Source organism: Battus philenor, unplaced genomic scaffold (assembly GCF_028537555.1).
Source record: "Battus philenor isolate CCGP_79_NKW_IND1 unplaced genomic scaffold, ilBatPhil1.0.hap1 SCAF_15, whole genome shotgun sequence".
In the NCBI taxonomy this organism is placed as follows: Eukaryota; Metazoa; Arthropoda; class Insecta; order Lepidoptera; family Papilionidae; genus Battus; species Battus philenor.
In genome coordinates this window covers 348,589-492,767 of record NW_027181677.1, presented here as the reverse complement: position 1 = coordinate 492,767, position 144,179 = coordinate 348,589, and the positions used below count along the sequence as shown (strand labels likewise).

The 144,179-nt window shown below is 34.6% G+C and overlaps 7 protein-coding genes across 7 annotated transcripts; 3 read left to right on the top strand and 4 right to left on the bottom strand.

The window, feature by feature from the left end:
- Positions 1-39,539: 39,539 nt before the first annotated feature.
- Positions 39,540-48,298, bottom strand: LOC137918819 (nucleolar pre-ribosomal-associated protein 1). The gene is made up of 3 exons (XM_068761733.1): positions 48,031-48,298; positions 41,254-45,949; positions 39,540-40,591 (listed from the first exon to the last, which is right to left on the bottom strand). Exons 1-3 carry the CDS (start codon positions 48,233-48,235, stop codon positions 39,580-39,582), a joined length of 5,913 nt encoding a protein of 1,970 aa, XP_068617834.1. The 5' UTR covers positions 48,236-48,298; the 3' UTR covers positions 39,540-39,579.
- Positions 48,299-48,863: 565 nt separating this feature from the next.
- On the bottom strand, positions 48,864-65,571 carry Sting (sting). The gene is made up of 8 exons (XM_068761556.1): positions 65,509-65,571; positions 62,754-62,818; positions 57,065-57,115; positions 54,193-54,431; positions 52,928-53,194; positions 52,066-52,234; positions 51,222-51,335; positions 48,864-50,338 (listed from the first exon to the last, which is right to left on the bottom strand). The coding sequence occupies exons 1-8, from the start codon at positions 65,526-65,528 to the stop codon at positions 50,250-50,252; spliced, it is 1,014 nt and encodes a 337-aa protein (XP_068617657.1). The 5' UTR covers positions 65,529-65,571; the 3' UTR covers positions 48,864-50,249.
- A 688-nt stretch (positions 65,572-66,259) lies between these two features.
- Positions 66,260-68,871, top strand: LOC137918878 (nucleoporin NUP42-like). Its single transcript, XM_068761807.1, has 3 exons — positions 66,260-66,430; positions 66,999-67,231; positions 68,058-68,871. Exons 1-3 carry the CDS (start codon positions 66,337-66,339, stop codon positions 68,769-68,771), a joined length of 1,041 nt encoding a protein of 346 aa, XP_068617908.1. The 5' UTR covers positions 66,260-66,336; the 3' UTR covers positions 68,772-68,871.
- Positions 68,872-71,951: 3,080 nt separating this feature from the next.
- LOC137918829 (U5 small nuclear ribonucleoprotein 40 kDa protein) lies at positions 71,952-76,615 on the bottom strand. Its single transcript, XM_068761747.1, has 6 exons — positions 76,443-76,615; positions 76,206-76,332; positions 75,026-75,229; positions 73,584-73,826; positions 72,484-72,662; positions 71,952-72,160 (listed from the first exon to the last, which is right to left on the bottom strand). Exons 1-6 carry the CDS (start codon positions 76,557-76,559, stop codon positions 71,981-71,983), a joined length of 1,050 nt encoding a protein of 349 aa, XP_068617848.1. The 5' UTR covers positions 76,560-76,615; the 3' UTR covers positions 71,952-71,980.
- Positions 76,616-77,592: 977 nt separating this feature from the next.
- On the top strand, positions 77,593-79,439 carry LOC137918906 (nucleoside diphosphate kinase 6-like). Its single transcript, XM_068761841.1, has 3 exons — positions 77,593-77,875; positions 78,381-78,541; positions 79,236-79,439. The coding sequence occupies exons 1-3, from the start codon at positions 77,667-77,669 to the stop codon at positions 79,379-79,381; spliced, it is 516 nt and encodes a 171-aa protein (XP_068617942.1). The 5' UTR covers positions 77,593-77,666; the 3' UTR covers positions 79,382-79,439.
- An 806-nt stretch (positions 79,440-80,245) lies between these two features.
- Positions 80,246-82,735, bottom strand: LOC137918859 (enkurin domain-containing protein 1-like). Its single transcript, XM_068761786.1, has 4 exons — positions 82,511-82,735; positions 81,796-82,425; positions 81,172-81,333; positions 80,246-80,619 (listed from the first exon to the last, which is right to left on the bottom strand). The coding sequence occupies exons 1-4, from the start codon at positions 82,542-82,544 to the stop codon at positions 80,459-80,461; spliced, it is 987 nt and encodes a 328-aa protein (XP_068617887.1). The 5' UTR covers positions 82,545-82,735; the 3' UTR covers positions 80,246-80,458.
- A 580-nt stretch (positions 82,736-83,315) lies between these two features.
- LOC137918966 (uncharacterized) lies at positions 83,316-106,258 on the top strand. Its single transcript, XM_068761922.1, has 8 exons — positions 83,316-83,452; positions 83,525-83,689; positions 84,806-85,039; positions 86,251-86,326; positions 88,073-88,180; positions 89,110-89,255; positions 90,326-90,421; positions 106,186-106,258. The coding sequence occupies exons 1-8, from the start codon at positions 83,316-83,318 to the stop codon at positions 106,256-106,258; spliced, it is 1,035 nt and encodes a 344-aa protein (XP_068618023.1).
- The last annotated feature ends 37,921 nt before the right edge of the window (positions 106,259-144,179 follow it).

The following is a 144,179-nucleotide window of genomic DNA, read 5'->3' as shown; positions in this document are numbered from 1 at the left end:
TCCCGGGATTTGATCATGGCGTCGTTCTACCCACTGGTGGGCCTACTCACGCTGTGTCTACCGGCTCGTGGTCGCCACTCGCTCTTTCTGACACTTCAGATGAGCAATTCTTCAAGCCACGTCGGTGATCTAGCCACATCTAGGTTCTTCTGTGAATCTGATCATTTCTAAATCGATTTCGCAGCGAAACTCCGATCATAGCCCTATCTATTGCACTCTGGGTTACTTTGAGCCTTCTTTTGAAGCCCGTCGTTAATCACCACGTCTCAGATCCGTATGTCATCACCGGCAACACACATTAGTCCAAGATCTTCGTCTTCAAACATTGCTGTATTTTGGACGAGAAAAATTTTCGGGACTCTCTGAAGGTATATCACATTTGCTGTCAATTAAAATATCGTACACCATATATCAAAATTAATAATTACAGAAATAAAAAATAACTATAAATGAGATATATAGATCACTATAAATTAAAATTAATTACCGTTTTCTGTCTGTTCATGCGTACTTTTTAATGTAGTAAGGTATTATCGTGTCGCCTTGTAATACAAAAATTAATTTTAATATATTTCAGAGTGATCACTTTATATAAGATGATTGTAAAAAGGTGTAAAAGTTATGATGCTATTTGCTGACGAATCGGGTATATACTTACCTCTTTATAGTTTTTTACCAATAACCAATCATCCTGTATAAACATGAGCTTTAAGATACTAGGATGTTACCTTTTCAGAAGTTAGCATATGCTATGGAGGAGAACGAAAGATGGGTTACCGCTAAGTTAATTAAAATACAATGATTACCTTACCCGCCGGTGCCGTGCGAACTGGGCCAGTTAAATGTTAACTTGTACGCTATGCCCGTTAACTTAGTTAACTTAGTTAAGTAAAGAGACGTTGATTCTCTGTCACAGTCTTGGACGGTTGATGCCACATTACCGGCAATGATTGAACGATGTTATGCAAGAAAGGTCCAACACATAAAATAAGTTTTACTCACACAGAAATAACTCACCACACATTACAGTCTCCCGTAAGAGGACTATCTCATCATCGAACATCGAACGTTCACTGATGGACATAAACCTCTCTTATATAATAATAATAATAATAATTTCTAATAGATCTACGGCATCAAAGTATCTTAAAAATATTGTTTGTCGACATTGAAGTTGGGCGTTTTACACAGCTTGCTGGACCGTCATCTATAGAACCTTAAGGCTCTGGCGGTCATTAGTTTTAAGCGCTATGCGTACCTTCAGGCATCGCTTAATTACATTCCTTTACTGTCTAGCGAAGGTAATCAACTTAATAATTTGCAATAAGAATATTTAAACAAAAATTGTTGTCAATTGTTTCAAATGTTTTTCCATTGAACAGTCGCCAACACATTGATATCTCTGGGAAAGCCTGTGCCATATATTGGGAGTGTATGGACTGAAATAATAAATTATACATAGACCTCTTTAAAGGCTATTAAGTATAACCACTTGGTAGTAACCAAGAATAATATGTTTACATAGTAATGTCGCAAATTGAACACGTGTCGGAGCAAAATTTTACAAAGCGCAATTATATGTTGAATTTCCAACCAATTACGTGTTGAGGAATAATTAATAATTTACAATATTATCTTATCAGTCGCGATACAAGACTGGTTTTGTAGAGTGCGTTGAGCGTTTTATGGAAGGCGGGCGGTAATGGAAATTAAATGTCTTCCTTATCTCAAGGATATCGGAAAAGCTCTTCGTATATACGAAAGCGAAACGAAAGATAGAGGTAACATTGATCGTATTGCGGTTTTAGTAACTTTGATCGCTCAAGTTGTAATTTATAAACATGCGATTTTTTTTCCAATGAACTAAAATGTAGTGGTTTTGATAATAGGCTTCTCTAAAATTAAACCAATGCGATTTCTAAAGTCCTCTTTGGCCAGTGTGCGTGTTGATGGTGAAGACTTACAAATCCGAGAGGTCATATAAGAAGAGAAAAAGAAGAAGTTCAAGTTCACATAGAGAGCAATGGCGTGAAGTTTCGTTATGAGATCGAATAAAAAATGAAAAGGTCCGCAGAAGAATCAAGTTCGCCGACATTGCTTGAATAATTACTTGTTTGAAATGTCACATCTCCTGTGCATCCGACGATGCCTATAAGGATCAAATGATTCACGAGTGGCAGCCATGGACAGGTATACCTGACAATATATGACGTGGGAAGTAGTTAGATTCGGAGAACACAAGACCTGTCATTATATAGACCTTTAGGAAAGACCTGTGCCTTGCAATGATCGTCTATTGGCTGAAAGGGCGATAATGACGAAGCAGTAAAATAAAGGTTTATGTTAAATTACGGTAGAGTAACGTCGTCGTGAACTTTACATTCCCTAAAGCAGTTGGTTACACGAATGGTATGCCTCCCACGGCCACTTTTGACAAAAATTCTTCTAGTGGTTTTTGATTAATTTTTACGTCGATGTCCTTGATTCTTTCTTTTTTGTATCCTATTCGACCTCACCTTGAGTCTTCTTGTATGATTCATCTTAAACATCCTCCCAAACTTTTATTGATTTCTTAATATGTACGGTTAATATTATTAATCAGTAATATAAAATAGTTTTATTATATATAATCTATTATTATTATATTATCTATAAATAATGTTTAATTATACATATATAGCACATTTCATGTTCTGTTCGTTCAAGGGTAACTGGTAGACAATGCCCATGAGTTCAAGGTTGCATATTTATGTGCGTTTATCGAGTTGTATTCTTAACCTTAAGATATGAGATGGTTTTTTTCTAGAATAGTAATAACATGACTTAATCGCATAACTTACATTTGTTTTTAAGTTTTACAACATCGTGTTAAGAACCGAAGGTCGTACTGGCCGATAGAATTTAACGGCCCCCTTAAGGTGAATGGACGATTTAGGTCAAGGTAAATCCTATACACGGGTAACACAAGACTGGTCATTTTAGTCAGGGGCAGACCTAGCTAGGGCCCGTGTGCAATGAAACCCTGGCGCCCCGTAGGCCTGACCCCCTCCCCGCAGCTATAACTATTGCCTTTGCTATCGTAACAAGTAAGTTTTTTCATATTCCAATAAGCTATTTTATAAGTAGGTATAGCTTACAGTATGATATTAGTTACGGCCTTTCTTCTTATGACGGCAGAATAACACTCATTGTTTTTATGCCTATAGCACATGTTGCGAAACTAAACGGCGAACCGCGATAGTTCATGTTTCGTCTTGTGTTTTAAATTTTATGGACAGCGAAATAGAAGCGAATTATTAAGAATTTCTATTTCGCTGCCGTGAAATAAGGTTTATTTCGAGTTGAAAAATGTTTGAAAAAGAAGCCGCCCATGGAGCGTTTGCGTTTGATAACTGCCGCCACCGCGCTAGCTTGCCGCTTCTGTCATATCATTGTTGTACCATGATGACCCAAGTCGATGCTCTTAGCTGTCTTAGGGGCACTGCGTCGCCCCCTAAGACAGCGGCACTCATGTGCATTGCATTCCCTGCACTATAGGTTAAGCCGCCCCTGATTGTAGTGATCTTCAGGGAAGGCCTTTGCCTGTGAGCGTTTATCGGCTGACATAATAATGATTGTTACTGCGTATGTCCTCACCACTTGAGAACCTTTCGGCCCCAAAGGCTATAGGTTGTACGAGCGATTCTTCGAGCCACGTCGGTGATCTAGATTCTTCTGCGTATTTCCTTGTTTCTGATTCGATCTCGCAGTGAAACTCTGAACAAGGCCTTCTTCATTGCTCTCTGAGTGACATTAAGCCTTCCTATGAGGCCCATCACAAACGACCACATCTCCGATCCTTATGTCATCAATAGCAACACACAGTCTTCTAGGTGAACAAAGAGGAAAGCCGTCAGATCTTTCTAGATTACAGCCGAAAGGTTATAGGGTAAGTAATCAAAAGTAATAAACGTAATAATAGTAGGAAAAAATAAATTGTTAATTACAGCTAAGAAATTATGTAATAAAATGTAATATAGATAAAAGATATTAATAACAATGAAATTTAGTAATTGTAAAATGTTAAATAAATACTGAAGGAGGGAATAATGAAAAAAAAAACGATGTATGAAAGGTAAATGAAAGAATAAGAGAAGAATGTGAGGGAAAAAAAGAAAAATGAATGAACGTTAAGGTGAGTATACAGAAGAGTGAGCAAGTAAAAAAGAACTTAGAAAAATTTTAACTTTGATATGGCCCCAAAAATGAGGATCACACATTTACAAAAAAAAAACTCGTCTTCGCATGAATCAATCAAAATTCTGATGCATCTAAACAATAAATTTTAGTATTATTTTTATTAATAAAAAGTACATTCACTCTTCCACTTCTCTATAATAGTGATTCCTTTATATGTTTATTTAAAATAGATAGTTTTTTTTTATATGTACAGCCTATTATTACACTAGCAATGAATATCAGCAATTTCATGATAATCATCTTTTTTATCACTTACTAGCCCATGTTTGACCACCAATTCGTCTGATAAAAGTGACGATGTGGTCGCAGATGAAGCACGCTGACACAATAAGTACTTTTTTTATTTATTAAAACCCATGTAATCTTCTGCCGCCAAATGGCAGAGATCTCTCACATTGGTTACATTAATAATTTCTAATAAGCTACCAATCCGGTGAAATACGAGTATGTATCAGTTCGACCCAAGGCTCCCATGGGAGCTTTCGAGCTTTCGTTACTTAAAAGAAGTATTAGATTTGGTACCTCTGCGACCTGCCACCTCGAAGTCCAGGCATCTGCAAATGCCATTTGGTCAGTGAGAATTAAATTCAAATTCTCCAATAATATATAATATTACGTGTAAACAAAGAAATAAAAATAAAGCAAAATTGAAAACAATGTATACCTGAAGTATTCTGGTGGAAAGGCGACGAAAGTGAGGTTATGAAAGGATTAAGGAGAATGTAAGGGATGAAATAATTTGTGATGAATAAAAGTATATATATACTATCTACCTATATATATATATATATATATATATATATATATATATATATTGTAAAACCCTGTGTATCGAAGGTAGAGTAAGTACGGGAGACCCCCAAAGACGGGTGCCACAAAAGAAACTATATTTTCTAATTATTGCCTTTGTACTTAAGTTATTTTTCTACCTAATACTGTTGATTTCAAATCGACTATTAAATGTTTTATTGCATCAACTCGCTTTAAAATATTCAAGACGCGTCGCCATCCCTCCGGCGTATTATAAAATATATTTACAACTAAATTCATTAGTTAATATATAACTCATCTAGTAGATATATTAATACCATTAAACGTTCTTCACGAAACTGGTCCATGTTAAGCGTCGTTTAACACGAATGGACACGGGTAGCTCGGTGGTGGCCGGTTTAATTAATGAGGTAGAGATATCGGCTGAACCTATCACGCGAGCCGCTGCGAGACAAATTGCCCACCCATTAAACAAGCCTTCATTTTATTCTTACACTAAACTCGAAGCCTGCTTCACCGGCAACGTGTATACGTAAACATGTAAAAATAAAAGAGGAAAGAATGATAGATGAACAGAAAAAAGGTTAAGAAAGTAGAAATGTAGCATGAAAGATAAATAATAGACCGAAAGAGAAAGTAAAATGTGAAAGAAAAGAGAGAAAATAAAAAATCATGTGAAAAATTAAATTGCAAAGAAAGTCCTTGTCTCACCATAAATAGGGGTACGAGAGGCCCCTAATAGCGGGGGTCATAATAAAAAAAAACATGGCGAACAATGTTTTATTCATATAATGCATAATTACAACAAAGTAAGTTATACACAAAAAGTAAACGTATTTTAATTAAAATTAAGTTACATTGCAAGGCATAGGTCTCCCCTGAAATATCAATGGGGAGATATACCATTATCACCACGCTTGTTTGGCGCTTTGGAAATCCCGGTGTGGTCTAATTCCAGAGAATGGCAGCAGTGTCTTCTGCGTACCATTATACGTGATGATTAAGCGCGGCAATTATCATATATCCCCCCTAAATTTATTTTGTGGGAAGCCTATATCTTGCAGTAAGTATCTATGATCTGAAACGACGAAGTTATTATTACATATTTATTTATGTTTATACATTATGTTATGGTGAATTTAATGACTTATAAACGTTCTTTACTAATTCGGAAAGATGCAGATATAATCAGTAGGCAGGTGTGTAAATAATAAGATAGAAGATAATATAACCTATTTAAATTACACATAGTATATTTGTGATATTGCATCTCTGAGGATACATATGATGTCTTTACTGTCGACATATTTTACAGAAAAACCTGTTGATTTTTACCGCTCAGGCATTGAAAATATGTATACTATATGGCAAAAGGTTGTTGATAACGAAGGTGAATATATTGTTGATTAAAAATAAAAACTTGTTAAAAATATAGTCGCGCGAATTTAACTTAAGATAGCGACATTACTTTTCGATTACCCTTAATATATTGAAACGTATTTCAACGGGCAATTCAAAGTGAATTTGTAATAGAGATGGGAGAGAGACTGTTCTCTACAGATATAACTTCAGTGTACGAAGGTAACAAACTCCAGGACTACCAACCTCGATTCACTTTAGTCCCTTTTGCCGAAATTGTCGGGGACATCAAGGCTCTGCTGGGATTTCTTGAGGAGTTGATCAGACTACACCAACGAATCCCGACGAAAAATTTGTGCAATTTTCTTTTAATGCGAAAATCAGCCCATTGCGCCAAGATAAGTTCATACTTACGAGAGATGTAACAATGAAAACCAAAGAACTCAGGGACGAATGGCCTATTAAGCAGCCTTTGTAATATCATTAAAAACTTGTTAGGGACAAGAACATAAATCTCATTCATATATCTCTTGAATTTGACCTATATATATATATATATATATATATATATAAGTCAAATTCAAGAGATATATATATATATATATATAAGTTTTTATATTAAGTGCCTTTTTTAAATTATTGTTACAGTTGTTTAAAATGTATGACATACTAATCCATAACTAATATAGCCTTTAAGTAATTTTTATTATAATCCTGGAATATATTTTTAAGGCCATTTTTCTTCAAAAATATCAGCTTACCACAACTTGTACACTAGAATTCAAGTTGAGTACATAAATAAGTAACAAGCTTAGTAAGCAATAAAAAACTTTCTTATCGTGTACTCAAAGGCGTCACTATTAAACATCTTCATAATGGCCGGCGCTCGTACCGCACGCCGAGATAAGCTGCCCACGTTTAACTCAACTTTTTTATACACAACTCAACTCTGATCACAAAATAAATCTAAAACTTTATTTATGGCACGAACAATAAATGAACCTTAAAAGTCGATCTTGATAACGTGAACGTGGGTAGAGCTTTTTATGGCGTTACCATTTTAAGCTCTAAAATCGCACTTTAGGAAGTAGTGTGTCTTTAACCTTGTAACTTTACTGAGCTTTGTTGCGATATACTAAAACCTACTTTATGGTGAGATTTAAAGTTGTTGTCGTTCGAGTTAAATGCAATCTGCTATGCTTTTGAAAGCCTCTTGGCAGAAGATTTGCAATCGTAGACATACTATGCGAAACTTTTCAAGCAGGTTCGACATTTATTCCTCCTAAAGCACTTCTCAAGAAAGATTCAGGGCAGAATCCATGAGAGCCTTTGCTAAAGCCATCTATTGCAATGTGTTTTTTATGGTCCCCGTATTGGGGACCCCTCGTTCTCTCCTACCATGGTAAAACAGAGAATATTTATATAATCCTCTCTCGTCCTTCTTAGTATCTTCTATTCATTTCTCTTTTTTAACATAACAATAATTTTCATCCCTTTTCTTACCTTTTCTTTCGTTAGTCGTCTCACTTCCATCGCCTATGGAGGATCCTACATTTAAGTTTTCTTTTATTTTTTGTTTATTTTTCCTTTTTTTCCGTTTATCGTTTTCACCGTTTATTTTCACTTTCGTTCTTTTTTGTATTTTTTTTTCAAATATACTCTTTATTTGTTGGCTCTTATCGTAGAGACACTTCTATCTTTCTTTATCAATCTTTAGTTAAATTTTACTTATAATATCTATCCTTCATTTGGAATCCATTGTATGCAGTCTACGAAAATAAAATTGAAAGAGTACAAAAAAATCCTTCATATTCTGAACTATCAAATGCGTTGCCCACGAGATTCTTATAAAAATTTGTTGAACAGATACTATTTGTTATCATTGAAGGATCGACGTTCTCTAATGGACGCCATTACACTTAAAAATATTTGTGCTGGCGATGTTAACTGTTCGGAACTGTTGTCCGAAGTTAATACATAAAAGCAATGTTGTGTCACCTATAGACCTGGAGCTATTCATTTTATTCTAAAAACAACATTAAAAATTTCGGTCTATTCGTATCCATGTCAATTTTATGATTCTCAAAGTTTAAATATTTGAAAAAAGATTTCTATTTTTCGACAACATATTACACAAATATAAGCTCGTATGTTTTATATTTATGGTATCAATGTCGATATTAAGTAAAAAATATATAATAGATATATGTTAAAAAAAATATTGTGAACAAAAATTATTAACCGTGTCAAGTATTTTCCCCGATGGTTTTTAACAAATTGAATAAACGAATACAAAACGTGCTTCGACCTCATGCACCGATATGTAACTTAAGGCTCGTGCAGGTGTCGAACCGGAAACGCTTGACACACACATGTCACTTACGATTACTTAATCAACTAACCTTATATATAGGATAATTGGTTAAATGTTAAAACTTTAAAGGTTGATTAACACGTTTACTGCGGGCCCAATTTTGAAGAACTTTCAGCTGGTGCGGCTGAGGTCGAATCAGCCTCAAGCTGAACTTCCTAGAAGTGCGGTTGAGGCCTTTTCTGCCTCATATTCATCAATATTTTTTTACAATATTGAGTCAATGCTTCGCAGACATAAAGAAAGCTATATTTGTCTTTGTCATACCTCATACGGTTGAGTGTTAACAGCCGCCGCACTAGAGAGAAAACACGAGTTTTACGCGCCGCACCAGTGCAAAGTCTACCATGAGGCTGAATCGGCCTCAAGCCGCAGTGAACGTGTTAAGCAACAATACTGTTCACTGAGAAACAAATACAATACTAAAGTCAACGGGTAATTCAAAGTGAATTTGTACGAGAGATGAGTGAAAGAGTTCTCTATGCAGGGCATGTCTGAAAAAGTAGAAACAGATCCTTAAGTACTACTACATTGTACGGAGATATCATCCACGAGCGCCCCGCCTATGACCTAACTAATAATATATAACGAATAATAATATAAATAAACTTTCATGGTTGATGTCTACTTAATTTACATCTATTCAAGTGTATACAGGGTGGTTAATTATAATAATGATAATAATAAATTTTATTTCAGAATCTAATGAGTCCATAGAATATAAGTAAGTTAGCAACAAAATTTACTTAAAGGCTATATTAGTTACGGAGTAGTATGTCATACAATTTAAATATAACACTAATTTAAAAAAGCCGCTTTATATAAAAACTTACTTAAGTTAATAATGTATTAATACAGGATAAACTTATAGTTCATTTATCAGCAAAAAGTTTAGTTTTTACACATACTTCCAATCGGCCTTTATAAAGTGATCTTTTAAATATGTTACAATAATTTGTTTTTTTTTTTTCTAGTAAACAACAATTAACTGTAATATATAGTAATACTCTTTATTTTACTCTTTTATTTACATATTATCATTACGTTATTTTTTATTTCTGAAACCATTTAATTTTTATATAGGTGTACATTTATTGACAGCAAATGAGATGTACATTTACCTCTTTAAAGGTATACACCTAGAATTCACCATCCTGTATACACCAGCACAGTTGTAAATTGCGTAGATATCAAGCTCGTGAAACTACGATAAAAGCCTTAAAGTTAAAGAATCGAGTAGGATAATTATATTTTATTAATTGCTTTCGCTACTAAAGTTAGTTGGCAAGCCTGAAATTAGGTACATATCGGCATCCGTCAGCGAACAACCTGCCCGTATAGATCTAGATTGATGATGCAATTAGGCCTTGAATAACTTCGTTGTAGACTTCATTTAAAAATGGAATTGAAAATTATAAATAAACAAAATTTTTTAATATTTTTTCACCTTTTCATTATAACTACTGTATAAATAAAAACCATAGTGTATTTCATGTTGCGTTATTTAATTACTTTCTATTTGAAAACGAAATAAAACTCTGCGGTATTTTTACCAAGTTATGTTACACCGATTAGTGCCAAACACAGACTCTGTGTACTAATACTAATCGGTGTAGTGTAGCTGTTTGCCGCATACGCATTTATCAGCGGGCTGGCGGGCGGTGCACTTTGTTGCACGACTACCACTGCATTTAAGGAAGTGGCTAAATATTGGTCTTTTTCATACTTATATTTAATTATGCTTTAGCATTGTAAAGGTAGTCAGGAAGTCGTTGCAGACCGACGATTCGAAGCAGACCACGCAGTACCAGTCATCGCGGTGATCTTTAGTGAAAGCCTTAGACGTCCATTGGCTGAAAAGAAGAAGAAGATAAAGGTGTTCGAGTGGCGACCTTGAGCCTAGATGCGTGTGAGAACCGCGAAATTATAGCGAAATGATTATTATATACACTTGATAGACAGGTTTGCGGTCGCAGTGTGGTGTTATTATACGCCGAAGTCGCTGCAGTCCATTCACAGAAAACTTGTTTATGAGCAGTAGCAATCCTATATTATTAATGCACAAAGTGAGAATTATATAAAATTTAATCACGAAAATCGAACCCGCGACGTATAATCGTATGTCACAGTCCTCTACCGCCGAGCTATCACTGCTACTCCACTGACCATTAAGTGTTCTATCCTAACATAGCAATATTGCAAGGCAAAGATATTTCTATAATTATCTTCACATTTAAAATTACATTTACACTGTAATGTAAATTAAATTAAATAATTACTTAACAGAATAATATTGCAATCTAAAGTTGTATTACCCTGTTGCATCTTTTATAACAGAAATACAGACATTAAATTTCAATTATAACGAGTATTAATTGGATTTAATTATTTCGCAACAAAGTGATATTGCAATGAAGGTTTATTTACAAATATTGTGCGGAGTAAAATATTCATTGAGCACCTCTCATATTACTATATGTAATAGAGTAATTTAACACGAGTTTACTCAACGCTTAGCATTAATGCTCATTACCATAAATAAATCGACCGGACGCAGGTTGTAACTGTAGGCGTGTTTGGACTCGATTATCAACTGCGCGTTGATGTCTTTTCTATGATAACATCTGCTGTGTTTCGTAGCAACATCGAAATGATTATCTCTTCATCCATTTTAATTATAGATACACGCTCTATGTTATATTTATGATTAGACAGGTTGTATTTATATTAAATAGTATTTTCAAATGATTAAGTTATTATTTTTTTGGGTAATCTATTGCTAATAATATAGAAACATAAAGCTTAGGTTTAATCGAATAAATTTCGTGTTCACACACGCTATAGTTTTGATACTTGAATTTTTATTACAACAATAAATTATTACAATTAACAATCACAATATGCAATCAAATATGTATTAACTTTAAGTTTCTTTATAAAGTTGTACTTTAATTTTATCATAACTTAAAGAAGAACCACGACATTCATGAAAGTACGTAAATAACTAAGTTTAGGCACAATAATTGTATTAAAAATTATGAGAAGATAGCTTAAGTTAAGATCGGCACTATTTTTTAACGCCATTTGTAACGCCTTTTCATCACTTAGAAAGAACCTTTAAAAACTGTTATGGTTATAATTCGTATATTATATTAAAATGTTTACTAAATTTAATACTATTTATATCATGTGTAAACCAAGAATTATACCGAAACAAAATTATAGTAACATTAGCTCGTAAATAAGTTTACTCGTCTAAATCTCGTGCCGTTTATTCCCTTGTATACGTTTTATAGATGTAATATCGTTAATAGTATAGGTTTAGTTGCTTTTAAGTGATTATACCAAGTACCATATTGTACTGACCACATCAGAATAACACTTATTTTTCTTCTCTCTATGGCAATAATAATTATCATAAACGTTTTTTTTTTGTTATAGACACGATTATAACCAAAATTTTTGTCAAGAAACTTAATACACCTATCAAATAAAAAACATGGTTTGTCTCATTAATCGTCACTTTAATGTTATTCACTGTTACTTATTGAGCATTTGTGGATCCACCAAGAATTATATCTATTGGTACACAAAAGTAACCAGCAAGAAAAAGTGGCAATAAGCAAGCCAGGATACAGGACTTCCACCTACAAGGTGAACAGATGACTTTGTTCAGCCGGATGCAGCCTTTTCCCCCAACCGGTTTTTTTTATGGGCCCCACTATTGGAGGCCTCTCGTACCCCTAATTTGTTGGGATCAGGGTCTTTGTTTACAAATATTATCTTTTTTCTTCACTCACTTTCATTCTTCTCAATTTCTTTTGTTCTTACTTTTTTCCTTCACAATATCTTTCATTTTGTTCTTTCATTCCTTCTTACTTTCATCGCCTTCCTTCCATCATCTTCAACATTTCTTTTGTTCTTTATTTTATTACTAATCCTATTTTTTATATGACAGTTTTCTTTTTTTGGCTTTGACTTTTATAATACAATACTACTTTTTGCTTAGTCTTTTTTTAGTTTATTTTTCCTGTTATTAATTGACTTGTTATTTGTGCAGTTTATTTTGTAATTACTTATCTATACTGTTTTATTCCTTTTAATAGTATCACTCACCACCCTGCGAGCAAACGATAACCCCCCCCCCTACCCCCCAAGAGGTTCGCACTTCGAGCCCCCGACGGGCGCGATGCACCGCACGCGCATCACACTCGTACTCATGATACCAGCGCCGGAAACCTAGGGTCAGGGTCGCCCCGCGTCGCCCCGCGCCGCTCCTGACTACCGAGTAGTCTTCGCTTGCCATACTATACTACACTACAGTCATAACACTGTACACCTACTCCTGTATAGTTCCTGTTAGTGCGAACGTCTTCGATATAATTGTGATACGAATACCCAGAGTAATTTTTTTAGTCCGCGGACCTCCGGTTTCCACTTTCTCAAACCTAAAATGCTAGCAACAAAAACTTCAATAGAAACAATGTATGTCCCAACCAGTTTTACTTGAAATAAGTTGTGGAAACCTATATTCAGTAAAACAGAACAAATTGGAGAATACAAAAATATCTTACAACAAAATTGCTTCACCACTTTTTATATGAATTATTTGTATATCGAATTGATTATACATCGATGTTAAACTTCTACTTTACTTACATTGTAACTTTGGACGATGACAAAAAAATACACTAATAAAACAAATGACTACTTTATTTGATATATAAATATGTTACTAAAACCTGAAATTAGTCGAATGTTTCTATGTTAAGTAAGAAAAGGATCAATATTTTATTATCTGTGTTTGGCACTAATCGGTGTAACATAACTCCTGAATATGCCCCGTGGAGGGGTGAAACACGTGTTGAGTAATTTGGCAGTGGCGGTTGTGTGATTCGCATTGTTTGCCACATACGCATTTATCAGCGGGACGGCGGGCGGTGCATTTTATTGCACGACTACCACTACATGTGCGGAAGTGGCTAAATATTGGTCCTTTTCTTACTTAGCATGACTTCCGCGAGGTAACGCCTGATTCCATTAAATAAATGTTTCAATGTTCCTTAATTATGTACTTTAACATATAGCTGTCAGTATTTTAATTAATTATTTACGGCACAAGGTATACATCTGTCCATTAAAATTTCGCAATAAGTTTCAGATCTGCCACTGGAGAGATTTAAAACCAATTAAAAAATATTATACTGATGTTAATGCGTAGATTTAACTGTTGTCGATGCTCTCTCGGAAAGCTAATTAGTGATACTGTTTATTCCTATGACTTCGGTCCACCTAAAGGCGGGCCTACACTCGCCGCCTCTATCAGCTTTTTTTTGTTTTTCTTGTACTCCTATCCTATCTGATGAGGGACAGGGACTTTTTGTTTTAATTTATTTAGTTTTTCACAATCTTTTTTATTTTCTTACTCTTCATTTATACATCTTAAGATCTTTCATTCGGTTTTCTTCCACATTTCCTCTTTCATTCTCTTTCGCTCTGTGACCTTTCATTCATCTCTCGTTACACATTAACATTTTGTAATTTTATTTTTTTCTGTTTATTTACATTGTTTTTTCGCTTCACATTAATATCACATTAACATTTCTTATTTTCTATTAACATTTGTATTCATTTTCTTTCACTTTTATTTTTGTTTATTACTTTTATAATTATTTCTTTGCAGTATGAGAGGAAGTCGTCTTTGGTCTCTTTTTCGCTTATCAATGAGGCTATTGACTCCTCCCTGATTTTTTTTAGTTTGTGGTCGTCACTCGACAACCTTTCGGCTTCAACTATATCCCTAAATAACAAATGTTTGAAACTCTCGCCGGCTCTTCTCGGCAAAGTTGCCTTCCGAGTAAGTAGTAGCTTCTATAGTATGTTAATTGGAAATTCTTGTAATAATCTATTTGAATTAAGAATATTTCAATTTTGATTTCAAAGTAAAATTGCATTATTGTAATTAGATACGGTATTACAAGTTAAATAATTCTAAAAATGGCGAGCTGCAGCCGAGTACAGGCATAAATTATAACAGTAACAGAAATATCGGTAAGTAATAAGCTACAGAGCTATACTTAGACGTAAGTTCATAACGGCATAGTGTCGCGAAACTAACTTTCTTCATGCACATGTCAAGGTAAATATTAACATAACACGTGTACTTTGAAACCTCGTAAATACAGGATGATTGATTATAGTAGTAAAAGCTTTAAAGGTGTAAATATAGTTCATTTGTCAAGAAAAAGTTTCAAATCTTTTACACGTATTTCCACACATCTATCTATCTATATATATATCTATATAATAAGTACATTTAAAAAACTTTTAAGTTAAACGGTTTTTTGATACCCATATTGTGGTGGTAGTGAAAAAATATGTACCTAGTCCGCCATATTGGAACGGCGTCCATCTTGAATTTTAATTTTTGACATAATCATCGTGTTTTACTAGTGTAGCCCTTTCATTTAATATCCATATTGAGAGAGTTAAGGAAAAATATGTAATCCGCCATTTTGTATCGGCGGCCATCTTAGATTTATAATGTTATTGATTTTATTATATTGTATTGTCACCTAAATTAAATGTGTGTACCAAATTTCAGATCAATCTGACAACGGGAAGGTGCTTAAATTTCAATTTCTAATTTTGACCCAAACAAATAAATTCCGTACGGGTCGAACTAAATAAAACCGTTTAAAAAATAATATTTGTCTGTATGTTCTTTATGGAACCGTAAACTATGCATATGATGATCTGTAGCAAAGCTGTTGTACGTGATTCCACGAAGGTTACTGAGTTAGTACAATCAATTTTCGGCAGGCGGCCCCACTGTAATTCCAATGAATTTAATATATCGCCGTGACAGTTCATGCTAATTTGAATTAAAATTAAAATAGTGTTCGAAAGATGACATTTCGAGTTGTGAGTGACATAAGAATTATATGTAGATAGTAAAATTCATGCCCGAGTAACGCAATTCAAATAAAAACAAAAAACAAATATTTTTTGCTAAATTTCATGCGTACGTCGTCGCGGGGCAGAGACAGTCGTAGATAAATATCACTCTTAAATAAGTTTAATTATTTTTTCTCTTCTCCTGGCAGTATCCAGTCTGCAGAGGCCGATAATTTAAAAAATAAACAAGTAATTTGAATATTACCATTCGAATTATGAAAATGCTTTGTAAAACTATTGATTTATTATACAGTGTACTATACATTAATTTTACAAGAAATTACCTGCATATTCACGTCTTTAAAGAATTTACACCTGTGACTAATGAATATAAAAACCCGTTTGTAAAAATGTCAAAGGGGAAAAGTATAAACAAAAACTATTTCATCCAATTAATAAAGTTCTGACTTTGTTGTAGGCTCTTATCATAACAGGTGAATTTGGAACCTGCTTAACTTCAAGTTGAAAGATGTCTTTATATGACGGCTCATTTTAATTCCAATTTTTTTTAATTTGGCTCTTCCCGTGCACAAATGTCGCTGTAAATGATTCTATGTAGATAACGATTTGAAGTCAAAGAAGATCTTTTATGTAGGTACTAAATACAAAAATAAATCCATGGAATGCACGCAAAAGTTGCTAGTGCGAAAGAAGTCAACATAAATAACGGGATCCGGCATTTCAATATCCTTTCTCGCGAACGTTATCTGATATCTCTAGATAGTTGAAAGCTCAGATAGTGGGCGTAGTAACTGGTTGTACGGAGAACATTAAGAGCAACAGCCTCTAGCTGCCAATTCGGTAATACGACACCTCAAACCGGATATAACTTAATATTTTAATTGTCTAAAATGTGCTATTTATTATTTAATTAAAACCTCTACTGCATATACAACGTTGCATCTGTTTTTGCTCATTTCTAATTAACAAAATTGATGCCATAAACATACAACAATAATTTCTAATATTTACCTTAGTTTTACCCATAAATATAATATGAACTTACTGTACACAAAACAGCGCAACAAGAGATGAAGTTGCTCTATTGCATACTAGATGGCGCCGGTAGTATTTTACATCGCGCTATCGTTGCGCTTTCATTAAAACAGGTAATTTTGATAAATGTCAATTTTTCTTCATTAGGTCACCTAGCTACATTAAGTAATAATGTTAATTGACCTTCTCTTAGAATATAAAGTTGACATCCACCTACGGGACCTGGTATAAGATCTACACTTACTAGGTTTATTTACATATGTTGATTTTTTATGGCCCCGTATGGACCTCTAGTTCACCTCACGTGTGGAATAAAGGCTTGGTTTACAGAGGTTCAAAAATTTCTATAGGTTTAAATTTTTTATTTTATTTATTTTTTCTATTTTTCATGAGTTTTGTTACAGAAATTCAAATATTCTTTACATTCTTAAATATCTTTCATCTACAATTAAAACATAATCATATTATTAATAAAAATTTGTTGAATAATGATTTTTAATATATAATTCATATCGAATCCTCGCAACAAAAGAAGTGAAATACTGGCCAGTTCATTATAAATGCGGTCGAGAATTAAAAAAAAATAATAGCTCTAAAAATGCCAGAGGCGGTGCCGTACGGTGATTAGTAAAAAACTAATGAAGGTCCATCATTTATTTTACGCACACATACAGGATGATTAGTAATAGGTGTGAAAGCTTTGAAAGGCTATATGGTTGTCTCATTTGTTGTCAATTAATGTATGGCACACTATATTCTAAAATCAATGATTTCGCGTAACAAAAAACTGTTAAAAAATTCTGATTACTACAGATTACAATCGATTATTATTTACTATCAGGCCCTGCATATATAATACTGCCTGAAATTATATAGTCTGTTGCATTTTAATATAAAAATAATTAATTTAACTTATGTCAAAGTCATCACTTTGTTTAACATATAGTTAAAATATATGAAAAACCTTTAAAACTTTTTGCTGACATATGAACAATACATTTACCTCTTCAAAGCAAACATCTCTAATAATCATCCTGTATATATACGTAGCTGTATTTAAAGTGAGGTGCAGTGATAGACAACTTGACGTGACAAATGAAAGTGTTAAATTGCCGCAACTTTGTGTAATATCTTACCACAGATATTTCACGGATGGTAATAATTAATAATTATTACATTTTAACTATTATTTTTATTATAATCATCATGGTATATATATGTATCGTCATCGCCACCAAAGATAATCGCCACGCCTGGCAGGCGAGTTGGCGATTGCAGTGTGGTATTATATACGCAGAGGACGCTTCTGTCCATCCTCTGAAAACATATTTGTGAGCAGTGGCAATCCTATATAATTTATGCACAAAGTGTGAATTATATATATATATAAGGCAGTATCCAAGAAATCGAACCTGGGACCTACGATCGCGACTCAGTCCTCTACCGGGCTACTACTACTCCATATAATTATATATATAGTAAATATATTATAAATACAAATATATGACGATGAATTTTATTTTTATCTTCCTGATGTTTAGAGTGTTTTATAGTACTCAATGTATCGGATTTAATTGACATTTTGGACATGTCTAGTCACACACTAGCGACTCCGAGGTTTTAGCTGGATTATCCCAAAATAAATCAGCGTGTGGGACTTTGGGATGAATAATAATCTATCTGATACACGAGACATCCCACACCGCGCAGTAGGCTACCAGCGAAAGATCGGCTAAAAGCAAAGAAGGAGTAATTAGATTAATTTAATATACAAACGCTCAGTTACGCATGCTGATCTTAAATATCTAATGGATTCAGGCATTATTTTGCGGAAGTCAAGTAAGTAAGAGAAGAACCAATATATAGCTACTTCCATGCAGCAGTAGTCGTGCAATAAAGTGCAACGCCCGCCAGCCCGCTGATAAATGCGCATGATGAGTAATTAGATGTTAAAATGAAAATAATAAAATAATAGATACTGAGCAACAGTTTATAAATATGTACATATTGTACACAGTGAAGCTCATTCTTAAATAAAGTGCATGTACACCGAGGATATAAATAAATAAGAGAATAAGTTATAAAATATAATAGTAGATTCAAAAAATGTATATTACGCTAAAATGAAAACGCCGAATATTAAAATAAATTCGGCAGAGTTTTCTATGAAATGTAAATAAAAGTAAAGAATCTGAAAAAAATATTATACTGTTACGTACTGTAGATTTTGATTCTAAATGAAACACCACCGGTTCACAAGGAGTCCTTTATTCACAAATCAGATGGTTACCCTATTTTAACACAAAGTATACTTTCGCTTAATCCAAGCTACGCTTCAAAATCGCCCAAGAAATCACTGTCAAAATAATTTACCAAATAGTCACTTTATATCGCTGTTCGTATATCTTAGTCTTATAATTCGAAAAACAACACTGAACTGTAAACATTGGGAGTTCACCTGTTTATACTACGGAAAAGTTTCTTGTAAGTTCGAGATAGTACTCGGTTAGAATTCCCAAGAACTGTACACAAAATCAATAAATAACTTCAAGGTCAGGCGTGTTTACGGCACGTCTTGATTCAAGGGTTCCGTGTTTATTGTTTAGAGGGTTCTGTAACTCGTGCTTTGTAACAATACCATAGATCAGAGGTCAACAACGTTTTAATGTAAAGAGTGAAATGCTAAATTAAAAATTAATGGCGGGCGCCAACAATTTTTTACCTAACAAATATATAAAAATAATATTCATATTTATAAAACATTTTCGTTTATTAATTTTATAATTTATAAATTTAATTACGGAACAAGGTTATTATAAATTTTAAATAATTACATAAGAATATTTGTAAGTGTATTAAAGATAATATGCAAAATATATGCAAGAGCAATAACATATTTTTTATATAAAATTATTTTAATAGGATATTAGGGTTGCCATATCGACGGAAATTTTTATAATGAATTTCTTGTCTAAATAAACAATGGTTTAAGGGCATACTAAAATTTATTGAAGGACGCATTTGCGCCCGCCTAGCACCTCCGCCCTAGATGAAAATACTCTGCCTATAGTCGGCAGAGGTTACAGATGTCGACTAAGACCACCGAGAAGTTCTAGTGGAATGGTATTCGATATAATGCTGTCCTTCCCTTAGTTTCAAATGTAAAAAAATACAGATTAATTTCCCACTAAAACCATAAAAAATCATGAACATCTATGTACGTCACAAATGTATTTCATGTACAATCAAAATTAATGTTGTTTGTTCAACCTACGCTGAATAATCATATCTTTTGAGTTCTTTCACTGTTTTGAATATCATCATCATTATCTCAGAAGACAGCAGACTTTTTTAACTTATTTTTGGGATAGGATAGATATTTTCAATAATTTTTTAACAAACTTTTCTATTTTTAATCTGTCTCTCTCTCTCATCCTTCACAATTTTTCTCTTCCTTCCTTCTTTCATACTTCATATCTGCTATCATTTTTACAAAATTGCCGTAGAATGTTCACATCTGGACATAAATATATTGCTGTGATCAAAAAGTAAGTTGAAATTGTTATTTAAAACTCCCAAGGATTCTTTGTCCTTTGACTTTGTACTGCAAGAAATTATTGACCTTTCTTATTCTAGTGGAAAAATACGATAAAATAAATAGAATAATCATATTATATAGGTTGATTGGAAATAGATGTAAAAGCTTTAAAGTTATTTGCTGACAAATGAGCGTTACATTTACCTCTAAAGCCTCTGCATGTAACTAAACACAATAATATAGAACCGTACTGATATGGTTGCATCGCTTTTTATGAGATGATCGCTTTACTTGCATTCTTCCAGTGTTAAATTATTCTCTCTCTACATACCGTACTGCCTTAGCCTATCGCATTTCGATATAAAAAATAAATAAAGATAAAATTATTGTGAATAATGACTACATTCATTGTTGAGTTGGGAACCATGAGCAGATAGGCGGAAAGGATACTAGGGAAGAATTCCTCTCATACTGCAAGGAAATAATTAAAAAAGTGATACAAAAAAATAAAAATTAAAGAAAATAAGAAAAATTTTAAATAGACAATAAGAAAAAATGTAACTCAAAATGTGATATAAAATGTGATGAAAATGTAAACGAAAAGAAATAAAGATAAAATGTAACATGTATAGAGGGAGGAATGAAAGGTCATAGAGTAAAAGGGAAAGATAGCAGTAATTTGGCATTAAAGAATAGATTGAAAGAATATGTGAAGAACGAAAGGAGAGAATGGAAATAATAAATAACTATGTGAAAAAATAAAATGCCCGTAAAGCCCCTGTCCCACCAAAGATAGGGGTACGAGAGGCCCCCAATAGCGGGGGGCCATAAAAAAAAGAACCACGAGCAGGTAGACGCGGTGGGGAAGCCCCGCACTAGGTAGACAGACGATAGGGTACCCCTTAACCGACGAACAAGAAGCAACCGACGAACAAGAAGCAACCGACGAACAAGAAGCAACCGACGAACAAGAAGCAACCGACGAACAAGAAGCAACTGACGAACAAGAAGCAACCGAAGAACAAGAAGCTACAGTACTACGACCACTCTTACATAGTTAAGGTAGCGGGCTACGCAAGACCGGTCATGGTGGCGATCTTTGGAAGAAAGCCTATTCCTTGCAGTGACCATCCATCAGCTAAAAAGAAGAAAAATTGAGAATAAGTGTGAAAAGTTTTTCTTCAAAAATGAGTTACAAATTCACATTTTTATAGCCATTGCAGCTATTACAAATCATCCTGTACATGTAATTAATTAAACTATCTTCTTAAGTATGCTGTAAAGTAATGGTAGAGACATACATAAATAATTTTCTAGTAAAGTTTCTCCACGATGTACACAGACATACAGACAGGTTCAACAGTCGCAAGAATCTTTGTTTGTCGATTTCGTTAACACGTCTGTCTGTGAGATAGCTCCGTGCGGCCCATGTACAAATTGTGAACGCTTATTAGAGCGTTATAAGGATTGTCTTCCACCTTAAACCTACATAGCTTTCAATATTTTTAACTTCTCTCATATAAGTCAAAGATGTAAACAATTTTAGTGTTAAAAATATTTCATTTAATATTATACAAATCTAATATATAAAATTCTCGTGTCACGGTGTTCGAACTTGAACTCCTCTGAAACGGCTCGACCGATTTTTACCAAATTTTATATGCGTATTCAGTAGGTATGAGAATCGGCTACTATCTATTTTCCATACTCCTAAATGATAAGGGTGATCCACCCCTAATTTTTTTTTTAAACAAATTTTTTGGTTTTTATTTTATTATGATACAGCATACCAAAATACATACAACCCTAAATTTTCACCCCTCTACGATTAACCCTTATTTTTTATTTGTTAATTAAAAACTTTAATTTTTTTTTGCAAAACAACGTTTGCGGGATCAGCTAGTTTTAATATAAATTCTTCCTTTCGCCTTTCATATAGATTTAAAAACCTAAAAAGGAGACATAAGTTATCTGTATTTATGATGTTAAAATTTATTTTATATTAGTATGCGGTGAATAAATTTTAGACTGTAAGTAATTCTGCTGCGGCAGTTGTTGCTTAACATAGTATGGCTTTTAGTGTACACTCGACTTTATCATCGCGGAACGAAGCCAGAGCTTAATATTCCTTTAATCTAAACTAAGAGCCGATAAATTGCTTTTCCAAATAGTATTTCTATTGTTCATTGTTGTGTATAATCTAACTTGCCGAAACCTCTTAAATGAAACGGCGCTCGACACATTTTAACACACTTGAATACATAGGCAATTTGTTTTGATGTCTACAGCCTTCTTTTATATTACGTACTACTGTTTATTTAGTTAAGACCTGTAGCTGAGTGGTAAATTGCGTTTATACTTCTTTTTTTAATAAGGATCCATGTTCCACAGATATTAGAATCCGTGCTTTTGTTTTTATATTTACGTTTTATACTTTCTAATTTTTTTGCTCACGATTTGCAAAGTGTTTATATGTAAAAAAATTAAGTCTCTTGATTTAACGATGTTCAGTTTTTTAAGATTACGTTTTATTCAAGCACTTCCTTATCCATACTCCGTATTGGCATCCTCAGGTTGTGCGCCAGTATGTGCGGCGGTTGCCGTGAACGCCACATCGATGAACCTTACGATCGCATCTTGAGTCCCGTATAATGCTTCCGCCACATGATGGGCACCATGGCAGTCTGTGTCTGTTGTTTAACGGACTACGATGACCGCTTAGCCATTTAGCCCCTGAGGTCTCGTGGAAGGTGAGGGTCTTTGAACCTAACACTGTAGTCTTATGTTAGCTAACCTAACCATCCGTTCATATAATATAACTTCTTACTGCTCCATCAGTTTAAAATGCAAAACTTAAATTTAATATATCTTTACTCAACCCTTAATAATCTAGAGTTTCAATTTTGATACCAATCTTTTAAACCGGATGTTCACATTACTATTAGTTTTTTTTTATAGGTTGGCTGTACGTATTTTACTGTTGTATAATATTCTTCCCAACGAAATAAAAAAAAATCTTTTTTTCCCTTCATCTAGACCCTCAATGAAACACAGTAATATTGAAAAAAATCACTTTCGTTAATCAGGCTACTAAGGGTTAAATAGGCTTTTACATGCTGAGATTATTTGCTGAGAAGAACCGATCAGAAACTTAACAGTTGTTCTTTTTAAATGAAAAAAAAAATATATATATATATATGTTTGTATAATATAATACAATGGAATAAAAGAAATGAAAGAAATGAAATTCATTCATAATCTTTATAATGTTTGTAGAACGTTTTTAGTTCTTATTAGAAACATTTAAAAATTATTCTTAGTAACAACGTTTTTTTAATCAATGGAATCATTACACGAATAATATTACACAACTGTATGTTTGTAACACGGCGTACGGGTGAATAAAAATCGATATAAAGTATTTCCCCTCGTTTCACTTCAATAACTGACGGCTGAGGGTGCAAGTTTTTAATCACCCTTGACCTTTACGCCCCTGGCTAAAATTCTTGCATGTCACTAATTAAGTCAACGTTTTTTTTTTCTCCCTACAAACGTAAGAACAAAATGCACTTACAAGTTTTGACTTTTTAATTCTTTTAAAAACTTTATTTCACGATTATTTTTTTCTTATGATGAATTATTTGATATTTATTTAGACACTTTTTATATTATATACAAAATGCAACTGCAAACTTAATGATAAACATATTGTTTATCTGTTAACTATTTATTTATTTACACTTTATTGCACACCACAACTAAAAAAAAACAAAATCTAAACATAACAAAATAGTATAGAAAATGATAAAAAAGAAACAATCTATATACTGGTATCCGAGGCGGTCTTATCACTCGAGGCGATCTCTACCAGACAACCTTTGGATGGAGATGAGAGACATGCAGGAGAGAGCAGTTTAGGTTGTACATAATAAAAAAATAAAAACATTGAAACCTACTAGACATATCAGAGTATAACACACTTGTACATATGCATACTTATATATACATATAAACAGATACAAATACATACATTGTTATGCACACATACATATACACAAGCATACTTATAAAAATATATGTCCTTATAAATATTAGACGTGAAAAAGGTATTATTTATAAAAATAGGTACAAATAACAAATGCTACACAATTTCCTATTTTAGAAACGAAGCGAGTGCTCTTTTATCATCTTTTTAAATGCTGACAGGGTTTTTGAACAGACACCCACGGGTTGTCAGGTGTAACAGTGTTCATCATATAGTAGCGATATCACGTCACACGAACAAGTGCGCGTATTACACGGACCGCGGCAACCGCCACACAGATACTGGCGAACAACCTGATGACAATATGGAGTAGGGATGTAGAAGTGGTCGCACGAAACGTAATTTTATAAATTGGATATCGTTAAGGCGACGTTAAAATAGATTAAGACTTAGTAAACTCTGTAATATGCAAAAACGTTAGCAAAAATAAATCGGAAATGTTATACGTTATTTCTGTGTAATGTAGTTGCTTATAATAATAAAAAGGATAGATGTAGTGTGGACAAGAAAGATAGGTAAGCAAAGGACCAATATTTAGCCACTTCCGCACATACAGTTGTAGTCGTGCAACAAAGTGCACCGCCAGCCAGCCGGCTAATAAATGCGTATGCGGCAAACAATGCGAATTACACAACTGCCACCGTCAAATCACTCAACACATGTTTCACCTCCACGGGGCATCTTTAGGAGTTATGTTACACCGATTAGTGCCAAACATAGAATCAAACTCTGACTACCACTGCATGTACGGAAGTGGCTAAATATTGGTCCTTTTCTCACTTAGGATGGACTTCCGCAAGGTAACGACTGATTCCATTAAATATTTAAGAAAGATAGATAATAAATAGAATGGAAGATGACAAAACAAAAACATAATGAATAAAATAGGAGGAAGAATGTAAAAAGAACATCTGAAAGAAGTTCCTACTGACATAGTTAAATGAGACGTCCCTTAAACGAGGGCATAAAAAACCCTTGTGGCTCCAGAGATATCGTAATAAGTACATAGGTAGAAACCTCATACCTCTGGATATTTAAGTTGTGAAACTATGATATTTCATTTAGTGTCCACAACGCAAATTGTTTTTTTTTATGGCCCCCGCTATTGGGGGCCTCTCGTACCCTCTATCTTTTGTGGGACAGGGACTTTTTGGGCAAATTTATTTAATTTTTCACAGAATTTTTTATTATTTACTTTCTCTTCTTTCATACTTCACATTGTCTTTCGGTCTATTCTTTCATTTCACAATCCTACTGTCTTTCCCTTTTGCTCTTTATCACCTTTCCCACAACGCAAATTGACTCTGCGAGGTTCCATCAAAATATTATAGCTTCTAGTGGACAACGGACTTACAATACAATTTTTATATACAAAGGTCGGTGAGCAATGTGCAAAAGAGATGCAAAACAGCAGCTGTCAGTTGAATAATGTGCCCGCTGTACGCCCGGTACGCTGAGAACAAATTACTTAAATTACAACTGGCAACATTCACTCATTCTCATACATTACCTGTTGTTAATTTGCTAGATATCGCCGATAATATATCGTCTCATATCAACAGCGGGTATTGATAAACATAGTACGGGAACAAGTTCTACATATACACACTTGTTATATCATTGCGATAGCTTACAAATGGTAATGGATGTTGAAAGAAACCGGAAAATACTAGGATAAATGATCTGAGAGATATATGGTATTTTCCAATCTGAGCCTAGAGATACGCTGTCCAGTATTTGTAGGAAAAGATATTTATTTATTTATTTACTTTATTGAAGACAGACAGCAACAAAAGGCAGTAAGAAAGTACAAACTTAGAAGCTTAGAAATATAAAATTTATTACAGTTGTTACCTTATAACTATCTCACTGAGAACATATAATGATTTATAGTCAAACAATGAAAAAACGAATAAAAATAAAAACATTACTAAACAGGGATCAGACTGTGGTTTATATATTTGTATTATGTTTGTTTATATATTTATATTATATTTATATTATGGTTTAAATTGCATAGAAGAAGAAAACATCGCCTCAATGGTGAACCGAGAGGGAAGCTGCCAGACCTTCCTGAAGTAATAAATAAAGGAGGTAACCGTCTGTGATAAAAATGCAAAAGAATGTGACAGGTATAATAATAGATGTAGATATACGAGGGTGAATCAAAAAGTTCTTAGAAGTGCATATATATGAAACCTTTTTGGATCAAGTTCGATATTCAAATTAAAGAGTGTCTATCACACTATATTTATGCAGACTGTCACTTGTTTTTGTCAGTTCGTTCGCATGTAATAAATTTTTTTGTGCAACGAGTTGCTAAAAAGTCAAAATTATGGATAAAAGTGAGTTACGTGCGGTGATAAAATATCTCAGTTTGAAAAAAATGTCTACGAAGGAAATTTTTTTGGATATTCAGCAGACATTAGGGGGTGAGGCTGTACCCTATTCTACGGTTGCGTACTGGGTGGCTGAATTTAAAAGAGGTAGATCAAGCTGTAAAGATGACCCGCGTTCTGGGCGGCCTTCAACCTCCGTTACAGAAGAAAATGTCAAAAAGGTTGAGAATCTGGTTTTGGAAGACAGAAGAATGACTATAAAACATATAGCTGAGATCCTAAAGATATCTTTTGGTAGCGTTCAATCCATTTTAATTGATTCACTGGGGTTCAAAAAAGTGTCTGTAAGATGGGTGCCACGAATGTTAACCGACGAAAACAAAAAGCGACGTTTGGAAATTTCCAGGCGTAATCTCGAAATGTTCCAGCGTGATTCGGATAATTTTTGCCGTCGTCTTGTCACCATGGATGAAACGTGGGTCCACCATTTTGATCCTGAAACTAAAAGACAAAGCATGTCTTGGAAACGACCATCCTCTCCATCCATTAAGAAATATCGAGTTGCTCCTACCACTGGCAAAGTTATGGCCTCTGTGTTCTGGGATAGTGAAGGAATCCTTTTTATTGATTACATGCCAAAAGGCCAGACGATTACGGGACCTTATTATGCAAATTTAATCCCGAAAGTGCGTGAAGCGATTAAAGAAAAACGTCGTGGAAAACTGTCGTTGGGCGTGTTGTTCCTTCAAGATAACGCTACTGCTCATCGATCGGAAGTTGCGCTCAACGCAATCCGCTGTGCTGGCTTCAATCTCCTTGACCACCCACCATATTCTCCGGACTTAGCCCCAAGTGATTTTCACTTATTTCCAAAATTAAAAGAGGAAATTCGTGGAACAAAATTTCACGATAATGACGCGGTTATAGCTGCCGTAGAGGACTTTTTCGAGAGTCAAGAAAATAATTTTTTTTCACAAGGAATAAGGAAGTTAGAAACGCATTATTCTAAATGCATTGCATTGGAGGGAGATTATGTAGAAAAATAAAATATCATTATTTAAATCTTTGCATTTTTAATATTGATTCCAAGAATTTTTTGATTCACCCTCGTAGTTATAAAAGTATAAAACAAAAAATTAGAGTGTAGGAAAATGGAAAATGCTATTTTTTTTCTTTACAGCCCATGGACGCCCACTGAAAGGCATAGGCCTTCCCTTAAAGGTCGTTACTATGACCAGTCCTGCGCTGCCTTCATGCAGAGGTACTCCCCACGCCGCGTCTACCGATCCCTGATCTCCACACAAGAACCTTTTGGTCCCAACGGCTATCGGTTGCATAAGTGATGTGCTCCACCTATTTCCACTTAGATTAGTAATTCTTTGAATTACGCGAGTTATCTTGGTTCTTCTGCGGTTTCCATATTTTTGATACGACGTCGCAGCAAAACTCGAGTGTGGAAAAATGTTTCTGATACCAGATTGTTAATATAGAACAGTGATTCCCAAACCCCTAGGGGTCTATGACAACCTGCAAGGGGTCTACGTCAGCGAAAAAAAATTTGGGGGTCCATGAAATGTAAATGGGGGTCCACAGACTAGACATCATTAGCCGATTAACCCTTACAAAATTGACGCCAAATGTTGATAATTTACTATTAAATCATCAGGTTCATCCTTCTCACTAAAAATATTGACTTATTGCTTATGTTATTTAATTTATAGTTTTTTTTTATGTTTATTTAATGTTACGTATATTTTACATAACAGGTACAAAATTTTATTTTGAGTAGTTTTAATTTCAATTCAATTAATGAATGTATTAATTAACATGTGTTTTTAATTTAAGTTTTTAACACTAAACTTCACTACAGTTAAAAATTTACAGGAAATCAATATCAGGTGAGTAGGGGGTCTACCCAACACGGAAAAACATGGCAATGGGTCTACGACACAAAAAAGTTTGGGGAACTCTGCTTTAGATGATGAGCCTCAATATCCGTATATCTAAGTCTTTATCCGATCGGAAAATAGTCTAGACTGGTATAGTCTCTGTACAAATATATTGGAAAGTATTTTTAAGTGTCTTTATAAACATCAGCTTAATTAAATTTAACGAAATAAATAACTCGCAATAAGATAAGTCGTTATTCTTTATTAAGAGTTATTTATGGTGACTTAAAATATTTACGTGGGCGTGCCAGATTATTTACGTTCTCGGATGTTTGATCTATGCGTTGGGTGGGTCGATCGGTATTAATGGAACGATAAATCTAAGACGTTACGTGGAGTTCCCTCACGGAACCTAATCTTCGATAACCATTAATCCATTATTTTTATTTTGTTTCCGTTGGAGATTTTTAATGGTCAGTTGGACGCGGTGAACGATTGATCAACTCGTTCCGTTAGTGCTACGTATTTAGAAACTAATCTACTTAAAAAATCTTATATATCACATCAATCATCGATTTTTAAAAGGTCATCTGTTATCGCTACAAATTTTGGTACAACAATGTGACTTTAGGGAATAAATACGATCTACGTACCATGTTATGGTGAAAAGGTAGTCAAGTAGCGACCACGAATCAGATGTGGGCGTGGGCAGGTCTCCCCCACTAGGTGGACCGACATAGCTAAGCAGCAGCGCATCACCAGTCACCGTGGCGATATTTGAGGAACACCAATACCTTACAGTGGGCATCCATCGGCTGAAAAGATGTACCATATTGAAAATTAATTATTTATTTATTCGTATTATTAAAATTATAACTGGGGGAAGAATCAAAAAAGAGTACAATTTGATAAAAATTATAATTCATTTGAGCTCTCTATAAGGCATCCGTCAACTTTAAACTACTAGAGTTCGAAGCGCAACCTGATAGTCCCTCTTCGTGCAAACGTCGTTGTAACTGGAATACAATCTGCCAGAGTAATTTTTTTATCTCGCGGACCTCCTGTTTTCGTAAGCTCAATTTCGATAAAGGTTCAGAAAAAGTAGCATCCAGGGTGACTTAATAAACATTTAATGGAATCAGGCGCTACCTCGCGAAAGTCCATCCTAAGTAAGAAACGGACCAATATTTAGCCACTTCCGCACATGCAGTGGTAGTCGTGCAATAAAGTGCACCGCCCGCCAGCCCGCTGACAAATGTGTATGCGGCAAACAATGCGAATCACTCAACATGTGTTTCACCCCTCCACGGGGTATCTTCAGGAGTTATGTTACACAGATTGTTGTGTTTGGCACTAATCGGTAGCGACCACGAACAAAGCCCCACAATGGGTGACCAACAACATAATTAAGGTTGTGGAAAATCATGCTGAACTTTACAGGAAGCCTACACCGTTAGTGGGTGTTTGAGAACCAAATTTTAAAGAATTTTAAAATAAAGGCACGGACGTTAATATGTATAGGATATAGATTAAAAATCAATAATTAGTTAGTTCTAATGCTACACGATAAGTTTGATTTAGTTTCGAAATTCTATTTTCAAACTCCGGAATCCCAGAGGCATGTCCATATTAACATAGACAGTGTGACATTTGTTGACAGCACACTAGACGAGTAGCGTGTTGTGCATCTGCGTGTCGCGTAGGGACGTGCATCGACCCTTGTTAGTGATGTACCAGATCATCGATAACAAAGATAGACTCCCAATAGCCGCGAGTATGATAAAATCGATATTTGAAATTCATCTACATGTTACCTCATTAAATAGTTTTTATATACGATCTTTTTCAATGGTGTTCTCCTAGTTTGTTCCGTTTTGAAAGAATTTTAAAAATGGAAAACCTTTTGGTGATAATTCTCAAACGGAAATGAAAAAAATTAACCGTTTTTTTTGGACCGGACTGTCACTACTGGTATAAATGGCACAAATTTCATTTGAAGATTCCGCGGGCTTCAGGTCACAGAGCCAGCTTTTGACCTCTTTTAAAGTAGTGAAGTTATAAGGCTTCTAGGGAAGCAAAGGCTTGGGCCGGTACATACTACTATTTCACCGGGAGGCCGCCGAGATCTTAGATTGCTTTAGTAAACCCTCCTTGATGTGACTAGGGTTTATGCCCTCACGAGGGGACCACGGCTTGGGGCTGTCCATGGATGTGATCTGAGCTGAGTAAACCGTCGTCACTTCATCTCGTGGGCAAAATTCATACGCAGCGGTCTTTGACCTTCAATCCAGAAACCTATGGTGGCCATCAATAAATACTTAATGTACACATTTCACATAATAGTTCAAAACAAATAGAAGTAATACAAAAAAACAATTAGGTCCCTATTATATAATTAAAGTACACTAAGTGTGTACAATTATAATTAAAGTTATAAAAAGAGTAAACACGATATTAAGAAAGAAGATAAGGAATTAATGTAATTATTCTTTAGTATTCTATTATACAAGGTCATTGTTGGAAGATAAATATAAAGATAGAGATAGGGATAGAGATAGAGATGGAGATATAGATCGAAATAGAAGTAAAGATAGCGACACAGATAAAGATAAAGAAATATTTATTCGACTTTTTTTCAATCTAATTTATTTTTGACTCTACATGGCTTTGCAAGGTGTTATAGTTGTGAAGAAAAAGCAGGAAGAAACTCCTCAACAGCAGATGTTTTAATAAAGTTTAACAGAGATTTATACATATACATTTTATCAGATATAGCCTAAATTAAATAAATAAATCTGGCGACATCGTTGCCGAGGATTCTTGTCATATAAATATTCGTATATTGAATAATAAGCCTTTTCCGTCAATTTACTTTTATTATACGCCTTGTTTTGTAAATGATAGTTTAATAATATTTTCAGGAATGTTATTAAAAAATCTGATTTCGTTTAAACAAACGAATTAGAGACTTTTTTGCAGTCGAAACTTTGGTACAGTGAATTTTTCACGTTGTATTTAAATAATAAATGTAAAAGTCAATTAATAATAATAAAAATCATAGAGAAAATTAATGCTAGAGATAATTTATACGGCATGCCGCGGTTCGACAGACAGTGAAAGATAAAATAGAGGCTTGTGTACACAATAATTTATATTCTATCGGAGAGGCGGTGTATAGAAGTATATGTGCAAAACTGGTTGTATAAGTTTAACTAGGTTCTTGTTATAAACAAAGTTAAGAAATGTATCCGAACATTAGTCTTGATATGACTATCGAAGAATTTTTAAAAGTGCTCTTCTGTTTATAATTCATAATTAAATAATTTAATATTATTTAATCAAAAATAGCCGTTAAAGTATTATACTGTAATTATCAAATTGTAATTAAATTATTAATAAATCATATTTATTAATGTTGATTTTTAATTACAATATCTATCCCCGCATTTTAAACACGTTAAGTTATTTTTCGTCTTCTTTGCAACCAATAGACTCGCATTTGAAAGCATAGGCCTCCAAAGATAGCCACGATTACCATGAACTTAATTATGTTATCACTCAACTTAGTGCAAGGCCTATTCACCCCGCGTTTATCATCTCGTGGTCACCATTCGAAAACCTTCCGGCGTGAACAGTCACCTACTGCCACTGCAAACAAACAATTCTTCAATCTAATTCAGTGATGGGTGTTTCTGCAAATCAATTCTGCATCTCGCAGCGAAATTCCAAACTTGGTAATTTCCATTTATATAATCCTGTTCAACTTACACAGCGCCTCCGACAACTACTTGAATAGACGCGACATGGACTTTATACTTCAACTTTGTTTTGTCCATATTTGTTTTGTGGTCTACTGTGGTAGCTCTACAAAGATCATCGAGGTTTTACCCAGATCTTCCATGGTCTTAGCCAATTGGACTATATTATCGACAAACCGAAGATGAGTGATGTACTCGTTGTTTATATTAATACCGAGTCTGCTCTAGTCCAACCTGAAGACATCTTTCAGTGCAGCGATAACTTATTACATCTAAGTTTTATGATTTTTAAGAATTTGAGTTTGAATCTCTACCTTAACTTAGTAAATGGCCTCTCAACCTCTTTTAGATAGAATTTAATAAAACTTATTCTTAGCTAAAGTCTACTTATCAAATGGAATATTCTTACTAAATTTCAAGTTTTTGTTGCTTAGGGTACCTGAGATATCGTGATGAATAGTAGAAATCTCTGCAGTGAATTTATTACTCATTTGTTAGCAAAAATCTTTAAACATTTTACATCTATTTCCAATCATACCATATAAAATGATCTCAATGAAACATGTTACAATTTTTTTTCTATACGAAAGCAACTGATCAGTAACTTCTATCAGCTGTACTGCAGCGACAGATAGTACAGACAGACCGATAGATTTTTAATATACAGTAGGCCGAATTTTAGATATGTTTTTACTTACTATAATACAATACCGTTATTTGTTAAATATGAAAGAATTTTTTGTCTAAATTAATTATACATTCACCACATTTACGCTTTTACACATATAAGTAATCACCTTGTAGATAAATATAGATATGCCTTGACGGTTTAACACGTTCACTGCGGCTTGAGGTCGATTCAGCCTCATGGTAAACTTTGCACTGGTGCGGCGCGTAAAACTCGTGCTTTTTCTCTAGTGCGGCGGCTGTTTACACTCAACCGTATGAGGTATGACAAAGACAAATATAGCTTTCTTTATGTCTGCGAAGCATTGACTCAATATTGTAAAAAATATTGATGAACATGAGGCAGAAAAGGCCTCAACCGCACTACTAGGAATTTCAGCTTGAGGCTGATTCGACCTCAGCCGCAACAGCTGAACGTTCTTCAAAATTGGGCCCGCAGTGAACGTGTTAAAATTCTAGACATACGTTTGTGTTTGGTGTTACAATTTAAAAATAATGACAAAGCGCTATAAAAAGCGACGGCAGAACAAACAAGATTCTCGCGCGTAATGTCCCATCGATCATTCGCGGCGCGCACCGGAGCCCCTTATGGCGTTAGATCATAACACGGGACTCGTCTGCCTGTTCTCGGAAACACTCCAGTCAATGTAATGTTTATTGTCGCAACTGCAGAAGCAACTGCCCTTAATTGATCTCACAAAAAAGACGAAACGGTAGCGTTGCGTTCACAAATAACCAATAACTCATGCTTGAAATATGAAACTACTTAGCCTTAATATTAAGTGGTGAAATGAATGGCCGACTTAAATATAAACGCACAAGATATTAAACCTTCTATATTTAACACAACACAGATAAAATTTAAGACACTTCATGTGTATTGTGACGAAACTTTGATTGGTACGCGAGGCCATGTCGGACTCGTAATTGAGTTCCAGATACTGTTCTTTCATAAGGCATCTAGCAACAACGACATCTGTTCCTTAAACTATATATATCTAATTGTTAGACTGAAAATACCACTCGTCCTAAAAAAGTTTATAATATATAATAAACATTAAATTCTTGACGAAATTCTACATATAGCGCCATCTATGGACAAATCACTAGCTGATCCCGCAAACGTTGTTTAGCAAAAAAAATTAAAGTTTTTAATTAACAAATAAAAAATAAGGGTTAATCGTAGAGGGGTGAAAATTTAGGGTTGTATGCATTTTTGTATGCTGTATCATAATAAAAGAAAAAAAAACTAAAAAAATTGCCTAAAATATAAAAAAAATTTAGGGGTGGACCACCCTTACCACTTAGGGGTATGGAAAATAGATAGTAGCCGATTCTCAGACTTACTGAATACGCATATAAAATTTGGTAAAAATCGGTCAAGCCGTTTCGGAGGAGTTCAAGTTCGAACACCGTGACACGAGAATGTTATATATTAGATAGAGGAACTAATGAAAATGAAAACTGATTTAAATTGTTAAATATCATTCGTATAAGTTATACGAAATTATAATTACAAGGTGCCATTTTATATCTAAATGCATATGCTTGCTATAAAAGTAATAATAGAAGTGAAAAAACCATATTCTAAAATGGGGTAAGTAGTGCCATCTGTCGCAATTCATATGTCGTTAAAAGTAGAATGTGTTTAAAGTTAGGCTGCTAGACTGCGAGATAAAACTTAAACTCAGGCAAATCGTATCCCGGGTACAAGAATGAGAATCAATTAAAAATCCGCTTTAAGCAGCGAGGAGCGCCGAATGCTCCGCAATAAACAGAAAGCGCTCCGATGAACCGAAGGCTTTGCAGAGCTTAATAACATAGCCTTGTAAAATTTGTAACGGTATTAAAAATATAATTAACATTATATCTGACCTAGTTTTAATATAAATAAAGCAAAACAGCTCATTCTTTTGTTAATATTTGCCTGTAAGTATTTAAATTTGAGGTACAATGGTGCTCTCTATCCTAACTGAGATAAAAAACTGTTGTGCGAAGTTAGTCCAATGAGTGTATCAAACAAAAATTTTATATAAAAATAAAATTTATGAATCTAGTTTGTAAATTAAGCCTTTCAAGTATGATAGTAAACGAAAAAATGTCTTACCACAGTTTTAAGTCATCGGACCCTTCCGCTCCGTGAACTCAACTTCGACGAAGCTACAAAAGCACCCGGGCTAAAAGCATCAACATCATCCGAGGATATGTGCATGTTACCACAGTTAATATTAAAATGCACTTTTAAAAATATATTAAATAGATAGCATTAACGCATTGTACTGCTGGCCACTTCAGCCATAATATTTTTAAATAAAATTCTGCGCATTCGAATTAAAATTCGAAAACTGATTTCAAATTGCAAGATATCGTTGATGCAGCGGCCGCCATAGCCTTGAGTCGAAATTGTAAATTGTATATAGTCTTGTTATTGATGTTAACATACACTATCTAGACTATATATTGGCTCTCTTTTGCCACTACTTCAAGAAGGAACTGATACGCGTTCTGATGGTAATTCACCTTCGCCTGCCAACGGGTACATTAGCTGGCGAAGGATGGAAGACAAAGCATGGAAAGTATAATTCTAAGAAAGTCGTAGAGTGAAGAAACGTGTGAGATGGAGAAAGGAAAAGAATAATAGAAATTGAGAAGTATAAAAATTAAGTACGATAGTAATAGTTAATGTGAAAAAATCATAAAAAAGACAATGATAAAATATATTTATTTAATATTGGAACTTTTAACAGAATTTTTATTGATCTTACGATTGTTGACACTTATTATCTGTTTACTTTTTTAATCTGTTTTATTTTTAGACTCTACTCTGCTTTGCAAGGTGTTATATTTGTGTAAAAGTAACAAGAAGAAACTCCACAACAATATCTTTTAATAAAGTTTAACAATACAGATTTATACATATACACTTTATCAGATATAGCCTAAATAAAATCAAAATAATCAGGCGACATCACTGCCAAGGATTCTATTATAGTTATTTAAATATTTGTTTTTTTTTTTTTAATAATATGCCTTTGCTGTCAATTTACTTTTATTTATTTATTGTACATACATTATACATTGATGATAAATAAAAAAAGAAACAGTTATATAAAGTTATTAGATGTCTTATCCCTCGTGGTGATCTCTACCAAACTCGCCAGATCTTTGGATGGAGATGAGAGACATGAAGGAGAGGGCATTTAATATGTTTTTTGAATTTAGCAAACGGTTATCCAATAATATTTTGCGGGACTTTATTAAAAAATCTGATTCCTTTTACTAGATACTTTTATTACAGTGTATACCTATCCCCCGATTTACACGGTAGATACGTTCCTGAGAAAAACGTGTAAATCGAAAATTAAAAATTTTCAAGTCAAAACCGTGTAAATCGAAAAGCTTGCAGAAGATGCATAATTTTGCTATTTAACTGTTGTGATATTTTCAATATTTTTAGGTGTACACAAAAATAAAATACATTGACAAGTTAAAATATTTAATACATTACGGAAACACTGTTTTTTTTATTTAATTACAATATATTAAACAGAAGAACAAAAAATAAAACAAAAGATTTTTATAATCCTTTATCACTGTTAGAAATTACACTCATTCTTTTTTTCGGAATCGAAGATTCGAATTCACTTTCATCACTCGAAGTTATTTGTGCCGATTCGATGTTTGAAGCAGAAATATTTACATTATGAGAGATGCTAATTAAATCGGTCATTAACAATTGCTTCGAATTTTTTGTAAGATCTTTGTAAACTTCTTCATATTGAAGTCAGCACATAAGCTCAGGATTCCCCGTGAAATGTGTACACAGCACACGTGTTCAATCACAGTAGCATTTAGTAGTGCAATAAAAACCAAAAAAAAAACTTATTATTTGGTTTTACATTATATATCGAAAACCGCGTAAAAGTGAAAACGTGTAAAACAAGTACCGTGTAAATCGGAGGAATGGTGGGTATTTATTTGTTAAACTCTATGTTATTAAATAGGTGATAAAAAAAATTTCCACATCATAAATCAACAATTCTGTTAACGTGTTTTAGTTATTAATTCTAATAGTTCATCATCATTATTTCAGATATAAGTCCACTGGTGGAGATTGGTCGGCCTTATAGATTTCCAATAAGACCAACCAAGCTGCCACTACTGCTTAACTGCCACTTAAAATTACTAATCCACTGGACTATGTTGGTTATTATTAAAAGTTAGTTCCGTTAAAAATGTACGTGATTTTACTTACATTTTCTACAGTTGTCATGGTAACTAAAAAACACTCTTTCAAAATGCAATAATAATGGTTTTCACGTTTTAATAGTCTTCCTCGCCGTATTACGGATTTTTTATAATGCACAAACGTTATACGGAGTATGAAATGCTTTTATAGCGTTTTTAATTATTATTTTTTTACCGTATTGCATTTAGATTTACCCTGCATACAGTACGAAAGAGTTGGATAATTCTATACTATCTCTTTCACACTTAAACGTGCGTTCAATAGAAACAATATGAAATTGTTGCGTTCAGTTTAGAACGGTTTTTACTAATTTACACAGGACACTATCTAATGTTTTTATAGCATGAATTCTGTTTTTAACAACAGATGGCACTATTCATGCCTAAAATTATCGTGTCCGATATCAGTTATAAGTTTTATCCTTTACACTTCTTCGCATTATAGTTTTTTTCTCACAATCGTTCTGTATCTAGTGTTAGATTAATATAGTGTTGATTGATAAAAAAACGTAGCGATCATTGTTAAGAAGATATGTATAAATATATATATATGTATGTATATGTTGATCGCCTCATTTTTATGTCTCTGTGTCATTCCTTCTTTTTTTTTGTTTTTTAATGGCCTCGCTATTAGGGGAATCTCGTTCCCTATTTTGTGGAAGAACAGGGTCATTTCTTTTCGTTTAATATTTTTTTTCGTCTGATTTTATTTCTGCACTCTTCATACATTCTATTAAGTTCTTTCATTCTATTTCTTACTTTCCACATTGAATCTGTCTTACCCTTTAATTCCATATCCCTCTTTTCCGATACCTTTCTTCCGCCACCTTTTCTTTTACATTTTTATTTTGTTTTGTTTTACAATTTTATTTATACTTATTATTTAATTTACAAAAGATTTTTATTTGGTTTACAATTTTCTTAAGTATTATTTCGTTCTATTATAGTTTTAACAATTTTTCTACATATTTTAAGGAATATAGGTCTCGTGTCTTCATCGGTGATTAACAAAGCCATTGATTTTTCCTCTATCTTCATGCCTAACCCTCCACGTCGGGACAGTCCTCCACACGTAGGACAGTGGGCTACAAGGCGGACCATGGTCTGGTCCACGCCCGGTTCACAGAAGCACCAGGGGGTCCCCCCCTATTGTCACACTAACCGACCCCCACCTCCTCCAAAGCGAACATATTTTTTAAACTGTTCCTTAGTATAATATTACATTAATAATAAAATATTAAAGATCTCTAATAACTTAAGGGGTGATTCGATGTAGGTGTGTCAGTTAATGTAAGAATAGGGTAAATCCAAATCCAGAAATAAATATTTTCAGAATTAATCAACAAGGAGTAGTGTTTTCAAATTCTAATTATTTTGTGCTGCCACAAGATATTGGCCTATCGTATTCCAATAGAACGAATGTAACATATTTTAGAGTGATCACTTTATACCAGTGATTCCCAAATTGGTCTATATCGACCCCTAGGGGTCTATAACAACCTGCAAGGGGCCTACGTCAGCGAAAACAAATTTGGGAGTCCACGATAGGGTATCTCAACACATACACTGATAGGACCTATTTACTTACATCATACTATCTTATAATATCAAAACATTTACATTATTTATAAAAGTACCTATGAAGTAAAAAAATATGTTATTTATAATAATATTTTTAGGGAAATGGAAATGGGGGTCCACGATAGTGCATCTCAACACATACTGATAGTACCTATTTACTTACATCATACTATCTTATAATATCAAAACATTAACATTATTTATAAAAGTACCTATGAAGTAAAAAAATTAGGTTATTTATAATACTTATGTTATTTTATTTATAGTTTATTTAATGTTACGTATATTTTACATAACAGATACAAAATTTTATTTTGAGTAGTTTTAATTTAAATTCAATTAATAAATAGTTTTTAACACTAAACTTCACTACAATTAGAAATTTACAGGAAATCAATATCAGGTAAGTAGGGGGTCTACCCAACACGGAAAAATGTGGCAAGGGGTCTACGACACAAAAAAGTTTGGGGAACTCTGCTTTAGAGAGCTTTAGTTTTAAAGCTTTTTGGTAACAAATGAGCTCTATATTCATTCCTTTAAGGCTTTTACACATATTACATTATATAAATAATGTAATATGTGTATACACATTGATATAAACATATATATATATATATATATATAAATATATATATACATTTTAGTCGTCCTGTATATAAAATCGTAAGTCAATTTATTTTTCAAAATTTTCGTGTAGGAAAATTCATTAGGTATTCAATTAAAAAAATTATATTTAATCATAAAATATATTTTATCGTCATTATTAAAAAAAATATTTACAAATACATACTTTAAAAATTTTTAAGCTAAATATGTTTGTATTAATTTTGACAAATCTTTTATAATACATTTATCTAATGAATTATAATCTAAATCCTCTAAGGATTTGCTCTTCAATACAACAGGTCCTGCCGTGATAGCACGAGAAAGTATTCCAACACTTTCGTCGCTGATCGCGGAAGTGCATTTACGTATTAAATTTTGAATTTGTTTCTTCGTCAAAAACTTTAAAGTCCTTTTCGATATTAATTCGAATATGTTAATATATTTGCTAACCTCACTGTAATCTAAGCCGTCCAAATGTTTCGACAATTCATAAGCAAGCAACATGAGTTTAAACTCCACATCTTTATCTACCCTCAAATTAGGTTCGTTAGTTTTTCCATTGGCAACACTGGCAGCTTTGGCAAGTGCTGTAACTCGTAAACTGTACAACATACTTTTGATTACATCACACATTTGTAACACAAGATTCTTCTCTTCTTTACCAATCTGTCCGACGCAGCAATGCAACCACGACAATATCCCGTATCCCCCTATCAATATCTCAAGAGCTCTAGGAATACGTACTATTGAATTTAAAGCGTTTAATATTTTCTCTTTTGTTTTCTTATCACAAAGCACTGTGGAATAAAAATCCATCATCATCTTCAAGCACATGCTTTTAAACACCACATTCACGTCAGTCATAGTCTTCGTTCCATCACCGATCACTTCCAGGATCCATTGCCTTCGATCAGCTGATTCCATGTCGCTGTCGTGAAAGAGACTGAGAAAATCTGGCACTAGACTGAGGTCTACAAATTGTTTTGCTATAAAAAAGTTATTGACTGGCTTGTAAAGCGGATCGAATGGAGCCGTCGACACCATCAAAGCTCTAGCCAGATACAGAGCACTGACTGCTGGAAGCCGAGGATTGTTTGCTTCGCCTCGTTCTACGTCACCGTTGGCTGAGCCGTTGATAGCGGAAGATAAGCTGTGGCGTAATGTCGATATGAAATCACTGAGGAGAAGTTTGTCGTTTTTGTGCCTCCTGAAAATAAATTAGATTTAGATAAACCAATAAAATCAGGTAACAATCGTCTTTTAAAATAGACAGAAATGACACTAGTTATTTAAAGTAATGCCATTAAAGATACGTAAGCAGACGTCAAAGTCGGTACACAAAAACAGAAGTATTACAACAGAACAGAAATATTATAAATGTCGAAACATAATATTTTCTATCTCTACATGCAGAGTTTGCACTGCCAGAGATTATTGGCCTGCCGCTTACCAATACCGAGTTTCAGATTTATCACTATTGTAATTACAAGCTGATTGAAAATAGGTGAAATCTTTGAACCTTTTTGCTAACAAATAAGCTATACATTCACTCCTTTAAAGCCTATATGATTATAACTAACATATTAGTACAAACATAAATATAGACATCGACATAAATATAAATATCGACACCAACGATACAATCTCCTTCAACTTATCATGATGGGAAAGGTCGCTGGTAAAAGGAAGGTTGGTAGGAGGAAGAAGTCGTGGCTTCGTAACATTAGAGAGTGGACCGGAATCGCCAGCGCTGCTGAGCTATTACGCAGAACCAAAAATAAGGAAGAGAGCAGGAAGCTGATAGCCAACCTCCACTAGTTGGAGAGGCACTTCAAGAAGAAGAATAAATATAGAATTATTGGTACTTACGTTTCAGTTTCCAAAAGCATATTGAATCTGTGGAGCACGTGGTATGCAGCGGACCGCATTAGCGGACAATGAGAGCTCAGAGCCATAACAGGGATGGACAGCATACCAGAGCGTAGCAACTTGAAAGATGAAGCCACTGTCCCAGGCGCTAGAAGATGACTCAACAAAGACAGGACGAACACAGGGTCGTATATTTCGGAATCTGAATTCACATGTGAAATAGCCATAACGTCATTCTCCTTATAAGGTAATATAGTCTTGTCAAATTTAATCCTATCTACAAATTTTTTGATTTTCATTTCATTATCGTCAATAGATTTAGCATTCATTTCGTTTGCATTGAATAATGATTCGTTAGAATCATTTCCGTCGTAATTATCGGAAATTTCAAACGTGTATTCCAATTTTTGAGTAACTGGAAAATTTTTAACGGTTCTTTCAATTAACTCTTTGTCGAATAAATTCAAAACTTGATTCGGTGTCGGATGTCCCCATAGAGAAGATGTTCTGTTTTTTCGCACTGCGTAGTAATTTGCGGCCGTATCGCCCCAGACATAAGGTTTATATTCGTTCACAGGTAGCTCGTTGCTTTCGTACAAATATAGTATTGACAAGATTACCCTATCACATGGGCTTCTTGACGCACCATATGCACTTAAATACACTGGTATCTGCTGTGATTTCATCACAGATTTATTAATGGTTATCAAAGTATGTAGGATTTCTAGTAATTTTAATTTTATTTCAGGACTGTAATAGCTAAGCATTACGTTCAAAAACTCCGAGTGAGATGTGACCATGTCAAAAATTGTTACAACATCATTATGGTTAAGCGGATAAAACAATTTGATTAGTTTAGTCAATAAGCAAATAAGCTTTGGTCCCGATTGGACTTCCTGATTTGCAGTTTTGACTTTTAAAGAATGCTTCAAAACAGTTTTGCAAAACGTCTGCCACGCTGAACTTTCTGTGACTTTCACGAAATTATCTTTTTCAACTTGAAATTCTTTTATCGTCTCAGATATTTGTATAACTTGTACAATGTTACGTACTATTTCATTTACCACATTAACATCTAATTCATCTTTAACCGCCGTTGTTATTGTATGAAGCATCGTTTGAAAGTAATTTATCAAATAATCAATTTTCAATTGTTCGTTAAGAACACATATCTTTAAAAATATCGTATTGTACAAATTTACATGACCAAAATCAATTGCTTCGAATTTATGTGTTTTTGTGAACATTTTCAAACAACTCTGCACGTCCATGCATTCCAAAATCAATTTCCTTATAAACCTCCAACACTTCAGATATATCTGACCGGCTTTATGTGGTTTTTCTAGATATTTATTTATATTTGATTTATATTCCTCGTAAATTCTTAGCAGAAGCTCTTTTTGATTCGACAATATATTATGATTTAATATAGCATTGCCCAGAGGTAGAGTTAATTCTCTTTGGCTTAAAATTTCCTCTCTGTTCATCTCATCTTTAAATACATTGCAGAACTTTTTATTGAACTGCAGTAAAATTGATGCCAGATGTGAAGTTGTTTTTCTTATTGTATTAGATTGAAAAAATGCTTTAAAAACGTTCTCTGACACACGAGTAGCGTAATTAGGTTTTCTTATAAAGAACGTTATCAATGCTTCCTCTACGATGGTTAAATTTACATTAATTTCTGCATTTTTTAATAACTCTGCATACAAATTCATTGTTTTTTGGAAAACGTCCTGCGAGAGATCTAAAGTGATTGTCTTTGAATACTTTTGTATTAAAACGCATAATATTTCTAGTAGAACACTTGGTTCCTTGTCGTTTTTATAGCATGTGCTAAGTTCTGCATCAAAAATATGCTTTAAAATCAAAATGTCGTCCTCTTTGCGCAGACCGACTTCTTTGAGAACTCTGACAGTATGATCGCTGTTCACTTCTTTCCTTTTTTTGATCTTAATCAATGTCTTTATTATCTCTTTGAAGTTTTTCATTCTGTAAGGTCGAAGTACGTGTTGTTTATTATCTAAATAATTAACTATATCAGAATGTTGTGTTAATAAATGAAGCATTAACTTTGTCGCCAGTGTTTTAGATTCATTCCTATTCAAGTCGATAGGTGAGTAAATATTTAGTACATGCGAACTCTTGAATATGTTCGAAATTATATCGCGGCAAGTATTAATCAAGTGATTTCTTCTACCGAACGCAATTAAACAATCGATGTATGTTTCAAGTTTCTCCTCTTCGGTTTGTGTTAATTTATTCATATGGGTTAATTTCACAAGGCAGAAAACAAGGTACCTTGCCCATATGATTAATTCAGAGCTATCAACTCTTCCTGTGATTTTTATAAAACGATTAGATATAATTATATCTTTTTCTTCCTCTGAACTTTCTTCAAGGTAGACGAATATATCTTTAAGTGTCAAATCTTCTTTACCAATAAGGGAACGAGATAGGTTATGCAAAACTTTATCTTTACCTACAATCAATTCTGGTAAAGGTATTGGTTCTCCTACCCAGCTTGCTACATAATTTCTCACATCTAATTTTGAATCGCCCATTAAAATCTCTGTCATTTCCGGCGAGAAATTACAATGGAGCAAGTTAGCGACGTAGAGCGATAGGAAATGTTTTAAGTTCTTTTTTGCATCTTTGTTGCTCTGCCTATATTGCATACAGCCAACAATAAATGGTGATGGTACTTTATTCTCCATAAATACATTATTATCGTTGCTTTTGTTCTTCAATAGATCATTGAACAAAGTTTCCAAATTATCTTCTTTACCCGCATCTGTGATTTCGAAATGAACGATTTGACTTCGAACCATTTCCGTGAGATCTTTCTTATTCGCTATAACATATTCCACGACATCGCTCAATAAAGAAGCAGGATTTATCTTCACGTTACGTAATGTGTATAAAATAAGATGAATTTCTTCTTCGTCTCCCTCAAATATTGTTGTGTTTTTGAAAAACATTTGTAATATATCTTTGGCTTCAACCCAAGTGTCGTCAGTGTCGTTCGTGTAAACGTCTAACATGATGCGGAACAGCTCTTTGAACATCGGATTACTTACCGACACCGCTGAATTGTCTAACATTAGCCACAGTGAAACTATTTTAAATTTCAATAAAGAGGTATTTTGATTAGACATCTTTGTAGAATGATCTAGAATGCGTTTCATATCTATATTACCCTCGATTGATTCAAAGAATGCTGGGTGAATGTCATTGTATAGTATTAACAGTTCTATTAGCACTAATAAAGCTTCCGCATCCTCAAATTTTGGTAGATTGTAATCTTGAATTGGTTCATCTTGTGATCCATCGATAACTTCTTGAATCAAAGATACAATTATTGCTGGTTGCGGTAAATGTTTCGGAATGAAATACTCCAGTTTATTCTTGAGTTCAACTACACCTGAACTAGAGTCATCAGCATCTAATATTTTAATGTATCGCTTTAAAGATTGCAACATTTTAATTAACACTTTCGCACAGTAAAAAGAGATTGTTTTATCTTTACCAATGTTGGGCTGAATATGTTTCAACAGAGGTACAGGGAGTGTAATAAACCTAACGAAATTTGCACTCTGCAATGGTGATAACACCTTCATTCTATCAGCCATATCTTCGGGTTTCAATTTGTCAATAAGTTTTATCGTAAAATCTAGAGTCCTTGTCCAAATGGGCGAGTGCTGAGGCAAGAAGCTTTGTTCCACAACATTAACAATTGCTCTATGCAGGTCGGGGCATTTGAAAATGATTTCAAGTATTACTTCACATTCAATTTCATTCTCCCAGGGTCTTTTTAAACTGAGCAAAGATTTGTACAAGTTCTGATTTTTACCAGTGTCAGTTGTACCTAATGAATTATCTATAAAATATAATCCGAGTTTATGCGACGTGAACAATGTTATCATAATATCTGTTAGCAGGCTTGTTATATCCGGACGGAAACCGTTTCTAATTTCACTGCTCATTTCTGGAGGTCCTTTCCAAGAGAACACTTTAAACATATTATGCAACACTTGTTGGCTAAAAGTTTTTAGCTTTAACGTTTTTGATATTAATGGATTATCTACTATATTCTTCTTTAATATATTTAGAAACATGAGAACTGCTTCTGGATCGTCTTGGACTAGGCCAGGTATAACGAGTCCCAGAAGGCCCTGTTTCTCTAACAATGCTTTGGTAAGTGGCAAATGACCTTCGATTAAAAATGAGGTCATGAAATGTACAAATGTGGTTCTGACGTTATCTTTTTCCTTATAATTTGGTTTCTCAATAATGTACTGCAAATGTTTTGGTGTCAACGGAAGCTGATTTAGGATTTCTACACCTAAATCTGAATTCAATGTTACCATTGACGTGAGTAGATTTAGAATGATTTTCCTGTGCCTCGGACCGGAGTTTTCACTGATCATAATCTCAACTGTCGGTATGAAAGTGTTGAGAAAATATCTGCAAGCCTCCTCTGTGACCGCAATCATATGTGGCAGTGAAGATTGAACTTTAACAATTATGAGATAAAAGAGATGACAGGCAGGTGTCACCAGTGTGAGGTTCTTCTTGTTGTCTTGGGTTATCTGTCGGAGTATCTCGTGAGAGTTACCACCAACTTTTAAGTACTCCAATATGTAATCAACTTCGTTATCCGGATCCAGGCACACATTCAGGAACTGTGTTAGAACTGTAAAGAGAGATTTTACCATAATGAATAGAGGGTGAAGGAATACATCATCATAAATGTTGATGTAATTGTAATATATATGTGATTGTAATTTAATTGCTATAATAGCGTCTTGTCATATCTCAACTGGCCTGGTGTTTGCATTTTGCATCAGCCTTAACTATGCTTAATTACTATGCTCTATTACCATGTAGAGAGCCGTGGTTTGTAATGTAACAACACACAGGCATAAGTACCGAAAGAAGTCATTTACAATATGACCCAACGAGCCCTGGAAAGAAGTTCAACAGAAAGGAAGACACCAAGAACTCCGGGACAAGTAACAGCGAGTGAAGGCTGGACTTTGAGTTAGATAAAATTGTGACAACCTTGCAAGGCTAACAATATGTTCAAAATTCCTGAATAGAGTATATGTAACATGTATTTCTTAGACATTATCATTAAGAATAAGCCTTGCTATATTGAGGTATATAATTATATCAACATCAGATGTCCTCGTACCTTGTGACATTACTAATTTGGCAACATAAGGAACATCAGACGACAGTAACTCCAATTCTTACTAGGGATGATGGAGTTCCATTAAAGTTTTGATACTTACTCGGTATCTGCTTTGTATCAACATTAATTCATATCTATCATTTTCCTTTAGAATTGAATAAATAAAAATCATAAAAAATATAGTCATTTTATATTAATATGAAAATATAGGTTTTATGAAAAATATAGCTTTTCTGTGTTAGATTTCTGAATGAATCAGGCAAGCATTGGTCCAGTCCAAAGTACTTCTTTTTTTCTTGTTTTCAGCCGATGCACGTCTATTGCAAGACATAAGGCTTCTCCAAAGATATGCCTGGTGACTGGTCTTGTGCTTCCCGTATGCAGCAATTTCCCTTGACCTTAACCATGTCATCAGTTCACTTAGTGGAGGACCTACCCATACCATCCAAACTACTAATATATATGAGTACTTATGACTTACTTATTTTTTGTTTGGAAAGAAAGTTTGGAGTAAGCATTTGTGTTTACTCATATTGTTTCATCTTTATTTATAATCTGGATTTATTCGGAATTAATCTTTACCAAAAGAAACCCAAAATTGATTATTAAGGAATTGCCTCTCAACCCAAAAGGACAAAAATCAGCTCTCGTTGTATTGACATCTATATTACACCAATGTTAAAATTTTACTAGTTACATAATACTCATTACAGAACAGTGGCATCCCAGCAGTAGAGAACCTTGACATGCAATCATAGGTGCCAGGTTTGATTTCCGAGTTACAACCTTAAGTTATTTACAGTTTGAATTAAACATTGAAACAAATAATTATTTGTTATAATTTAAATTTAGTCTCTGCATTTCTGTTATTAAAAATACCATGGGGCAAAATAACTGGATTGAAAAATTACTGTGCTATGATATAATATATTTTAATTTACTTTACTTGTAATGTAAACATAATTTCTTTATTTCTGTTACTAAAGATTAAAGAAATATCTTTGGCTTACAATATTACCATGTTACAAAGGTATATTGGGATAGAATACTTAATATTCAGTAGTTACAATCCAAATTTATTTTTATGAGTTCTGAACTTTGTGCATTAGTTATATAAGGTTGTCACTGCTCATAGACAAGTTTCCAGTGAAAGAGCACCAGTATCTACTATGTACCATAATACTACAATGCTATAGCCAACCTGCCTGCCAAGTGTGGCAATTATGGTATACCCCCCTTAGATAGCTTTGGAGGAGTCCTATGCCTTGTAGTAGATGCCTATGAGCTGAAATAACGAATAATCAAAGCAGTCACCATAGGTAAGGGGTGCCATGATTGTGTGGCATCCAGATCGGCCGTCAGTATTGATGCTACCGCAACCGCTTGTACTTGCCAAGTATTTTAATTTCTCATTGGGAGGACTATGGTACACTTATTAGAAATGTTATTTGTTAAATCTGCTCAGTAATTTTATGCTTCTTCAATCGATACGATGTGTAAAATTTATAAACTACCTGATATCGAAATAAACGATGTTTGAAACAAGACACATTATCACCAGCGATTCCATTCCAACTTACCCATAGTTTGTCCCTGCTTAGAAGACAGTTCTTTTCTAAAATGTTTCATATCAAAATCGTGTTTCTTTGATACCCTTTTACTAGATGAAATGTTTTGGTTTATAGGTTGTTCCGACTCTTCATTAGGAGTTATTTCTAAGTTTTCATCTTCCTTCGCTTTCTTCACGGGCTTTGTGCCCTCACTTTCGTATTTTCTCTTACCCATTTTCGTTTTAACTTATCATTTATTTAATTATAAAAACACTGCATTGCACACCACACACGTGAGTTTGTTTTGACGTTTACTATTATTTTCTTACAGAAATAACAAAGATGCGCTAGAACCCATACAGCCAATAAATTTTACTGGATAAAAATAATTTTAATAAAGTTAAAATAAATATATTTTTAATTAAAATTGCCAATAATTTAAAGTCTATAAGTCTTAAAAGATATTAATAAATTCAGAATCCTTCGTTTCTCTTACGTCTTGTTTTTGTAATAATTACAATGGAGCCATTTTTGCCTAATTGCACGAATGTTACATGAAATGTTAATAACTTATAGCATATTCTTAAATTACGTATAAACTTATTATTTATTTTACAAGGGGGTTTCCAAAAAAAAAAACACTTAAATGCAAAATTTTTATTGTATAAATAGAAAAATAATTCATTCTTTGATACATAATATTATTTGTTTCTTTTACTAGATATATTAACAGTTAAAATAAATATTAATATAACCAGTAAAATAAAATAAAAAACTACTTGATTAATTACAAACCGAATAATCTGTAACAATTCTTATTAAACTATATTTGTTTTGAATATAGCTTTTAGAAAGCTTTAACATTTTCCTTTACAAATTTGAGCCAATCCACAATTTTTATATCCTGTGTCCAAGACATACAAGAATTTTAAAAAAAAATTTAATGTCAAGTTCTCCTTACAGTTATTTTATGTAACAACATTATTTACTAAACTAGTATAAAGAAAGTGAATTAAAGAATACCATTTCAAATACCAATTATAAATACACTTATTAACTAAAAAAAATAATGTCCACATGTCATGTTTATTGGTGGCTAAAGTATAGAATGTTTTGTATAAATTTAAAACTACAGGAAACTTCTTTATCCAAGATAATTAAAAATAAATTTTCATTTTATTTCAGTACAGCAGAAATCTCACACCGAGATCATAAAAGTGCTTCTTTTTATTTTTGGCTTTTTATATATTTAACTCCTAATGTATCGTTTACGAAAAGAAACCATGGATAACAGTAATTTTTAATCAAAATTAGCAATGATGCATGTGACTGTTTGAGTTTTGACATGGCCGTTAATATATAACATCTGTGCACTAAGTGGTCCAAAAATAGATTATACAGGTAGAATTGTTGCCTTACATACAAAGCTTAAATCAATAAAAATTGTACTGTTTAATAAAATCCATTACATTTTAGAATAATTGTCAACATATTTTACAAGCTATTTAATGGCTTACAATACTAAATAAAAAAAACTTTATTAGTGTTAAGTTGATCAATATCAACAGAAAAGCCTAAATTTAATATGACTAGTCAAAACTTAGGTAAGCGCACGCCAAGACATCTAATAACCAAACTGAAGAATTTAAGGCCTCGATGTTTGACCATCCTGATTCTCTTAAAAAAAAAAATATAACCTACAGAACTTATCACAACAAATTAACATATAAGTTAGAAATATGTGGTTGCATCCTACATTAATTACGTTTCGCTAAAATAACTAAGGTACAATATATATTTAACAAAACGCACTTATTTCTATTTTGGCCTAAATATAAGTAATTCTTGAAAATTTAATAAGGGATTATAATTTTAATTTTTAGATTTTCTTATTTTAATTTATCATTCTTTGAACAATATTAAGATACAGGGAAAACGCAAGATTTAGACCGTGTTATATGTAATAAATTATTATTATATGTAATTTTGTTAGGATTTCTAGTATTACATACTTAAATATTATATTAATTCAAAAAAATGTGTCGTGGAACGGAACGTAACCTCTTACCATTAAGTTTTGACAGCTGATTTTCCCGCGCTTAGTTCTGCCATATTTTGGCTACATAATGTTCGATTAAAATTAACAAAACTGTTAGTGTCAGATTTCAATGCACGTATAAGTAATTTAAATGGTCGCATAAACTGTAAAAGGATAAATTATTCTGCTGAAGATGTGCTGACAATGTGATCTAACATTTTTTTATGTTCTCAAAATTAGGCTCCAACTCTCGTATCTTGTTGAGCAAAACGTCCGCTAAATTCTGGCTGGGATCGGTATCTAAAAGATATCAACAATTAATTACTCACAAATTTCCAATAAGGGATTTCTGAAAAATTATATAATATTTAACCCATAAACATAAAAGTAACTAAGTAGCTATGTATATACCTAAACAACGTATATATATACATATAACTACTATTTGATATTTTATAGTTGAAATTTTTGAATAATTTAATATTTACTCAATTCAGAATTAATTTATAAACATATTGTATGTTGAAGTGGATTTAAGTAAATTATTTAAATAATTTTAACAATGAGACACCACACTACATTTATAAACACTAAGAACACTCGGAACCTTTATTATCACTAATAAATCTTTTATAAGCTTTTGTTTAAAGAACTTTTAACATAATTCTGGGACTTTTAACATCATAAATGCCTACCTTTTCTATTATATCTATACAGTTATGTAGTGACTATTTATTTTTTATTAGAATTTTACATGCAGAAATGTGCTAAATTTCATAGAGGTGTTTATTGCTCCTGAAAAGATACTATGAAAAGTGCAATTGAGTGGAAAATAAATGATATAAACCGAAAATATTAGTCACACTGTTATTTAAGTTTACAAGTGAACAATAATATAATATATATGATATTTATATATGTATTTAATTAAATGTAATAAGGTGATGTTAGAATTATAAATAAATTCTTTGTATACATACACCTGGTGTATCAACATACCTATGTGTGTACTTATATCCCTACACAATATTTAAAATTGTCTTACCAGGTTTTAATTTTAATTAAACTTGGCCTTCATTAAGCCAACCCGATTAATCAAAAAGTCACAGCAGACCCTCAATGTCGCCGAGGACTTCAGGGAGGCACTTAGGTGATGTATGTGCATGATTCTTGTTATACTCACCATCATAGAATACCAGCTCGCATTTGTTCCTGCACTCTGGACTCTTGGCAATGGTGGTAGTAAGCATACTGCAGAAGTCATCCGCAATCTCTTGTGCGTTGACATTGGCTAATGCTGTTACAAATAAAAATCAACTTGAAGAATTTTCTTCAGAATCCATATATTTATACTATCATCCACTAAGTTCAAAATATATCCTGACCTGAGAAGAGCCCACCACAAACTTCTATTTTTTTTGTGATCACTTTAAAAATTATACTTAATGCAATAGTTTGAGAAATTCAGTCCCGTGCTGTATTATATAATAAAATCTATAAACATGTGCATGTTTAGCTTGCACTCAATTAATCTACGGTATATCTAGTCCAAGACACATTTTCAAAATTTGGACATGCACATGTAACTTTTGTGCTACCAGAAGTTATTGACCAATCATATTCCAATAGAAAAAAATATGAACGTAACATGTTTCACTGATTGCTGACCAATAAGTCAAATCATTTTGGTGATGAATGAAACAAATACACCACTAATGTTTTTATCCTTATAACAAACCCCATAAAATATTTTTTATTTTTGGTCTTTTTATTAAACCCTGAATTATCATGCAACAAGTGTGATGACAAGGAATTTTGTTGAGCCTACAAAGGAGTTGAGGAACTCTATGAAGTCTAGACTAAGTGTACAACTTACCTTGATTTACCAGCTTTAACATATCGAGTCTATGTAGGAGTCCTTACATCAGGGTTCTATTGTCCCAGCCATCTGTCCAATAACGATTCTTTCTTGTTTCCCAGTGGGTCAGATGTATTTTATTTACATTTACATTTTTAATATACCCTACCTTCGTATAGTGCAGTTTTCTGTAGAACGCGGTACAGTGTGTGCAAGGGTGTGGCGCATTCGGCTACTAGGTACACGGGCGACTTGCCAGGCCGGTAGATCTTGTATGTGGAGTTCCGGAAGGTACGGTTCTTCACACCAGCAAAGTCCTTCTGCACATCCTCCAACGACTGAAATAGGAATTGTTCGGTAGTGGTATAGCGTCCTTCGGTATCTACGAAGCGAGTGACAGTCCAGTCTAAGTCCCATCTTGGGCGCCACGCTGCCTAGTCACTCCCGGAACACACCTACGGGATTTAAAAGCTTAGCAGGCTTTTAATGCAAAGGCTCATCAGCGCTCTACTAAATATGTATAATCTACATATGTATAAGATTTTTGTTTTTATTTTCTAAATTAAGAAAAATGATACCTATAACATTCTGGAAATGAAAGTTAAAAGTTACTAAAGTGACCTAGTATATAGGAAAACTAAAACTCAACCATTAATATGATATTTAAGTATATGCCTGTATGTGTTTGTGAAACCATTGGAAATGATTAGGCGAAAGAAAAAGTTTTAAGCCTACTCGTATTTGGTAATGTACTCTTTATGAACAACGTGAACATGTATTTCCATTTTAATTCGTCAAAAGATTTAAATTGTTTATTCACAGCTGAGAAGGAAAATGGAAGGTATTTAAAAAAAAAACATGGGTATAACAGCTCAGTAGTAAGTTATTACGGATGCTGCAAAGCTTATGAAACATGAGTTCATGAAAGCAAAAAAAAACAATGTTAATAATAATCTTTTAAATGTGAATGTTTTAATGATTGTGCACCAAGCCGTGCCAAAAAACATCACAAATATAAAAACTTAACTAACCAGGCAAGCTTCCAGGTAGGGGAGGTCCTCGCGGTTATTTTTGTTGAAAGCCTTGAGATCTGGTGGACAGTACAGAGACTTGGTGATGACGATGAACAACCTCTTCACGGGGAACACGATGCCATGACGCGACGAAAATTTCTCCATGTTATCCTCCAAGCCAATGAAATCTGCGCCATCGCTCGGTATGATGGACATCAAGTAAGTCTCGAAGAAACTGCACGCCATTCCCACGCCGTAAGTAATGGTTGGAGCGGCTTTTGACTCCTAATAAGATATCATGTCAATAACGTACCTAAACCTGACAATGTGGCTTGTTTGGAAAGAACTTTCGTATGTTAAAAATAATAGCGCCCTAAGTCAAAGATGCATTTACAGTGATGAACGCCCTTAACTTACTTGACTTTACTTTACTTGAAAGCTTACTCGGGAGCTTCAGCTTTGTCATTTCAGTCGTAAGACACTGACACAGTCCACTGTTGGACTTACGCATCCCCAAGATGCTTCCAATTACGTCCAACGATCTGCTTTCCGAACCGTGATGTTCACTTCAAAACTTTAAGGCACCAGCTGTTATGCGATGTCGCCTATCTGAGTGGCCAAGAGCTATTCTCTTCGTAGCTCGTGAAGCAACTATGACAAGGAGGCTAGAGATAGGAGACTATGTTTCTGAACCGTATATCATCAATGGTATATATTCTATTAGAATGCGACAGGGCATTAACTTCTGACAGTAGAAAATCTGCAGAAATATAAAGTAAACAATAATCGATTTTAATATGTAGGTAATCCGAATTTTTGGATACGCTTTTATCTACTATTGATTTTTGTATGGATATATATTCACACCTTTAAAGCCTTAACAGCTATAACTATCCTGTATAAATTTTTTGATATACATCTATCTCAATTATTGTGATTTTCGCTCTCTTTCTCTGAGAAGAAACCTATTTTATATTAGATACGATATTATATTGCTAATCTAAGAGTTTGTTAATTCTTTACAACAAAGAAAAAAGAAAAATAAATAAATGTAGATCAGGCGTTTAAAACTCGAGTTCCACGTCAAAATGAACATTCCTGGGGCACAGCCAATATATCCGTTGGGTCAATTTTGAAAGTAATCTTAGCCAATAAAATCTCCCGAAATAGAAAAGACTACCAGAGAAGAGATTCCAAGTATCAGGTCGTAAACAAAATTTACCTTAGATAATTAAGACTTTTAGCTTTTGACATCTCTGATGTAGATTAAAAAATATAGTCACCATTTCCGGATATTTCGCTATCAGGTAAGCAATGAACCATAGAAGGAAGTCCTGGTCGAGGATCTTCTGGTTGCTGTACATCAGCGTGGATATGGACGCGAAGAAGATTAAGATATATTTCCTGCTGTCTTTGAACAGATTCTCCACGTTTATCTTCTCTTTCATTCGAATCACAGAGTAATTAAAAAGGCACGCCGCAGTAGAACCTTTTATTATCAACATGTAAAGGACATAGCGGGCTGAAAAATAAAAAAAAATATAGTAGGAAATAATTTGATCAAAGTTAACATGAGTAACATAGTAATAACTTTATGTACTGCATATCATCACGTGGTACATAGGAATACGCAATAGATTTTGACCGTGCGACGTGGACATCCTACTCTGCGCTAGCCAGCCTGTGGTATCCAAACTTTAACCTCTCCACTTGCCTAAGTTACTTCCATTCGTCTACGGATATCCTCTGTTCCTTATTCGATCACGTAGCAAAAGCCCCTCCGTGAACAGTTTCACGACTGTGAACTTGTGGCGTGCATATCGCGCGGCACTCAAACACGCGTTGCCTAGCAACGAGCTCTTACCCACGTGACCGTCGATCGCATCGCGGCGGCAATGAAACGGATAATTGACAGATGGCGCCACAGTAGACGCAACAAAAGTTTGCATCGCGCTGTTGAGAGTCTCCGCGCTCGTTATAAGTGCTAGCGGAGGTGCGGTCAACATTAACAAGAAGCTACCGAAGAACAAGAAGCTACAGTACTACGACCACTCCTACAAACTTACCGATGTGGCCACAAGTGAAGCCACATTTCAGACCCAGATCATCACTAGTAGCACACATTGTTAACACCATCTGTAGGCATTGAGGGATATTGGACGAGTATTGGTATGTTGTTAACAATCCTATATAAAAATATATAATATTTAGGTCCATCACTCATCATATCAGCCGATGAAGGTCCACTGAAATCGTATGTCTTCAAAGATCGCCATGATGATCAGTCTCGCGCTGCCCGTCGCACCTAATGTCTTTTATTACTGACGACAGTCTCCCTAATGAGGCACGCACCCACGCCGCGTCTACCGGCCGTGGTCGCCACTCAACAACCCTTCGTGCCCAAAAACCGAAAGTCGCGCGAGCGCTGTGCGCGCCCATTGTCACTTCAGGCGAGCAGCGTCTTGGTTCTTCTACGGATCTCCTCATTTCTGATTCGATTTCGCAGCTATACTCCGAGCATAGCCCTCTCTATTGCCCTCTTGGTGACTTTTAGCCTTCTCTCATAAGTTCTCACGTATATATGTATATGTGTGTGCGTATGGGCGTGTGCGCATGTGTGCGTGTGCGTGCGTGCGTGCGTGTGTGTGCGTGCGTGTGTGTGCGTGCGTGCGTGCGTGCGTGCGTGTGTGTGTGTGTGTGTGTGTGTGTGTGTTTACGTTGAAACTTATAAGATACTAGTCAAAGACGTAAAGATAAAGATAAAATTCGCTTATTCAACACTGCAACTTTTAACAGAACTCTTATTGATCGTCAACCTATAATTTGTTTGTCTTTATAATCTGCTTTCTTTTTGAGTCTATCTGCTTCGCTATGTGTTACAGTTGTGGAGAAGATTCGTCTTCTAACAACACTAAAAGATTATATTTTATATACTAAATATATACGAGTAAATAAAATTATATTGTCTGCTTGTAATATTAATTACAAACATATGATAAATCTACGGCAAATAAACCATAAAATCAGTTTGTTCCGGCTAATCTCTGTAATGGCTGGACAGATTTTGACGAAACTTATATAAGTAAGACAAGGACCAATATTTAGCCACTTCCGCACATGCAGTGGTAGTCGTGCAACAAATGCACCGCCCGCCAGTCCGCTGATAAATGCGTATGCGGCAAACAATGCGAATCACACAACCGCCACCGACTAATTACTCAACACGTGTTTCACCCCTCCACGGGGCATCTTCAGGAGTTATTTACACCGATTAGTGCCAAACACAGAGGAACGGGAGGAACTTATATAGGTATGTTGAATAAGTTAGGTTACTTTTATTTCAGAAAAATAGTTGAACGTAAAAAAAAAAAAATTCCATGCGGACGAAGTCGCGGGCACAGCTAGCATATACAGCAAAATCTTATTCGCGCTTGCTTCATTCGCGGATTTAAAAAAACGCGACCAGATACCTATATTTGCAGATCTAATAAGCACAATGGGTATCCAACCCAATATCCTTTGTGAATGCCGACAAGTGGACTAATAATAATTCATGTCAAAATGTTGAACTCAGTCCAGTGAAGAAAAGGCTTCACGTGACATGTGTAGTGAAGGTTTAAGAATGGAAAGAAAGCTTTGCGATTTTTTATGAATATTGATCCGTCTATGGAACAATGTCTTATTTTTAACCCTTAAATGCACGACTTTTATTTATACTTTTAAAAAATATATATCTTGCTGATAGGTACACTACAATGCAGAGTACAATATTTTTATATATGTATAATATTCTAATACTTATTTTTTTTTAAAACCTTATGTTGCAGCTATACAACATAAGTGGTATGTTGCAGATTTGCATCATTATGCATTTAAGGGTTAAGAGGCAAATTGCTAATGCGCCTGCAACGTGTCAGTCTGAGTTGAATGAGTTTTAATACAAGAAAGAGAAAATTACTAATTTCTTCAAACTGTTACTTAAGCCTTAAAATAATTAACCAAAATGTCCAAAGAAACTTCAATTAAATTTATTTTAGGAACGTGTTCCATCATCCCATATAAATTAGCATTCCGCAGTGTCCGTATTACGGAACACGTACGCGCACAAAGAGCTTTGACTGTAACAATAAAAGTAAATGTATAAATGAACCTCACCAACAGTTGTAATCCACTTGTTTGCATTCTCCAGGTGAATCCCCTGATAACCTAAAAATTTAAAACTCTTCATTATTAAAAGAAATATTATATAGACCTGTTATGTTAGTAATGAACCGTCACTCTAAATACTAAATCAAGTGCGAGCCGCATTTATTTCAAGGCATGAAACTGTTTAAAACATTAAAGCAAATGTTTCTCAAACTTTTTGTACAAAGTAACCAAGTTTTTAATTAACATTAAAATGCGTTTAAATAAATACTGCTAATGTTAAAATATGCGATATCTTCTGTATAATAATCTATTGCATACGTAAAAATACTAATTAATTACACATAAGTAAATATATAAATTAATATAATTATATTCAAAGTTAAAAATTATTATTATTCGAATGCTACAGGCCAGAATTTAATCTGCAAGGGATGGTACAAATATAATTTGAATATGTAGTAACATGAATTCCTGAAACTCTTGATGAAGACACCTCTGATCTTACAATAAAACAATGAAGAATCGCTTCTTAGGTTGCATTTGCAAATATTATACATTATTAAAAAAATATACAATAGTCTCATCTGAAAACAAAGAAACGTCTTAAGAATTTATTGTAAAATTCCTTTTTATTATTTTACAGTATTATAACCATCTAAGAGTAAAATTTTATGATAATACAATGACATATGACAGTCATGTCAAAAAACTACAGAAAACATTTTTGGATGTGATGTACCACACATTAATCGACAAATGAGCTGTACATTCACCCCTTAAACCTTTTTCATCTATAACCAATCATCCTGTATAAGATATTTCCTGTTCCTACTCATCACAATGTCTTTGAAACTATAAGTATTACGGATATAAAATTTGGTAGCAATATTCCTTTTGCGGTGTAGGGGTCAAATATGTTTATAAGAAATTCCACTCTCACGGAGGGCTCACTCTGCGTTCATTTACAATACAATGTATATTTACAAACTATACGATTAGAGGTTTAAAACTCTACCGGAGTGTTATTTTGTCCTGTTTTAAATATTTATCTTTTTTAAACGGTTTTATTTAGTTAAACCCGTACGGAACTTTTTTGGATCAAAATTAGAAATTGAAATTTAAGCACCTTCCCGTTGTCAGATTAATCTGAAATTTTGGTACACACATTTAATTTAGGTGACAATACAATATTATTATATTGTAAATAACTTTTAAGTTAAACGGTTTTTTGATACCCATATTGTGGTGGTTGTGGAAAAATATGTACCTAGTCCGCCATATTGGAACGGCGTCCATCTTGAATTTTAAATTTTGACATAATCATCGTGTTTTACTAGTGTAGCCCTTTCATTTGATACCCATATTGAAGGAGTTAAGGAAAAATATGTAATCCGCCATTTTGTATCGGCGGCCATCTTAGATTTATAATGTTATTGATTTTATTATATTGTACTGTCGTCTAAATTAAACGTGTGTACCAAATTTCAGATAAATCTGACAACGGAAAGGTGCTTAAATTTCAATTTCTAATTTTGACCCAAACATATTCCGTACGGGTCGAACTAAATAAAACCGTTTAAAAATGCACGCCAGCGACATACTGCAAAGCACATAAAAATACGATGCAAGTATGCCAAGTGTTAATACGGAGGTGGGCGGTGTCCGACAATGGACATGATGACAATGCTCAAATGACTGACACCATAATAGTTGTTTTTTAATGCCCTCCGCTATTGGGGACCTCTCTCTCTCTCTCTCTCTCTCTCGTACATATTTCTGGGATAGGGACCTTTATTTTCTTTTTTTTACACGATAATCGTTAATATGCGTATGGTAATAAACCAGTAATCTAATTTAAATATATATATATATATATATATATATATATATATATATATATTCTATGTACTCCCTAAAATAATGCCTGGAATTCCTGGAGTAAAATAAGTTTGGGAACAGCTGCCCTAACTTATAGATAGGAGTGTGAACGCATTAGAAGCGGAAGCGTTGTTATAATTTGAAGTGAAACTTTACTAAGCTAACATATAGTTTAGTTATTTTCATAGCATATTTTCTTACGGTATTTTATTATGGAATAGTGCCGCCTATATTAATACTACATTTATTTTTAAAATCGAGATCGAGAATGAAAGTAGTATTCTTGCGACTGTTCCGAACACACATTTTTAATGACTTTATTTACGAGACATAATTTAAAATCTTATATAAAAAATAGTGACAGACAGTATAAACACAATAAATAAAAATAAACTTGTAACGACTATGTTTCGTCGTCATGGGTGTATGCACTTAAAGTTCCACAAGATATCTTAGACCTTCTTTTTCTTAGTTGTACATTATAGCATTCAAGAGTTTTTAGTTGTTCGAAACGTGTAGTGCTTGGTTTGTTTGACTCGTTTACGTGGTTCATATTATTACGAAAACGTTAAAAAAAAAACTGTTGAGTTTGAGTTTTGCTAGCAGATCAGCGTTCCGAGCCGGTGGTAACTAATATACGATTCAAAGGCATACATAAATGCCTACTTGCATAAAATAAGTTTGAATTTTTAAAGACAATTACTCGCGAAGACGTTTCCGAGTGGTGACGACGAACGTGGTTGGGCTCCAACTAAGTAGATCGACCATATATTCAAGATCGTGAGGAGTCGCCGGATGGGATCAGCGTAAGACAAGTCATTACCGATATTTGGGACAGGCCTATACCTCGCAGTGGATAACCATCAACTGAGACGGTGATGATTACTTTTAATAATTAAATATCGATTATATTCATCTATTTATTAATTATTATTTACATCGGATTTACATTTGAATAATGAGAGAAGAACGCAAATTGAAAATTAGAAACAAGTGGGATTCCCCTATACTGGCATCTTTTTAACGCTCACATTATTGTATAGGAGAAATTTATTTGTTCATTTTGTTGGAACGGCTTATGTCCAGCTATGGGCGTTCTAACGACGAAAGGAAGTGATTTAAAATAACATAAATACCATTACAATCCAAAGTTTTCTTTATTTGTTTATTAAAAGATATAAGTACGTTAAAATAATAAAAACATTTTGGATATAGACATTTAATATTTTTGATGACTCTGCAGGGTAAAATGATCTAGCTAAAATTCCGATAAATAACGGATAATTGATTATGAATATAAAAGCCTTAAATGGGGTGAATGAATAGCACATTTGTCAGTAAAAAGCATTTAAACCTATTTCTAATCATTATATGTTCACTCTGAAATATGATACATTTATTGTCTATTGGAATGCTACAGGCTGCTAAATGAAATACAAAGTCTGCATGGAAATATAACAAACATATAAGATTTTTTGTGTTCATCCATTTCATCATCATCATCACAGCTGCTTCACTCTTACACTTCACCTATAAAATATCATCCTGACATATTTTTTTACAGTCCCGCTCCGCTCCGTTCGATCCCCGCTAAAGCTTATGGCGATAGAGCAGCCTTAGCTTTTTAACACGTCGGCGTAACATACCGCGGCTTACTTCCAAGTAATAATAAAAGCCCTTTTCATTGTGTTTTCGAACGGAAACGGTACTGTAAATAAAATATATGTTTATTTATAAAAATAACACTCTCATACTCTATCAGTGATGATTAGGGGTACGGAAATTTCGTATTTACGAAATAGATGCGAATAAATGCGAAATGTATGCAATTTTTCTGTTTTTCAAGATCATTTTTTAATGAGTTAATTGATGAATATACACACTTTCATAGGTAAATTCAGTGATGTCAACCCCGTATCATAGACCCCTAAGGCCTACGGGATATATTTCTTGGCTTACTTATCAGTTAAGAAGCTCTTTGTTTTGTGTAAAAGACCTCTGGTCAGTTGAAAATCCCTAATTTTTAGAAAAACGCCTTATCTTTTTTTCGAACTCTGCCATCAATGGGCTAATCCATGAACTCATTAATAAAAATATAAATCATAATATGCATGACAATTTGTTGGCCGTCAAATGCAACTTTTCGTCCTTTGATGGAGCAGAATCTAATACAGAGTTTATGACATCCAACTTTACATAGTGGACGCTTAACTCATCTTTAAAATATACAATGTCGTCGTAACAAACTAAAAAAGAACGCTTAAGGTTGCGAATATTAATTTTTTTACGATTTTTTAATTAACTAAACTTGTCAAATGTTAAGGCATGCACCTTTAATTTTGAAAAATTTTTGTCGAAAAAGCCTATTACCCCAAATTTAATAAGTTTTAAAGTATAAATGCGAAATTAATGCGAAATTTGCAATGTTTGAAAAATTTAAATGCGAAATTGGTGATTTTTTTTTGCGAAATCCGTACCTCTAGTGATGATGTATAGATCCGAGGTGTGGTCACTTACGATGGGCTTTATAAGAAGTCAGTGAGATGATCTACAGAAGAACCAAAGTCACAGGCGTAGCTCGAGGAATTGGTCGTCTGGAGTGGCAGTGAGCAGAGCATATCGCTCGTGCAGCAAAAGGTCATTTGGGTGTAAGTGGCGACCACTAGATGGACCGACCATGTAATTAAGTTGTCCAGAAGACGCTGGGTGCTGGCAGTACAAGAGCTGTCATTGGCGATATTCGGAAAAGGCTTATGCCTAGTGCTCTCCTATAGTCCGACATGGCCTACGGACATTTATATCCAAGGCCCATGTCCAGTAGATAACGCCACATTTTTTTATGGCCCCGCAATTGGGAGCCTCTCGTACCCCTATCTTAGGTGGGACAGGGTCTTTATTGGCAATTTAATTTTTTCACATAATTTTTTATTTTCATTCTCTACTTTCATTCTTCACATAATCGTTCATTCTATTCTTTTATGCCACAACGCCACATATTAATGTTCTATAATTTTGTGCATAATGTCAGTCATATTGATATAATTACTCTTTATCCATGTTAAAAATAATACATTGCTAGTAATTGTCAGACAGAACAAAGTCCAATGGGTTATTTAATTCAAGCTACTACAGATCCTCCCTACACCCTTTAGTAAAGGCATTCCGTTCGTAACAGCATTTTAGCCAAGTCATAGTTCAGTCTATGATCATTCTTGCACAGAAAACTTCTATTTATATATACTATTATAATCTAATTTATATATAATATTATATATCTATACAAGATATAAAAAGTTAAATCAATGTGTTCCAACATTGTCCACGCCTTACACGTGGGCAATTAAATAGTGGACTCACCACAAGTTTAACCGTTTCGCTTTAATATAAAAATTATGTATATTACATTAGGGGATGTAAAAATTTTAGTAAGGGTATGGTGGTAATGGTTTAAATTTCAGGATTATTTTAAATTTCATTAAATATGTCATTTTTGCTAAACATGGGTCTGCCCAATAAATTTCCATTTCTTTGGACTACCTTGATAAGCTCATCCATCTTTATTGGCAGATACGGATCTAGATAGCATTGAGGATGTACTAAATTTTCTACACTTTATTGTTCACAAGTGATTTCAATTACATGTGATCATAAACAATTTCTGTGGTATCCTTTGTAACAAAATTACCAAGAACTCAGAGAGCTGGATGTACAAGAGCAAATGCGAACAGGTACACCATTGAACAAGTTAAAATTTAAACATAATATAGAAATAGTTACAGCTCTCATATTGCAATATCAATCAAATAAAATTACTCACCATAAGTAATGGCACATGCAAATATAATCTGACAGCCATATATGTACACCGTTTTGTCGTTCATTCTAAAAATAAAAAAAATCTCACTAAGAATAAAAATAAAAAATAAGAATAAAATTTCACACTTTTATCTTTACATATAACAAAGTAAAAGTAAGTCATTTATTTTTATTAATATTACATTTTATTTTTAGAATTTATAATTTCATTATTTCTCTTAAATATGCTTAGTCACTCATTCAAAAAATCAATATCACACTGTTATATCTAAATCCAATTAAGTCAAAGTCCAAGTAAGTCATTAATTGTACAAATATTAATTCACAGTTCATTTACATCTAATTAAGCTTAAGTCATTGAAGCTGAAATGCCATTTTAATCCGGTCCTATTAGAAATCTAGGGTGGAAGCCTTTGCCCAGCAGTGGACATCGTATGTCTGAAGTCATAATGAAGTTTTTCATTTAAAAAAAAAAAATTCACACCCAATACCTCGTACTCGTACCTACTACTTGCACACACGACACATCTTCTCATTGGATTTCCACTTTATTATTATTGTACACCAATACCTCACTTTGCGTCGTGGTTACGTTCCAAAAAAACACAACGCGAATTGAAACGCCACTAAGTGAATAAAGATTTTCTATAGCAAACCATGTAAAGATCGAAGATAGGTTCCAGGGTTACGAAAATACTAGTTTTTTTAAAAAAAATTGAACAAAGTAAATATTTAAAAAAATAATATAAAATTTTATAACATACATACAAAAAACAAAATAAAAACATATTCAATTAAAACAAAATCAATTATTCAATTAATTTATAGAAAACAAAATTAAAATTAATAATTTTCTGATGAGTCCATAGTGGCTGTTGTCGTATGTTGGCTTTTTTTCTGATAACTCATCAACATAAACTGGGTGGCCAGGAACTTTGTCTACTAGAACCAAAGCCTTGAAGTCTAAGTTTTCCTAGTTGCAATAAGCTTTAATTTCTGGAATAGCATAAGTTGAAAACCAATATTGAAATAATGATGTTGTGATCCATGCTTTTTTGTTTGCTCGCCAGTGGACAGGAAGCAGATTCTTTGAACAACCTTTGATAGCTCTTGAATTTTCTGATTGATAAATGAGAAATGGTTTAAATTTGAAATGACCATTTGCTTTACCACCAAGAAAAAGAGTCAGTCTATCCTTACTAGCTTAAAATCCAGGTGCAGATTTTTCTGTTTTAGATATGTAAGTTCTATTAGGTAGATATTTCCAAAATAACCGAAGCTCGTCAACATTAAAAACTTGTTTTGAACCAAAGCCATCTTCATGAATTAATGCTTTTAAGTCTGTTGGGTTGCATTCTGCAGCAGTTATATCAGCGCTAGCTGTTTCGCCTTTAAGAGCAATGCTGTGCAGATTTGCTCGAACCTTGAATCTCTCAAACCAGCCCTGACTAGCTTCAAATGTTTCATTCTTACTACCATTAGCATTATCGTTGGATACTGCTTTACTTTTTATGTCATCAAATAAGCTTTTTGCTTTCTTCTGAATTACCATTTTACTTAATGGTATTCTCTGCGCAACTTGAATTTCAATCCAAATAGAAAGCAAGGACTCCATTTTGATCATCAAAGCACTCCTTGTACGGGTCATTGTTTTGGCATCTAATAATGTTGCAGATTTTGCAGCCTCTCTTATTTTATCCCCATCTCGATCTCGAATAGTTCTGACAGTTGTTGCAGCCAAACCAACAGCCTTTGCTATCTTCACAGCCTTCTCTCCCTTATCAAATCGTCGCAGAATATCTAACTTTGTCTTCAAGCTGATAGTTTTTTTTTTATTTTTAGTAATTCTACCAGCAGCGCCCTTTCCCCTCATTTGGCTAAAAAAATTACAAGTGTATGTAAAAAAAAATAATATAACCCTGCCAATAAATCAATTGGAAAAATATTCACCTTTTTTTAACCTGAAATAACACATAAAAATTTGAATAAATTTATTATTCTCTTTTCAAAAAAGCACAATACACTACACTACAACACACTACATAATTGAAACTGAACTCTAAAATTAGCAACACAAAGTGAAAATAAAACTGTATTAAAATTGCATTAATTTTTAGTTAGAAAGGGAATCTCCGAGTTTTGATGGCATGGCGCAATGAGAAATAAAACAAAATTAAAGATTCGAACCCAAAACAACGCAACCTCGAAAATCTAATGACGCACAGTGAAAATTAATACTAATTAAGCAGCAACGCAACTTCGAAAAAAACGCAAATGAAATGACGCAAAGCGTATTATTGGTGTACTACCATTAAGTCTAATTAAGTCAAAGTTGTTTATAACAAAAAATAAAAATTCTTCATTTTAACTTTAAGTCCAATTAAACCTAAGTCATTTAAGTTGGATGCAGGCCGATTCATACAGGTCCTATTCCAAATTTACGGAACAGGCTTATATCTGGTAATTCATACTTTTTTCTCAAATTTGTTGTTTACTCCAATTTATATACGGATATTAGTTTAAACAATATAAAGTTATGATGAAAACCTCATGAGTTTGAATATAAGTAAATTATTCTATTAATCCCAACCTAAATTCATTTCCTTTCATACATGCACAAACATTCTAAATAAAAACTAAACTCATTAAACATTATCGAAAGTTTTTGCCTCCTAGACACAACACAACTATGGTCAGTACTAATGTACATGAAGTTCAAGTTATTATTGTCACACATGTGAAGGGGATCAACTCACTTATATGTTGAGTGCACCATTTGAAATCAGATTAATACACAGTTTGTTTCATCGATATATAGATATCACTAGGTTTTAATTATGTAACACTGGTGAACTTAACTTCAATTCTTGAAAATGAGTAAAGTATGAATCATAACTGATGTTTAGTCCATAGCAACTAATTAAAATTAGCTACTCAAAGTTGATCTATTAATCAAATACACACAATATTATTAGGATATATGTATAGTAATGTAATTAAAATATTCGTTATGGGCATAATAGTAATTGAAACAGAAAACTTTTACAAGAACAAAAACGCTATATGTAACTTAACAATTTCATATATTAATATATGAATTATACTAACCTCTTAAAAAACAGGATAATATAAAAAATATAACCAAATCAGTTTATCATATTAAAATAAAAGTTTAGAAACAATACGAAACTAGTAAATAGATAAGCAACTGTCCATCGCGTCACAATTTTGAGGTTAGAAGTATCAACACTGACAGCTAGTTTAAATGAAAAACAATTTTATTAAAAACAAATTAAAAAATAGTCTTTCTTAAATAAATTACAATAACTTCTTTTTTATTTGATCATAATTAAAACACAACAAACATATTTCGGTATGTTCTAAATTATTTAACTTTATTTTATTTTTTAAGAAATGGCTCTAAGTACTACCGATCTTTGTCTCTTGTAAATAAAGAAAGAAAGATTTTGCAGTATTGACTTTGTTTACATACTTATGTTAGTTTTTTAACGCTATGTTACATTTACTTTATTTAATATCAGAATAATCAATGAAATTATAATTTGCAATATTTGTAATAAAAAATGGTAGTTTGCAAGTTTTTTCAACAAGGTTACTGCCGATACGGACAGAATTGCCGTTTTGAACATGTATATGGCTCGAAATACTCTTATCATGGTAAGTAGTTAAAAATAATTACAAATATTAGTGATATAAAAGCATTCATTTTTATTAAATTTGTATAAAAATGATTTCTCTGTTCTCAAATTAGTCATTAAATTTTCATGTCAGTTCAATTAGCATAAAAATTAACGTCTAAAATCCCCATGACTCGCGCGTAGAATTTCATAAAACCGGTGAAAGAAATATTCGTACTAAATTTTCAGTTAATGATTTCTGAGATCATTTGATTGGTCAGTACATAAGTAGAAATCTGTTTTGGCTATAGGTGTGCTTACTTGAAAGCTTTAAAACTAGGAATTCAAAGCATTTTTCAGAAAACATTCAACTTTCTAAAACTCCTGTACCTATAACCTATCACTCTGTATATATATCATTTTTTTTATATTTACTTATTACAATATGTTACTGATAAAAAAATATTGCAAAGTAAATATTGTTATAAGGTTGCCAGTAATTTATACCTTCTTCTGCCATTTTGATATATTTTTTTTATCTTACTAAAAAATTACTCAAAATGACATGTTACCAAAAATGTGAACACTTTATAAATTGTTTTTAACAGCTCCTACAACCCAAACGCAGCCAGCACAAACCACGAATGTTGTTACTGATGAACAGCTCGTAAACCAAGTGCAATGTGATATCCAGGCTGCTCTAAAAGGTGGACAATGGATAATATCCAGTTATGCACCGTTCAAGGAGAAACCTATTTACCCCGGACTTTCCGACCTTTCGCCAGAGGAAGCAAGGTTATTGATATATGAAGCTAAAGCAAACAATAACCTTGAACAAGCAGTATGTATTACTTTATATTAATATTTGTCTTGTATTGTCATAATTGCCTGCTTACCTCAAATGACATAGCAAATATTTGCCATGAGGGTAGGCTTAAGTTCAGCCAACTTTGGGGAATTATCTCGAGGAGGCACCCTCGGTGAACAGGTGTAGGTGACCTTGTATGGTACACCCATACACTGAAGTTACATGAATAACAATCTGTCTCTTTGAGGCAAGCTCTCAACAGACTCCACATAACAGTGAAGTAAGCAGATGTTTGTTAAGAAGATTTTGACCAGTTAAAATCCCAGCCTCCAGATTTTGTCAGGGTTACGGTAGCAAGAATTGTGTTTTGTAGAGCTGACAGCTTATTGTAGGTATTTAGCTTGTCGGCAATCCTCATTGTTTGTTTATTGTGCAATGTGTTATCTCCTATAGTTCTCCAATATGGAAGTTCTGGCCTTACCCAGAGGTAGTAGGATTTCAGTAATTATTTATTGTTTTGAAATATAGACAGCTTCCTCTTAGTTACCACACAAAGGATGGAAATGTTTAATTGTAATAACTTGGTATTTTTATATACATTAATAATATTATGCACATATGGTCATTGACAGTGATCACTTCTTGAGAAAAATTTCTTTGGAGTGAGGGCTACAAACGCACCCCAATTGGAGAAGAGCTCACAACAAATTGAGGAATGTTTTTTTTTGTGGTCACTCTAACAATATCTTTAATATAGTGTACAGGATTTTTTTACAGCTACAAGGATTAGTTTAACAATGTCATAGTTTTTACAAGATTTTAATTCTTTCCCGTGTAATTTCTGTTTATTATTCAACAGGTAGCCTACATGGACAATCTCTTCCTAGAGTCAAGACGTAAATATGAGCAGTTATTACAACCGACTGTCAACACAATAAATATATTGCGCAGCTTGTACAAAGGAGAAAATGCTATGCAAGCCTCATCACAAACATTAAACGCTAACAATAATGCATCCTCTATATTCAGAAGTGCAGTGAATAACACCAACACATCTGTCTTCAATCAGAATGCAAACACCAGTATATTTGGCCAAAGCCCAGATAACGGAGCCGCAAAATCAATTTTTGCACAAGCAAATCAAGCAACATTTGGACAACCAAATCCAGTTATGTTTCCAAACTCAAGTGAACCAAAGAGTTTGTTTGCACAAGAGAACCAAAAGATCTTTGGTCAAACACCTGTTAATGCAGCCAGTATCTTTGCTAATGCATCTCAGAATATATTTAGCAAAAGTGAAGCATTTGCACAAAGTAATTCAACATTCCCCAGTCAACCTTCGGAAAATATCTTTCAAAGGCCAGACGTACCTTCTAATGTATTTCAAAAGACAGAACCACAGAGTATTTTTGGTGCAGCTAACAACATTTTTGAACAAGAAAAGAGTGTGAATGATAATTTTTATAGCAATATTGAGGATTTGACACCAGCTGATTTAGAAGCATATAAAAGTAATGAATTTAAATTGGGCTCCATACCAGAAGTACCTCCACCTCAGTCATTATGTGTATAAAGTTTGAAACAAGTTGACTTAATACATTTTTTAATCAAAAAGTGAACTGTAATTTACATTTTTAACTTATCTTCTCATTTTTATTGTATATCATATTTTATCGAAGTATTTTAATGCTTTAAAATGTATCTTGTTATTAATGATTTAATGTAAATATAAAAGTTTTTAATCTTGTCTGTTTTTTTTGACGTAATGACATTTTAAAATGGCGGCATGGCCATTCACATCACTAGAAATATAACAAAACAATCAGTCCCTCGCCAGCTTTTAATGGCCCGCTGCCTTTTGACAATGTTTCGCAAATCAATTCTAGATAACTTTTTATTTGCTAAAAAAATAATCTAGCCAAGTCATATATATAAATACGAGCTATTTGAAAATAACTATTTTTAATGAACGCTCCCCCATAAAATCCATTCTTAGCCAAGTTGTACGACAGGCAAGTTCCTAAAATTTTAAGGCTACGCTAATAACGTGATAATCTCTACGCTAATAACGTGATAAGCTCTAGGCTAATAACGTGATAATCTCTACGCTAAGAACGTGATAACCTCTACGCTAATAATGTGAAAATCTCTACACTGATAACGTGATAATCTCTACGCTAATAACGTGATAATCTCCACGCTGATAACGTGATAACCTCTACGCTAATAACGTGATAAGCTCTAGGCTAATAACGTGATAATCTCTACGCTAAGAACGTGATAACCTCTACGCTAATAATGTGAAAATCTCTACACTGATAACGTGATAATCTCTACGCTAATAACGTGATAATCTCCACGCTGATAACGTGATAACCTCTACGCTAATAACGTGATAAGCTCTAGGCTAATAACGTGATAATCTCTACGCTAAGAACGTGATAACCTCTACGCTAATAATGTGAAAATCTCTACACTGATAACGTGATAATCTCTACGCTAATAACGTGATAATCTCCACGCTGATAACGTGATAACCTCTACGCTAATAACGTGATAATCTCTACGCTAATAACGTGATAACCTCTACGCTAATAACGTGATAACCTCCACACTAAAAACGTGATAACCTCTACGCTAATAACGTGATAATCTCCACGCTAATAACGTGATAACCTCTACGCTAATAACGTGATAACCTCTACGCTAATAACTTGATAACCTCCACACTAAAAACGTGATAACCTCTACGCTAATAAAGTGATAATCTCTACGCTAATAACGTATCTCCACACTAATAACGTGATAATCTCCACGCTAAAAACGTGATAATCTTTACGCTAATAACGTGATAATCTCCACACTAATAACGTGATAATCTCCACGCTAATAACGTAATAACCTTCACACTAAAAACGTGATAACCTCTAAGCTAATAAAGTGATAATCTCTACGCTAATAACGTGATAATCTCCACACTAATAACGTGATAATCTCCACGCTAATAACGTGATAATCTCCACGCTAATAACGTGATAATCTCTACGCTAATAACGTGATAACCTCTACGCTAATAACGTGATAATCACTACACTAACCACATGATAATCTCTGCGCTAATAACGTGATAATCTCACAGCTTTGTAACAAATGCTTGTGGAAACGGCAAGGTGAAGGTGTGCCAAAAATTGTCAAAAGACATTTCCCAGCTCTTTAAACTAATACCTCGCTTTGCGTCGTTTCATTTTGCGTTTTTTTCGAAGTTGCGTGGCTGCTTTATTAATACTAATTTTCACTGTGCGTCGTTAGATTTTCGAGATTGTGTGTGAGCGTTGTTTTGGGTTAGAATGTCAATTTTTTTTAAATATTTTTTGTCAATAGATGGCAGCACTTTTGTTTCTAATTGCGCGATGCTATCAAAACTCGGGGATTCCCTTTCTAACTAAAAACAACGCAATTTGAATGCAGTTTTATTTTCACTATATTTTGCGAATTTTAGAGCTCAGTTTCGATAACGTAGTGTTTTATAATGCAGTGTATTGTGCTTTTTTTAAAAGAGAATAATAAAGGTAAACATTTTTCCAATTTATTTATTGGTAGAGTTGCATTATTTTTGTTTTTTAAATGTTTACTTTGTTCAATTTTCTTTTTAAAAAATAGTATTTTCGTAATCCTGGAACCTATCTTCGATCTTTACATGGTTTGCTATAGAAAATCTTAATAGACTTTGCGGCGTTTAAATTTGCGTCGTGTTTTTTTGGAACGTAACCACGACGCAAAGTGAGGTATTGGTGTACAATAATAATAATAAAGTGGAAATCCAATGAGACGGTGTGTCGTATGTGCAAGTAGTAAGAAAAAGCGTAGTACCATGTTTTAAAATATATCTCACCAAAGCATAAAATATTATACATTGTACAATAAATGCGTTGTAATTCTCGGAAATTTATTGAATAAATCAATAGTTATTTTTAATGTTAATATAATAAAGGTTATTTTTATGTTAATATAATAAAGTAACACACTTTAATAGTAATGAACGTTACGAAAAATAAAACGTTTGTTTTTCTGTATCAATATTTAAAGCAAGTCTTAGTATATATTGATGGCTGCATGAAATACTACCGCAATTACTATAATGGTTGTTTTCAAAATTTATTTAAATAATGATGAAATTTGAAGAAATAAATATCATATTAATAGATCTACAGATGGCGTTTGAAGTAGAATGCCTCGTGTTTTCGTTGGTTTATATATATAAGTAATGTATAACAACGACTTGTGTGCCGCGATATTTTTAGAGTGGCCTCATAATTTATTTATGATAATATTTTACACGCTTACAATAATTATAATAAATTCCAAAAAATAAAGGAAGTACATGTTTTATTTATAAGGCTTTGTAAAAAACTGACTATACCAAACCTTTTTCTGTTAAAAATCCAATTGATCTGTAATAAACGTGATCAGATTAATAAATATAACTCAACAAGGGTTATAAGGCTGCCATTTATAAAATTAATATATTAAATTGACAAAGAAGGTATATAGTGAAAGCTTTTTTTTCGTGGAGTATGTGTTCCATGAATTTACCGCTAATACGGAAACAGTGAATAAGGAATGCTGATTTACCTTGCTACCTTTACTTATAATACCTTGCGAGCATGGTAGAATCAAAAATAAAATAGATTAAAAGTTGAAGCTTAATATGAGTTATAAGTTTTGGGTGATTAAATAAAAAACTAAATCACTTAAATAACGTTTAATATTATTGTATGTGGTTCAATGATCGATCTCGCCGAGGTATATCTGTTTGTCGCTGGATGCGGATAGTACAACAGGCTCCACGCGGTGGAAGTCCACGTCGTTGACGGAGCCGTTGTGTCCGGGCAGCTTGTACAGCACGCGGCGCGACGTCGTGTCCCACACGTACAGGAACCGGTCCGAAGACCCAGCTGCGACCTGGTGACCACCACATTTTTACTTCAATACATTTGGAGTACTATATTCGAGAGTATAGACTAGTAATGGTGAACCTATTATACAAGCTAAAGCTATTATACAAACATAGTAAACCTAGTTTTGTTTTTTTATTATAACAAAACATGTTTTATGTTGTATGAATTATACTTAAAACCAAGCAGAGATACCTCTATAGATAAACATTTTTAAGTTTATGTTTAAATATTACAATATCTTTAATTTATTCAAATCACTGGGTAGACCTTTGTATAACAATAACCTCAAAAAATACAGTTTTTTGACTATATGAATATAGTAGGTACCTTGGAGCCATCAGCAGACCAGGCACACCGGAGTAGATTCCTCTCGAAATTATGCTGATGCCCAGACATGAGCTTCACGCAGCGCTCTGAGGGGGCGAATGGCCGGATGTCCCAAATGCGAAGCGTGTTGTCCATCGAGTTGGACAGCAGGTATGAACCATCATATGACAGTGATAAGCCTGTACAAAAATTTCAAATTAACAATCAAACATATGCCATATTTGAATGTCCAACATCCCAGTTTTTAATCATGGTTGCTGCAAAATTAAAATTTGAAGGGACCATGGTCTTCACTGTCATCATCATATCAACCGATACAGGCCCGCTGCCAGGCATAGGCTTCTCCCGAAATTGGCTGCACGTTCAGTGATATCCTGCGACATTGAGCACATTATTTGTCAATTAAGTGGGGTCTCTACCCACGACAAATCTTCTTTCTCATGGTCACCACTTGAGAACCTTTCGGCAGCAACAGCCGTGGTTTACATTAATGATGTTCCCTGCGTACTGCCATTTCAGATGAGCAATTCTTCTAGTTTCGGTGACCATGGTTCTTCTACGGATCTGTTCATTTTTTATTCAATCTCGCAAAACAGCTCCCAACATAGCCCTTTCTATTGTTCTCAGGATGATCATAAGCCTTCTGATAAAGCCCATTGTTAATAACCATATCTAAAGTATATATGAACACCACCAGCAGCTAACACCAGTTAAATACCTTGCGATAATAATCTTTTCTAAGTTTTTGTTCACAAATATTGCCTAATGGTAAAGTTAAAACTGTAGACTATAAGGAACAATATATTGTCACTCTTTTAAAAATTCATTACAATGGCGACCAATTAAAAGGACTATTTTATGCATTCTGAAGGGCTAATTGCTTTTGACCACAGACAGAGAAGATAATATTTGGTTGGTATCATGTATATATATATCATGTATATGGTCAACAGTTATAATATGTTGACTTTTAGAATGAACTGCAGTGCACCATTGTTCCTCATTGGTTAACCCATGCATAATTTGTGCGCATGGGAATTAGACAGAGATAAGAACAGATACTTAAGACGAGAAGCCTACAAACACTTATAACATGTTACCTGTTATTGTGTCTGTATGTCCTTTAATTTTGTATGACAGCTGGTTGTTTCTAATATCCCACACATTGATCACATTGTCCAAGCCCCCTGAGATGATTTTCTCAGCGGTATCGTTAAACAGCACTGATGTGACGGGGTACCCGCTGTCAAATGAGGCTATCGGATTTCTCTTCCTGGCATCCCATAGCTTTATTGTGTTGTCATCTGAAGCTGAGACCAGAAGCTCTGGTCCTCTTCTTGCACCTGTAAGAAATAATTTATCATGATCTATATGTCAGTTAATACATGCCTCTGCAAAGCATAGGCCTCCTCCAAAGACCCTTGTATCTGCACCCAGCTACATCCTTCGACTTTGACTAAGTTGCCCGTCCATTTAGAGGGGGAACTACCCACATATCTCTTGAGGACTACTGTCACCTTAGTTTTTCTGCATATTTCCTCATTTTATTACTTGTAGTATACTTTCCTTGTTTTTAATTAATCGAGTCGAGTTTGGATTTTATTTTCCCTATGAATGCTAAACTTGAATTAACACATTCCATGTGGCACATATATGAACCCTGCTGCATTTTCCATTCAGACCATTTGCAGTTGTCATTGAAAAACAAAGAATTCTTAATAAATGAATTGTAGGGTCGAATATAGATAATTTCACATCACATATGTAATGCATAGTAAAATTTATAACTTTTTCTCACTAATTATAGCTTTGCAGTATTGAAAAAGTATAAAGCATACATCTGACTTTATTGATTTTTAAAGTTTGGGTTGTATACGCCCCATGGGACTTGAAAGGAAAATCTTCAAAAATTGGCATGGCACGGAACATGTTAAGCAATAGCCCAGGCCAGAAAAACAAAGGCAAGGACACTAATGTCTGTGGAACATTAATCATAATAACATTAAAAAAAACAAATGATATTGCAAAACTAGTAGTAAGGTCTCTAATTGTCAATCAACAATTTTTAATCACCCAACTATTTAATGTTTTAAATGTGGCCCTTGTCAGTTTTAAATGACAATAGTAATCTAATATATAAAATTCTCGTGTCATGGTGTTCAAACTTAAACTCCTCTGAAACGGCTCGACCGATTTTTACCAAATTTTATATGCGCATTCAGTAGGTATGAGAATCGGCTACTATCTATTTTCCATACCCCTAAGTGATAAGGGTTGTTCACCGTTAAAATTTTTTTTTTAATTTTTTCACAAACACACTTTTTTGTTTATATTTTTTTATGATACAGCATACAAACATACATACAACCCTAAATTTTCACCCCTTTACGATCAACACTTATTTTTTATTTGTAAATTAAAAACTTTATTTTTTTTTTGCAAAACAATGTTTGCGGGATCAGCTAGTTAGTCTATAAATTTGTGTACGAAACATCTGGTATGTGTGATATTGTTATAAACATATGATAATAAAACAAATTACCTGATACAGAGTTAACAAAATTGGCATGACCCTTTAACTTCTTTATCCTTGTACCAGTTGGCACATCCCATACAGCCACTGTGTTATCTGTTGCACACGTGTACAGGTGGGACCCGTCCGGTGAGAAGCATAGTTCCATGACGGCACCGGTGTGTCCTTTCAACACCATTACATTCTCACATTGTCCATACACATTCCATAAAACTGCAATTTTAGATTAAATTAATATTATATCTATAACAGCAAACAAGCCGTGCAGAATTGATAGCCGCTGAGGCCTTAAGGTGGTATACAAAAGGTTAACAGATGATTTATATAAACACTGGATACATGCAGTCTTATTGGAAATCTTTGGGGGAAAGTGGTATATCCAGGATGCTTTACTGCTGAAATGATTTGGTGATAATATTTACAACTTAACACTAAAGATTTATTCTGTTCATGTTAATAACTATTGCTAAAGAATGCCTTCAACTGGTCATTGTAAACTTGACTTTCTATTTAGAATAAGTTTTATTAGTTATATTGTGTGGTCTGTGTTCAATGATCATTCACTAGATATGTAACACATACAAGATATACAATTTAAAACATTCCAAAGATTAATTTTATAATACATACTACAATTCCAGGTTAATGTGTTAATTATATAAGAATACTGTGCGCCCAAAAGATTTTGTAAGGAACAGACATATCCTACAATCAAAAATCAAGGTTCAAATGCTTTAAAGCTTTTACAATCACCCTGTAAAGTGACAGCTCTGAAATACATTAATTTATTTTTCTGTTGGCATGTAACACAGACCTATTACTTACATATATAACCTATATTATATACTAACTATATACTATAACCTATTACTTATATATATAACCTATAACATATATATTTATGTTATAACTTGGCAGTACACTCTGGCACTGGTCAATATTTTATATTGATATGTGGTATTATGAATTTTTCAGAAAGAGTTGACCATACATTAATTGATAGCAAATGAACTATATATTTAAACCTTTAATTAATTTGTAATTTAATATTGTTAAAAGATAGATACCTCTTTTATATTTTTGATATAATTTAATAACTGCAAACTTGATTCATGTATATTGATAATTTTTAAAAAATTTAAGTAGTTCTGTGCAAGGTAGAAAGTAACTTCAATTACTTGTGACTTACATATTTGCCTATCAAACCCTGCGGACGCCAAATGCTTGCCTTCTGGATGAAATTTGGCCGTGAAAATCTCACCCTGGTGCCCTTCTAATAACATTATTGGGGCATATAAATTGGATGTTCGCGGCACCTGAAAGTTTTAGATTTTGTCGTTGTATTATAGTACAAGAAAAAAATTTAAAACTATATACAGATATATCATTTTTTGTTATCTTTTTAAAAATTAGAACTTATACTTACATTAGAGGTTACAACAGCTTTTTCTCTAGTTCCTACCACTGATATCTCGTGGCGGATTTTCTTTGCAGGCACCATAGAATAATCATCAGCTTTTCGTTTAATCTCCATTTCAGGCATATTTAACTATTTTTTAATACTTCAGAAAATAAACATAAAATCAAATTGTTTTGACTTTTGACAGATTGAAAGTTTGATGATCTTTTTATTTTACAGTATACAGAACGAACATAGTTAAAACGTACTTAAAGCCATATAAATTTTCAAAAATATTTTTTAAAATGTAATTACAACTAAATTCCCAATTATTTTAAAATAAAGTTAATAAGGAAGAAAACTAAATTAGTTATACAGTGTACTTTAAATATTCAATTTCTGGCATTTTTTAATAAAATCATACTACTTACGCACTTTAAGTAAATTAATCAGACCAATATTTGTAGAAGACATCATAAGCACTTTTTTTTTCAAAACCCGTAAGTAATTTTTTTTTAATTTTATGTATTGCATAGTGAAATAAAGATATCCATACGTGTTTTAATATCCTAAACATAATTTAACTACAGGATAAGTTAATATGGTCATTGTTTGACACGCAGTTAGTTCCTAACAGTAATAAAAAATTAAATTTTCAAACATAATATTAACGTTATGGTCCAAGGCATTTTTTGGTTCTGAGAAGTTCACGACAGATTCTTTACAAGTTTATTACACTTTGATTAAGAAATTATTTAATTTAAGAGTATTTTTTTCAAACGTTTCATTTTACCTGAACCTTTCGCAGCTTCATTTTTTTAACTATTGGTCCTATTCCATTATTATTCATTGCTTGTAATATTTTGTTTCAAACAATTATCTTATTGTATTAAAAGATATACTTAAAATATTTCATAAAACTGATGGTTGAGTTATATGTATTTTTATTGACAAAATATAGACTACGCCATTTTGTCAAAAATATTTTTGCTGCATTAGTACCAATTAATGAAATACGTTGTGCATTTTTGGTATTAACTCTGTTTGATACAGTATATCTGAAAAAGCTTCAGGAATTATGTGAAATTTTGTGAATTATGATCAGCGTACTAAGATGATAAAAGAAAATGTATTACCAACGAATATAGTAACACTTGACAGTAATTGTCAAATATAATAATTTTAAAAATTTCAAAATATAAAATTTTAACAAATTTTCTATAATTTATGAATAAAATATGAGTTGAGAAAATGGATAAACTGCAACTTACTCTAGCAATAATTAAACCTCACGCAGTGCAAAATCCCGTCGCGGTTTCCTACATAAGAAACATTCTAAAACAAAGATTCGTGGTTCTGAAAACTAGAAGGATTATTTTGGATCCTGAGGAAGCCGGTGATTTTTACAAAGAACATGAAGGGAAATTCTTTTATAATCGCTTGGTTACCTTCATGGCTAGGTACGAATTTTGACGCTGACTTTATTCAACAACACATCATTAACTTACTATTACAATTAAAACTTCGTGGCGTAAAACTTTTAACTATATATTATTTATAGCAGTAAAACTTATGGAGTTGCTAGATGTGGAGAAAGTGGACCTCGCGCTTAAAGACTTTCTGGGCTGTACAACAAGGACTGTTATGTGCATTGTAGGGAGTCCACAATGTGGACAGACGACTTTGTTACGGTCGTTGAAAGAAGATGGACGCAGGCGACTTCTAGCCATTCCTATAGGAAATAATTAGGTAGGCCATTGGATGTCCAATGGCTAAAATTATGATGATGAAATAGCAATGTCTGCTTATTGTACATAATGATCCTACTTTTTATCTGTCCATTTATCATTTGATAGTTTCTTCCATAATATCTTAACTGTGTCTAATAAATCTTCATAGTTTTCTACTGTGATGAATTAAAGCTTTCATGAATATATATATGCAATAAAATTTTGAAAATTTCAGTGGATGCATTGACCTGCATGTTATAGGACACACAAACGCAATAGACTTGTGGAGGCGGATGCTTGGTCCAACAAAGGTATACAAAGCACAATTCCAAGATCCTGGAAGTTTGAGAGCCATGTTTGGGATATCTGACACAAGAAATGTTGCACATGGATCAGGTAATCTATTTTTCTATCTCTATGTTTCATTGTGAATATGCCTGCCATTGTTTAGTTTAACAGATGTGGCATTTTTAAGGTTTGTTAAGGCAGCTCTGTACCAGGTTGTACTTGATTGCCAATCTTTCAATTTATTTGCAAGGCTTGACAGTATTTATTCATTTCTTCATGTTGGCTGATAGATGCCCGTAGCTCAATACAAGCCTTGCTCAAAGATCATAATGACCAGTCTTGCATTGCCAGCATCCAGCAAATTATCACAACTTTCATTATGTCATCAGTTCATCTAATGGGGGCTTACCAACAATCTACTGGTTGTGGTCGCTATTTGAGAACCTTTCACCTTCTATAGCTGTTGGATACATCGGTGACTTTGATTCTTCTGTAGGTCTTATTGCTGATTGCATCACACAACAAAACTGTGAGCATAGCCCTCTGGGTGACCATGACAAGTAATAATCCATGTCATCATCAGCAATACAAATCAACCTTCGTCTTCAGACTGCATCACAGTTGAATTTATATTATTTGTAATATCATAATTTCACTGTGTGTATCTGCATTGTCCTCAGTGTTTTAACTCAAAAAATTTATTAATTTGTTCACATGTGTACGAAACATTTTTAATCAGAATGATTCGAGAAAAAGATTCAAGTGATGAATCGTTATTCATGTAATTATAATTTAATTCCAGATTCAGCATTGTCTGCTGAGAGGGAGATCAAATTCTTCTTCCCCGATTTTTCCTTCTACGACTGGCACAACGGTGATGAAGTCAGGTTCAGGAAAGGCCCCATAATCTTCAACCACTACTTGTTCCAACATGTCAGAAAATTGTAGTGATATACATTTAATGTTATAGTTAATAGTCCAAAGATTTATTTTGTTAATTTTTAAATTATAGAAATTTAATTTCTAACCCAAAAGTCTCAGTCTTTAATTTTTAGCTGCAATAAACATGTCAATGCGGGCTGCATTACCAAGCCTTTCTAAAATTGAATTTATTTTATTGGCTTTCTCCATCATATTGTTATAAAATTAATACGTTTTTAAATTAATTAATTTTATAACAATATAATGGACTTTGAATTGGAATATTTTGATTGTCATGCAAAATAATACTGATTGAAAGATATATTTTTATATTGAGAAATTTCAGCTCTTTATGACAATTTGTCTTTGTTTGTACTTATTGTAAATTATTAATAATGTTTCCTAATGTACGAGCTTGCCAAAAATTTTAGAAATCAAAGTTGTACCTCTACTTGTAGGCTATACAAAGCTATCGCCTTTTACTCATATATATATTATATGTAGCAGTTGATAAAGGGCACACATTAACTCTGTAAAGCTAGTAGCTCACTTGTCAGAAAATACTTTTAAAGCCTTCACACCTATGCCTATTCACAATCAGTATATAGTGATTTCACTGAAATATATTGAATAAGTTATTGTATTTAAATGCGAAGGGCAAATAAACAGTAATTAATTTTATTATAAAAGTTATACATTCACACTTTAAAAGCTTTTACATATATAACCAATCACCCTGTATATTTTAGACAAATATATCATTTCAAATTGCCCATTTTAATCATAGATAGAAAGTGTATCAATGAAGCAAATAAATATGAAGATGATAAAACATGTATTTAGAATTCCAAAACACTGTATAACATATAAACAAATGTCATTTATATTTATTACAAGGAACCATAGACAACAATCATTAATACTAACAAATACATTACAAATTACATTATACATTCCACAAAAATTTAAACATTAAGTACACATCTATATATAATACTGGCAGGAGGTGATTTGATATCTGTTAAAGAAAGTTGGACTAGTAATTTAAGGCATTTCCTAGTTAAGGTTTTTTTGTCTTCAAGAGGTGTTGTATGTATATGTTATTTATTCACCTATTTTGACAAAGACTTTCGGCCGGGAGAACACTTTGATGCCCTCCTCGAGCTTTGCTAGTTGTTTTTCCAACTCCATTTTTCTATTGCGCATCCGCAGCGTGTCTGTCTTCACAGGCATCTTGTTCAATTCACTTACAAGTTCTGCGAAACCTAAAAATTCAATGAAACCCATTTATAATATAAAACAGATGTCCAAAAATATACATCGTTGTCCGGTGCTGTATATATCCAGCGACTTTACTTGATCTTTGTCATTGGTCTACCTAGTGGGGACCCAACCCACACCCTGTCTACCGACTTGTGGTCGCCACTCGAGCACCTTACGGCTCCAACGTCGTAAAAGTATTATTAAAGAAAAATTTTGCACTGCCATATAACTTGGTCAATCTTATCTCAATAGAAAAAGTAAATTGATGTGATATGTCTTAGTGATTGCATTATTTTTGACATCATTTCAGCTCATAGACGCCCACTGTAAGGCATATGCCTGTAAAGACATCTATGAGGGGGATGTTCCTCAATTGTCATGCTTGATGATAGGCAGGTAGACAATCAGTGTGGTATTAAGGTATGCAAAGGATGCTGCTGCTTATCTACTCCATACTTGTTTGGGTCCAGTGGCAAACCTATGTAATTAATGAACATTGCCATTTTAGTGACATGAGTGTAATTGGTAAAATTAAAAATAATAATAATACAAACTATTTCTAAGCATTCGTAATGTTTCCTTTCTTTCCGTATCTGGCAGTGGAACATGTCCAGGCGGGCATGTGGTAGAATCGTCAGCTTTCGCCCCTTCTATTTCTTTAGGTCCTTGCTCCTTGCGATCATGTAAGTATTTAGGCAATACGCCTTTCTGATAACCTGCAAAATAACTTTCATTTAATTTTTATGATAAAGTAAGAAAAATCTTAATATTTCTTTAGTGTTTGTTCTCTTGGATGACAATGTCCACTTCCTACTTTCTGCTTCTGGTTCTTTGGGCATTAAATATTTGTACCATATCAGTTCTGTTTATTAGGTTTTCTAATATAAGCTACATTCTTATCTATCTTATCCATATTCCTTTAAAGGTATGCTGTCAGCAAGTAGTGTTGTGCGAATTGAGGACTACTTGGCAACCAGGAGCAACACAGGCTTCTCTTGACTGTCTTTGATTGGGAGCAGGCGAGGCAAATGGTTTGGCCAAGAGTATTTGTGTAATGAGTTTGATGCATCACAGCTGACACGTTCCTGAATGGAAAATTCTTAGTGGTGGAATAAGATAATCTGATTAAGACAGAAATATATGATTTTGTGGTAAAATTTTGTATTAAATTTAATTACCAGAAGGTAAATAAGGATCTTTTCCTTTTCTTTCTAATATAGCGTTTAGGCGACTATGATTTTTATCTATCTCCAGTCCTTCTTCTGGTGTTCGGTTCCTTTGTACAGGAGACATGTTTCTGTAGCTTGCCGAATCACCACTTGCATTTGCTTTAGTTTCATTGTCCTCCAATTCTTTTTTTGGATATATCATGGTCAATTTAGTGCTTTCGGCCAGCTTCTGTGCCAGATTGGACTCAATGGTTTGGCAGCCAATGTCCCTAACACCGAGCGAGCATTCAGAACCGGCGTCATCCTCATCGTCAGGAGGTTCTTCTGCAGGTTTAGACTTAGTTTGCCTCAGCTCTTTTCGTTTTAAAAACTCAGCCATGTCGCCCTTTTTAATTCGGATATCCGGACGCCTTTTCCGAAAGGTGGGTGATGCGTTCTTGGCGACGTTCAAAGTCGGTTTCACGCGGCCGGACGATGAAGATTTCATGTGGTTTACGGAACTCTCCGGCGCCGATGCGATCAGTTGTCGTGAATGGTGAACATTTTTTCCGGCTCCGTCTTGGTCTCTAGGCGATTTACCCTGAATAAATTTAAGCTGTTTCATGTTTTCTTTAATAAAGTTTTTTTTCTGCTCCTTCTCTGAAAATTCATCCGGACAATATCAATAAATTACTAAAAAAATTAACATAAAAATTAAATGCAACGAATTTTTCTTGACACTTACTGGGCTCAGGGAATACACCTTTTAAAGTGTACATTGTCAGTAAACAACAAGTTTCAGGCACAGTAAATATACACTCATTATTTTTCGGTCATTTTAACAAAGTCAATTGTTTAATAAACTAAAGTTTTTAACATCTTTTGCGCTTCTAATATTCTGCGATTAAATCCTGTCACTTATTTTTGGCGTTCTGTTTTTGTCACGTTTATTTTTCAAATAGCTGTCAAAACAGAAATCCATAGCTAATGTTATTTCCGGCCATGCTTTTTAATCGAATAACCGTATTTTATGTTATTCCAGAAATATGCGCCGGTATCTCTAACGAGCTTTTTATGACACGAACATTCTGATACAGTTATCTAATTTTGATAAAAATAAATCTAATTTTGGTAAGTGCACAGATTATGGGTAGTATATAAGCAAATACCAGAACGTTATTGGGTAAGTTGGTTAAATTTTGATCTCTGGTGTGCAAAAATTTACAAAGACATAAAAATGACTTTTATTACAACTTATAAAATATTTAATACTATATACTTCCTGGTTCGTCTTTAAAAAAAAACCTACAAGTTGTAAAAATGCCGACCCATTCATATGTCCTCTTCAAATTAATTAATTAATTTTAATAAGTAATGAGAGCGGTGGTAGTTTTTTTTTAAATTTTGATCAATTGCACATTTTGGGCAATTTTATGAAATACATACATTATCTGTAAAAGTTTTTAAAAAAGGTCTCTCGATGTAATTAAAATGTCTTTCAAATGATGATTTATGTCTGTTAAAGGTCTTAAACAAATGTCAATAAAAATATGAATAGATCTACTATAGGCAGGTTTTCTTTTAGTAGAAGTAAGTATACTTTATCGAGAAGGGGGAAAAAGCTCAACGTATTCGAGGATCCAAAGTTTATCACCGTATTACCAAAGGATGTTCCGGAGAGAATTTGGTAAACTGTTGTTTACTCTATGTTTGTAATTTCTATATCTGGTTTTTATATACCCATTATATATTTGTGCAGGGCCCAAATTCTAGAGAAAGAGGAGAATGATTTGGTTATATTTGATATACGAGAAGAAATTGTCGATTCAGCTTTAGCCATTATTTATATGCGGTACATGGAGAGACAGAACGTTTCATTCACTGTGCACTGCGCTGTCAAAGCTTGGATGAAAATTATCGATTGGTATGCCTTATACGTTTTTTTTTTTTAATTTTCGCGAGCCGCGCAAGATCAGTCATAGTAGCGGTCTTTTGAACAAGCCTAAGAGAGGGTGTCTACCGGCTGGTATGATAATGCTTCGTGCATAATTTGGCTTTTTATATAGATGTTATAAGGATTGTGATATTTCAATTATTGCTACAACAGTAAAAATTATCATGGTGCTTAGGAGAACCACAATTTATTTTAATAATTTTTGGAAACATTTACAATTTTACATCAAAAATACACACAAACATCTCTCCGTCGGAAATCAAGGATAGTTAGTTACAGCTCTGGCTAGCATTTTGTTTTGCTAATTTTTATTTACGTTGATTTTTTTTGGAATAATAAAAGACAATTTTGCCTACTGCCGAAAAGACAGTCGTCTGGGACGTAGAATTCTGATATTCTAATTGCTTAAACCACAAAGACTTTTTTCTCCGGTATTAGGTCTTCACGTTCAACCCCTTTTATGAGTGTATAGAGTCTATATTTACATATGTTTTTTTTCATTTTGTTTTCATTTCCATACTCATCTTTTGTTCTTCTCAATATCATTCATTCTTTCTTCTAATTTCATTCACAATATCTTTCATTCCTTTCCATACATCGCCTCCCATCCTTCGTCTTCCATCTAGTGTTCTACAATTTTACGTTTATTATTTTTATTATTTGTTTAACAATTATTTTATTCTTATTTATTTACTTACTATCAATATTGTACTTATTATTTTAATTATTCTTGTTTTTTTATTTTTATTTATGGATTCTTATTGTTATCCATTTTTGCAGAATTCTACACAAAATGACCTAATCTAGATGATAACGATGGCGTAAACCGATGATTTAGTACCCTTTTTAGCTAATCACCATCATCTTCATCATTTCAGTCGTCGAACGTCCACTTCTGAACGTGGATCTCTTTAATATTTTCAATAGTTGTTTGAAGCGGCCTGCATTCAGCATTTTGATCACCTTAACAATGTCATCATGTCCTTGTGGATTTAGTTAATAACATCTATTGTCGAAGCTGGTCTTGCATGTAAATTGGATACATGTTCAATGGCCCTAATTATAAATATATGCATAATTGTAAAGGTATTTCTATCGACATGATCCTGGTGAGGATGTAAGTGCTGCCCCGGAGTGCTTTATTCCAAAACGCGAAGCTTCTTGGTTGCCTGATGATCCTCCAACGCCTTCGCCTCGCGACACCTTCTGCCGGCAGCGTCTGGAAGTCATGGAGGATGAGACGAGGGAAAGTCTACCTGAATGCTTTAGTTCGTCATCTCTGGAATATCCAAAAATAGAGGAGATACCACGTGAATGCTGGTATGTTATATTATAATAAATGATGAACATATAATTAAAATGCACCGCCCGCCAGCCCGCTGATAATTGCGTATGCGGCAAACAATGCAAATCACACAATCGCCATCGCCAAATCACTCAACACGTGTTTCACCCTTCCACATCTTCAGGAGTTACGTTACATCGATTAGTGCCAAACACAGAGTCAAGTGTCTGACAGTATCTCTCAGCATTTATCAGCGGGCTGGCAGGCGGTGCATTTTATTGCACGACTACCATTGCATGTGCGGAAGTGGCTAAATATTGGTCCTTTTCTTACTTAGGATGGACTTCCGCGAGGTAACGCCTGATCCTGTAGACCACCGGTAGTGCAGCGGATTAAGATTTGCGATCATAGTTCGCGGGTTCGATTCCCGGGATACAGTTTTATATAATTCACACTTTATGCATTAATTATACGGGATTGCCACTGTTCACAAACAACTTTCCAGATGATGCACAGCAGCGTCCTCTGCTTACCTTAATTCCACACTGCGTTTGTCAACCCATCTGGTACAGTGTTTACTAAGTCTCTTAATCTATTTTTACGACGTCCTAGCAATGTCCAGTATTTAATCTTACGTTTCGTGCGACCGCTTCCTCATTCCTACTCCGTATTGGCATCCTCAGGTTGCGCGCCAGTATGTGCGCGGTTACCGTATTTAACACGTCGATGAACCTTGCGATCGTATTGAGTCTCGTCTGTGTAATACACACACGAGTTCGTGTGACGTCATATTACTACCGCATGACTGACACTATTATACAGCCTAAAGGTTTTATTGCTCGACGGACAAGGGAACCTCTTAGCCTCTGCTATGAGCACCTTAGCCTTTCTAAGACTCTTACGCCCTCCTATGTAAGTTACATAATTTTTATATCAAAGCGAAAGGGTTAAGCTCGTGTCGAATACACTTTCAAATTCCTCCTAAATAATCAAATTGTCCTCCTGAGAAACGTAGGCTTCTCGTTAGTTAACACTGGTCTAGAGGAGAATAGGTATTATATATAGGGCATATAGCCAATTTGAGTTTGATATTTCGTACGTTTGTCCGTGGTACATGCCATTTTGTTCACAATGTCCGCCTTTACCGTTACACGGTAGTGGCTATGTCATATAATTCATCTCAAATCACCTTTTGGTGATGAAACTCGGGAGGAATTATAAAAATGTCTGTGAAATTTATGAACAGGTTTCCCGGTAAAGTGAACATAGTGATAGAAGGAGACGAGAGAGTCAGCAGCGAAGTGGACGGATCACGGGATTATGTAAGAGCTGTTCGTCATGTTATTGTAATGAGAGATTGTTGTTATTTTAATTATTAATCAAAGAATATAGAAGAAATACAAATTCCAAATTTGAATTTCTTCTATATTCATCATTATCTACTGCTGAACGCAGGCTTCCAATAGGGTCGGTTGCAAACGGCCTAAACTCAACATCTTCTAAGCCTTCACACGCTCGTCTATCTGCCTTTTAGATGAACGTCTCCACTTCAGGAACTTAAGGCTTCATCGGCCATCTGCTTTTTATTACTTGGCCTGGCTAAGTCCGCTAGGCTGTGTTGAATATTTTCTGGTATTCTATCCTTACCGCGCCAAAAGTCCAAATTCGGTTCACTGTCATCCTTGAATAGAAATATTTAATGGAAGCAGGCGTTACCTTGCGGAAGTCCACCCTAAGTAAGAAAAGGACCAATATTTAGCCACTTCCGCACATGCTCTAGTAGTCGTGCAACAAAGTGTACACCGAGAGTACACCGATTAGTGCCAAACACAGAGTCTCTCTTTGTGTTTGGCTCTAATCGGTGTAACATAACTCCTGAAGATGGCCCGTGGAGGGGTGAAACACGTGTTGAGTAGTTTGGCGGTGGCAGTTGTGTGATGGCATTGTTTGTCGCATACGCATTTATCAGCGGGCTGGCGGGCGGTGCACTTTGTTGCATGGCTACTACTGCATTTGCGGAAGTGGCTAAATATTGGTCCTTTTCTTCCTTTGAATAGAAATGTTCAACACGTAATAAGTGATATCCCAAACTTAGGTCTCGTTGGAGATATCGTTCCTCGTAACTTCATAAAGCTTCAGCCCAAGCGATGTAAGATCTCAACTTATTTAAAAACCAATATGTCATGACGCTTGCATTAAAATATTAAAAGTTTGCGACAACGTCTGCCGCATGTTGTATTGCTGAGCCATTTTCTGAGGTTTCATGCTGTGTTTTTTGTTTACAATAAACTCCTGTGTAAAGGATTTTTTTAACTGACTATACAGCGTGCTATGATCATTCTGTTATAATATATGTATGTACAATGTCCTTTTGCATTACAATATAATTAAATGTAAGAAAAATTGCAATATATATAAGGTTAACATTATAAATAAAGAAAAACTTGAACATGAATTTTTCTAACCTCTATAATTTTTTTTGGTTTTATAATTCACTCCCGTAATGCATCCGAATTATCATAGAATAAATTGAAAAATAATTTTGTTAAACAAGAACTGGTAAAAATATTCTGTAACGGTGACGACTTTTTATGATAGATATTGGAAATGAAATGGCCTTTAGGAAAAAAAACTCGATTTGACCCGATTTCGAAGCCTTCAACACTTTGTATTTTATTATTTTTAAGTAGAATCCGTATTCCACAGACTTTAGCGTCGGTGCCTTTGTTTTTACAATTACATTTAATATTTCCGAACATTTTTTTTTGTTCACGTCATAAGTTATTGTTTGCAATACTTATTTTAAATCGTGAACTATTTAAAACTAGAATGAAGTTAACTGTTTTTTTTTTAATAATTGATGTTTTGTTTATTTTTAACCACGCCCTAACAATATTCAGTTTAGGAATGCAGTTTTGAAATTCGAATAAATTTGATTTAGGCTGGCTATTCACAAGTGTAACACTATAATTAATCTATAGTGGAAAATGACTTAAATATATGTGACTAGAAACTGATCTATGATCTATGTATGGTTTGGAATGATTATTTGTATGGTTTCGTCACAGGGCAGCGCGAATACAGCATACGAGGACAATATGGCTGCCGAGAGCGAGGTTCTGCAGAAAGTGACGGACTATGGCAGCGAGAAGACGCTGAAAGGAGATTCACCACATGTATTACTTGCAATATACATATATTTGCGTGTTTACAAACACATCAGCCAATAAGGCAAGGAGAAATCCGCCCCTAAAGATTGTTTCAATGACTGGTTTTCCATTGCTCAAATCCAGCGAATTCCCCCGAACTTAACTATGTCGACGGTCCACCAAACGCTGGCCATTCCAGAAGCTTTCGCCTCCAAAAACATTATTAGTTGTACCGATTTGTAAAAATAAAAATTATTTTCATATTCCTCTAAAATCTTTCTTATGACGTTTCACCAGCAACCGATCAAATCCAGGTTCAGGCCTATTAGGCCCTCTGAGTCGTAATGCTAAACGCCTATTAGGTAACCCAAGCTAAGATCCTCTTCCAAGGGCCCTTGCGGACACTTTATTAAGCGCCCGACTAGGTGATCTAAGTAGTCGGCGATTTTCAAATCTGCCATTAATATTGCATGTTACGTCACAACCCGAGATAAAGTTTCCAAGGGAGACTTAGAGCTTTGTAATATAAAGGGCAGGGCCCCCTCTAGTTCTAGATCGAAAAAAATTCCAGGTAAAATTATAGTTTTCCACAAAGGATTCTGCTATAGGAATCATCGTCAGCGACGCATTGAAAAGGGAAATCCCACAGAAATATAATTCTTTATATACATCGGGCAAAAGAAAGCGCTCTGTAATACTTCTAGATTTGTCATTGATTGAATATTTCTGATTGACCATTGTTTTCGTACTTTTAAATCGGTGTAAATGTTAGCTAAGCTTGAATGAATACACACATTCATGTTGTTATTACCTCCAGGACCTGGCCCCAGGTCCTGAGAAGAATCCCACAATGACATGATCGGCTTTTGATTTATCTTGAATATGATTGTAAATTTTAGGAACTTTTAGGCCGCTATGTAAACTGATGGTGTAATCATTGGAGTGTTTATAACAAGGACTCCGTGGAGAAGAAGGCGTCGTCTCGCATGCGTCGACGTAGCACTGTTGGCAGTGCAATTGCTGGCGGTGGAGCTGGCGGCAGCGGGGACGTGTCAGCGAAGACCTCACGCACGCGCCGACCGCCCCAGCAGCCTTGCTCCAGGTATCTCCTACCACTCGAATACAAGCGCACTTTACTCTCCTCATCCCTTACACGTCACGGCACTAAAGCCTTCTGTGACACGCAGGAAAAATCTTTGTTATTTTCAAATACCAAAGAGGACCATGGGTATTAAAAAAGTTATTGCACATAATTTAAGTTATTATAAGTCATAAGTTGAAACTTTTTAATTGCTTCGTTATTGGAGCATCTCATTTAATCCTTGCCATGGGTGGACAGGGTCTATATTTACATATAATTTTTTTCATTTTGTTTTCATTTTCATATTGATTATTTGTTCTTATCAATGTCATTCATTCTTTCCTATAATTTCATTCACAATATCTTTCATTCCTTTTCATACATCGCCTTCCCTTCAGAGTTCTACAATTTTATGTTTATTATTTTTATCATTTGTGTTAAAAATTCATTTATTATTAATTCTTATTTATTTTCTTACTATCCATATCGCACTTAATTTACATTTCTACTATCAGGTATTGTATCATTCTTGTATGTAATCATTATTTGCGTTCTTTTTTATTGATTTTACTGTTTTTCCTATTATCTTCTTCCAGAATTCTGAAAAGCTCTAGCGATAATTCTGTTTTCTCCCCAGAGAGGCGATGTTCTCTTTCTCTATCTTCTCTGTTATCCGAGATTACTATTCTGCTCTCACCGCGACAAACACGGGACAGCCGGTGATCAGGTGCACCACGGTCACGTCCACACCAGGATCACAGATGCACGGGGGACTCTCCCTGAATTTGAACCTATATAGGTACTCGGAGAATCCCTCGTAACCCGTGGTCACTTGAACTTGAACCGTATTCCACTCAACTTGACGAAACATGCGGTAGGATGAAAGGGCTTCTGGTAAAAATTCCTGATATTGGCATAAATTGATTAATAATGGGAAATTTATGATTAAAGTTATTTGATTTTAGTTATGCATGAAACTTAAGGACAATAACGACATTTTATACGGAATCCATGTAAACAGATTCTAGATTAAGCTTTACCATGACCTGGAAATTAATGCAAACTTTAATTAAGGATATATTCCTTCCCAGTGCGCTAACACGTTCGAGAGGGAGTCTGCCTCCACTGTCGTCTGAATCCAGATCTCGGCTCAGCATTATCTCCGACTGCCGTCTGAGGAACTTGAGGTATGTTTTATGAGATGGACTATGGCTATATTCGAATGTTGATGCGCGCTGTTAGCCGTTTTGGCTTTTACAGCTTCATCGGGCTCAGGGCTCGCGGATCCGAAATACCGCGAGCCAATAAACTAAAACAAAATCCACGTCAGATGCTTCACCTTACGTATCGTATTAGCTAATATATATGAGATGGATTAGCCACAACGACTGTTAAACCTTTTACTTATTTTGTCGCGTTAAGTTCAGTTACTGTCAAAGCCGAAATCCCCTTTTGAGGTGCCTTTGCGTCTCAGTTCTGTATAATTTTTATCTAATGGCCTGTGTTAAGGCTTTTACAAAAGCCATCGTGTTCAGTTACCAAATAATAGATTTAATTTAAGGATTTTTAGCGGTCAGCCTCGTCCAATGGAAACTGGGCTGTCGCTGAAGTAAACGGTGATATTTTGTCACAAAAAAAAATCTGTATAATATATATGACATATGTAAGTATAAAATATATACGTTTCAGTCTATAAACGCTTACTGAAAACCATAGGCCTCACTCAAAAATATATATAGGATGATATAATATAATCGCCACGCTTGGCAGGTAGGTTGGCGATTACAGTGTGGTATTATAGCATGCAGAAGTCGCTGCTGTCCATTCTGTGAAAACTTGTCTGTGAGCTGTGGCAGACCAATATAATTAATGCACAAAGTGCGAATTATATGAGATACACCGAGAATCGAAATCGCAACCTGTGATCGCATGTCTCAGGCATTTACGGCTGAGCCGCTCAGTTATTTAGTCTATAACTAAATAAAGGAATAATATCTGTCTTTTGAAATTAAAACACATACTAATCTATTTCCCCTAACCTCAAAATTTGACATATTCAGTTATTTGAATTGACATATGTCATCTGTCATAGTGACAGATTTAACTAAAAAGTATGCACATCTAAATATAACAACTGTAATGTTCTTTCCTATCTAAATAAAGAAATATTTTTTTTGAAATAAATATTGTGGTATCAAGTTGCAAAGCCCTTTGTTCTTTTGTCTTCGAAATCTTTCCATAGTGTTCACATGTACCATCATTTACGTCACTTTCTAATGTGAGAAGCGATAGAACAATGTCTTTCAATACTGCTTGCCCCTTCATACAACATGTGTAATTCTAGACAAAGAAATTTCTCAACGAGATTTTTTGTATTGACAAGTTTTACCAGAGTGTTATCCCGCGTTTTTTCAAAAGTTTAATGTTTTATTATCTTCTTTGAATACTTTAATCGCTCTGTATAAACTCCACTATTAAAAAAACAGGTTAACATTCATTCGTGCGTAATAATAATTGTTCAAGCATTCTAATTCATTCACCGCGAACAAAACTATGAAAGACTAGTGGGAACGATAGAGTATGGTATAGAATATAAACACGTGCAAAATAACAATGCGACGGTTGTCAAAGGTAGCGTTGACCCGGTATAGGGAAAAAAGGACTTTACAAAGGGGCGTTGACCCGGACTTATTTCTTTGTCTTCGACCGCTTTTAGTATTATAAAGAATTCATATCAATGTTATAACGTTTCAGAGAGAGTTGAAAAAAATAAACTTGTATTATTTCAATGCATTATGCATTTCGAGTGTTTTTATTGACCTTATGCATTGCACGGGGAAAATTGATTTTAATGTAATGTATAATTTTTTTGTTTGAATGATTCTTTAATTTGAATAACGCCTTTGTGATATATCCCGGGTTTCGGCACCAAATTGTCTATGCGGACATGTAATTAAAATCAGCTGGTCGAATTTGAATATTTTTTTTAATACACATACAATAAGATTAGACAGGCTCGCTGTTTTAATGTCCAACGTCACGGAAAATAGTTTTATTAGTTTAAACTATTGTTTCTTACAGTTATTGTAATATCCCATACGTGCCCACTGTACTGGCTTTCTCTAAACATCGCCGCAATCCTGATTGCAAGCCGCTTCCAGCTGGTCAAACTAGAAACCTGCAAGGGAGGCATATTTCCTGCAGCTCGTCTGAAGGCTGAATTGATGATCACGAAATTATTGTCGTAGTTTTTCTTCACCCACCTTTTATCTAAGGGGGAGGATATAGAAAATATTGCGCACTATTTTTTATTTGATATTCGTCATCATAGTCGATAGATGTCAACTGCAAGGTATTGGCCTTTCCTAAGGATCTTCATGATGACCGCTTCTACGCTGACTGGATGCAGTTACTTCCTGTGATCGTGACTATGGTGGGTCCAACTAGTGGAAGGCAATGCAATAAAAAATAATAAAACCAAATAGGAAAACTTTAACTAAAATGTATGTGCATTTAAAACACATGTAAAAGAAAAAAGTCTAATCTAAACAAATCTGTAATATCAAAAGATAATGATAGAAATGTAAGAATAAAATAAAGATTAGAAATGAAATTGTACCTAGCCACCTAAGAGTAAAAAAGATGAGAAAAGGAAGGCGATTAAAGCAAAAAGGAATGAAAGAACAAAAAAAATTGCAAGATATTGTGAAGGATAAAAGGAAAGAATAAAAGGAATTGAGAAGAATGAAAGTGAGTGTAGAATAAAGATAAAACCATGAAAAAATTATTTGTAAATAAAGTCCCTGTCCCAAACAAAACAGGGGTACGAGAGGCTCCCAATAGCGGGAGCCAAATAAAAAAAACTAGTGGAAGGATAGTTTGTGAACCTAAATAAAAAAAAAACATGTCTTCATTCGAGTGTCTATATATTCAGTCGCTGCTGGTGCGAACTATGGCACGGGAATGGGCATTTGCAATTAATAGGGAGCGACTCCGACGCCGTTAAGAACAAAATACAGGCGGAAGGGTTGACGCTCTTTTGTGCCGCTAAAAGCCTTTGTAATATCCATGATGGATGGCGGCCGCCTGTCCCCGTTCGTCGCGCGCGTCATACATATGACGTTTCTTTTGTTTCGGGCGCGAGCTTCGCGGAGCGTAAACCTAATCATTGTTCCGTGTTCATTAATATCTCTTTGCGACTTTTGTTCTGTAGTTTTGTGTGTTCAGTTTGTTTATTTGCAGTCATTTGTTAGTTAATTATGGTTAATTGACTACGAATCTAATTGTTTTGGGTGTAATTATTTGTTTTTTTATTTATATTTATTAGTTATCACTACCGAGGTTACCAACATAGGTCAAAGAACTGCTGGTCTCAAGTGGCAGTGGGAGGGGCACGGGTTGCTGGAGCCGAAAGGTTACTCAGTGACGACCTCGAGTTGGTAGACGCCGCATGGGTAGGCCTCCCGCTAGGTGAACTGACTACTTAGTTATGGTCACGGGAAGTCATTGGGTGCAGTCATGGGCAGCGCAGGGCTGGTCATCACGACCTTTGGGGGAGGCCTATGCTTTGCAGTGGGCGTCCATCGTCTGAAGGACGTCGGAAGTTTTTATCATCATATAAAAACTTCCGAACAATATTTCCAAACAAAACAAAAAAGATTGGTAAAGGAAAATTACGACTATAATTTTGTTAGCTCTGTGCTAATTATCGTGTAGGTAGTAGAACAGCCAGGGATTGTCTTTAATGGGTTATTTAAACTTCGACAACGTTCATTTAAAGGAATTAAAAATCAACAATAAGATGTAGTGAGGGCACGAATTTTCCGTCTCAAGTAAGTAGGTAGAATGTTACGTTTAGAAACAATGGAAATGAAACTGAAAGAGTGAGAGAAGTGAAGTTAATCGCGGACTACGCGCGTAGCAGACTTGTAGCTATCTTCACTCAGCCGGTTAGTACTCTGCTGTAACGATAGATGGCGCTAGTTCAAACACATTTCGTCATCATCATTATTATCATTTCAACTGTCAGACGAGCTGCTGAAGTTGGATCTCCCCCACAGACTTATAATTAGATGGATTAGAAGTGTTTTGCACCCAGAGTCTTTCGACGTCAGCCCACCTTGGATAGGAGAACCCTAAGGCCTCAGCAGCCGTTTATTTTGTTCACTGTGTCGCTCACAGCCATTTTAACTTGCCGATCCTTTGGGCTATATCTGCCACTTGCGTCTTCGGATCTCCTAATTCCTAATTCAATCTCTAAGAGAAATCCAGAGGATAATCCTCTTCATGGGGCGACCATCACTGGGTGACTGCCAGTTTGCAAATGAGACCCGAAGTGAAGTACCATATATATAATATGGTGAACATATAATAACCAAATGAAAATATAGTCCGAACATATGTCTAATGTATATAGGCAAAATTTTATTACAGAAAAAAAAATTAACAAGTCGAAAATGTGATAAATAAAGTAATAAACAAAGTAGATCAAAGAAATTATAACAAGGAAGAATTGTAACGATACAATGGAGATTTACGAAAAAAGAGTGAGGTGATGTATGGAAAAAGGAAAAGAATGAAAAAAGTACGAAAGAAATTGTGATGGAAGAGGACAATTAAACAAAAGAAATAGCTAAAGAAATGATTAAATTGAAAAATACACGGTCCTGTCATCCTAAGATAGGGAGTCAACGAGAGGTGTACAATAACAGGAGAAAGAAAGAAAAAAAGTATAATAAACTTACCTACGTGTACAAGAATAGTAATAAATGTATGTGCATAAAGTTAGCACTGGGAATGAAGACATGTTTATTATGCCTTTGTCTATGGTCTGTAAAATTAACTTTAAAAAAAAAACCGATGCCTCTTATTTACTATGTTCTGGTCAAAGGACCTGGGTAAGCAGATTGACTAAGCTTTTACTATTCTTAACGCGGGTTGACTACGACTAAGAGATAAGCTGCGAGTTCGTTTATCAGAACACCTGTATATTTTATGTATATCAAAATATATTTAAATTATTACCAATGTTTTAAACTATCAAGTTTATTGGTCATAAATTTTAATACATTTTTTTTATCTAAGCCCGGTGTCGTGAATTTGAATAGTGCCAGGTATTTTGAGAAAAAAAACTATTTTAAATCCAACTTCGTGGCGGGCGTTCTGAATTCAATTTGGGCGGGCGTACGTTGACTCCGCGGGGGCCTTGGGCGTTTTAAATTGCAAAATACATTTTTACATTTTATAAATTGTCTTGCCTGACAATCCTAGCGTCGAGTGAATTCCGAAGGTCTTCTTTTAATATTTTATTGAATATCTTGCACGGATAGTAAACTTTTATTTTTGTTTTATTTGATAAATATAGATTATAAAATATATTTTCATGCACTGTCAGAAAATTAAAGTGACTAAAAATAAGTGACTTCGATATCAGTCACGAAGAGCTAGTTGAAAATTTGTAAGGGAACGTAAACATTGATTTTGATATGTTGGCAACATTGCAGTTATTTTTCGTAATATTCACCGTGAGTTTAAGTTTCGTGTATCATGTTAGTAATTGGAGCAATTATTTTTAATTTTACATCCAAGTTAATTGCAATCATTATATACGTCCTGAGTGGTATTTAAATTATAAAATAACATACTCTGCTAAGCGAGATCGCTTGTAATATGATATTTAAGAGGTTTAAATTGGAAATACAATACTCGTAAAAATAAACATTAAATACATTAAAGCGAAAGTTATTCCGACATGTATTAAAATGTCCCATGGACTCATTAATTTCACAAGTAGTCAAAACGAAGACCTTTAATACAATAGATATTATTTGAACGAGGAATTCAAAACCCGGTTGCTGAGGGTCAGAAAAATTTTGAGGTTCCGCAGAGGCTTACATTAGGTCCTTTGTACTTACATTTGTCCTGTTGTACCATGCTTGCCATGTAACACCGGTGAGAAACTTTGTTATACACCGGTCTAATTCCGAAAAAATAAATGTTAATCCACAGTCATTAGTTATGTGTACCTCAAGAAGTGCTATACTAAATCTAGGGGCATCTGTAGTAAGGATACCATATAACCTTGTTAGAACTTTAAAGTGGAGGGTATTCCCCAGAAATGAAAAGGTAGGGTGTTTCCCGGTATTATGTACAATTAGATGGCCAATGAATAAGTATGAATAGCGAAACTGTACCTTCGTTTAATAAAAAAAATTAGTTACGTTAGGCTTTTCAGAGCTGCATCGGAAATCAAAACGAAACAATACACATAAAGATATAATAGTATCTCCCAAGCCTGCTGGTCCACGAGAGATTAAAAAAAAAATTGAAAAAACAACTAAAACTTCTAGAATAATAAAACAACCGACTCCCTAGATCAGAACATTCAATGCAATATCACCAGCAATATTGCAAAATTTATGCCGGAGGAGACCTTTATCCGAAAATAGATTCAAATCAGAGGTACTGAATAAAATAAATTAATTTATTAAAAAACATATTAATTTACTTATAAAATTTAATGGAATCAGGCGTTACTTCGCGGAAGTCCATCCTAAGTAAGAAAAGGATCAATATTTAGCCACTTCCGCACATGCAGTGGTAGTCGTGCAATGAAATGCACCGCCCGCCAGCCCGCTGATAAATACGCATGCGGCAAACAATGCGAATCACAAAACCGCCACCACCAAATCGCTCAACACGTGTTTCACCCCTCCACGGGGCATCTTCAGGAGCGGTGTAACATAGCTCCTGAAGATGCCGGATGTGCGGAAGTGGCTAAATATTGGTCCTTTTCTTAATTACTTATAAAACTTATATTCTATAGCGCATGTAATGAAAATAGTAGATCGGTAATAAACACGTTTTTATTATTATTAAAGAGCATTAGCATTCTTCTTCTTATCAGCCGATGGACGCCCACGGCTGAGGCCTACTTGCTCCAGAGATCGCCAAGATTACCAGTCCTGCGCTGCCTGCAACTACGCGCGATCTTAACTATGTCGTCTTTCCAGCCAGAGAGGCCTACCCAAGCAGCGTCTGCCGGCTCGTGGTCGCCACTCGAGAACCTTTCGGCCATCGGTTGCACGAGTGATATACCCCGCCCCGCCCACTGCCAATTCAGACGAACAATTCTTTGAGCTACGTCGGTGATCTTGGTTCTTTTCCGGAAGCACTGCCTCTCCATTGCTATCTGGGTTCTGGCGTTGAAATCAGGGAGGAGACAATACCCTCCCTGATAGGCGGAGATGACAAACAGGCATTCATATCCCTTTGTAAAGAGATCGCCAAAAAAACGATAGAAAGAAATAAAGCTAACAGAGTATAAAAAGATAAATAGATTAAAAATGTAAATAGAAACAAAGCTGTGATAGAAAATAATTATAGAATAAGTAACAATGTAAAATAAAAATACTAATCGTGACATGTAAAAAGAAAAAGGGAAGAATGATAGACGAACAGAGCAAAAGGGTAAGAAAGTACAAATGTAGCATGAAAGATAGAAAACGGACCGAAAGAGAATGTGAAGAATGAAAGAAGAGAGAGAAAATAAAAGATAATGAGAAAAAATTAAATGCTAATGAAGTCCCTATCCCACCACAAATAGGGGTACGAGAGGCCCCCAATAGCGGGGGTCATAAAAAAAATTGCTATCTGGATCTAGAGCCTATCATAAGTGACCACGGATCTCGGATCCGTATGGGTTCTCTGTAGTTGGACCACGTAAAGTTGAATTTTCACTTGGAAGTATCATGTGCTTCTTCAGCACTACATTTCCAATGCATCAATACGCATTCGTTCTCTTTCTTACCGTTCCAAGTTACTGCGCCGTGAAGCAATAATGTAAACTCTGATTTTACAAGCCGAGTCTGTTTTTTTCGTAAAGTACTCGCGACGTATTCTGTATTAACTCCACGCGTTTGTCCTTTGGATGCGAGTGAACGATCTGATCGCTATGGCGTCACGCTGCACCGGTGGGTGACCGGTTAATATGAAGGTGACTTGCAAATGTGCTCTCCAAGAATCCGCATAATGCCCGGATTCTAATACGGCAGGCCGCTGAAATGTAAGTAGGTGCTTTGTGTAACAAGGCGTTAGATGTATTACTTATAATATCTTTATCATTGATTACCATGTTTTGATGTGACGCAAAATTATTAGCAATTCTGATTTCCCGGTCTGCATATATGTACGTATATATGTATATGGGAGCGGTTGAGTTTAGATACTCCTGAAATCCTTCTTAACCTCTCTTAGTGAAAAAATGAGTTACAATTTTATCAATGTTAATAAACCAGCGAAAACGGCATTGAAACGCGGTCTCCGACTCTCTGCCTTATTCCTAAGTTCACAGTCGCTCAAGACGTGGACTTGGATTTCTCTACGAAATCGAACCATGAATGGTGAAATCATAGAATAAAAGCCAGGCCGCAGAGAAACAGAGCGAGTGGACACCACGGACTGGCAAGCGACAAACGTCTTCTAGCAAGGAGGATAGACCACACAGTTGTAGTCGTCAGAAGACAGGTCCTGTGGGAAATCCATGAGGGAGGCTTTTTTATGGCCCCGTCTTTGGAGCCTCTTGTACTCCATTACCATGTTTGAGCAGAGATCTTTGTACCTTAATATTTTTTCACGTAATCTTTTATATTCATTCTCATCTTACATCCTTCCTAATTTCATTCGTTTTCTTTCCTTCACTTTGCATTATCTTTCATTCTTTTCCATACACACATACATCATCTCACTTTCATATCTCCTGGATTCTACATTTATATTCGTTCATTTTATTACTTCATTCCTTTGATTTTTAAATTTATCTTCATTTTGTTTTTCTTAATTCTTAATTGTTATACTATTTCACAAATTAAGTCTGTTACCATTTTAAAATCACAGATTGGAATTTTTATCACTTTTATTTGTGTTTATTACCTTTATTACTGTTCTTATAACCTTTATACAGAAATCCAGAAAGATCTGGCGACGCTCCTTATTGCGTACCAGTAAGGCAACTTTGTCCTCTTCCATTCTCTTGAGGTTGGCCTTATGTCTATCGAATTATGTTTTATGGCTGATATGATGATAATGATAAAACCCTCGTTCTTTGAGCGCACCCTTTGAAGACGTGAAGACTGAAGGTGTTTTTCACTGTCATTGTATGAGACGACGGATTGTTGTGTAACAAAATCACTTTGCCATGTCTTCTGGCCTATCCTGTTCGTCTTTCGATTAATATTTGGTAAAATTAATCTTTTGTTGGTGATAGAGTTGTCTATTAAGGGTTTCGCCGGGTTTCAAGAGCTTATAATACAAAATGCCGCTCCGGTTTTAACAGATATAAAGCATGGTTTTCTTGCCGAATTTAGCCTTGGTGTTGATGGAACGGCTTTGCCTTGTGCCTTTGCTTTTTCTGCTTCAGGTTTTCGAAATAAATCCATTTCTAGTCTCCCGTCCCGGTGGCGTTGAGGAAGCATTTCACTAGTGAACTGCGATTTTCCATTTGACGTTCAATCAAATTGTATGGAACCCATTTAGCGAGTTTATTGATCTTACCATTTGCTAATAAATATCTGGTGATTTTTCTTGTGATAGACGTAATGTTTCTGATAATTGCCGTTAGGGTGGGTCATCATCTAATAACTCAAGCAGTTTCTCGTTTTCGGATTTTCTGTCTTTAATTCCAAAGTCATTAACATTTTAGTCACCACTTTAAAGTTGTCGACACTATGTCTCACGTGTTCTAATCGATGTAGCGCGTGTTCGCCATATGTTTCTTTAAACATATGATGACTTTAAAAACACTTTTCATTAAATAATAAAAGCAATGACTGCCACTAATGTTTTTTTTTCAGGCACAAAACGCGATATCATCCTAAACGATAAAACAAAGATGCTAGTTTTTATCGGACTCGACTTGTGTTCGTAGTTTTAAACGTCAGATGAGCAAAATGACGTATGTCAAATGAATGCACTGCGTGCTTTGTAGTGACGCCATCTTTCAGTTAAGCCAGAAAATATGCGTGGCCACATAAAAGGGAACCACGTGGTCAAGTCGTCAATTAATTACCTAATTAGAACGAGGAAGCAACGAAGACTCAATAAGTATAAAAACAAAAACTAAATTCCATTGAAAGATAGCTAGTGCAAATGTTTTTATGGATCCCGTTATTAGAGACCTCTCTTTCCTTTTATCGTATTTGGGACAAGGACTGAATTTCGTAATAATTTTTTTCTTTATTACCATTTTATTTTCTTTATTCTTCCTGATCCTTTACAATTTCTATTGCTATCCTTTTATACATCCTCTTTCATTCATCACATTTTCTTTTGTTCTCTTCCTTTTGTTCACAATCCTTTATTTTACAATTTAAATATCCTTATTTCTGTTTTTATTATTATTTTTTAGCCTTTATCGTTTTGCACTTTTTCTTGTTTATAACTTCCTTGACATCTTTCATGCAATTATCTAGGAATTTGAGGTGCCACTGGTGACGCTTTGAACCCGTTCCTTCGGCTCCACTTCACTCCCATGTCTTTCTTTTGCGGATACCAGACAGCCTGATATAGCGTGCACCACGGATTGAGTATAAATGTTTAAAATATGAATGCTTTGCCATGGTAATCAGAGATTGAACCCACAGCATCCTAATTCCCACTGAACATTTATAAGAGGGACCTTACTTAAGTAATGTATTTAAATTGGAGATCGTCTCTCGGAAAATATTGATGCGGCATGCACACTTATTGTCGAATAATCGATGCCAAATTATACAGGTCAGAATGGACATTGAAACCGACCGTGGGGTGGAGGTCAAGCACCCGGTACCATTGACACCCCGGTTCGAGGTTTCTGGAAGCTGGACGCGGGTGAATCAAGTTTAAGAATGGAGTCGTTTTATTCATGACCTCCATATGTTGAATTTTGATTGATTCGTACTTGGCAACCGGGGGCGTTCAACTCGCGCAGTGCCTGAATATTGTTGCACTGGTACTTGATTAAAAAAAGTAATCATCACTATGTTTATTAATATACAACATCTAAGAATTTTTTTTTCGAATAAGCTGTTACGAGCATTTTCGAATCGTCAGTCAACATACAATGTCGACATAGTTGTGTCTACCAGCTATAAGCTACCACCAGCTCGGAAGGCAGTTTTGAGAGCCGGCGAGAAACTCAACAGTTGCTCTTTACAAATATAGTTTTATAAAGAGTACGCGACAATAATTAGCTTTACTAAGAAAAGGACCAATATTTAGCCACTTCCGCACATGCAGTGGTAGTCGTGCAACAAAGTGCACCGCCCACCAGCCCGCTGATAAATGCGTATGCGGCAAACAATGCATATAACATAATAATTAGCTTCCCGAGTGAGCATCGACAACATTTAATTAAACATACTTAGAGTAATATACTTTTTACAATAAAATGCTTCTAATATCAGTTTTAAATCTCTCCAGTGGCAGATCTTGAATCGTTTGTGGATTTTATTGTACATACGTATACCTTGTACCATAAATGATTTATTTAATTTTTATAGACGTAAACTAGAAGTACATAGCTTATTTTTATTTTTTGTATTTACACTGTATCTATTACTATTTTTAAATAATTTTGGATCATAATCATCATCACTATAATTTAAATTGCAAGATGTTCACAGTTGGATAAAGGTTTCAGCTGTAGATTTAAAAAATGGAAGACCTTAATAGGGTCCTAGGATGCGAATGTGTTAATTAATTGACATATAATTAGTTATAAATTCACCCCCATTTAACCTTTTACATCTATGACCAATCATTTTGAATGATGGTCAAATGTGAGTTAGTGAGCCATAAGTAACTCTTGAAGAAATCTCTTCCACTAAACATAATAAAGCCGGTTATTCCCATATTTTTTCTTGTGTTAAATTAGTATAACGTGAATACCAAATTGCCCTTATTTACCCAAATCGGCATCATCCAAAGTTTATAAAGATCCCTCTTTAAAAATCTCTCTTGACCTCACGTTGGAGCAGTCTTAACATTTCGCCCGGGGGCGGGACTCCTTTGAGAATTTCCCTGACGAGTTTCCGCGTGACCTTCCAGCTTAGACATCGGTCTCTCGACCTGCGTACCCTTGACGAAAAAAAGATGTGGTTTCGTAATTGGTAAAAACGTTTAAAACTTAACATACACAAATGAAAATGATTTATAACATAGTCTGTTCAGAAACATAAAATAAAAATTGAAAAATACAATAGAATATAAAAAATAACGAAACATAGTAGCCGGGTAATAAATAAAGGAGAAGCAGTCTGTGATAAAAGTGATATAAATGAAAAAGAATGTGACCGATATAATTAAAAGCATAAAATAAAAATTGTAAAATAGGAGTCTTAAGGAGGAATGGCGAAGAATGAGAGGATGTATGAAAGGTAACAAGATATTGAAAGGAATGAAAGACAATGTGATAGAATAAAGAAGAACTATTAGAGGAAATTGAGACAAAAGAAGAGCGTAAAAATACCGATCATTTGTGAAAAAATTATTAAGATAATATTGTCATTGTCCACCCATGGCAGAGGAGGTACGATAGGACCAAAAACATGGCCATTAAAAAAAAGATATAGTTTGATGGTTAGAGTGGCATACGTCTACCTATAAAGTTGACAGACCTTTCTAAAGTCACTAGGAGACGATGGAGAACTAAAGAAAGATATCCAAAGAAATCCAATAGGACCGGTTGGAAGCGACCAACTGGTTCTGTTGGATATCTTTGGAGTTTGCATATGACCAGTAGAAGATATCGTACGACTGTTATGATGTTTATGATGAACGCGAAATGCCTGGTTCTGAGTGCCCAATAATGCTTTTGTATTGTTTCTACTGTTTAGGCACAAGCCTCTTATTTGAAGGTTCGGATCGTTTAACCACGTGGTCATTACGGGATTTGGTGGTCACATATCTTATTGTTAATTCGGCAGTATATTTTGTTTCGGGTAAAACACCGTTTTCAACTTGTAGTTGTATTAACTCGTTTGGACGTCGTCAATAGATGGCGCTGATAGTCATAAAAAGAGTTGAGTTCGGAGATAAAAAACAGATTTGGCTAAGATCCAAAATATCTAAATATTAATAGTTTGTTATATAGGTTTAAAAGAAGTTTTGTTTTATCCAAACAAAACATTGTTCGATGTAATTTATGCGTAAAGACGTAGTGTCTATTCATTTACTTCGATCGCGTATGTATTTGTTACTTACATGTGTGCGACAATTCAATCGCACGCACACAGCTGTCGTGTAAATGCGAACGCGACTCACTCACACAGCCGCGTGCATAAATGATTGGAGCGTTAGTATAATGGAATAGGGTAGGGTGTGAACACGACATGTTGCTCCTGTTTCTGATTAGGGCGAGCTCCGAGTGGCTGACGGACCCGCGGGGGTCGCTGTATTGGGTCGTAGGGGACAGTTTAATGGAGACAATTGCGTAAACTAGTTGCTAGGTAAAGGTGTTGTTACATTGAGACGATAATTTGATGTTATGTATCAATCCGGTAAAAAATCGAAATAATCGATGTAATGGAAAAGGCTATGCTAGCTTTGCTGCGATATCTGCAGAAGAACTAAGGCTGCTGAATAGGCAAGGGGATATGATTGGGTCCAAAAGGTTTTTAAGTGGCGACCACGAAACGGCAGACGCTTGGCAGGATGCTCTCAGATGTGGGTAGCGCAAAACTGGTCATTGATGATGAGATTGATGGGAGACCTTCCAGTGGGCATCTGTCGGCTGACGTGAAAGAATGATTTAAGCATCTTGTACTGAACAGCAATGCGGTTAACTGTACATAATAGTGTTTTGTTTACATTAGGATAGAGAACGTCTCTTTACTTCTAAAGTTCTCTTATCCTAAAACACTATGATGTTTGTGGTCATGTCATAATGGATTAAAATTGCGCATTTTTAAAAATACATTAAAGAGGAGATATGAAAAATTTGCTTATTTTTTTTTCAATTTATTAAAATGTTATATTCTCTGATATATTAGTGTCTCATTTAAAATCTGTTTCGTCTGTCGAGGTGTCGCGTTTCCAAGCTACGCAGCTAATGCTTAGTTAACAGCTTTCAAATTCAAGTTTGATTGATACCAGATAGTATGAGTCGTAGAGATCCGCTTGGTCTGCCCAATTGAATTTATTGAACTCTAACTTTGCCAAATAATATGTTTACAATGGTAGCTCACAGATATTTAATGGAATCATGCGTTACCTTGCGGAAGTCCATCCTAAGTAAGAAAAGGACCAATATTTAGCCACCTCCGCACATGCAGTAGTAGTCGTGCAACAAAGTGTACCACTCTGTGTTGTGAAGTGGCTAAATATAGGTCTTTTTCTTGCGTAGCTCACAGTGTCAATCAAAAATTTGTCAATATTTTATATTAACTTATTATTTAATTTCACAATAATTTTCAAAGTCAAAATTAAAATAGCTTTATTGCATGAAATCATTATAATAATTTATAATCGTCAGTTTACAATTAGGTTTACGTTAGTTTATTAAGCGCCATCTATTGAGAAGAACTGACAACAAACTCTTGATTTTTATTTACTTATTTTAATTGTAGATGTATTTCTGGGTACATGTCATAATTTTCTCTATGGTGTCTTTTTTTTGTTAATAATTGTTAAATACATTTTTAAGCATTCACGTGATAGTTAATAATAATTATTAATTGCGCTATAATCTTTAAGTAAACGCAAGTTATAAGTGAAGTAAAAAAAAATGTTACACTGGTGTAGTTGTACCCTAATTTTTCCATCAGCTAAGCGCACTGCCGTGACGCACTCATAACGTGATTTAAAAACGTTCTTCCAGCCGATGGAACGTTTCGGGTTCATTAGTTTCAAATAATTCATAAGCCGATTATGTGAAAAGTCCTTGCTATGTTTTTTCTTTAAATCGATAACCATAAATATTGTGTATTCATTTATATATTTATTCATAAATCACGTCAACAATATAAACACATTAAAATAAACAAAGATATATCATTATTAACTAACATACGTGCACAGTATTTCTATAAGTGTATTAAATATTGAAAAATAATTACAAAGTTGCTTTAAAAATGAAACATATGATCTGAATTACAATATAAAAATGTTAAAATGTATTTGTAACAACGCAGAACATTAAAATTTGTAATTGTCTATTATTAAGTATATTTTATAGTTATATATTGTACATAAATAACAAATGCGTAAATAAATAAATCAAAATAAAGTATAATCATTTACTTTAATAATTATAAAATCGAGATTACGATAAGTATTGATTTGACAATTTTTTTTCTTGATTGACATTCAGCGTGTAAAATTTGTTTTATTATCTTTGATCAATATTTAAAAGAAAATTATGTCGAACGGAGGTTTTGAAAATTTCAGGATACAACTTACATGTATATATCGGTTGGCTTGAAGAACGGTTAAGTTCTGCCAAATTTACTCTTAATAAATCTATAGTATAATCAAAGTATAAAGGTTGATTGGAAATCGGTAGAAAAAGTCCATTTATCAGTAAAATACTTTACTGTTCCCACATATTTCCGATCACCCCGTATAGTGTTCACATTAGAATATGTTACTTAAATTTAGTTTTTCTATAGGAATGCGACAAGTCAACAACTTCTAGCAGCACAACAATCTGCAAGGACAGATATAATTTTGATAGCGGTTTTACTGTGTTATTATTACGTTAATTATTTTTGAAACCATTTATTGTACTGTTCATTAATGGCTAGAAAATAAGCTATGATTTGAACCCTATAACAGTTTTACGTCTATTTCTAATCATTCTGTATATATATTAACCGCCAAATGTGTTGTGAAGCACAGAACTTGAGAATTACTCCAATGTGGCCAACAGTCGTGTCAAAGTGGTCAAAAATTAATGTTTAATTGCGTTTGATGCCAGGTTGGATACGCAGTTCGAAGTCAGCTCGGAGCAGATGGACCTGTCGCCCACAGAAGAAGCCAAAAGAAAATAATGACGTCACTGCAATCTACTTTTTCCAATGTTTTAATTTTAAAATTAGTTCCTTTTTCAATTTTCCTTGTAGAAGTTCGATTGTTCGATTTGTTTTTTAATTAAAAAAAACTTTGACTAACTTTGACTTTATTCCTTTTTTTATATAGTTGTAATGAAATAGACGTTTGTATTCCATCTTACCTGATGAAAATTGTAGATGAAGACGAAGGTGGTACTCGCCATCCAAAAGAAACCTGTTCACTCTACTCTTAAAGGTTCCAGAGTTCAACTCATCACGAAAAATAGACCCAAGCAGGTTGTTCCAAATCTTGGCGACTCTCAGAAACGAGCTGTCAAACCGTTTAGTTCGACTTTTGGGTATATCAACAACGTATGGATGAAATTTTTTTCTGCGTCTAGTAGTCCGGTAAAGGAATGGAGATGGCTCAATCAGTTCGAAAAGAGCCTTGGAACACTCTCCAAAGTGCATCCTATAAAAAACCGATATGTTGGCAATTCGACGACGATGCCCAAGGGTGTGTAGTCCGCTATTTTACTAGCGTTCGAATTGTTTTTTTTTTAATTTACCCTGATATATTACAATCGGGAACTGATTTTCTAATCCGTGAAGAACAATTATGTTTATTCGATTGTGAGCATGGGAGAAGGTGTTTACTATTTTCATTTTTTTATCCTATGTAGGAGTAGTTAAGAGATGAGGTCTACGATGGTACTTGCTTGCCTAGAAAGAACTTATTAACTCTTGTATTGAAGACTCCTTAGTTATAATTGTCTGGAAACAATGACGCCTGTAGGTTGATCTACTCCTTGTCTATTCACACTATAATAGTATTAGCAAAACGCTTAGTGCGGGTGGAAGGAATTTCACCCGGGTACTGATGTCGTGAATCTGTGCGTTTTTTTTATCCGATGTAAATAGGAGACGAGGGATTATCTATTTTTTTAATTACAATGTATATTCATTCGTATCACAATATATATACTAACATCCTATACATTTGCAATCATATAAATAATTTCGAAAAAATAGAGGTCACCATTCAAGTGCGGAGATGAAACTTCGAGTTGTATTATTCGATTTTTAAATTTGTATCGTTATAATTAAAAGGAAATACATGCTATCATTGTTTTGTTAACTAAAACGTAATCGGCGCATGGTCTCGTTGTTCGTGATAAACAATTATATATTTTTGACCGCGCGCCGGAAGCGGCACACGAACCGGAAATTAAGGAAATGACGCAGTGAGGTTAATAATTAATTACTAATTACGTTCTTAATATTGTTTCAGCACGCCACAGTTAATGCGCGGTATTGTTATCGCGTTCTCTGTGAGTACAAATGGTTTAATAATTAAGTAGAAAGGTTAATACGGACAGCTAAAACGAGTTCCAAGAACGGCAGGTGGATTGTCGATTGTGATAACAGCTTTTGTAATTATGTTTAGCTGGCATTAAAGGCGACAGGAATAACAAAATGACTTAAAGAGTATTTAATAATAGGATGTTGGATTACTGGACCTTAGCTTCTCCTGCAGATTTCCAATAAAACTGTTTAAAAGTGGTCCGTATCGTGCGACTTTTCCCAACCTTACATAGGTATTGGTCCACCGAGTGCGGAGCCTTTCTACGCCGCGTCTTCCGGCCTTTCGGCTCTACCGGCCAATTCTTCGAGCTACGTCAGTGGTCTTGGTTCTTGGTTTTCTTTTTGGATCTTATAAATTCTGAGCATGGCTCTCACCACTGCTCTCTGGGTGATCTTGGGACTTATTATGAGGCGTTGAAGGCTGTGTGGGCCCGAAATAGAATAGTTACACGACTTATCCTCCCGAGCGAGTCATACTAAGCAACAGAGGGATTAGTTTCTAGAGGATGGGGAGCGGTATCCTTTGCTCATTGTACACCACACTGCAACCACCAACCCTTGGCAAGGTGGTTGGCGACCGCAGTGTTGTATTTTGGTAGGCAAAGGACGCTGCTGCTCATCATGAAAAGTTTCTGAGCAGTGGCAGTCCTATATAATGAATGTACAATCTTAATTATATAAGATTGTGTCCCGGGAATCGACGCCGTGACTTATGATCGCAAGTCTTAGTCCTCTACCACTGGACTCATTCGTTAGTTAAAAGTTTTTAAACATTCGCACTTATTTTCAATCATCAGTTTAAAGTGATTATTATTAAATAAGATATATTTTAATTTTTTTTATTAGACTGCGATAAGTCAATAACTTTTAGCAGTACAAACACAGCACGGAGAGATACGTAAACAATAAGTAATTCTGCTATGTAGTATTCTAAATTTTGAAAACGCTTTTACTTACTATATTTTAACTATGTTACCATATCATAGCATACATTAATTGGTAGAATATGAGCTATACATTTACTCTATTAAATATTTTACACCTGAAATCAATCACCTGTACAATTCCTGAGAATATGGCGGTGATATCTTATATACTAGACTTATTATAATTTTCAATATTTTACTGAGTTTATTCATCTGTACTTCTTATGTGTATATCAAGATAGGGTTGTACCAAACATTAATAGACAGAAAATTAGTTATATATTCACCCCTTTAATGCTTTTAGACAATGGAGATAAGTTTCATTATGTAAATGCATCCGTTGTTACCAAAAAAAAAGGATTTTTCGCTGACAAAGTGAGTGCTCAGGCATATCCCGTGGTACCCAAGTGCCACATCAGTGGGCGGCTAAATTTAGAAAAGAAGTGAGTGTGCTTATACAAGTGGACGTCTAGACCGGTGTAGACTGTAGACCTGCTGAAGTGGTCTCCACTTTAAGCACGTCGCTGCGTAAGTTGTGCGATTTGGAGCGGTGTCATCCGACCGTTGTTTTTTAGATTCGATTTTCAATTTAGAATAATATTGATTTTTATACTTATAATTAACGCTTTGCTGAGATATAAGAACAGTTATAGAACCTTCTTTTAGACCAGTGATTCCCAAAGTGGTCTATATCGACCCCTAGGGGTCTATGACAACCTGCAAGGGGTCTACGTCAGTGAAAAAAAATTTGGGGGTCCATGAAATGAAAATGGGGGTCTTCGATAGTGGATCTCAACACATACACTTTTTTACATTTTTAATTTCCTTTCCTTCGTCATACCAAGTGAAAAGGGGGTTCAGCGCTGTTACCAATCTCCTAACGAAAAAAGAAACAGACTGGACATCATTAGCCGAGGAGATTTAAGATTAACCCTTACAAAATTGACGCCAAATGATAATAATTTATTTTGAGTAGGTTTAATATAAATTCAATTAATAAATGTATAAATTAACATGTGTTTTTACTTTAAGTTTTTAACACTGAACTTCACAACAGTTAAAAATTTACAGGAAATCAATATCAGGTAAGTAGGGTGTCTACCCAACACGGAAAAACATGGCAAGGGGTCTACGACACAAAAAAGTTTGGGCAACTCTGTTTTAAACAGAAGGATAGATTTTTTTGGAGGTCTCTGATTTTAATGGATGCCTTATTTTAGATATACCGAGAACTCCTGGGGAGTTATCTGTTCTGCAGGCACAGATAGCCTCTGGATCCTCAAAGTTCTTGAGTGGAAACTCCCGACCGAGTCGTCCACACCAAGATAAATAGATGACTTTTTTAAAACCTTCGTTAGATGCAGACCGCTTACTTTTTGTTGTAAAGAAAACGCGTATATTTAACATACTGATGAAAGAGAAGCAACATTGAAAGTAGCAGGAATTATTTCGGACACTGCTTCATCATTACGTCTCCAAAACCAACCAGATTTTTAAACCAATACCGTATGTATTTAAAGTTACCAAATGCACTCTAACACAGCTAAATATATTTTTTATTACTGGCAACATTGAAAATAGCAGCCGCTATTTTAGTGTGAAATAACGAAACTGCTATTTACATGATTATGCGCATACCGACGGCGATGTAACAGATTATAACTCAGCGGCCGCATAATATTGTCGTCAACGCGATATTGGATCTGAAATGTGACAGAAGGAATACGAAGTGATATAGCAGGCTATGTACACCTTGGCGAGATATATAGGAAGCGATTTAGATTCTAATATTCAAATGCAGATCAGATATAAAAGATTGGTGCTTGGTGATTTTTGTTTATAACTCCTTTTGTTCCGGACCTCTCGTTCGTCCCTTTCTAAAAATAACAAGGACTTTTATTTAGTGATAAATTTTTTAACACATATTTTATTGACACTCTTTTCTCTCGTCCTCATCAATTTTTATCTTTCAATCTTCTTTATTCCTACACATTATCTTATGTTCTCTTTTCGTGTATTTAAAATCCTTTCACAAATAGCCTCTCTTCCTTTGTAACAATCTTTGAAATTGCTTCTTACTATTTACAATTTATTATTATGGACGAGACCACAAGGTACCAGAGCGAGCGACAGACCTGGTGCTAGATGGGCTGATGAGATCATGGCTACGGCAGGTCACAAGTGGCTCCAAGTTGCCAAAGATAGAGAAATATGGAATGCTTTGGAGGAGGCTTTTATCCCGAGGGGGTCAATACAAACTTAGTACAAAATTATCGAAACTATTATTTAAAATTACTAATTTTGAGTCATTTGTATGGAGTTAAATAAAACGTTGTTATTATTATTTACACTTTTAGTTTCATATAAATTATATTTATTTTTATTATCATTGCATTTTGATTTTCTTGCCCTTACGTTTAGAGTTTTATTTTTATTTATAAACTCTTTTTCCATTCTTTGTTTTGCTCGGTGAAGTTGCAATCGTATTGTATAATAGCCTTTAAAGATGATTTCTATTATATTTTTTAATAGAAATCCTTTGTAATGTAGAATGTTGTGAGTAAAATGTTTTACAATAAGTGTTGGCGAGCGTGCGACCTGTATAAATGGATTAAATAAATTCAAATGATGCTGGTAATTTAAATAGAATCTTACAAATCTAGGTAACAGTAATATAATACGTAACAATAGACTGACAGAACAAACGAAAAAAAACAAACTGTCAAGATAAAAAGTATAAAAAACAAATAAAAATACAAAGAGGTTTTATAAGTTTCTTCTATGCAAACATCTAGCATCGTAGACCTTATCATCGCTTAACATCAGACGAGACAGTAGTCAAATGCTTCTAAAGAATGAAAAAAATCAGACTTGCATTTTAGATTTTTTTCAATAAAATTTGTACGACCAATGTATGTCACTATTATTGACTTATGGGAATGTATCTAATGTCGAAAAGTGAAACCCGTTTTTGTAGTCACTTTTATTACGGAGCCACTGATTTGTTTCAACAATATGCTTTGTAAATGGATTATATGCAATAAAAATGACAATTATTTAAAAAAAAATGTTTATATTCATGCCCAAAAGTTCTCAAAACAACATAAATGTATATTTACAGGGCTTGTACGTTTTAATTTTAACGATATGAATTATATTCCTCTTTTATTATCATATTTTTAAACAGCTATCAACACAATTCTCGTGATTACACAAATGCGTATGCTTTTAAAACTAAAAATTGTTCTGAACACGCCGCTAAAGTTCGCGACACCGGTATGTTGTATTTGGTTTTTGTTGTTACTAACTATTAATAGGTGGATTTTTTTATGTTACTTATATGTTATAAACTTTCACGAAACCCTTGAGTGATCCTCACTGAATTCTGAAGTTCCGCGAAATGCGAGGACTTCTTATAATGTATGGGTTAATAATTTTTCTTTACACTATTACGTATTATATTTCTTAATTTTTCTGTCTTTAATCTGTTCGGTTCTTGGTGCCACACTTCTTTCTTATCATTAAATATTTATATCAACCTATTTTTATTTTCACATCTCTGTCTGCTTCCCACAATATTGTGGAAAGCCATACTTACGGCTTTTATATCTATTTTACCTTATATTATCTTTATACAACACTATTACGAGATGTTATTAGGAATGAACCATAGTAACTGGCATATCCCAGCGGACTGGCAAGTTGGAATGACAGTGGGCATATAGCTCACAGACCAGACCACCGCTGGGATCTTAAGTGGAAACCACAGACCGCTAATCACAGCGTTGGACCACCCACAAGGTGAACAGATGATCCTGGTAGGAAGACAATGGGTGCAGGCGGTTTCCAAAAGGACTTACATAAACATGTCTGTGGTCAAAATAAGTATTTTATTTCGAACGCACGAAGAGTTATTCATTTGATTGCCTTGTATTACACATATCTTCGATTTTGAAACTCTGCGTATATACGTGTTTCAATCTGTTTATAGTGCGGTATACTGCAGTTATATCTGTGATAAGCGCCAGTTACCGCTTGGCTATATTTGCAAAAGTATTTTTAATTTTGTTACTACCTCGGGCAAGTAGATATCTTTCCTCCCAGCTTCACAAAGGTGTTATTAGGCAGGTGGGGGCATGGGGCATGCGGAGGGTCGGAGCGGAGTTCATGTATGGGGCGCGAGCGCTGAATGCTGCAAACTTTGCATTTTTTCTCTTTCATAGTGTGACCTATGTTTGTAGGGTGACCATATTAAAGATGGGAACGCAATTTGATTTGAATCTCTTTTTAATTTAATATTATTATGTTGAATGAAGAATCCATTGATATTATAGTATGTAGTGGCCTGAATCGAGATCCATCTCGGCCTGAGTGAAGGTAATCATGTTTCGCTACATTAAAAGAGGTTTTAGACTAGTCGACTTCTGTGCCGCTTCGAATCCACGGAGACTGCAATTACCACATGTAGTAGTAAAAAGTTCGCTCTTAAAAATGTCGGTAAAAGAGGTGTATCTGCTTCCCGTGTTATATGGGGAGTCTGAGATGTAAGAAACGCTAGGTTCCGGCTTGCCTTTATTTGCTTATCGCTAGCTGAACTGTGTATGTATGAAAACGTTATCTTAGCCCTACCATGTAGCGACAGCAGGGGACAAATAGCAGATTTAGTTAGTGTAAAAACTTTACTTCTTTAATATTTTCGGGACCTCTCGTACCTTCTGCCATAAGTGGGGCAAGTACGTTACATTTCGGGTCAATTTAATTTTTATTTACATATTTCTTTCTTTCTTTCTTCACATTTAGTTAGTGTAAATCTAACATTACTTCTTTAATGTTTTCGGGACTTCTCTTACCTTCTGCCATATGTGGGGCAGGTACTTTACATTTCGGGTCAATTTAATTTTTATTGACACTCTTTTCTTCACAATATCTTTTATGCCTTTCTTTCGTCTTTCACATGTTCTATATTTCCTCGTTTACGAATTCTTCCATACATCACCTTTCTTCCCTCGTCCTACATTCCCTGATCATCATTTTACATTACATATCCAAGATTTTTATTACCCATTCACATGAAGGAGGTTCTAGTCGGTCTACGTAGTGGAAACCTTCCCATTACCAAAGCTGGTTAATGTCTGAGATTTTGTGTTATGCGAGCAATGTTGCCACAATTTCATTGTTTAGGAAAGTCTCCAATGATGTTGCGGCATGGTCACCGGATTTATTTGATACTTAGCGATGACGTCACGTCGCATCCCCTATCAAAGCCGCACGTGACGGCCCGCGGCGCGACTGTGCTTGCGTATCCTCTCTCCTACCTCTCTCACCCCCGTACAACGCGTTTAGGTATTGCGTGAGTATACTGGGATATAGTTTATATTCAGTTCGCGTCGTTGGACCGTGAGTTGCTGATCGACGGAGTCATGTCAATTTGGATCCTTATTCTTTGATGACTGACGCAAGCTGTGACCCATATTCAATCATACGACTTAAGAACACTTTTTCACATCTAGATGATCCTAATAGAAAAATAAATTATCGTAACATATTTCACAGTGATCACTCACATAATGAAAGTAGTTGTAAAAGCTATAAAGGTTTTAATTTGTAATTTTAAATGGCTGTATGTATCACGTCATTTATTATTTTAAATAATATGTAGCATACATTTATAATCAATCATCTTGTATAAAGTGTTTTATAATATGATTCCTTCTTCGTCTTCACGGTGACCGGTTATGCTAGTAGCGTATCTAGCAACTTCCTATTACCTTAGCTATGTCCTCGGTTCACCGAGTAAGGGCAGGTCCCCCACGGGCAGGCACCTACCAGGTCGTGGCTGCCACTTGAGACAGTGTCGGTCCCAACTGCCATCGTTTACACGAGCCCATTGCCACTTCAGACGTTCAGTTCTTCGAGCTACGTCAGGATCTCTCGTTATGAATAAGGCGATGTATGGAATGTTAGTATGGAAAGGAATAAGAGATAATGTGAAGAAAATTAGAGGAAAAAAATACAGGCATCGACAGGAACAAAACAAGTTTGGGAATAAAAAAATTATGTAAATACCCTGTCCACTTATGATAGGGGTTGAATGAGTGACCCCAAACAAGAACCCTTAAAAGAAACTGGTTACATCAAATAGCGGTCTTCTGATAACATACACAAGTGATCATTATAAATTCAAAGTGTAGAATAAATTGAATAAATAAGTAGTAACATAAGGACAAGATATCAATATTTTCAAAGAGAGATAATCTAAAAATTTCCGTTAACCATCAAAGCTTTGAGTCAAAACAGAAGTGTGTAATTCCACTGGACATCAAAGACACGGTTCTCCGGTTCTTTGATCGTAAGAAGGCTGTTAAGTAAGCTATTTGGGAATTTATTTATTTATACACATTCAGACGCTTTTGTAGATTAACTGTACAACCGGAAGGAGAGCCTCTTTGTGTTATTTTATACTAAAATAATATTTATTCTTTTAGTGATAACGAAGGCTATATCCTTGGTTTGTTTTGAAGCCAATGACGTTACTATTTACTTGATGTACATACACGATGATTAGTTATAGATGTGAAAGCTTAAAGGGGTGAATGTATATGTCATTTGTGAACAACCATAAAACTAACCTAACCTAACCTAACCTAACCATTAAAATACCTTTTACACCTATTTAAAATTACCATGTATAAAGTGATCATTCTGAAATATGTAAAATTTATTTATCTATTCAAATGCGATAGGCAAGTATTTCATGGCAGTACAAATTCTGCAGGATCAGATAATAAACAATAATTAATTTTAATACGCAGTAATAAGTATTTTAAAAGCGCGTGTTCATACTATATTGTTCTTTCATTGTCTGTTATTTCAGAAACCATTGATTATAGGGTATACCATACATCAACAGCTAATGAACATTCATTCATTACATTCATTCCTTCATTCACCTACAATACATACATTCCTTTAAAACTTTTATATTTATTTTCAATGTATTGTTAGTAATTTTGTTTTGAACGACAAATCAAACCTTAATCTTTTCTTCGAATTTTTTTAATAATCGCCCTGTATATCCTCTTAACGAATTTATTTTTAAATATGTGGGAAAGCTATTTAATATTCATCGACAATTCCTTTTAACGTATATAAGAAAATTCGACAAGTGTATGTTGTTAAGAGAAAAAAGAAGGAAAAACGTTTTATGATTGATAAAGGTCCTTAAAAAGGTCCTAAATAAAAGAGGTCGACGTGGGCTCCTGCGCGGAAGCCTTCCCGCGGGGAGGGGAATCTGTTTTATTCAAAGATTTTTTTCCGCGCGCCTACGTGTCGTGTTTTCTGGGATGGATCGGAAAGTTTTTACGGCCTTCGAATGTTCTCTGAATCATATGTATACGTAATATATACATTTTTATTCAGAATTCTATTGTAATAATATTCTATGCGCGTAAACACCGTTGTTTTTATTATTATTAGAATCTTTATTTCACAGATATTAGCGTGTCTTTGTTTTTACTTTTGCGCTTATTATTTCCCATTTTTTTTCTTCACAGACGTTTTTGCATGTTACTGTGTTTACTAAGTCTCTTGCTCTATTTTATCGGCGCCCTAACAATGTCCAATTTTAAAATTACGATTCTTATTTGCCATAGTGCAAATAAGAATCGTAATTTTAATAATATTCTTTAATTGTGATAATATTTCCAATTTTTTGAAAAAAAAAAATCAAAACGGACGCAACGAATTTACTTCTGGCAAAACAAAACTATTTAAAAATGGCGGGGAATTGTCTTCGCAGTTTCTATTTTTTTAAGATCTATCATCATTTATGTAATGAAATTTCACCAGAACAAAACAGACAAGAATTGAAAAGAAGAGAACAGACAACAAAACACAATTTACCGTACTATTTTCTTAAATATGCTTTTCGTTTTATTATATTTTGAGATCTGTAGAAATCAGATATGTACAAATATTTTTGTTTATAAATTAACTTTTTATATTTAAATCTTATTTCCTTAAAGTTTTAGTCAAAGTATTCTGCTATAATAAAAAGCTATTTTTAGGACTGTTATATACTGAAATAGCTTTCAATTTTTAGCTTAAAGAGAAAAATCAATGATAAATTTTAGAATATTGATTGTAACTAACAGTAGAAATTGTGTGTATAGACAGTTTTGGTTTTTATAGCACCATTTGAAAAGATAACATTCAATTTAAAGTACACTAATACTGGAAGTATTCGCTATGAAGCTATTAAATTAAGAGTTATAACAATAGTTATAATTTCCTGATGCAATTTATGTTGAAACGCTGGAACAAAGACCAATTACCCTCGGTAATGCTAGAGCGCCCGGGGGAGCTATTGTGGACCCCGCTTCTATATTCATGGGCCGAAGTTGCCATTATTGTGACCTTTATTAGTACAGGAAGTGAACGCCTTTGATGAAAGTGTTACATGTTTTTTTGGTAATTATAAACATGCGTTTATTAGATAGCGTGCATTGCTATAATTTTAATATTCATGTATGACTAAAAAGTTTCCTATTTATATTCCTATTTTTAGCCGAGGGGCGCTCACTACAACCTTAGCCATTCAAAGGTTGCCACGATGAAACTAATCGGTTTTTTATAGGATGCAGTTTGGAGTGTTCCAAGGCTGTTTTCGAATAGATTGAGCTATCTCCATTCCTATATCGAACTACTAGGCGCAGGCAAAAGTTTCATCCATACGTTGTTGACATACCCAAAAGTCGAACTAAATGGTTTGACAGTTCGTTTTTGGTGAGAGTCGCCAAGATTTGTAACGACCTGTCTGGGTCTATTTTTCCTAATGAGTTGAACTCTGGAGCCTTTAAGAGTTGAGTTAACAGGTTTCTATTGGACGGGCGTGTACCACCTACGTCTTTATCTATACTTTCCATCAGGCGAGATGGAAGACAAACGCCTATTCTATTATAAATATATGAGCTACATCGGTGATCTTGGTTCTTCTGCAAATGTCTTAACTACTGATTATTATTTTTTACCAATATTATTATTCACACAGAGTCACTTACAGTGACCACTTGTAAAGACCATAAAAGCCTTTGATTAAAACTAGAATCAGATTGAACTCCCCTTTAATAACATCTTGCAACTCAAATGTACGAAGGTTCCAAGTGTAACCTGATGTGAGAAAACTCTACAATATATTCGGAAGCGCTTATTTGCTAGATTAGTTTCTTAAATTTATTACCGAATAATATAGAAACATTACACCAGAGAGTATTAAAACGCGGCGCGCAATTGCCCACAAAACGGTTACTAATTTTATAAAGCCAAAACTTATTCTGACAGTTATTTTTAAGGTCACCTTTGCGATATCTTTAATAGTAGAGCAATCCATTTCCCAGTTTTATTATTACTAAAAATAGGCTTTTTACATGTTTACATTTACAAAATTCTTTTTTATCGATTATAAGCAAAGCATTTGTCCCCTGTTTCGATTGATGTTTAGTGACGACAAGGTATACAATTCTACACGCCTAGAAGAAACCTATTTATTCTTGTCTTGAAGACTCCTTAGTTATTATTGTTTGAAAACTATAAAGTCGGTTGATTGTTCCTCTCCTTGGTTGTTTTGTACTATAAAAGCAGTATTAAACTCTTAATGTAAATGGAAGGAATTTCAACCGTGTACGGATGTCGTGAACCCGTGCGTCTTGTTGTACGATGAACTAAAAGAGATGGGAGAGTTAATTGATGTAACTCCGACGCAGAGAAATTATATAGGAGTAGTGGTAGCCCAGCGGTAAGGACTGTGACTTGCGATCGAAAGTCGCGGTGAAAAAGTTCGTTTCCAAGGACAAAGTCTTATATATAATTCACACTTCTTGCATTAATGACATATGATTGTCACAGCTTACAAAAGTGTTTCCAGAAGGTGGGCATCAGCGTTTTCTGCCTTCCATATGTACTTGGTTCTTAAGTATTGAAATAGAGTTTAAGTTCACAAACTCACAAATTTATTTTTGAAATGTGTTCCATTGTTCAAGTTTTTGTTATAATATTTCTAATTGTAAATAAAATTGTATGACACATTTATTTAAGTGCACAGATAAAATATAACAGCAATAAGAAAATGTGTAATATTTTAATGCATTTTGTATATTTAATGCCGTGTTCAGCCCTTTAAAGTTTTTACATCTATTACCAATCATCCTGTATGTGGGTTTGTAAAGGAATTTGTGAAATCAGTCCTAGGTCCAATAGGTCTTGAGGCAATAATACGAAGTCAGAAGTAGAAGTACTATATTCATCCGAGTTTTGCCCGTATTTATACCGATGTGTGAACTATTTTATTTCTGGGGAATTCCCCTTTTTAATACGCCGCTGATGATGATGTAATGTTGTTTCTACAAATTCTTACATATTTATAATTTTGTTAGTATGTTTACAGTGTAACAATGTTTATTACGATACGAAGGCTTTGATAAAAATTTCATTAAGGTTGTTCATTTAAACACGTCGTTTTCCCGTTTAGACTAACTTAACACTCGGGGTGCGGGGCCATTTATTAATTTACAAAGCGCTTAAGTAAATATTAATCATCCCGGCCCAGCTGGCTGCCGCGAAGCTGTGCTCGGCGCATGATTGATGGGGTGGTCGCGAACAAATGTTGGCCATACATCACGCTTACGCGCTTTCATTGCGGAGCGATACGCTTTCGAATTCAACGAATTGTTTTTTTTTTATATAACCCGTTATTCGTGAGGACTTCTAAGAGCGATACCTGTCAGTGTTTCATTAACTTCATGTTAGCACCCACCCACTGTAAGGCCTCTACAAAAATACTATAACACTGGTTTATATTCCTCTGCAAAGCTTCGGCTTCTCTGAAAGGTTAATAGGGCGATATACCGAAATTGCCACACTAGGCAGGCAGGTTAGCCATAGCAGTGTCATATTATGGTACGAATAGAACGCTGCTGCCTATATTCTAGAAGTTTTTTTGTGAGCTGTGGCAATCAGAGGTTTATTGCTTGGAAACCGTCTATTGACCAACAACTTTAAAGATGTTTTGTTTCAAACGCGTCGAGTCACAACTGGTTGATGTCATACTTTATTAGTTCTTCGTGACATTTTTGATAAAAAGTAGACTCATATCGTTTTGCAGCTCGCCCGACCAATGAGCGTATGTCGGCTAAAAGGAAAGTAAGGAAGAAGGTGAAGAAAAAAAATCGTTGTTTAACTTATTACAGTAACGACTTTGGTTCAACTTAAAAAAATATGAAATCTACCTCTAAAAATTAGTAGACATGGTGAATGTATACCAATTTTTGCAAGCTGTGATTATATCTTCCTATAGCAAAATCGGTATAAATAGAAACCTCTTGATCACCTTTGTTTAAAGACCTCACTACCATCTTCTGTATTTAATTAATTCTAATAGCATTTATTATTATGAATCTATTAATATGTTCAAATCCATTGCGCTTAATCAGTGCTGTAATTACATCGAACGCCGAAATAAGCGTTCAGTGCAAATTGAAATGTCGCGGTCGATTACGCACTACATTGTGCCCGCCGCCCATTGCCGCCGAAATGCGAAGTAATCAACTTTAACGCCGCGCGCATATTGACGGCGTCTAGCGGTAGCGGGAGCGAATTCTCAGTCAAAAAATCATTACTACACAACAACCGCCATTGACTCGAATGTTAACGTTATCTAAAGATACCAGGACAAAAATCACCCACAGATTCCAGTTGTATCGTTGTATGTCACAAATAATAAAATAAATCATCACTTTGTCACTACCACTGGCATGTAAGAGATTCTGCAAAAGAAACTAACAAGAGAAGTACAAGAGAAGCTTCAAAATCCACCCAAAGGTACCGGCTCTTTTAAAAGACTACAAAAGGAATAGGAACTGGATAAAAAGTAGTGCCCCTGGGCTTGTCACAAAGTATAGTAATTAAAAACAGATTTATTACACGAATGAACACACGTATTAAACTGTATTCGACCACTATTTCTTTAGAATTTGTTGCTGTTACCCCACGGAATGAAGCGTTTGTAAACTTTTCAAAAATTTTACTGACAGGGCCCTCTGGTAGGAAACAGCTCTACACGTGTAGAGGTGTGAAGTATAGTTGTTTCGTATGCGGCTTGGGACGGCAGCGTGGACCACTCGGCAATCTGAGGGAGGTTCCGGATCCTTTAGACCACCAACGATGTTCGCGGTGATCGTGCGATGTGGTGTGTAATACTTAGTTCTATTGTAACGAACGTGGTGTAGTGTGCAACGTTTGTGTGGTGAGAGAGCAGCGCTTGTTTGTATTGTGAGCGTCTGCAACGTGTGTGGTGTGGTGCTTGGGTTGTGGAAAGCCTGTGATTGAAGCAACGCGAAAGTATTTGAAACATTTTGTAATCTGGAGGGAGGTCGGGGAAGTAGCAATAAGCACTTGCTATGAAAGGATTTGGGTAAACTGTATAACCGTTTAAAATTGTGACTTAACCTGTGTTCACATTGACCCGTTAATAATATATTAGCCCTTCAGGACCAACAAAAGTTACCACACGGCTAGCGAATTTGTATATAGAAGTTGGCATTGAACGGACTACATGGTGTGCAGAATAGATGACCGCTTAGATTCTGAAATGGATTTGACTCCTGAAGAACGTCCTCCCATAAGCGGACAATTAGACAGATGAGCTTATTAAAGTGGTAGGAAGACGCCGGATGCAGTCTACATTCAACCAGTCCTGTTGGAAATCTATAAGTTTGAAAGAAAATAAAGTGGTGGAGAGTGTGAAGGACGAGAGAATAGGATGCTAATAGGAAAGAATAATGAAAAAGATAATAATAAAAAAATACCTGTCATAGCTTTAAGATAGGTGAAATAGAAGCCCCTAAAAAAGGAGGGTCATAAAAAGTAACAACATTTATTCATAGCGTAACACTTAAATATTGGCTTGTCGAAATTAACCATAGAAAATGCAGCAAAGGAAAGCACCAACCCCGCAAGATCTCTAAAAAGAAGAATAAGCAGGTATTTTTTTATAGTAACATATTTATCACATTATAATTGTTTGTCTATATACTACGATCTCTAGGATACGACTGAAGAGAAAGATATGTAGAATAAGTCACACCGCCCCGCTCCGCTTATCAATAAGCACGATACCGTAATCAATACCCTTACCATTAAACTACCGGCTCGCTTCATTAATACATTTCATAACACATTACTGCTTCGGTATGAGAACATTTTCTAACCACCAAACGTAACATAAAATGAACTACACATACACACGGTGTTAATTAAATTACTTATTTATTTTTAATGAATACATTTTGCGGAGGTCTGGGATATCTACGGCCGTTGTGTTTACTAATTATCCTGGACTAGATTCTTAAGCAGTGAATATGTCGCATGATATCTGGGACAAGTCTTTGATTGATCGGAAGAATTTTCATAATTCCGTGTTCAGATTTAAAGCATCGGTATTAACATTTCAAAATACATTTTGATTTTATTTAGGCAATGAGTATTTGTGCCAATTTATCTTCGAATCATGTTTGGTAGTAATTTTTTTATGGCCTCTGTTATTTGGGGCATCTCATATATTCCCTGTCTTGGGTAAACAGGGACATTATTTTACTTAATAAATTTTTTCACTTAATAATCTTATTTTCATTCTCATCTTTTGTCATTCTCAAATATCTCTCTTTTATTTATCATTCCTTTCCATACTCTATTTTCATTTCTTACGTCACCTTCCATATTTTGCCTTTACCTTCAGAATACTACTTTTTACATTTTTATTTTTGTTTTATTTTTATATTTACTTTTGTTTATATTTTCATTCCAGTTTTTACTTTATATTTATATATCATATTCTTTCAAGTTGTTCCTCATTCTACTCTTACCTAACTAGGACTTATTTCTTTTAATTACGTCACTTAGGTTTTTCGTAGTCCTCTAAGATGTTTCGTCTTTCTTTGTCTTCTATCAACGTTGCGATGTTGCCACCCTCTATTCTTTCCTGTAACCGAATAAGGTAATGAATTCGTTCCGCGCCAAATACGCAACAACGTGGAGTAAATTAGAGAAATATACTCTTTTTAATTTTAGCAGTAATTTTTATAGCAGATATTTATTTTATATAGTTAAGGTGGCGAGAACTAGCAGGAAGCGCCAGATCTGTCAAGTTGGTGATCTTTGAGGGTAGGCTATGTTTTGCAGTGGGCGTGAAGCAGTTGGTATAATGATGATACAATTTCCATGAATTAGTATAGCTTTGTCAGAACTAGGTTACAGTATGGACACTCGATGGAGTGGTGCAAGGGCCTCTGGCAGCAGATCTAGTCTTAGAATGTGATTAAATAAGGATGAGGAAGGGAGACGAACCATGACTTGATCAGTTGCTGCTACCAAGTTAATATTACATTCGGAAAGCGTACACTCACACTCGTAATAAAAAAGTGAATGGTAATGGAATGAAAAGGAATGAAAGATATGAGTGAACAAGAGGAAAGAGTGAGAGAAATTGAGAAGGACGAAAGAAGAGCGAGGAAATAATATTTGAAAGTGAATAAATTATCTCAAAAATTGTCTCTGCTTACTTTAGACAGGGGAATGTACGAAACGCCTCAAAAACGTGGGCCATTAAAGAAACCATAATCAAAGGTGAGATTTTGAAATATAACACGTCGAAATACAAAAAAATGAAATAAATAATAGATATAGATGGCAATATTGAAGTATTCGATAGAAAGTCGGATGGTAAGTGATAAAGTTTATAATGGTATTTAAAGTTCAGTCTATTGTTGTTACTTCGACACGGCGATGGGGTGTTCCTGCTGTGAATGGCGGCACGTAGGCCAATAGTAGGCAATACCTCGCTTTGCGTCGTTTCGTTTTGCGTTTTTTTCGAAGTTGCGTCGCTGCTTAATTAGTACTAATTTTCACTGTGCGTCGTTAGATTTTCGAGGTTGCGTTGTTTTGGGTTCGAGTCTTTAAATTTTATTTGAAATTTTCTTATTTCTACAAAAGATGGCAACACTTTTGCTTCTATTTGCGCCATGAATCAAAACTCAGGGATTTTCTTTCTGACTAAAAATCAACGCAATTTTAATACAGTTTTATTTTCACTTTGTTTTGCTAATTTTGGAGTTCAGTTTCCATTACGTATTGTGTTGTAATGTAGTGTGATGTGCTTTTTTAAAGGAGAATAATAAATTTATATAAATTTTAACGTGTTGTTTCTGGTTACAAAAAAGTATATATTTTACCAATATATTTATTGGCAGAGTTATATTATTTTCGTTTTTTTTTAATAATTATTTATTTCAATTTCATTTTTATATATTGTATTTTCGTACCCCCGGAACCAATCTTCGATCTTTACATGGTTTCCTATAGAAAATCTTAATTCACTTAGTGGCGTTTCAATTGGCGTCTTTTTTTTTTGGAACGTAATCACGACGCAAAGTGAGGCATTGGTGTACAAAAATGGTTTGTTGTTTTAGCCCATAGACACCTACTGTAAGGCACTGGCCTCCCCCAAAGATATCTATGGGGATACACCATAACATGGCAGACGGGTTGATGATCGTAATGTTGTATTATGGTAAGCGGAGGAAGCTGGTGCCCATCCTCTGGTGAATCGTTTGTAGGCTATGGCAATTCTATAATTAAGGCACAAAGTGTGAATTACGTATAATTATATTATATACTATATATTGCCGGGCTATCGCTGCTCCAAAACAATGCTCATTGTAACTATATGTTGACTACGTGACCACACTACACACATGTCGTATAATGAATTGATAACAACGATATATGTTCACAGCAATCATCATAAAAATGTAGTTAGAAACGTTGCCATAAAACAAAGGCCTCTGTGGTTTAATGGTTTGCATCTGATAAAAATAATTACGATGTTATAAATAAACGCACGCGGCTCAACTCGCGCGGCCCGCGTGGGCGAGCCCAAACAAAACAAGCGCCGGCTTCCAAGGCCAGCGGTGTTGCCATGCTTCGACCAATTTTTTTTTAATCTTTGTAAAATTTACGACAATCTGTCAATTCAGAATCCTTATCCAAACATATACAAAATTTTGATCATTTGAAACTGTTAAATTAATCTGAATCTCGATTCCGAGTTGATTTTTACTTTAAAATATGTTTTCGTTCAATGTCGAGGGACAATGAGCGCTAAAGACAAAAGTTCACAAGCAATGATGACTTGCTATAGAGAAATCGTGGTCTCCCGTCGTGGTCCCCTCAATATAGACCACTCTAAGCTTCGTAGAAGAACGATAAAGGCCGGTAAATTGGCAAGTTGAAGTGGCGGTAGATAGGTTACATGGGGTATACAGCAAACGGGCGCATCGGGGCAAATCGCAATGATTTTAAGGTTTTTAAGTAGAGACCGCAGACACAAGGTTGACAGATGACCTTGCTAAGGTAGCGGAAGACGCTGGACGCTGCTTTCAGCCGGATTGGAAAACTATGGGGGAGATCTACGTCCAATAGTGGGCGTTCGAAGGCTGAAATAATGACGATGAAAATTGTAAGTTTGTGTCGAAATCACAGGGTCGTTCAAAGTATATAATCTTTCTCTTAGTATTCTGAAAAGAAGGAAAATAATACTACAATATAATACTACAGCAAATTTTCAAAGATAGCTAATAGAAGCGTTGACGTAGTTGCTTCCGCCACTTCTTCTTCCAGAGCTAACGGTTTTTGAAGTAGTAATATCATAATAGCAACTGACGCAGTCGAGGTTCTGCTTTGAGACGGAATCCTAAACGGATTTTATTGATGAGTAACAAGCCAAATCCTTTCGAGACGGCATATGGTCTGACCAGCGAAGGATTGGGTAGTCGGCCTCCCAGCCTACCCAAATTGTAGTTATTAGAGACCCAAGTCCATGCAAGAAAGTTTTGGACTAATCGCCCTCTGTATCCTGCACCTAGAACCCACTAAATTAGTTGTTATAAAAATGTCAAATTCTAAAATTAATAATAAATGAAAGTTCAGCTCATAAAGTAAGTTTTTAGTAAATATTAAAAGGAAGAAAAGAGAAATACATTAATTATACATATATAGATTTATAGCAGCCACATTAAAAAAGATTTTGCTAAAATAATTCCAACGAAACAACCTTCGTGATTTTGACGTGTAATTTATTTCCTGCGGCAGCGGGGAGAAGCCTCCCGGCTGGCAACACCGGGCGTATTAATTTGTTTTTCGGCCTTCAACGCCGACACGTCGAGTTAATTAAAAGTATATTTTATTGCGGCCTCTTCGCGGAGCGGCTTTGCAGAATGTAAACATGATTTCGCACGTTCTCTAAAACTGGATGACTTTCTTTTGTTATCAAACATGCGTATTCATTGTTCCATGTTATTTTCTTCTTTAGCTCATTTATATTTATCATTTTTGTACATGACGAGAAGAATGCTAGAAAAGCTCAATATAGAGAAAATAAAATAAAATGACAGTAAACATACATGATGAATATCAAATGGAAACTCCTCTACAACGATTAATAATGAATAAAGGTATAATGGTAATAAGTATATATATATAATGTAAATGATAATAAGTATATAATAGTCTTTCTACTTTTTCAGAGATCTTGTATTTATACCAAACCAAAGCTACGTAACCCAATCTAAGAATTAATTTTATTCATACAACCAATCACAATCCCTACATTACAACTAATCATATGTTTCGTTTGTGAAAGCAACGGAAGACGTGTGCAACAGAGAAAGATATATATAACGGTACTATTAAATACGAATGCTGTTTTTATGTAATACGAGTACATCTCTTAAATTTATTTTAAAATTCATATTATTATCAAACGTGATATTCATTACGTTTCTAAATTTCTTTATATTGGTAGCCATTGCTAAATTAATACTGGCATTCTATACTCTAAAAAAAAAAAACAAGAAAATGTTTACGATTTTTTTAAGTGAAAAAAGTTTTAGGTGTGATTTGTCTATGAGATTTACTTCATAACAAAATTATTAACAAGACATTGGAGATAGATGTAAAAGTTTTAAAGTGGTGAATGTATAATACATATGCTATTAATGTATGGTATACCCTAAAGTCAATGATTTCAGAAATAATAGACATTGTACGGATAGTAGGAATACCCGTTTACATGTGGATTACTAAATATAAATAAATTTGTTTTACTATCTGTCTCTGCAGACTTTGTACTGCCAGAAGTTATCGGCCTGTCGAATTCAAAGTTTCAAAGTGATCACTATGGACGAGCGAATCGGCATTTCCAATTCCTTCGTAAAAAAGCTTTAAGTTAGACATACGTTCACCTTTTTAGAGTTTTTAAATCTTTAACCAATCATACTTTTGTGATATCCTTTTCTACTGTACAAAAATTGCCTAAATTAAACTCCCAAAGATCGCCACGATGACAGGTCCTGCGCTGTATGTGTATTCTAGTTGATGTTTCCGTTGTTAGCCTTGTAGAGCTTTTACAACTTCGCCGATCTCAGGGCTGAGCTATTAAAAAGTTTTTCTACTCTATACTATTCGCCGCCTCCCGGCGCTCTGTGCGCTGCGAGAGACTTGCTGTGTTGCTGCTTCATTCCTCCTTCGATGGTGGTGCTGGAGTCGTCATCAGTGTCTTGTTGTATTGTTCTTCTTGCTTCTGCCTCCTGGCAGTTGTTATCCGGTGCGCCCTCTTGCTTGGGCGTGTCTTGTCACCTTGTGTGTGACCTTCTTGATAGGGCCCCCCTTGGTCTTTTTGGGGGCGTCTTTTGATACCTTTCGGGGTCGGTGCGTTGTCGACCGGCATTGCGTGGCGTGGCCTACGCTTTACTGTTGATGAGTTCAAGCATCCAGCGACTTCCGGCGACGACAACTATGTTGTCAGTCCATCTAGTGGGGAGCTTACCCACACCGCGTCCATTTTGTGGTCGCCATTAGAGAAGTTTTTGGTTCTAATGGCCATCGATCGCGCGAACGATGTGCCCTGCCTATTGCCACTTTAGATGAGCTATTCTATAAACTATGTCGGGGATCTCATGTCTTTTGCAAATCTCCTCATTTCTGATCTCGCAGCGAAACTGGAGGCCCGTCGTGAACGACTACGTCTCGGATCCATATGTCATTGTAACAAATATTATACGACTTTACTCACATATGGACACAAATGTACACCGCATAGAAGCAAAATAGCAGATGTTTTGTTTTCGTTATTATAATAAAGTGTCCGATGTAAGGACGTAGGGTTGATCTCGTGTATAGGGTACCCTGCACATTCGCTTTCATGGACAACTTTATTGTCCAAAAAAAAAGCGAAAAGAAAGTCTCGTAAAGAAGCCGCTTTGTTGCCAGAACCATAACCGAAGCGTATGCGGCAATAAAAAGTAGTTGGTGAATAAAAAAGGTCCATATTTTCGCCGGCAAGTCCGATGGCTGCGCGTATCAGTTGAGTTATATATTCAAACATAAAAACTCTGTTATTTGCGAGATCAGTTGGACGGATAATACACTTTACATATCCGTGGGGTGAGGGCCCTTTATTATAATGTTTATAGGGTTTTATACTAGTGACGTAAGAGCTACCATAAGCTGATGGGACATGCATAGTTCAAAACAGGTTCAACACGCGGTTTTATATTGTAATTCCTCAAAAGGTGAGACAGAGTAAAGCGTGAGTAAAACGATGCACCTGAGATATTGAAGAACAGATAGTTCATTTGTCTACTTTGGGAGATGACCAATATTTTCTTACACAAAACTGTCATAAATAACATTGATACAAAATTAATGAAATAAGATATTGTAAGAATCCAGAAAACTACGACTGAAATAAATACAAATCCTCCACTTTACTTACGATCACCAACAGGAGTTCGAATGAGACGAAATTCACATTGATTAACAATACAAGTTTGATTTGTTTTAAAAATTGATATTCCGGGTGAGGATGAACACCATCTTCTTATTTACAGTACGAATTTACGTGAACTGGATACAGATGTCACGTTGCTTCATCGTTTTACGTAACTTAGATCGAAGGTTACATTTTGAGTCTCGGTTCTAAGTTGGGTCACATTTAGTTTGAGACGCCGCTGGACTATATGATCACTTGGGCGAGCGCGCTATGGAGTGATCAGGGAGGTCCCCGCGAGGAAATCTCGGACAGGCCATTACATCAAATGTCTCAAAATAGCTACTAGATCGCTTGCTTGGTTCTAAAGACTTTCATATTAAAGCCATAGCGATACAGTCATCATCATAATAGCCAATAGAAGCTGCAAGGCATAGATTTCCCCTGAAGATTTGCCACGACGATTGCTATTACACTGCCTGCGTTCATTGACCTTCCGTGATGGTCCACCTATGTCATCGGTCTACTTAGTGGAAGAGCTTTCGATGCCGCATTTTTGTTGCCTTCCTGTCTCAACGAAACAGATTTTACAAATTATTAAAGTATCTAAAAATTTTGTAAGATGTTTGTGGTTACCACATTTAGGCTAGTGAAGGGTCGTGTCATCGGCCTATTCTTCCCATAGGGTGTTTTAAAATACTGCTCGGCGTTCTCAAATTAAAATATTTCAATATTAATTTTCTTTGCAGTTATACTCTATAGCAGTGATTCCCAAAGTGGTCTATATCGACCCCTAGGTCTATGACAACCTGCAAGAACCCTTGGTCTGCGTCAGCGAAAAAAATTTAGGGGTCCATGAATTGCAAATGGGGGTCCACGATAGTGGATCTCAAGACATACACTGATAGTACCTATTTACTTACATCATACTATCTTATAATATCAAAACATCTACATTATTTATAACCTATGTAGTAAAAAAAATTATAATATTTTATTTATAGTTTATTTTATGTTACGTATATTTTACATAACAGATACAAAATTTTATTTTGAGTAGTTTTAATTTAAATTGAATTAATAAATGTAAAAATTAACATGTGTTTTTACTTTAAGTTTTAACACTAAACTTCACTGCAGTTAGAAATTTACAGGAAATCGATATCAGGTAAGTAGAGGGTCTACCCAACACGGAAAAACATGATAAGGGGTCTACGACACAAAAAAGTTTGGGGAACTTTGCTCTATAGTATAAAAGATCATTTTTTGTTTCGTCCAAAATATTGCATTTATTAAACATCTTGCTCTCTCGGAGGCAGATTATATATAAGATGGGATTTATAAAATCGATTTGTAGTTCATGGTAGAGAAAGTAGTTCAGTGGTCCGATGTATTTGATCGGTGCGTCGTAAAGTTGATCGAGCAATTTTACGATGGACCGATCAAGAACGGATCAAGACGGATGAGGCGAGGGCGCTATGGGGGCCGCCCCTGATTTTGTACTGACGTGATACTCATGATGGAAGCGGAAGTGACTGTCTTCAACAATATTTGTTACTCAAATATTTCTCAATAATATTTATTAATAATAATTTTGAACTTTTTGGATGACTTTTGATGATAATCAATAAGGAAGAAGTTAACGGATTGGTAATCCCGCTGTGTTGCACACCAGTTGGTCAAAGACACGACCCTGAAGTGTAAAAGGTGACCAACATATCAAGAATGCCCCGTCACATTCTTCAGGTGACAGCTTAGGCTGGATATCTTTGACAAATGGAATAGAATATACATCCCGTATGGAAGATACGACGGCTTCGGTAACGCGGAAGCTCTGCCTGACGTTGTTACAGTCGATAGATTGCTTCGTCAGATCGATCTGGATACGAAGCTGGTCTAAATGTTGACAGGGCACGGGGCATTCTCTGAGTACCTTTACAGGTGGAGAAAGTTCCTCGTGCATCAATTACTCGAAAGTGAACCAGATCGTTGTGCACGCGATCATCAACTGTCCCGTTTTTCGGTTATTAAAAATGGAATACCAGTCTTGGCCAGTAGAGAGAATAGAGGAGGACAACGTCGCGTCATTGGTAAGCAACTGCGTTTAGTAAAAGCGAAAAAAAAATATTGTAAAAAAACACTAACGATACAAGTTAGATTTAATAAAAAATGAAAGCATCGTCAGGTCTTTCTGGATTTCTGTAAAAATGTAATAAGAACAATAATAAAAGGTAATTAAAAATTTAAATTATGGTAAAATTAATCTGTGATATGGCTAGTAAAAATAGAATAAAAAATAATAATTAAAAACAAGATAATTGGAAGAACGGAATAAATAAAGTAATAAACTGAATAAATGTTAATTTAGAATCCAGTATAGACGGCGATGTATATATGAAAAAGAATGGGAAGGAATGAAAGATAATTTGAACAGGAGAAAAGACAATGAATGATAAAAATTGAAAAGTTTTTCTTTTCAATTTCTACCTGTGGGAATGAAAATATTATTACTATAAAAAGATACCTGCTGTCGTATGGTAGACGAGTACGGGAAAAAAATCTACTATCTTACTGTCGCCCTTGCTGCACTATTTCTTCTAGTCTCGGAATTTGCTTTTGAAGATTCAGTTTTTCCAACATACGCAAACACGAAGTTCTTCTGAGGTGCCTGTCATGGAAGCAGGAGATACGTACTGGATTTATAAACCTGCCATTATAAGGTTTATTGACACCGTCTTGTTGTCTAATAAAAATATAGAGTGTAATAATTTAGTAATCCTTAACTCTGATTAACACTATTTCAGCCATAAGACGCCCATTGCTGAACTCTCTCAAAGATTTTCAAAAGGATCTGTAAGCCGCCTACGTTTAGTTTCTTTCCACCGGCAAGATATTGTGCGTTAATTTGTGAGAAATTAAAAGATGCGACAAATATCTGGCGCTGCAGGGTTTTCCACCATTCATCTTAAAAGATTTTATTTTCAGAAATATTCTGCTGTATTTTTAAAAGCTTCTTCGTTGATATACATATACGGGTGTAGCACGGCCGATGGAACGTGGCTTGGGGTGAGGGACCTCAACACCTATCGATTTCACAACCCCGTGTATGTTCAGCAATTTTCAATGGTTCGGCTGATATTTGAGAATTTGTGATTCTTTTTAAAATGCGATCGTCCAGATAGCTTACTAAGTTTTTCGGCCTCGTTTTTGGGGCCTCTTGTTCAACCCCTATCATGAGTTTACAGGGCCATTATGCACATTATAATTTATTTAAATAAATTTAATGAATATCCATACTCATCTTTCGTTTTTCTCAATGTCTTTCATTCCTTTTCATACATCCTTCACCTTCGCCTCACTTCCTTCATCTTCCCTCTAAAGTTCTACAATTCTTATAATTTGTTTAACAATTTCCTTATTCTTAATTCCCGTTTAATTATATATCACACTAAATTTACATTTGTTTCATCAGCCATTTTATTACTCTTGTTTATTATTCTCATTATTTTTGTTATTTTACCTATTTATTTATTGTTTTTCCTATTACCTTTTAACAGAACTCTAAAAAGGTCTGGCGATATTGTTCTTTACTCACCAGTGGGGCGATGTTTTCCTCCTCCTTTGTCTGGCTGTAGCTAGTAGGCCTGCGCTTGCGATTTTTTGGTTAAAAATGGCTGAATATTACGCTTCCTATATCATGTAACCGCAGTAAATCATTGCTGAATGAAATTCGAAATAACATTGATATGAAGTTTTTAACTAAATATTGTCATTAATTTTGAAAAGCTGTAAAGAAAAACAATCGTGTAACATATTTTTCTCCGATTTATCTTCAAGATTAGTAGGGTACGTGTAAATAATATCTGAAATAACATTACACTAAATATAATAAGACTCTTCGAAATGTTGTTGTTCTGGTTTAAACTGGACATATGTATATTGTAAATAGCTACACGAATTTCTGTTAATTATTATTGTTAACATGAATTTTAAGTACAAACTTTTCCATTAATTATATCAATTTAAATTGCTAACACATGTCTTTTAATTAAATAACATGCTATAATCACAGGGACAAGTTTGAACAAATATTTGCAGCTGCAATCTTTGTCCGCCATTTGCTTTTCGACAGATGTTAAGATGGCGGACGAATGCGTCAAATGTAGCAGCCGCTTATCGCAGTTGAGTAACCTCCGCTTAGAGTTAGAATGTAATTTAACTTTCTCAATAAACCCAATGACCTTTTACACGTGATATGGCGAAGACTGAATGTTGAACTGTGCGCAGACACGCGAGCGACGCCCTACCGGCAACCCTTCGCGGCCTTTCACACCTGTTTTTGCTGTTTAATTTTAAAAGCTATATCAATTACATTAATATGCTATAACTGCTAATTATAGCTAGAGTTTTTAGTACGATAGGTAACGTAAACGTTTAAACTTTAATTAACATTATAGCCAGCTAGTAATCAGACTTCTTTGTTTTTATGTTAGATCTCTTTTCAATTCAAAATAGGTATTCGTAAATTGTATTTCATTTAATCAATAAGTGCAACACGGTGTTCTGGTTTGGCAGGTACATTTTAAGGAATTTCAGAACTAATGACATATAGTGTGATTTATTGTAGGTTTAAAAGCAGTAAAGGGTAAATATAAATCTCATTTGACAGCAAAAAGTTTTAAAAATTCTGCACCTATATTTCAACATATCTGTATAAAGTAATAAATATTATTTGTAGAATAATACCCTGTATAAAGTAATCATTCTGATTTATGTTATATTAATTTTTTTTCGAATGCGTCAGGCTGAAAAATAATTATTAATTGTAATGTAAATAATATCCAAAATATAGTACAGTATAAACATAGTAATATACTAAGTAGACAAAATTTTAGAACAAGGAAGAAGATGCATAGAGCGAAAGATAAAAATATGTATAGAAGAGGAGAATTAAACAAAAAAATAACGGAAAAAAATATTAAATCGATGTATAAAGTCCCTGTTCCTTAAAAGACAGGAAAGAACGAGAGGTCCTCAGTAACGGAGACCATTATATCAAAAATTGAAATTAGAATTTTGAAAACGATTTTTTACTGTATTATCATTCCAGTATTTATTATTTCTGGATAGTTGTTTTAATAAAGCATTTAATATAAATGAGAATAAAATGGTGGACCAATTAACTCTCAAATAAAGATGTGAATTGATAAATAAAAAGCGAAGACATTAAATAATTTACAATAAATAAGTACTGTTTGTGTGAATTATTATGTCTCTTTTAGGCTAATTAAAATTGAAGATAAGACAGTGTCGAAGTATAACAAAAAGATGTTTCAGAGAGGCCGGGAAGGGAGATCATCGTTGTTATCAGAGAATCGGCGTTAAGTCATCAAAGTTCAAACTTCGACGTCGAGTTCTGTGGAAGTTTTAATTACTCCGGAAAGGCAAGGCGAAGCTTTAACTGTTCGCTTCCAATTTAATTAATTACGCCGCTTTTGCGGTCTGAATTATTCAATTTTTCTTTTCCCTCCGCGCCGGTTTCGGTGCACGCGAGTGTTGCCTCGCCACGTGAATTTTCTTTTGTTTCGGCGTTTTGATTTACTGCCGCATAGCGAGTCGTGTTTAGGAGATTACGTGTAGTTTTATTGCAACACAAATAGCTGGCTTTGGCTCGCTCGTGTTATTACACAAAAAGGCTAATTAGCCGTGTTAATTTGTGTTAATGGCTTCACCGCACACTAGTGATTAGTTTAGTCGTATTGCTTGACGAAGTCACATCGGCGTTTATGAATTGTCAGCGTGTTTGCATTTGGATATAGCTTTTATAAAAGAACAGTTCTTAATACTGGCCACTATGATCACAATACTCCTTGTTTTAAATCATTCTCATGCACTGGATTATTAACTTTTCCAGTCTATCTACAAGCTTGAACTTGTTAACCCTTGGAATGATTGTAAACGCATCTTTATATTTATAGTCAAGCACAGAGTAATTAGTGGTAAGTATTGCTTATATTTACTGGATTATTTAACTGTACTGGGTGATTGTGTAATTCATTTGTTTGTAAAAAGATTTAAGGTTTTATTACCTTTTTTATTTATTTATTTAGGTACACTATAAGTACACATAAATGAAAATTACATTAATAGTTACCGTATAAATAACGGTTCTGTATAAATGTGTTTTTTTATATGTGACGCAACATAAAAAAATTACTTTATACAACACTGTAGAAAAATCAGACCACATAGAATAAAAAAAAGATTTAAAAAGGTAGAAGAGAAAAGTGATCGCACGTAAGAGGAAACATCTGACTTACGACTTTAGACAACAAAAGAGCTTTTAATTTGGTAACGTTTCCTTCGACAATATTCTTTAAGACTGTTACCTTAAAAATACTTAATGAAAATTAAGAATCTGTTATGTATACAGTGAATTATTAAAATGATTTCTGAAGACTATATAAGAGCTGCGAAAGATATCTACCTACGCCAGGCAATTGTTCAAGTATAGATTAATTTTCAAATACGTTATTTTAATTTAATTTATTTTTATATTGGAATACGTCAAGCTAATTACTTTTGATAGTACAAAGTTTGCAGGGATAAATAAAAAAACATGTTGTTAGTTAGTTTTTATACTTATTTTTTATCTGTATATACCACTAGTAAGAAATATGAAAGACAATATATTCATAGCTTTGGATATTCTCAAAAAACGACAAGGACATCTTTATATGGCTGCGCTGTAGGGTGGAAGGCGGAGAGCTTTTACTGAACTGACCGCCGAATATATTTGCGTACGAAATTACACTCATGCATGTATTCCTATGATATAAGAGAGTTTTCTTACAAACAATAATAAACCTAACGTTTTAAGTGTTTTGGTTGAATATTCAATGTGTTTTTTACAGATACAATACTGAACAATACGTCACGTAACGTATTGTTTTACGTGAATCTTCAAAGCTAATAAGATGACATGAATATAAATGATGGAAGCGTTTAAGATCTTTCACTAGATAATCTTTGCCTTTTATATTTCGTGAGAAAGAAATTTCTGTCTAGAGACCTATTGTTACACTTACATAGAATTCGTAAAAGGCGTCGGAAATATACGAATAAAAATAATTTGAGAAATATCTGGTAAAATCAGGAGATCCTCAAAGTAACTAAGTTTGACGACCTGCTCATCTAAAGTGGCAGTGAGCTGGGTACATCGCTCGTGAAGAGATCTACAAAAGTACTAAGGTCACCAACGTAGATCCAAGTGGCAGTATTTACAGGCAGTGAGGTCATTGAGTCCGAAAGGTTCTTGAGTGACGATCGCAATGAGGTAGACGCGGTGTTGGCAGGCCACCCCAGTAGGTGGATACTGATGCTGGTAGCGCGAGACCAGGCATCGTGGTGAACACTGGCGGAGGCCTATGCAGTAGGTCTCTATCGAATTTTACGGTGATGATGATAGTTTCGGTGAAGTAAGTTTCTGTCTGAAGTCCGATTGTAAAACATCAAATGATTATAAAAATCAAGGAACCATTTAACATTTAATTAAGTTAAAAAAATTAAACTTACGAGAATTCAGTTGCTTTTAGGGTCTTTTGAAGACTTTAACATGGTCTATTCTGTACGGAACTTCTCACCCCTGGTTCGATCATGCATAGTCCTTTCCATAATTTTCTCTTTGTATGTATATTCCATCCTTAATAGAAGTGAACATATTGAATGTTATATACATAGCGTTGGATCGGGCCACATCCTGTGAGGAAATGAAAAACAAACCGAAAACTTTTCGAGTTCACCAAACTTAAAGACAACAAAGGGAAAAACACTTCCGGCGATTTCCTTTTAATTATTTATTTAGCCATAAATATTTCATGGGATCAAAGGAGGCGAAACGAAATCTCATAAATAATTCATGTTTGGAAAATTTCTTAAGTTAGAGCTCGGAACAACATCAATGTAGATACGCGTTGGCGCGCTGGTTCGTCTTCATGTACCATCGCTCCCTTGGGAACCAGTTACTTGATACATCCATATAACTCTTTGTATTTACAATATTTATTAGGTACAATCGCGAGTCTTAATTAAAACCCCTTTTTAAAAAGGGTTTATTTCATTAAACTAAAATAAAATATTTGTTTATTATCATATAAAGGTAAAAGTGATCATTGATCAACCGTATGTGCTGAAGACAAGATTCTAATGTATTAAAAAGTCTAATCTAAACAAATCTGTAATATCACAAGATGATGATAGAAAATGTAAGAATAAAATAAAGATTTGAAATAAAATTGTACCTAGCCATGAAAGGAGGCGATGAAAGCAAGAAGGAATGAAAGAACAAAAAAAATGCTAGATATTGTGAAGGATAAAAGGAAAGAATAAAAGAAATTGAGAAGAATGAAAGTGAGTGTAGAATAAAGATAAAACCCTGAAAAAATTATTTGTAAATAAAGTCCATGTCCCAAACAAAACAGGGGTACGAGAGGCTCCCAATAGCGGGGGCCAAAAAAAAAACAAAAAAAATACCGTATGTGTTGAAGTTATATTCTTAATAGACTGCTGTATACCAATGACGTATTGTAGTTATAAATTGCTGCGGTACCTCAGCAGATGACTGATACTTGTATCGTAGGTAACGAGTTCGGTTCTCGGGATATAAATTTAAATAGGTCACACTTTTTGCATTCATTACATAGGCTTGCCACTGCTCACTAACAAAGTTTCCAGAGGATGTTCACCAGCGTCCTCTGCGTACCATAATACCACACTATGAACAGCAACCCACCTGTAAATTATACGGATTATGGTATATCCCACCATAGATATGTTTGCGAAAGACCTAATCCTCACAGTGATCGTTAATAGGCTGAAATGAAGAAATTTAAAAAGTTTATTCAACAGATATTTGTAAAAATTACTCTTAAAAAAATAATGAAAAAACTTACAGTCTAAAGGTGATTGTGTTATAAATTGTAATGATAATAAAACTCGGGAAAGGATTTCTCCAACAGCCGTATTAAGATTATTGTCAAAGTGGACACAAAAGAAGTGTTTTAGTTTGTTAAGGGTATTTGTTTAATCTTGGTGTTTCAAGTTAAAGTATGCGATATAGCAAACTCTATCAAATGGGTCTTTTCTGGTATTCTTCGCATGACGTACTCGAGGGATCACTATCATCACCATCGTCACCATGTCAGGTGATAGACGCCCTCTTCGAGGCCTGTTCCAAACATCGCTATGATAAGCGGTTTGATTTTCCAAGAACTTAACTATGTTGTCAATATATTTTGTGTGTGCGTGTGTGTGTGGGGGGGGGAGGGGGTAAGTACCCGCCGCATCCACCGGCTCATGGTCGACCCTCGGGAACCTTTCCAATACAGGATGCCACTTCGAGCTGCATCGGTGACCTTGGTCCTTATCCTTACGGCGAAGCTTTAGCTTTGTTTTTTAATATTATTCGACACCTCTCAAGCCATTAGATTTACTCATAAAACAGCAGCATTTTCACCTTCGTGGACAAAAATACAGCAAGCGGTACGTGCCGAAGACCAAATCATTTCAATTTACCGTTCCACAAGATTGCGCTCGCGCGGTACGGAAAGGGACCCTTTTATTGGCCGACACTCCCGCTGAAGACGTTTCCCAAATCTCTCTGCGTTATTATTATGGGAGCTCGTTTCATTTGAAAGCACGGGAGTGGATTTGAAAGCTTTCGCAAGCTTTCCGCGCTTATGTAATAAAAAGGCGAGAGAGCGTTCACGCGATGCTAAAATATATATTCAAACGTTTTGATTATTTTTGGGTTTATTAAGCAATCTTTTGTCTTTAAGGCAGTTTGTTAGAAAGGAAAAGGATAAAAAGTCATTCCTTACCCTCGTTGAACAGCTTCAGCACTTAGACAAAGTTCAGGGAACATCAACAGATTGATCACGTATCCCTTTACTAGTTTCACATGCACCTAGAAATAACTAGTACATACCTATAGGGGGTATACCATAATAGCCACGTTTGGCAGGTAGACTGGCAATCGCAGATTGGTATTATTGTACACAGACGACGAATAGCCACAACCTCTTTTATTTCTCATTGTCCGGAAAGAAAGCGAGATGGGTAATGCCCTCATTACATTTGATTTAACGTACTGTGAATGTCCTCACTTTTGTCATCATCATTTTATTGGACGCCCAATGATGGACATGTTTTATCTATAGATTCCAACGTCTTCCGACGACCTTCTGACGTTTTTCCACTATGTGGCGAGGCGTGGTTTCCACTCAAGGACCTTAAAGTACCAGCTATCTATTTATCCATGGAATCTCTGGACTCATCACTTACTACGAACAAAGGAGACTTTTAACCTATTCGCAAAAACTAAAGAGGACACAAGTTGTGTCAAAACAATGCGGTGTTACTCGAGTTGGCAATACAATTGTTATGTATTTATTTAAATGAAAACAAATGAGATGATGCTAAAAATTGTGTATTATTTATTGTTGTAGAAGCTTGTTTACTGTTACAATTATATAACGATCGTATATAGCTGTTGTGTACATAATACATTTGTTATGTGACCGCTGTAAGTGTAAACATATACAGATTGTTTTTAAAAATATTTATATATATATATATATATATATATATATATATATATATATATATGTAACGTCTATTTGTAGGGTTTTGTACACAATACACCGCAATTTTATTACAATTCTGAAATAAATACAAAAACTAGGTTTATACAGGGTGATTGGTATAAAAGTTTTACAGGGTATTTTTTTTATCGTTTATACGTGAAGCGTTTGACCTCTGTCTCACCTGATGTTATGCTTGTCTGCAACTTACATATTCGCTCTTGACTTAAAGACCCCTAAGTTTAGCTTATTTATCAGTTTCAAAACTTATTACACCTATTTGTAATCACCTTGTATAATGTGTTTACTCTGAAATATTTTACATCAAATATTTTTTCCATTGTAATGCTGCAGGCCAATAACTTTTAGCAGTACAAAGTTCACTTGAAAGGTAATAAACATTAATTAATTTTCAATACATGTATCGTACATAAATTGGCAGCAAATGAGCTTATATCGAAATTACCCTACGAAAGTAATCCGTGCAACATTATTTGAGAAATGATCGAATTTATATAAATATGGTTGTTGAAAATATATTATATTGGAAATACGAGGGAAACTTATTGGAAATTTATATCGGAGGCTTATTTCCATCTGAGCTTATTTCCATAAATAAATGAATTTTCAATAGTAATCTGCGTAAATATTTTTAAAAATTGCGAGTCGAAATCCTTGCAGGGATCGCAGCGAATTAAAAAAAATCCAGTCGCTCCATAACGCTTTAAAAGGGCGCATTAAAGAAAATCCCGAAAACAAAGAATATATAGAAGGAACCGATCCGGACGCGGGAGGCTTTCCTGGAAATAATAAAAAGGCAACGCGAAGGCTTTATTGCTCGCGCGCTCATTTGGGAGCGGAATGCTTCGCTTCTATTTATCCCGGCAAATAATATTAAATACTCCGCGGGAGCCTCGCCCTGGGGACATTAAACTGAACTTTTTTCACTTATCTTTGTCCGAAGTGGGTGTTGTAGGGAGCGGTGAAGACTGTACCAACGTATTCATAAATTGCAAAGTCAGCAAAACTTTTTTCCAACATCTAAAGATTGTCATATACATAAGACAATAGATTTAAATTGCTATTTGCCATAATAACGACATTTTTAATGACCTTCGTTATTGGTGGTTTCTCGTTCCCCCTGCTATATTTGGGAGAGGTACTTTATTTAGCAATAATTGTTTTTATTAAGTAAGAAAAGGATGGCGGAAGTAGCTATATATTGGATATAGCTACTTCCGCCATGCAGCAGTAGTCGTGCAATAAAGTGCTTCGCTCGCCAGCCCGCTGATAAATGCGCATGCGGCAAACAATGCGAATTACACAACTACCACCGTTTAATCACACAGAGTGACTGTGTGTTTGGCACTAATCGGTGTAACATTACTCCTGAGAATGCCCCTTGAAGGGGTGAAACACGTTTTGAGTACATTGGTCCTTTTCTTACTTTGGATGGATTTCCGCAAAATAACGCCTGATTCTATTAGATATTGTTTTCATTGTAACTATTTTATTTTCGTTCTTAACTTTTACAAATTCTATCGCTACATCCTCTTTCATTCATCACCTTTTCTTTTGTTCTCTTCCTTTCATCGCCTCTCTTCTTTCGCCACATTCTTTGACATCATTTAGTTTAAAATTTTAATTTTTTTTTCCTGATTTTAATTTTAATTTTACATATTTTTATATTCCACCGGACGTTATATTTATTAATTAATCTGTATATATGTTTACAACCTCCGTGACAACTTTCATGCAGTACTCTAAGAATTTACTGCGGTGTTCTTTATCTGCAATAGAGAGGCAACAAAATGACATTTACAGTTTTCAACGAGCAAAGGACGTTGAGTCTAAACCTTATTTTTAGTAACACGGCTCGAATCGCGAAGGCTCATCTTCATGCACTGGCCCTATAAGGTCTAACTCAAGCTCTGCCCTACAGTAGTGAAGCAATACACACCGCTGAAGATCAGCACACATAGAATAACACAATAACATAGGCCAAGAATGCTACACAAGATATTTAACAAACTTGGAAACCGTTCAGCTCTTATGTATAAATCTAATATTGCCAAAAGGTCTAGGATAGATTGTACTCTCTCATTTTGTATTAATTATTTATCATAAACTTGTCTACATGTATAAGAACAAGAAAAAGAGACATGAACATCTCATTATTTTTCTGTACTGGGAGCTACAATTTTTTTCAGATTGGGAGGGAGAGGAGAACGCTCTGAAGGTTGTCTAGGGTGAAAGTCCCACGAGTGGACCTCGGATTAGGCTGTCACTCTCTCACGCTTAGAATTCTGATACTGATAGAATAGCTTCCAGAAAGGTCGAACTTCGGCTTGGCTGGTAGCTATAGTCTGGCTAATGTTGGGAGAAGAAGTAGTAAAAGAAACTTCAGTAATGCTTCTATCTAGCACACACTAGAAATAATAATAATTCTTTTACGAGCTGCTATGTACGGTTTTGTAATAAATTCTCTCATGATGTCTTATGAAGTTTACTAAAGAAACACTACAAAAAATGTTATAAAATTATGAAGGATTTTTATGTGATAAAAACGGCATACAACGGATATAGAACATTTGTGATAGTGATGATAAAACATCTATACTGGTAGCGAGCTTTTGTAAGATAATGACATTATCAAAAAATATGAGATTTTTAGTTGGAAGATGCTATAGAAAAACGTTTTCTGCTGTAGTGCAATGAAACTAGTATATGTTGATTAATATAGTTACATAAATTCACGATAAAATCGAATAACTCGATATTTCCTAAGCGAGTCGTGTTTTCGCGTTTGGGAACGATGAATGTTAAGTGGACGAGAGAGTCGCCACTATGCTATTACAAGAAAGATCAATTTTGGACTCTTCTAGCATTAAAAAAGAGAATAGCGTTAAATAGGTTCATCTTAAATGCACTAACTAAATGCAAAAATTCCATTGGAATACTAGAACTGAGGGTTCAGTAGAAAGTAATGTATCAGTGATATTTTTACATCATCGATACAATACTTTCTATTTCAATATGTATCCATATTGGTTCATCATTATTATCATCAGCATGTCAATTGATAAAGATAGGCTCCCACGGCAAGGCATCTTTCATAGATCACTATAATCCAGTGACTCCCTGCTACCTTGAATATATCGTTCACAAAGCGGGGGACTACCCATGCCGTCTTTATTGGTTCGTAGTCGCCACCTAAGGATATTTTGACCTAAAGGCCGTCTGTTTCTTGTACAATGTACCCCCCCCCCTCCCCTGCCCTTCAGACGAGCAATTCTTCGAGTTACGTCGGTGACCTTGGCTCTTCTGAGGGTCTTCTCATGTCTGATTCGATCTTGCAGTGAAGCTTATATTATAGCTTTCTCCATTGCTCTCTATATCCCGTTGTATTCGACCACGTCTCAAATCCATAGTTCATTTGTTACCTTAAATAAGTCAGTCACAGTGACTTTATGCTTGTCATCTACAGGCTTACGCGAAAGCTTTCGTTTGAGCTTCCGATGTTAAATTTACAAGTTACACGCGTTACGTAAAGCTGCCGAGATGAAGCGCTTCGCAAATTGCTCCGTTCAAGTCATCATAGCCGGTGAATAAAAAACCTCTTAACTTGCATCCGCGGGGGCGTCGGCAGGGGCAGGGTGGGAGGCGTGGGGGAGGGAGGCAAACGCCAACGAAAACTCTTGAATAATATAACAACTTCTAAAGTTTACCATTGTGCCGTATGTCACACCGTTACTTTTATAAACCTTCCCTTTTTGATTTCACTTTCATTATTTTCAACGCTTTTTGACTCTGAAGTCATTAACATTATTAAAGTTTACTTTACCGCTAAACGACTACTATAGTTAAGATTGCTGGAATTCGCTGGGTGCGGTTACGCAACACCTGTGATTGTTGCAATCTTTGATGGAAACCTACGCCTTGTATTGGGCGTCTATCGATTGAATAAGCCTTAGTAACGAAGGTTCTACAATTTAAAGCTAGATGATGGACCTAATTTATAAATACAGAAAGTTGCGTTTAAGCTTTAAAAAAATCGGAATATGTAATGACTATTGAAACTTTGATAGTTCTCAATGAAATTCGCCCGTTTGACAGCTCGCTATGAACTTCACGCATTTGACAGTTAGATATGAACTTGACGTGCTGAAAATTTAAATTGTCTTATTTAACAGCTGCACTTTCAGTAACGATTATTAAATTAATTTATTTAATTTTCACATTTAATCGATAAGTACACTCTGAAATAAGTTATAGTAATTATTTTTTCTATTCGATTGCAACACGTCAATTACTTCTGACAGTACACAAGTCTGTCGATACAGCTGGTTATATGTTTTTTTTTATATGACCCCCGCTATTGGGGGCCTCTCGTACCCCTATTTATGGTGGGACAGGGACTATTTGCAATTTAATTTTTCACATGATTTTTTATTTTCTCTCTATTCTTTCATATTTTACTTTCTCTTTCGGTCTATTATCTATCTTTCATGCTACATACATTTCTACTTTCTTACCCTTTTGCTCTGTTCATCTATCATTCTTTCCTCTTTTCTTTTTAAATTTTTCCATTTTACATTTTTACTTATTTTCTATAATACATTATATGTCACATTTGAGTTTCATTTTATCACATTTTATCACATTTCTTATTGTATATTTGGATTTTTATTTTTTTGTATAACGTTTTTAATTATTTTCTTGCAACAAGCGAGGAATTCTTTCCTAGTTTCTTTTTCGCCTATCAGGGAGGCTATTGGCCATTTGTCCTATTTGTTTGGCATGTCCAATACAAACAAGACTGAGTGGTTATATGTTTATAACACCGATGTAACAGTCTTATATTTTAGATTATATATTTTCAGTATATCAGTGGTATCATTGCGTTACGGTGTAACAGGCGGCCGTGTAAGGCGAAGTAATAACTAAATACAGATGGGCAAACTTGAACACGGCTCTGTAACTGATATGTTTACCCGGCGATGTCGGAGTGCGGGTATATTTTAATCTCATTACGTGTCGCGCATCCTTGAGTCACGTCTTAAGGAAGAAAATTAAGTCAGTGACAAGTGTAAAAATATATTGAAAATTAAGAG

What these genes read in the sequence shown, in the direction of transcription:
- LOC137918878 (XM_068761807.1), top strand. Translation starts at nt 66,337, where the DNA reads ATGGTAGTTTGCAAGTTTTTTCAACAAGGTTACTGCCGATACGGACAG. An exon ending in CTCGAAATACTCTTATCATG is followed by an intron (nt 66,431 to 66,998) that starts GTAAGTAGTTAA and finishes TGTTTTTAACAG; the next exon opens with CTCCTACAACCCAAACGCAG. An exon ending in ACAATAACCTTGAACAAGCA is followed by an intron (nt 67,232 to 68,057) that starts GTATGTATTACT and finishes ATTATTCAACAG; the next exon opens with GTAGCCTACATGGACAATCT.
- Sting (XM_068761556.1), bottom strand. Translation starts at nt 65,528, where the DNA reads ATGGTGCACTCAACATATAA. An exon ending in TGCATGTGCCATTACTTATG is followed by an intron (nt 57,116 to 62,753) that starts GTGAGTAATTTT and finishes TTAAATTTTTAG; the next exon opens with GTTATCAGGGGATTCACCTG. An exon ending in CGAGCTGGTATTCTATGATG is followed by an intron (nt 50,339 to 51,221) that starts GTGAGTATAACA and finishes GATATCTTTTAG; the next exon opens with ATACCGATCCCAGCCAGAAT.
- LOC137918906 (XM_068761841.1), top strand. Translation starts at nt 77,667, where the DNA reads ATGGATAAACTGCAACTTACTCTAGCAATAATTAAACCTCACGCAGTG. An exon ending in TTGGTTACCTTCATGGCTAG is followed by an intron (nt 77,876 to 78,380) that starts GTACGAATTTTG and finishes TGAAAATTTCAG; the next exon opens with TGGATGCATTGACCTGCATG. An exon ending in AAATGTTGCACATGGATCAG is followed by an intron (nt 78,542 to 79,235) that starts GTAATCTATTTT and finishes ATTTAATTCCAG; the next exon opens with ATTCAGCATTGTCTGCTGAG.
- LOC137918829 (XM_068761747.1), bottom strand. Translation starts at nt 76,559, where the DNA reads ATGCCTGAAATGGAGATTAAACGAAAAGCTGATGATTATTCTATGGTG. An exon ending in ACATACAGACACAATAACAG is followed by an intron (nt 72,663 to 73,583) that starts GTAACATGTTAT and finishes ATTTTTGTACAG; the next exon opens with GCTTATCACTGTCATATGAT. An exon ending in GGTCTGCTGATGGCTCCAAG is followed by an intron (nt 72,161 to 72,483) that starts GTACCTACTATA and finishes GGTGGTCACCAG; the next exon opens with GTCGCAGCTGGGTCTTCGGA.
- LOC137918966 (XM_068761922.1), top strand. Translation starts at nt 83,316, where the DNA reads ATGAATAGATCTACTATAGGCAGGTTTTCTTTTAGTAGAAGTAAGTAT. An exon ending in TGAAAGGAGATTCACCACAT is followed by an intron (nt 88,181 to 89,109) that starts GTATTACTTGCA and finishes GTTTATAACAAG; the next exon opens with GACTCCGTGGAGAAGAAGGC. An exon ending in TGCCGTCTGAGGAACTTGAG is followed by an intron (nt 90,422 to 106,185) that starts GTATGTTTTATG and finishes GTTTGATGCCAG; the next exon opens with GTTGGATACGCAGTTCGAAG.
- LOC137918819 (XM_068761733.1), bottom strand. Translation starts at nt 48,235, where the DNA reads ATGGGTAAGAGAAAATACGAAAGTGAGGGCACAAAGCCCGTGAAGAAA. An exon ending in TAAGCAGGGACAAACTATGG is followed by an intron (nt 45,950 to 48,030) that starts GTAAGTTGGAAT and finishes CTCTCTTTACAG; the next exon opens with TTCTAACACAGTTCCTGAAT. An exon ending in ATGCTTTTGGAAACTGAAAC is followed by an intron (nt 40,592 to 41,253) that starts GTAAGTACCAAT and finishes ATTTATTTTCAG; the next exon opens with GAGGCACAAAAACGACAAAC.
- LOC137918859 (XM_068761786.1), bottom strand. Translation starts at nt 82,544, where the DNA reads ATGTACACTTTAAAAGGTGTATTCCCTGAGCCCA. An exon ending in AGATCCTTATTTACCTTCTG is followed by an intron (nt 81,334 to 81,795) that starts GTAATTAAATTT and finishes GTTATTTTGCAG; the next exon opens with GTTATCAGAAAGGCGTATTG. An exon ending in ATTACGAATGCTTAGAAATA is followed by an intron (nt 80,620 to 81,171) that starts GTTTGTATTATT and finishes TTGAATTTTTAG; the next exon opens with GTTTCGCAGAACTTGTAAGT.